This window comes from Dromiciops gliroides, chromosome 1 (assembly GCF_019393635.1).
Source record: "Dromiciops gliroides isolate mDroGli1 chromosome 1, mDroGli1.pri, whole genome shotgun sequence".
Taxonomy (NCBI): Eukaryota; Metazoa; Chordata; class Mammalia; order Microbiotheria; family Microbiotheriidae; genus Dromiciops; species Dromiciops gliroides.
The window spans coordinates 309535235-309679413 of record NC_057861.1 but is presented as its reverse complement, the minus strand read 5'-3'; the positions used below and the strand labels follow the sequence as shown (position 1 = coordinate 309679413).

At 35.9% G+C, this 144179-nt stretch overlaps 2 protein-coding genes across 15 annotated transcripts; one reads left to right on the top strand and one right to left on the bottom strand.

Annotated features, from left to right (window-relative positions):
- Nucleotides 1-27851: 27851 nt before the first annotated feature.
- POLI (DNA polymerase iota) lies at nt 27852-141956 on the top strand. Of its 11 annotated transcripts, none has more exons than XR_006354203.1 (14): nt 27852-28061; nt 29374-29499; nt 32224-32388; nt 38456-38608; nt 46204-46440; nt 48427-48605; nt 52264-52355; nt 55707-55837; nt 112338-112488; nt 117480-117582; nt 119111-119242; nt 122636-122738; nt 128424-128474; nt 141771-141849. XR_006354203.1 is itself a non-coding variant. In XM_043978758.1 (14 exons), the coding sequence occupies exons 1-14, from the start codon at nt 27899-27901 to the stop codon at nt 141886-141888; spliced, it is 1863 nt and encodes a 620-aa protein (XP_043834693.1). In that variant the 5' UTR covers nt 27852-27898; the 3' UTR covers nt 141889-141956. The 11 variants fall into 11 exon arrangements, 9 of the variants coding, with proteins under 9 accessions (XP_043834693.1, XP_043834694.1, XP_043834697.1 ...); XR_006354202.1 differs by lacking the exon at nt 141771-141849 and adding an exon at nt 133167-133229; XM_043978758.1 differs by lacking the exon at nt 122636-122738 and adding an exon at nt 133167-133228 and having other exon boundaries at nt 141771-141956.
- Nucleotides 66691-105634, bottom strand: STARD6 (StAR related lipid transfer domain containing 6). Of its 4 annotated transcripts, none has more exons than XM_043978767.1 (8): nt 105196-105634; nt 104990-105025; nt 99402-99495; nt 99170-99219; nt 75639-75765; nt 73368-73485; nt 69731-69824; nt 66691-67199 (listed from the first exon to the last, which is right to left on the bottom strand). In XM_043978767.1, exons 3-8 carry the CDS (start codon nt 99489-99491, stop codon nt 66998-67000), a joined length of 681 nt encoding a protein of 226 aa, XP_043834702.1. In that variant the 5' UTR covers nt 99492-99495; nt 104990-105025; nt 105196-105634; the 3' UTR covers nt 66691-66997. The 4 variants fall into 4 exon arrangements, with proteins under 4 accessions (XP_043834702.1, XP_043834700.1, XP_043834703.1 ...); XM_043978765.1 differs by having other exon boundaries at nt 104861-105025; nt 105196-105632; XM_043978768.1 differs by lacking the exons at nt 104990-105025; nt 105196-105634 and adding exons at nt 88587-88660; nt 90831-90900 and having other exon boundaries at nt 99402-99489.
- Nucleotides 141957-144179: the final 2223 nt, after the last annotated feature.

The window sequence follows — 144179 nt, the reverse complement described above, 5'->3', positions numbered from 1 at the left end:
GTGGATATGTTCACTTATCTTGGCAGTATACTTTCCGGGGATGTATACATTGATAATAAGGTTGATAAATGAATTGCCAGAGCTAACTCAGCATTTGGGAGGCTCCAAAGAAATTGTGGGAGAGAAGAGATATTATACCAAGCTGAAGGTCTACAGAGATGTTGTGCTGACCTCATTGTTGTATTTGAAAACTAGACAGTATACCATACCCATGCCAGAAAACTGAATTGCTTCCATTTGAATTATCTTAGGAAGATTCTGAAAATCATGTGGTAGCATAAGATAATAGACACTAAGGTCCTCTCTTGAACTAAACTGCCAAGCATTTAAACTCTACTATAGAAAATGCAACTCTGATGGGCTGGCCACGTTGTTTGAATGCCAAATGTATACTTACCTAAAAGACTATTTTATGGAGAACTCACAGAAGGCAAGTGCTCACATGGTGATCAGAAAAAAGCAACATAAGGACACTCTCAAGGTCTCTCAGGAACTTTGGAATTTATTGAATGAGACGGGAGACACTGTCACAGAACCACCCAGCATGGCATGCCCTTATCAGAGAAGGTGCTGTGCTCTGTGAGCTAAGTAGAATTGAAGTAGCTCTAAAGAAATGAGAGATGCACAAATTTAGAGAATCCAACCCAAATGTTCACATGGATTATTTGTGCCTAACCTCTGGAACAGCATTCTGAGCTTGTATTGGTCTGATCAACCACAGCTGGACACACTGTAACTTGACTTTAACATAGTGATGTCATTTTGGTTCCCTTTGAGAATGAAGTACAACAACAAACCAACCAACCAATATTTCAGCCCAGGTGGGAAGAGTAGGTCACTGGTACTTCTTACCTCTACCCACTCAGAGGCTTACATTAGTCCTTGCCTCAATCATCACCAGGAACAAGAATATGATTTGGTTGGTTAATGGTTTCTAATTGAAGAGCTAGTTATGGTTAAACAGCCAACCAGGCCTTTTCTTTATGATATACTAAGTATGCAGGAAACAGTTCCAGAATAAATATATATTCTCTAAAGTCAAGAGCCACACACCCCCATTCCATGTCACTATGAACTTCCAGAAGCATGTTCACCCCCAATCCTTGTGAGTTCTTTGTGCATACTCCTAAGGCTGGGCTCTCATTGGCCAGTCCCCTGATATATATTTTCCCCTTCTTAATTCCACTTTCCCCTCATCCCCCATTTAAAAATTACTGTTCTCAGCAAACCAGCTAGAGTGCACTTTGAATACACTGTCCATATCCCCATTCAGAATAGTCCTCTGTGATCATGGGGAGACATATGCATTGTTCTTTTTGAATGGTTGCCCAGTGCCATAAAGAAAAGAATCAAAATAGTCAGCATGACACAGATCATAAACTGTCCTACATGTATAGATGAAAGCTACAATTACTCCCCCAAAGAGAGTTATAAAGATTCAACAAACAAAGAATATTTTACAAAATTTATCCAAGATTACTGCTTACTTGGTAATTAACATAGTCCTTTTTTGATGTTTTCAAAATGGCCATCCCTAACCAGAAAGCAATAAAGGAAAGAAAAACAATGAAAAGCCGCTCCCTTTCTCAAAGGAAAACTGTGTCTTATAGAGTTTCCCAGACTATGTAGAGCTCCCCCTGAAGGGATTTAGGACATGGAGTCAATTGGCATTCTACCCTTAGAGGAGAAATCAAATCAGTGTGGTGTTTATTGCCTATTGTAAGTGCAAGTGGTAGAGGATGATTGGACATTTTACTCTGCCTCTTCTGTTAAGCCACACTTCCTGCTCTGGCTTAATGCTGTAAAGTTTCTTGGGATCTCTGCAACCACATAGGGCAACCCAAATGGTCTTCTGGGATCCTTGAAACACATTGGGAATACAACTAGAGGCACGGATAAAAATCTCCAGGGGTCTCTTTCTACACAGAACATACGCAAATCCTTGAGGTCACTGAAATAACCTAGAGCAGTTAAAAAAATTCCCAGTGGATCCCTGCCACTGTAAGAGAAATCGAAATTGAATTGCAAGGGCTGAGTCAAGATGGCAGAGTAGAGGCAACAATTTAACTGAACTCTCCCAACATTTCTCTTCAAATAACTTTAAAATAACACCTCTAATCAAATTCTGGAGTGGCAAAGCCAACAAAATGTCAAGTCCAAGACAACTTAGGAGTTTGGAAGGAGAGATCTGTGATATCAGGGTGGGTGCTGGCCTGCAGTGCATGCACACTGCAGCAGTGGCAAAACAGTGGTTTGCATTGGAGATAGCTGCAGCATAGCTTCAGGAGATTTTAGCCAGAAGACTGTAAGGGGGTGGACAACTGGTTAGAAAGAGATTACAGGGGACCCTTTTTTGGCACTGGGTGTAGGATGTGGTGCAGGTTTGGCAACTCTATTGTCCATATGCATTTTGGGATCACATTGACAGGGTAGAGAGGAGTGCTTGTGGTCAGTCACAAGGGAGAAGAGGACCTAATCACAGTTCTAGAGCCAAGAAGAGGACTAGCATTTGTGGCTACAGAGGAGCAAGGGCCCTTCTTGGATAAAGACCAAAGCCCAGACAAGGACAAGCAGTGACCACACCTTTCCCTGGGTGCCAAAAAACTTGCCTATTCCCAGAACTAATTCTGACAACAGTAGCATAAAAAATCCTGATGCATGGTAAGGTGCCTCCCCACCCTGGGAATAGACTCCAATTTTAACATAAAGTTCAAAGTCAAGAAATAGGCTGGGGAAATGAGCAAAAAATAAAATGGCCATAAGAAGACACAAACATTTAAGACAATAAGGTGGAAACAACTACAAGCAAATCTTCAAAGAAAAATGCAAATTGAATAGAAGCCCAACAAGAATTACCAGAGGATTTAAAAAGCTATGAATGGTAGAGGAAAATGGAGAAGGAAATAAGAATGATGCAAAAAAATTGGGAAAAGAAAATTAATAGCTTGATAAAAGAGGCTCAAAATACTGAAGAAAATAACACCTTAAAAACACAATTGGCCAATTGGTGAAAGGAAATTCATTGAAGTAAAGAACTCCTTAAAAAGCAGAATGGGGCAAATGGAAAAGGAGATACAAAAATTCATTAAAGAAAAAGAATTCTTTAAAAATCAGAATTAGGTAAATGGAAGTTAATGATTGCATGAGACATCAAGAAATAATAAAATTCTCAAAATAATGAAAAAACAGAAGAAAATATGAAATATCTCATCAGGAAAACAACTCACAGGGAAAATAGTTCAAGGAAAGATAATTTAATAATTATTAGACTAATTCAAAGCCATAATAAAAGAGAATTTACATAAGATTTTAAGAAATTATAAAGGAAAGCTGCCCTCATATCTTAGATACAGAGGGTTAAAGAGAAATGAAAAGAATCCACACCTTGTGAAAGAGATCCTGAAATGAATGCTCTTAGGAATATATTATAACCAAATTCCAGGGCTCCCAGGACAAGAAGAAAATATTGCAAGCAGCCAGAAAGAAACAATTTAAATATTGTGGAGTCACAATCAGGATTACTCGAGATTTAGCAGCTTCTTTGTTAAAGGAACAGGGCTTAGAATATATTCCAGAAAGCAAAGAAACTAGGAGTATAACCTTGAATAGCCAACCAACCCAGCAAAATGGAATTTAATCCTTAAAGGGGAAAATGGATATTTAATGACATAGAGGACTTCCAAGCTTTTCTGATGAAAAAACCATTATAGCCTGCTGGTTGGAGTGCCTACCATAAGTCTCTCCTCACTGCAGTCTATCCTCAATTCAGCCATCAAAATTATATTCCTATAGCACAGGTCTGACCATGTTGCCAGTGTGTCCCTATTACCTCCAGGTTCAAATATAATATCCTCTTCCATTCAGAGCCTTTCATAAACTGTACCCCCTGCCCTTTCAGTCTTCTTACACTTCACAACCCTCCTCATGTACTCTGTGATCCAGTGACATTAGCCTTTTTTCTATTCCATGTACAAGTCACTCCATCTCCTTACTCTGGGCATTTTCACCACCTGTCTTCCATGCATTGAATGGTCTTTTTTTCATTTCTTCCTTCTGGATTCTCTGACTTCCTTCAATTCCTAGCAAAAAATCTCACCTTCTACAGGAAGCCTTTCCCTAATCCCCTTTAATTCTAATGGGAAGGGGAAAGGAATGGAATAAGCATTTATATAGCACCAACTATGTACCAGGCACTGTGCTAAGCACTTCTTACAAATATTATATCATTTGATCCTCACAATTATCTTTAAAGGCACGTGCTATTATTATTTCCAATTTATAGTTCAGGAAACTGAGGTAAACTGAGGCTAAGTGACTTGCTCAGAGTTACACAACTAGTGCATAAAAGAGATTGACCATCAATTGGAGGATAGCCAAACAAGCTGTGGTATATAACGGTGATGGAATATTATTATGCTATACAAAATGACAAGCAGGATGATTCCAGAAAGGTCTAGAAAGACTTGCATGAGTTGATGTATAGTGAAATGAGCAGCACCAGGAGAACGTTGTGCATAGAGATAGCAAAACTGTTTGATGAAGAACTGTGAATGACTTAACTATTCTCAGCAGTACAATGATCCAAGACAATACCAAAGGACTTATGATGAAGCATACTATTGACCTCCAAAGAAAGAACTGATATTGACTGAACACAGACTGAAGCATGCTATTTTTCACTTTCTTTCATTTTTCCTTTTATTCAAGTTTTCTCATACAAAATGACTAATATGGTAATGTTTTACATAATTGTACATGTATAACCTATATCTGATTGCTTACCACCTCCGGAAGGGGGGAGGGGAGAAAGGGAATGAGGAATAAAATTTGGGACTCAAAGGTTTAAATAAAAATGTTTATTATTTAAAATAAATAAATAAAAGAGGCTGATGGGTCTTCCTGACTCCAGGACCTCTGCTCTATTTGCTGCACCACCAGCTGCCTTTAGTTTCTTCCCTCCATTGATTAATTATCTCCAATTGATCCTGTACATAGCTTGTTTCTACAAATTTGCACCTTGTTTTCCCCATTAGACTGTGAGTTCCTTGAAAACAGGAACTGTCTTTTACCTTTTTTTGTCTCCTCAGTGCTTAGCATAGTTCCTGGCCTGTAGTCATTGCTTAATTAATATTTCTGACTGACTGAATAATGAACAGGTTCAGTGTGAGACTAAAGAAAACAAGATTAAGCATGACCCTAAGAAATATGAGTCTCCAAAAGGGATTGACAGCTTAGGTTTTCTAGGCCAGCAGGCAAACTTTTCCTCTGGACATTCAGTCACAACGGATATCACAGTAAGTCAACAAGACTAGGATTCTTCAAAAGCAGAAGGAAAAACCAAACATTTATCATCTATGCAGTAGCATTTTAGGGATACAAAATGTCTACTTTTCACAATAGCCTCAATATCTATCGTTGTTAAAGATTCTTAGTACTTAAATACTCAACTATGCAAAAGTCATTGGAAAGTAAATTGATCTGACCTGTAAAGGAAGCATAGAGGGAACAGTTACTTCAATTATAGCCTAAACCAAGGGGAAAAGGAAGAAATGCCCATTTTTATCTAATGGATTCTGAAGCTCAATAACAAAAATCCCAGATGAATGATTTTTTTTGGAGAGTCCCACAAATGTGAATTGGCCCAATTTTATCCCAGACAAGGCTCCATATATGAGCTAGAGTTCATATAAACTCTTGGCCTCTTTATCTCAACTCCCACTTATACTGGCAAATCATATCCCAAGAGAGCAGTTCTTGCTCTCTATCAGAGTGGGGGGGGGAGAACCCCCAAGAAGTGATTGTTTCTAATGTGGTGATTTTCTAATGCTTTTGGCTCAAACTCCTATTCTAGTGTACTTCCCACCAATATAGATTGCATCTTAATGTCTGCTCAATATCATCAGTTAGTATTTCCCCTTTATGATTGACTGTTAGAGAAATACTCACATGGATAAGAGACATCATAGATACATTTAAGTGCTGAAGAAAGGAAAGTGCCTATTCCATCTACATATATGTCTAACCTTTACTCCATATGACCCTTCAATCATCAGTAAGCCAATGTATGTACACCAGAGCAACTCCATCCAACTCTGCTTTTACTACCCTTTCTGCTGGGCCCATAAGTCTGCCTGGTGGAGAAAGGACCTGCTCCAATCAAACAATCAACCAACAGCTATTTAAGTATTTAAGAGGAACTGAGGGTAAAAGCTACTCCTCTCTCTCTCTCACTTTCTCTCTTTTGAGTATATTGCTGACAGCTCTCTGTTAGACTCTCTACTGCAGCCTACTTACTCTGGAGATGCCTACATCCTGCAGCCCTCTCTAGCATGTTTGGTGATTTCCTGGTTCTGACCACCATTTTGAGAGGTGCTTAGGCCATAATTACTACCAGCTCTATTCTCTGGAGTTTTGCCTCTCAGCCCTGGTAGCCATGTTTCCTCATGAGTAGCCCTTGGCAGCTTTCCAACCCTCTTTATGTATTGTCTTTCCTTAATAGAAGTAAGCTCCTTGAGGCTAGGGACTGTCTCTTTTGCTTGCATTTGTATCACCAGCATACACTTTGGGGTATAGGATGTTCAGGACTAGCACTTCTGGTCTAAGGACCTGCTGAGCCCTTTTCAGGATTCTCATCCACCTTTGGTGTCTACCTTCACCCAACTCTTACCTGTGATTCCATGAAGCTGTAGCATGTTCAGCTGCCATATCCCAGTAAAACACTCTTGGCAGATGGGATAAACCAGGTTGAGGGTAAACAACAGGCCATAGATGAGTTAGGGGAATATCTATCCCAAGGATGTGAGGATTTCTCCAGCAGCAGAACTGGTAGATGAGAACAATTTATTTCAACAGCCAGGAAGGCAGCTGAAGCTGGCACAGTGGAATGCTTAGAGCTTGGTCAGACACTGAAGATGTCAAATTCATCCACTGCGTCCTGAGCCATTGACAGCCATCCTGACTTGTGTCCTGACACTTGACTTTGATGACTCTAGAAGAGAGAATGAGGCTGATTACTTTGTGCAACTTTGCCTCGTTTAAATATCAATAACAGTCAAGTGAAGACATTACCCTGTGATGTCATTGGTTCTCTTCAAAACAAAGGACAAAAAACAATCACCAGCACTTAGCATAGTGCCTGATACATAGTAAACACTTAATGAATGTTGTTTGTATGCATGTATGTATGTATATATGTATCTATCTATTATCTATGACTGAAAGCACTGAGAAAGATGAAGCCATGCTTTGGCTTGCCAATAGATCCAGAATTCTAACTTTTTCTTCATTGGTCAGGAGAGGAAGTGGGAGACGGAGCAGATAGACAGAGCCAGAGAGCCAGAAAGATACAGAGACACACAGAGAGAAAGACACAGAAAGAGAGAGATATACTAGTAGTTTATTCTCTTTACCTGAGCAGAAATGAAGCCATGAGAGCCATGAAAGCATGGCTTAGCTGTTTTTCTGTCTCTGTTGTATTTCATCCTTTCTTCCTTTTAGGGAAATGAGTACTGGAGATAGAAAGGACTAGGTTTTGAAAGGCTGAAAAGCCACTGGAGCTCAAGAAACCAGACTTCATATGTGTGTGTATACACATATATGTGCATATACACAGTCTCTGCATATAAATGCTTGTGTATATATATGCATATGTGTATATATGTATATATGTTTGCGTGTATACACCCTCTATATGTGGAACCATTGGTTATAGCAAACTGAGAAATTTTGAATGCCATGAATAAATTCACTTACCTTGACAGTATACTTTCCAGGGAGGTCCACATAGATGATGAGATTAATACATGCATTGCCAGAGCTAGCTCAGCATTTTGGGGTCTCCAAAGGAAAGTGCATGAGAAAAGAGGTATTAGGCTGCATACCAAACTGAAGATCTACAGAGCTCTATTGTGTTCACTTCATTGTTATATTCCTGTAAATACCAATGCTGTGACAAAAAAAAATTGACCCAGTTCCATTTGTCTTATAAAGATTCTGAAGATTACCTGGCAAGAAAAGGTACCAGACACTGACATCCTGGATTGAGCTGAATTACCAAGCATTCAGACTCTACTGCTAGGAGAGCAACTCCAGTAGGCTGGCCACATGGCTCAAATGCCAAATGTTTGCTTAACTAAATGTGACCCCATATGGGGTCACATAACTAAATGTGGTGTTTTTGAAAAATTTGGCAAAGATAAAAGGTTATATACATACATACATATTTATGTGTGTATATCTATCTATCTATCTACACCTATTTTATATGCCTATATAACCATGGTGGCATAAAAATTTCTCAGGCAAAAAGGGCTTGTGAGTGAAAAAAGTTTAAGAAGCCCTGACCTAAACAACTATTTTATGAGGAACTTATACAAGGCAAGAACTCACACAGTAGGCAGAAGAAGTAGTACAAGAGCACTCTCAAGGTCTCTCTGAATAAAATTAGTATCGATTGTGAGACATGGGAGATACTGGCACAGAACTGTCCAGCATGGGATGTGTGCATCAAAGAAGGCCCTATATTCTATGAGCAAGACAGAATTGCAGTAGTACAAAGGAAACAGATGTGCACATCTAAAGACATCTCCATCTCAAATATTCATATGGACTATTTGTGCCTAACCTATAGAACCTTATGAGCTCATATTGGACTGATCAACCACAAACACACTGTACCCTGACCCCAACATCATGATATCATTGGTCCTCTTTGATTATGAAAGACAAACATTATATACTCAGAGTGCATGTATATGTTGTATGTATATGCACATATGTGTATATATTTCCCACATATTATATATGCATATAAATATATATGCTCATAAATACTTCATGTGTCTATGGTTTCATTAGCTTGAGAATTCCCTCTAATAATGCAAACTGCAACATACACACCCATGACTTTTAATTGTCCATTTTTTCCCATATAATATCTACAGAAGATTCATGCAGCATATTGGTACCCTTTCTCTAACTGATAAGGTAATAGATCTAGAGGTAGAAGGGCCTTTAGACACTACCTGGTCCAATCTCCTCATTTTATAGATGAGGAAACTCCCATAAGCCTGGAGACTTGCTGAAAGTCACACAGTAACAATTCTTTTCAAGCATTGGGAGCACTAATTGGGAGCCAAATTTCTCTATCTGTAGTTCTCATTCTCAATAAATGGCTATCCAAAACCATGTCTTTAAAAAGAAATCACAGGGGCAGCTAGCTGGCGCAGTGGATAGAGCACTAGCCCTGGATTCAAGAGGACCTGAGTTCAAATCTGGCCTCAGACACTTAACACTTACTAGCTGTGTGACCCTGGGCAAGTCACTTAACCCCAATTGCCCTGCAAAAAAAAAAAAACCCAAAACAAAAAAATTAAAAAAAAAAAAAGAAATCACAAAGGTAGTTTAATCACTCTAAATCAGCTGCTACAATGAGGATAGCAAAAAAACCCTAGAAACCTAATTGGCCAGTAAAACCTTTATTTCCTTATTTTAAAATTCCATTTAATTTTTGATTAATATAAATCTATCCCCTCATCTTCCTCCATACCCTTCACAACGAAAAAAGGGGAAAATCAAATTCTTGTACTACTACGCAGTCAAGCAACACCAATTCCCACATTTCACATAAGGAAACTAAGATACAGCAAAGTAAATCCACTCAGGGGATTAGTGGCAAGACAAGACTTAAACCCAGTTACTCTAACCTTAAATTTTGCTTTATACCATTTTCTTCTACTATTCAATTCTGGACCTGACTCCTAGTCTACCTTCAGCCTACCTTCAGTATTGTTCAATGCCTGTGGTATATTTGTAAACTCTCTAAGAACTGCCTCCCATTGAGTTACATTTTATATTCTAAGCCAAAAATATGCACCTTCCAAACACTTGATTTTTTGAATTGTGGATAGGCAGATTAATGTGTCTTGTTACTCTAGAGTTCACCGAAGAGATTTTTTAGTGTTCCATTGACTTAGAACCCCAAAGTTGACATTTAGTATTTGTATTTGTTATTCTTTGGGGTTTTTTTGGTTTTGGTTTTTTTGGGGGTTTTTTTTGCGGGGCAAAGGGGGTTAAGTGACTTGCCCAGGGTCACACAGCTAGTAAGTGTGTCAAGTGTCTGAGGCCGGATTTGAACTCAGGTACTCCTGAATCCAGGGCCAGTGCTTTATCCACTGCACCACCTAGCTGCCCCCCTGTATTTGTATTGTAATTATTTTGTAAACATTTCCTAATTACATTTTAATCTGATTCCAATACACACTTGGGAGTTTTGCCTGGTTAGGGAGAAGTAACTTTGACATCTCTGCAGTATAAGACATTTTCCATAACACTAACATATACCTTAAGTAAGAATACACCCGTACCCAACCCTTTTTACACTTGTCTCAACAATGTTCAAAGGATTGTTAAACAGTTAACTCAATTTTTGCATCTGTCATAGAGCTTTTATGATGTGGGATATATGTTGTTTTAGGAAAGCCTTCAAATCTGGTAAAATTGTGTTTTACTGAGTCAAATGTGTGCTTCATGTTTTTATCAAATTTACTTTTGATACATACATAAACCATTATCATGAAGATTTGATAGAGATAGAAAAGTAGGCATAGGGATTTATAATTACTGATACCTTTAGTGTCTTTTTTCCCTTTGATAAAAGTGCTGTTTTTGACCTTTTTCAGTCTTTTGGGATTTTTTACCATTTGAAATATCTTGAAAGTCAATCCCTGAGTACCTTTAAAATTATATGACAGCCAGAATGTATTTCATTGGTATGTATTTTGCCAGGTATAGGCACTCTTCCAAACTTTGTCATTTCAAATATCATTGCCATATGAAGTATCGCTACTTCATATATACACTCATACACAGTTACACACAAATACATATATAGATAAACAAAGTTATAGTCATGGTGTTATGTAATCATCTTATGATTATATAACAATATAATGTTGTTAATAAGATTATGAACAATGATTATATTATTTATAATCTTAATGTCACGTGATAACATTTAAGATATGGGATGAAACAAGCTATTCCAAATCATTGTAAAGGTTATGTGTAGATGAAACCACATGAACAACCATCAGACATGAAATGGAGCAGTTATGTTTTTCTAGTGATTATATACATATATGTGTATATACACACAGGTATATATATATACATATATACATAAATATATTTACATATGTATATTTGCTTGAAAGAGTAGTGAAACTGCAGCCCATTTGGATGATACACACACAGAGACACATAGACAATCTATATCTATCAATATGAACAACAGTTTCACTACTATCTCAAGAGGAGAGAGAGAGAGAGAGAGAGAGAGAGAGAGAGAGAGGGAGAGAGAAAGAGAGAGAGAGTAGTGTAGTGGTGACATTGGTATTTGAAATGATAAAGTTTATACAAAGATATAGAATCTGTATTTATATCAATGTATATAGTATTTATCTATAGATACTTAGCATGATAACACCTAAATACATTGTGTTATAAGCAGTTTCGCTACTATTCAAATAAATACATATCACTAGAAAGACCCTACACGTGCTCTACTTCATGCCTGCTTGTTATTCATCTGGTTTCATCTATACGTGCCTTTAGAATGATTTGCTTTCACCCCATTTCTCAAATGCTATCAGGTGACATTGTCCATAACCTTTTATCTTCCACTGTAATATTTTACAAATGAACTTGTGCTGCACATAGTGGTACATTCCTATAATTCCCCTTAACAGAGAAGTTGAGTCTGGGAGATCTCTAGAACTCCAGAGTTCTGAGCTGCAGACAATTCTAAAAGGTGTTCACACTAAATTTGACACTAAGGTAAACTACCAATTTGCCTAAGTAGGGATAAACCATCCCAAGTCAAAACCTGACCTGGTCAAAGCTCTTGCCTGGTCAGAGTGGGAGTTATCCCATGAATAGCCCACAAACTTCCAGTCTGGGTAAGATAAGGAAATTGTCTTTAAAAATGTGTCAGGACTCTAAACTGGGTTGCTATATCTTTCTGTCCAATAAAAAGATTAAATGTTAGTTGGTGGAAGTCATTTGGAGGTTCTTGACCTTGTTTTGATAACTATTTTCACCAACTAAACTTCAAGATATAGATGCAATGCATTTTTTTTTGCTTTTTTTGTTTTTTTGGTGTGGCAATGAGGGTTAAGTGACTTGCCCAAGGTCACACAGCTAGTAAGTGTCAAGTGTCTGAAGCTGGACTTGAACTCAGGTCCTCTTGAATCCAGGGCCAGCGCTTTATCCACTGCACCACCTAACCTCCCCCAGAGGCAATGCATTTTTAATAATTTTATTCATTAACCATTTTAAGAGTCAACTTTTTAAGGAAAATATTGGATGTTGGAGGGGATGTAGGAAAACTGGGAAGCTAATCCACTGTTGGTAGAGTTGTGAACTAATTCGACCATTCTGGAGAGCAATTTAGAACTATGTTCAAAGGGCTATAAAACTGTGATTACCCTTTGATCCAGCAATACCACTGCTAGATTATATCCCAAAGATAAAAAAAATGAGAAAAAGACCTATTTATACAAACATATTTATAACAGCTCTTTTTGTGGTGACTAAGAATTGGAAATCAAAGTGATACCCATCAGTTTGGGAATGGCTAAACAAGCTGTGGCATATGATTCAGAAGGGCCTGCAAAGACTTATATGAACTAATGTATAGTGAAGTAAACAGAACAAGGAGAACATTGTGCATAATGACAGCAATATTTTTGGATGAAGAACTGTGAATGACAACAACAATGATCCAAGATAATCCCAAAGGATTAATGTTGAATTATAATATCCACCTCAAAAGAAAGAATTGATATTAATTGAACACAGACTGAAATATGATATTTTTTACTTTGTCTTTAATTTTTTTCTTTTATTTGAGTCTTCTTATACAAAATGACTAATATGGTAATGTTTTACATAATTGAACATGTGCAAGTTATATCTAATTGCTTACCACCTCAGGCAGGGGAAAGGGGAGGGAGGTAGGAAGGGATAGAATTTAGAACTCAAAACTTTAAATAAAAATGTTTATTAATAAAAATAATAATATTAAAAAGACTTTTTAAAAGAGACAACTTTTTTCAAAAGTTGGTGTCTTTGATATTATTCTTTAAATTTTTAATTTACTTCAACCTTTGCCATGTCATTGTTCTGATCTCTCATATGTAACTAATTCTAAGGAAGAAAATAAACTATGCATATAACAAGTTTTTATTCTCCTGTGCCAATTTCCTTTTCTATTTTAGGTAATGGCATTTAGTGTTTGCCATCCCTATAGCCTTCTGACTTCTTAAAGAAAACAATCATCATTTGTAGACATGAGAACTCTGAGTAGTCTATAAACCTTGTTATCTTTCGTTTCTTGATCATGATCCATGCCCATTTTCACACTGAAGTCAGAAAGTATCAAAGTATATGTTCATTTAGTTTGGAGGAACCTATCAACTGATAAGATGATAAAGTGACCTATGATGTGATGGGTCTTTTTTGTTGCCTTTAAGTATATGATTAAGTCTTTTCTTTTATTTCCCTCTACAAGGAGAATATGCCAGCTTACTTTTCATTTACCTGAAACTTCTTTATGTCACCTGGCTTCATTTATATTAAGAATAATAAAATGAATATGATCCAGTTCCTCCAATAGGATTTCACTTCATTGGTAAATGGTCAAAAGAGTCATGTTGAGTACCAACTGTTGAATGTTTATAGATAGTCTAAGATTCTGGAAATGCTTACTAACTTCTGTCCTCATTCATTTCCCTCTGTCATTGTGAAGCAGAAGTGGAAGTAGGCAAAAAAGGATCGAGAGCCATTTTTCTTGTTGTCCAATTAGTGGATTGCTATGGCCCCCAAATTCATTAACTGATAGCTGATGTTCTAATGATGAGCCTTGATGTGCTTAGCCAGGAGGGTCATGTGGGAGGAGTGGGAGAAGGAAATGGGGAACTAGATATGGATTGAGAGGACCTACATTGAAATCCCACTTATGGGGGGGGGTAACATAATTTAAATGACCTTGAACAAATCAACAAACATTTATTAAGCATGTATTATGTGCCAGGTACTGTGCTAAGCACTATTAATACAAAAGAAAGACAAAGGTGTAAAACCAAGATGGTGGAATGAAAGTAGGCAATGTGGTAGGCTCTCCTTCACAAAATCCTCCAAGCAGATCTGGAAAATGTACCAGAACAAATCTTGATGCAGGTGAAGAGGAACAACTAATATTTGAACCTCACTCTCCTCTGAATTGGTCAAAAGAAGGAAAATATGTGCACAAATGCTCTAGACAGAGTTGGGTACAGAAATACATTTCACTTAACAGGAAAATAGGGGGAAAGGGGGGGAGAAGGGGGAAGGGGGAATTAGAGGGAGGTTATATTAAGGGAGAGATCAGCTCTAAGTAAAACAAACTCTTAAGGATATACAAAAATATTTAAAGCTCTTTTTCAGGTGGAAAAGAATGGGAATCTCAGGGGGTACCCATAAATTGGGAAATGGAAGAACACATTGTAGTATATAATATAATTAAATCGTATTGTATGGAATTCTTTTCAGAGTAATGATCAACCAGAGTACCATTCCAGAGGACTAATGATGAAACATACCATCCACTTCTTGATAGAAATGTGAAGGATTCAGAATGTAGAATGAAACAAATTATTTTGAGACATGGCTAATGTAGAATTTGTTTTGATTGACTATATATGCATATAATGGGTTTTATTTTTCCTGTGTTCTGAATTGAGAAAGGGGGTGAGAAAACAACTCTTGACTGATTAAAACAATAAAATAGTTTTTAAAAAAGATAATCAGAGGATTTTAGAACAAAGTAATCTCTGTGATCACACCTATTAAGTAGTCCTTTATGGTCTTAGCATACATGTGGGATGCAGCTTTGTTGGAGGATTGTTTTTAAGGATGGGTTTTATTCTGAGTCAATTTTTTTTAATCAACAAACAATAATTATAGTGAGAGCTTGTATTTTCTACAAAAATAAAAATGGTAAAAATAAGTCCCTGATCTCACTATTGGGAGAGGCAACATGCAAACAATTATGTAAAAATGAGATATAGTTGAGATAAATTGGAGATAAAGCATCAACATTTAAGGAGATTGGGAAAAGCTACTTCCAGCAGGTAGGATGTTAACTACGACCTGAAGGAAGTCAGAGAAGCCAGGAGACAGAGATGATGAGGGAGAATCTTGCAGACACAGGGACAGCCAGTGAAAATGTAGTTGGTAGAGGGAATATCCTATTTGAAGGAAAAGGAGGCCAGTGTCACTGGGACACAGGGTACAAAGAGGGAAGTAAGAAGACTGGAAAAGTAAAAAGGAGAAAAGTTATCAAGGGCTTCGAAAACCAAGCAGAGGGTTTTATATTTGATGCTGGAGGTAATAGGGAATGACTGGGTTTCATTGATTGTCAGGAGATACTATCAGATCTCTGCTTTAGGAAGATCAATTTAACTGCTCAGTGGAGGGATGGATTGGAGTAGGGAAAGACTTGAAGCAGGGAGATTAACCACGAGACTATTGCAATAGTCCAGGTATGAAATGATAGGCATGTTGGCAGTATCAGACAAGAGAAGGGGAAGTATATAAGAGATATAAAATTAGAATCATCAGAACTTGGCAACATATTGGATATGGGGCTAAGAGAGAGGATGAAGAGCCAAGGATGACACCCAGGTTGCAAACCTGGGTGATAGGAAGATGGTAGTACCATCAAAAGTAATAAGGACATTAGGAAGAAACAAGGTTTTGGGTGGAAAGATGAGTTCAATTTTGGACATGTTGAGTTTAAGATGTTTATGGGACATCCAGTTTAAGATGTCAAATAAGCGGTTGGAGATTAAAGACTGCAGGTCAAGTGAAGTTAGAGTTGGATAAATTAAACTCAGTATCATCTATGTAGAGATGATAATTGAATACATGGGACCTGATATTCTGGGCCTATTTCCTCACAAAATGAAAGACTTGGCTCAATGATGCAAGGTCCTTTTTCTCTCTAAAATGTGATAAATTTCATTGGTTTCCAGTCTAACACTTGAACCCTTTTTAGTCTAGTAGGATCTGGCCAAGCCTGTATTTAAGTGGTATGGCTATTGAACCCAGGGTCACCTCTACCCCAGGACACACCAGATTATGCTTTTGATTTTAAGACATTAGAAAATGCATACACAAACACACATTTTTCTGAATTTGTGCAGAATTCAGAGATCCATGATCTGAATGGTGTGGGCATATTCTTGACAACAGTATCTCTCTGAATTGAGCTATATGCTTCTCAAATGACAGTAATACAAAATCAATCATCACATCTGTTCTTGGAATCTCCAAAATGGTGTAAAGACCACCTTGGTTCTTAAAGGCCTGCAAGTGGATTCTATGTCCGTTATCTTAGGACCGTCCTTGATAAAGATAGGGAGATTAATCACCTTAAGATTTGTCACCATATTGACTCTGTTCACAGAAATGCATGAACTGTCTAGTAAGGCATGAGAATATGAGTTACTACCAGTGACTCAGTGAAATCTGCATCAGCAAAATCAAAGATATTTCAAAGTTTGAAATATACTATAGTTATTCCTTTCACATTGTGGGAGTTATGGGCATGGTGCCCCCCACAATCAGAAACTCTGTGGAAAAGTTTTTGGTCCTCCCTTTGTATCAGAGAAGATGTCTGAATTATAATGGTAGTAAATGATTAAATAGGTTATATTATGGAATACAATACATATATTTTATGCATTTCTGAGTTTTTAAACTTCATGTGTCATCTGTGGCTTCCACAAACCCTCCCTAAGTTACCATTTAATTTCTTTCTTTTCTTTTCTTTTCTTTTTTTTTTTTTGGTGAGGCAATTAGGATTAAGTGACTTACCCAGGGTCACACAGCTAGTAAATGTTAAGTTTATGAAGCTGGATTTGAACTCAGGTCCTCCTGAATCCAGGGCCAGTGCTCTATCCACTGTGCCACCTAGCTGCCCCACCATTTGATTTCTTATGCCAACCTGGTATATATATCAAAACCACAATGGGGAAAGTCATGATGTGGAAGGGATAACTATATACTACTCTGTATTTTCTTTTCAAAATACAGCACAGTTAGTTTTCCCTACTTTAACACAGAACCTGAATATAATTTTTCTTCCTCAGGTACATTAGATTTAAAAGATATTTTGTGGGCAGCTAGGTGGTATAGTGGATAAAGCACCAGCCTTGGATTCAAGAGTACCTGAGTTCAAATCTGGCCTCAGCCAGTTGACACATACTAGCTGTGTGACCCTGGGCAAGTCACTTAACCCTCATTGCCCCCACCCCAAAATGCCCCTTTTCTCTTGGCAGAGAGGTGGGACACTAAAAGACACTTTGATGTTCTTATACTTTACTAAAGAGTATTGTTTTGTAACAGACTGAAGCTTGTTCTTTTGATAAAGCATGGGATGTGTTTAAATTTGTATCCCATAATTGCGTGACCAATACATGATTAAATCATATAAAGTTAAAAAGCAGAAAAGTAATATGCATTCCCCATAGCTTTTTTCTTTTAATTTACATAGCAAGTTGTTTTCATTAATAAAACCTGCTTAATTGTTCCTTCTTTCCCTTTGCTGGTGTTTCTTTCTTTTTCTATCCCTTAAATAAGAGCATCCCCCAAGGATTAGTACTAGGTCCTATTCTCTCAATAATTTCTCCCTTGGCTTCAGTGATTACCTTTATGATGACACCCAAATTTATTTCTAGTACTGACCTCTTCACTGAACTTCAAAAGTCTGCTGGATATTTTCACCTGAACATTCCTCTAGTACCTCAAACATGTTCAATATTTAACAATACATTTCCACTCCCTAGCATGCCTCTCTTCCTAATCTTCCTATGTCTGTTGACACCATTCTCACAGTCAAGTCAATGTGAAATCTAGAAATCAGTCATTTCTTTTGATTATTTATGTCTCCACTATATACTTGGTCCCATCCCATGGAGTTTGGGGATAGACAGGAAAGAGATACCAGGAGCAGGAGCATGACAGGGATGGCCCATCCTTGAATTTGCCAATCTCATCCTACTATTAGGGAGAAGACAATGATGCTTTTGGCTCCATAATTTTTTTTCACTATATGGAGGACTTTGTAAATCCTAGGAAAGGCCCTTCCCATAGTGTCCTGGTACAGAGGGCAATGTTGCAGGCAAGGAAACCCCAGACAACATGGAGAGTTCCAGGGACAGCCAGAAAAATTATGCTGAGGCAGTGGCAGGGACCTGGTTCCACCTTTTGGTCCTGTCCAAGGGCTTGGCCTTTTCTTCAGTACCACACCTGGCATGCTCATGGAGAATACTTACTGGGACCCAAATCCACTTCAGCCTTGACCCAAGGGTTCTATAGCAGATCCAAAGTTCCCTATTCCCACCCTTCCCCCACTTCAGGATCTAGGCTTCTGTGGCAGAGACTGAGAAGGGGGAGATAAATTACACTCCCTATATAAACTCCATGTATTCATTCTGATCGGTGTGGAGACTAACTTGTTCCATACACAGACTCACACTTCCTTTTCACCACATAATCCAGGATAGTTGGCTAGCTTATTTTAGGTATGTTCAGACATTCCCATATCCCATATAATATCTCACACACAAATAAGGTAATATTCACTTGGTTGTGCAGGTCGTTCAAATTATTTTGCTTTATTTTGTACATTTTATTTTTATCCTAATGATTTTTTTGTTCTCATGATAAGCAGGGTCCTTCAAAGTGGGGAAGGAGGGCCTCCTGAAGCCTGGGGGAGAGGTATCACTTTCTTGAGCCTAATAGCAATACTGTCCTTCTGAACCCTATCATGTGGGGGGGGGGACTAACTAGGCAGAAGGCCTACTGGAGTAGCTTTATTATATCTTGAAGAAGAATAGAAAGAGAAGATAAAAAGAATATATGAGGGGAATAAAAAGGATATGAAGAATAGGGGAAATTATTACATATAACCAGGGCTTGCTAACAAGGAGAAAGGGATATGAGGAGCCACTTGTGTTTGAACTTCACTCTCATCTGAAATGATTAAAGGAGTGAAGAATACACACATGAAGATGAGTACATAAATATATTTAACTCAACAGGGAAATAGGAGGAAAGGGGGAAAATGGAGAAGGGGATGTTGGAGTACAGGTAGGTTAAGGGAGAGATGAGTAATATTAGCCCTACGTAAAACAAACTCTATGGTTGTACAAAAATATTTATAGTTCTTTCTTTGGTGGCAAAAAATGGGATAATGAGGGAAGATTGAAGAATGGCCAAACAAATGTATAGTATATAAATGTGATGGAATATCATTCTTCTATAAGAAATTATGAAAAAGATAGTTTCAGAGAAACTTAGGAAGAATTCCATGAACTGATAGTGAAGTGAGCAAAACCAGAACAATTTACATAAAGACAACCAAAATGTAAAGACAACAACTTTGAAAGACTTAGACAGTGTAATCAGTATAATGACCAACTAGGATTCCAGAGCACTCATGATGAAACAGGACACCCACCTCATAATATAGCAGCGAAAGGCTGAGAGTTAAAAATGACATATACAAAGATGTATGCTTCTTATATGTGTGTGTATGTATATGCACACAGAGAAGAAAGATAGATAGACAGACACACATATATATATTTACTCATATATTATATATAGGACATTGCTAATGTGGAAATTTGTTTTTCTTGTTTATACATGTTTGCAACAGGGGTTTTACTTTTCTTTATCAGGTGGGGGAACAAGAGAAGGCCGATTTTTATTTATTAAAAATTAATTTTAAAATAGTCTTCTAGATGTGCAGCTATTGTGAACATTTCAACATCCCAATTAGCTTGCAAGCTGCTTGACAGCAGGAAACAAAATGCTTATTTCATCTTTTTATTTCCCTTATTTGGCAAAATGCCCTGAACATAATGAACATTTAATATGCATTTATTGGATTAAATTGAAGCATTTATAGTGTACAGGAAGAAGGTTCAACCAAATGATTGAAGAAATATAGAAAGCTACAAATACAGTTCATTTTGAAAGGTAGGCATTCTCCATGAGATTGGAGTAGAAGGAATTATTTATCTCTGCTTTGAAAATGAAAGACTCAGTTATGGATAGTGGTGTTTTCATTCAACAGTGAATTATGGGCCAGTTAAAAAGAGCTCTTTCCAAATAATAATAAATACTGATATTTATATAGTGTCTTGAAGTATTTGCAGAATAGTTCACATATACATTATTTCATTTGAGTCCCACATATCCCTGTGATAGGGGTGTGACAGAATTTATTATCTCCATTTAATAGAAACCAAGACTCAGAGAAGTTGAGATTAGCGAGAGTCAGAGTTAGAATTTGAACCTGGGTCTTTCCCAACTCCAAGTTCAGCTCTTTGAGAATCTATTCAGTAAATTAGTCCCATATCAAAGCATTTGGTAGCTTAAGTGCCAAGAGAAACATCTTTTAAAATGTCTCATCTAAAAGGTAGCCCTACAAATAGACCATGCAATGGGAAGGAAGAAGGGAATAAGCATTTATATAGCAGTTATTAGAAGCCAAACAGTGTGCTAAGCTTTCTTTGCAAATATTATCTCATTTGATCCTCCCAGCAATCCTGTCAGACATTTGCTATTATTATCCCTGTTTTAGAGTTGAGGAAACTGAGGCAGACAGAGGTTAAGTGGCTTACCCAAGGTCATAAAGCTGTGTCTGAGGCTGTATTTGAACTCTGATCTTCTTGATTCCAGGCCCAGAACTCAATCCATTGCACCACAAGTTTCCTTAGGCTTTACAGTAAATCTCCAGCATATTTAATTACTTTACCAGCTTATCAATGAATCAATGAAATGAAAAGCACAAATTGGCAAAACTGTATATAGGTTCTAAAGAATGATTCTAGGAATGTTGAAATAAATGCTCATGAAACTGAGATAAAAAGATAAATGGTCAATAATTCTAAAAGCTTGCAGAGAAATAGTCAAATGTCATCTCTTTATGAAAAAATAGATGTATAATTTTTGAAAATTGATATTTCATATATTAATGTGTGGTAGTATTCTCTATAGGAAATCTATTCTAAAGTCAAACATAAGCTATAGAATATTTCTAGCATAATTCATGTTATTTTATTACATCTGAAAATATAATTTATCGGAGTTCTGATTGCCTATCTGCCCAAATAAGATTATTTTGTTATTAAGTAATTAATTAGTTGTGACAACTCTTTTTTGGCTAGTTAGTACCTAAAAGCAGCCAATCCAGAGATTAGCCCTTTGTTAGTTGGTAGCATGCCATTTTTAACATCTCTGGTGAATCTGAAACGTTACAAAGTTCTTGCTGATACAGTATTAATTTTTCATGTTCTTTTTGGGTTTTCTTCAAGTGACCAGGTACTTATACATAAAAAATATCAAGCACACTTGAAAGTCAATATTTACTTCTTATTGAAACTTTGTATTTAATAGCAATACCCATTTAATGACACATATTCAAGCACAACCTTCATTTGCAACCATTAAATGGGCATTAACTCCTAATGTTTATTAAACCTTTTAGGGATTTCAAAATATCCTGTCATAACTTTAACTAAAAAGCTGAGACCTAGAATTATTTTCTTTGGTATGAAGAATGCTAATAGTATAATTTAAAAAATACTAACATTACACAGTTGATACTCCACATTTTTCTATACATAATGTAAAAAATAAAATTTCAATGCAATTTTGAAGTCCCTTATTCACTATAAAATTTTAATATTAGTAACAAACTGTGATTATTGTAGATGCAGAACTTCTACTCAAGTACTACTACTAAAGATTCTTCTAGGTACTCATTGGACTTAGGACATTATAACACCAAACTTTTAAACTTATGAACAAGTGGCTATTTTAAGCTAATAAAAGAAGTGCTTATGTAGATGTCGGGGGAGGGGGTTGTGGGGGGGTGGAGAGGTTGAGTTTGCTCCTAGAAGAGTAACTTCTTGAGGACACTTCAGGCTCCATCATATTCCTTGAAGCCTCCTCGGGTAGGGATGAGCAAATCAAGACATCATCCCATGATGTCGTCGGTTGTGTTTGAAAATGTATGAAAAAAAAAAAGAAAATGAAGGACGAACAACAACATAGCCTAATAGCACCAGCTCTTCTGAAAACATTGTGGACTGAGTGGTCTGAAGACCTGCTGTGAATCAAGAGAGTATATCAGGGCACAAAAGTCTCAGGGTTGAGTGGGACATGCTGGGTTATGATTATTATCTTTATTTATCCCTTTTGATATTTTATATCAATAAGCCTATTAAAAGTAGAAAGAGGGAATAGCAATTGTCTACTTTCCTCTTTCACTTTTAGAATATTCCTATTTGTATAGAATTTTGATTTGAAAAATGCTTTCTTTGAAATGATCCTATGAAGTAAATAGTATGAGTTTTATTATCTCCCTTTTATAAGTAGATAAATTGAGTCTCTGATAAGTTGTGTCCACAGTTATACAGCTTATACGTGTCTGAATTGGAACCCCAACCCAGATTACATGACTCAAAAGTCATAGCTCTTTCTATTTTGCCATGCTTAAAAAGAAGAAATTCTGTAATTATAAATTTTTTATTTTATCATAATTTCCTGTATATTTTCCATTAAATGGATATCATGGGAATATAAAATATAAAATTCAAGCATTGCTTCTCTTAGTCAATGTTCCAATTATATTTGTTTATAAGGAAGGAAGGTATATTATCCAAGGTTGTGAACCAAATTGGTAGAAGACCTAGTAGGTCTCCTAACATTTATTTCAATGCCATTGTACTATGCTAGGTGAGGTAAAGAAACTGGTTTAACTGGATTGAGAAGGATAAGAATTTAGACGGAGAAGAGCCTTTAATGCCAGGCAGATGAATTTAAATTAAGAATACTGACTTGGGGGCAGCTAAGTGGTGAAGTGGACAGAGCACCAGCCCTGGATTCAGGAGGACCTGAGTTCAAATTCGGCCTCAGACACTTAACACTTACTAGCTGTGTGACGTTGGGTACATCACTTAACCCTCATTGCCCAACCAAAACCAAAACCAAAACAAAAGAATACTGACTTGGTGCCTATATTAAAAAAGAAAAAAAAAGAACTATGATAATAGACTGATATTAGGTACTTCTAAGTTCAGTTCTTAGGGGGGAAATGCCTTCCTTAATAGCAGTTTCTATGTAATATGAATTGTTCCCTTTTCTTTCAAGATACAGAATGGATAAGACTCATTCTAGTTTTAGACAAAGCAGACAATTGTCATATCACAGAACAAAGGGGGAAAATTCATATTACATAGAAACTTAAATTATACCTGCTTATATCTGTGTTATTCTTTTATCCCTATCTTGTCATACAGAATAACAAGGTTACATCTTCAAATGATATTTGACCACAAACCCTTAAAATTTCATTACTAAAATGACTTTGAAACCCTTTTATCAGATATCTACTGAAGTCAAAGAAAAGCTGTTATAAAAACTCCACTCTGGCACCACACCCTCTCTGAGACCCAACTACATTATCTGCAGTGTATCTTTTTGGTAACAAGTAAAAAGCTTTTTATCTGCAGCTATTGTGTTGCTCATGCAACATAATGTAATGGTAGTTGTTATAACATTAAAAATACAAAAGCACTTAAGAGGCATGTGATACATTGACAGACTTTTGTAAGGGACTGAGAACCCTTGGATATAAAGTATTAGATAAATATTGAGTATACTTACATGCCCTTTGTTATTATAATATGTTATAATTATAGTCTGATTTTAGCCATCTAATCCTTTCTGGGTTTTATACTTTTAACTTCCAACCTTCATAAATCATTTCTGACTCATTAATCTTTTTCCCCAGAGGTAACTTGCAACCCCATAAAAGTGCTAATGTTCCTGTTAAAGGACAAGATATCTTTTTAAAATCAAATGTACTCAATTTATTTTTAGACCAAAGTGGTACATTAGCACAATGAATGGGTACAAAAGAAACACATTCTTCCCTTCCCTTCCACCTCCCCCTGCCTTAAATGGCTTATTTAAAATATATTTTAGTTAATTTTTTCTATCAAAAATCTATTTTCTCTTTCTCTCACCTTCTTCAACCCACCATGGAAGGTGAAGGAAGAGAAAATAGGTTTCCTGTTTGGACGTGGCATGGGGGGGGGGGCTCACAGTCAGGGAGGGGAGAGAAAAACAAAATCCTTGAAACAAATATGTATAGTCAAGCAAAACAAATTCTCTCATTGTCCATGTACAAAAAACATATACCTCAATCTACATGTAGAATACTTCATCATCAGTTCTCTGGAACTGTGGTTGGCCTTAGGATACATGAGAGTTCGAATTTGTAAGTCTTTCAAAATTCTTTGTCTTTACAATGTTTTGATTGCATAAATTATTCTCCTTATTGTGCTCACTTTATTATATATCAATTAATATAGGTCTCCTCAGGTTTTCCTGCTATCATCCCTTTCATCATCTCTTATGGCACAATAATAATCCATTACAGTTATTTAACCATTATTTGTTTAGCCATTCTCCCAATTGTTGAACACCCCTTTAATTTTCCATTCTTTGCCACCACAAAAATTACCAGAAATATGGTACCTTTTCCTCTTTCTTTGGGATATAGGCCTAGTAGTAGTATCACTAAGGCCAAAGGGTGTTTGCTGTTTAGTAACTTTTGGGGGCATAGTTCCAAATTTCTTTCTTGATTGGATGAACCAATTCATGGCTCTGTCAGCAATGAATTAATGTTTTTTGCAGCACTCTCAATATTTGCCATTTTCCTTTTCTACTGAAGTTGTACTCTAATGGGTATGATTTGGAACCTCAGAATTGCTTTAATTTGCATTTCTCTCTATGTTAGTGATGTGGAAGCATTTTTTTCCCTATATGGCTATTGGTAGCTTAGATTTCATCATTAGAAAACTGCTTGTCCATGTCATGTAAATACTTACTAATTGGGGAATGGCTCTTCTGTTTACAAATTTGAATCAGTCATGCACACACACACACACTCACACATACACACATAAAATGGAAATGAGACTCTTCTCAGAGAAGTTTGATGCTTTCTGATTCCCTTCTAATTTTAGCTGCATTGGTTTTACATGCGTAAAATCTTTTTAACTTCATGTAATGAAAATTGTCCATCTTATCTTCTGTGATCCTCTTTATCCTTTGGTCATGAATGGTTCTCCTACTCATAGATTTGAAAGAAAATTTCTTCCTTTATCCTCAGACTTGTTTATATAAGAATCACTAGGGAAAAGGAGTGAAAGTTGCAAAGAACCAAATTTAGGCTTGGTCTCAAAAACTTGCAAACAATTAGAGCTGTCTAAAAGGACAATAGTCCTCCTCAGAAGGTAGTGAGGTCTCCCTCATTGGAGGTTTTCCGGAATAGTCTGGATGATCATTTATTGGGGATAGTGGAGATTCACCCTGAGTATGTGTAGGACTAGGTGGTCACTGAGGTCCCTTCTAATTCTAAAATATTCTGCCAAGGTAGTGATGGAAAGACAAATGAGATCTTGGGCTGCACTAAAAAATATACATTCCCCTCTAGTTCTCTGGTATATTATCCTGGTCAGACCACAGAGAAAGTATTGGTTCAGTTCTGGGTTCCACATTTTAGAAAGGACCCTGAAAAACTGGAGGTTATCCAAAGGATGATGATCAGAATGATGAATGGAATTGAGATCAAGCTATATAATGATCTCTTGAAGGAACTAGCAATATTTAATATCAGCTCGGAAAAGAGGAGACTTGTAGAGGAAATATTATACCTGTTTTCAACTATGTGCAGGACTGTCATATGGAAGAGGCTTGACACTTCTGTTTGGCGGTAGAGGCCTGCACTAGAAGTCTAGGTAGAAATTGTAAAGAGACATATTTAAATAACATTATAAGTAAAGCTTCTTAACAATTAGAGTAACTTGAAAGTGAAACGATTTGCCTTAGGAGTTAGTTATATGCTTTGGGAAACTCAGTAAATGGTTGGACACAAAAGTATTGATAATTGGTTTGATGGAGTAACTAGGTGGTCTAATACAAAGTTTCTTAAACTGTGAGTTGCAATCCCATATGGGGTCAATTAACTGAATTGGGGGGTTGCAAAAATTTGGCAACATTAAAAGGTTATATATACCTATTTTATATACCTATATACCCAGGGTCATGTAAAAATTTCTCAGACAAAAAGGGGTCATGAGTGGAAAAAATTTAAGAAGTACAATTTGGTCACTATAAGACTTCATTTCAAATCCTGACTCAGACCCTTACTAACTATGTCACCCTGGACAAGTTACTCAGCCTCTTTGTGCCTCAGTTTCTTCATCTGTAAAATAAGGATATTGGACTTGATAGCCTCTAAGGTTTCTTCTGGCTCTAAATCTATGGTCCATGCCAACTTGGAAGAACCTTTCCAGTAGAGTGCCACCAGAGTCTATTTGTCCCTGGGTTAACTTTTTTTTTTCAGTGACTTGGAAGAAGGCATACACACACACATACACATATATGAAGGATGATCATGTGGAAAAGTAATGGTTAATTACTTGTTCTGTTTGGACTCAGGTGGTAGAACAAACAGTAATGGGTAGACTAGATGGAAGGAAAACTTCCTAATAGAAATATCCAAAGGTGCAATAGACATCTTTGGGAGGCAACTGGATCATTTTCATTGGAGGTCTTCAAAGAAAGGTTGGATTATTACCAGTCATAGATGAGGAGTCATATTCTCAGTTCTGATATTCTGACTTTCCTTCCAATAATTTAATCAGTGATTCTCTAGTGACTCTCCTCGAATGGGAATTCTTTGAGAAAAATCTGTATGATTATTTTTCAATAGAACTGTTCTATCCTAGTGGTACCTAAAATTCTTAGTACCAACTCTTCTTCAAGTAGCCTTTCTTTTCACATTCCTTTAATCACAACAGCATCATTAATTCCCTTGCATAAGCTTCTCAACATTCTCCAGTTCCTGTGAACTTGTCAAGGGACTGTAGTTTTTGAGATTAATTTTTCTTTTTTTTTATTTTTGTCAGTATTTATACAACAGTTTAGTTTTTTAGTAGCAATCAAGGCATTCATGCTTTTTTCAACAGCAATTTCATATAGTGAAAAGGAAGCCCAAGACCTTGGACGTCACATATGGGCTTCAATTTCCCTATATATAAAATGTAGCTCTAAATTCTTATTTATTGTTCTGTTGCCATTTTTGCCTTATTTGTAATTGACGAGTTAAAGCTATTATCCAAGAGATTTCTTGAGGTGAGAGGGGGAAGGGAAATCCCCACTCACAAACAAAAAAAGATCTCTACTATCTTCTGATACTGAAGTTACTCATATTCGTTTGCACCGATTTTCCAGCTGTCACCCTAGGCTAGAGCCTGCATCATGCTCTTGAATCCTCAATTAGTCAGTTAGGTAGCTGGGCCATTTCGGTAATGGATGGCGTGAGGCCTTAGGGAAGGGATGAGTGCTTATGTGGTGTGGGCCTTCGGTTGAAGTCAACTAAAAATGGTTAGACCGGAGGTTTCGGTCTCCCTCGTGGGGACTTTAACCCCAGCTTGGCCCCAGAGGGACTTCCCAGTTAGAAGAAAGGTATTAGCTTGTACTTTTCAGGGTTATCATCCGTTTCCTCTTAGAGCAGGTGGGCGGGCTGGAGCAAGCGCATGCGCAAGCGTACACCCCCACTGGTGACAGGCTGATTGGTCCCGTCCTTCCGCGCAGACGCCGCGCGCGCGCGAAGGCAGTAAAGGGGCAGGGCCTATGAGCCCGCGGTTTCCCGGGGCGACGGGGGCGGAGGCGGCAGGAAGCCCGAGCTGCGGTTGGCCGCCGCGGTATGGACACGCTGAGGGTGGAGCCGGAGGAAGAGGAGGAAGAGGAGGACGAGGACGAGGAAGAAGAGGACGAGGAGGAAGACACCATGGACCCTCCGCTCTTGGGGGCGGCAGGAGGCTCCCAGAGTGCCACGGAGCCCGAGGAGGCCGCCCGCCTCACTCCGTGTAAATGAAATGAGAGCGGCTGCAGGGAGAGGGGGAAGGGCCTCGGCCGGCTCTGAAGCCGGAGGAGAGAGAGAGGAGGAGGAGGCGGGGAGGGGGAGGACGGGGAAAGGCCCCGCCCAAGTGGCGGAGTCCCTGGGAAGGACTCCACCTGGGAGGACCCAGGGTCTGGGACTGCGACCCACATTCCGGTTCTGGTTCTAGTCTTTTCCTGGAGTCCCCCCGGCCCCGAGGAGGGCAGGAGTGTGCCCCAGAGGCTGCCGGAATGTCCGGTGTAACCGAGAGTTGAAAGGTTAAGGGTCAATGCCTTCCCCCCCCCTCCACGTGCTAGGCAAGCAAGGGCAAGTTAACAAAAACATTTTTTTAAACTGTCGTTAAAAAGAGAAAGAAAGAAGACTGAGACATAAAAGGGCCTCCCACCAAGTTCAAGGTTTGAAAAGCTGTGAAATCCCGCCCAATGGCAAGCCCTCCCATCCCCTTACACTCAGGAGTTGGTCTATTGCCAGCATGGCTATGGGAAGGAATGGATAAGATGGGTTGAACTGGTAGAAACTTAGGGAGGGGCCGTGCTCGTTCCAGTGTACTCTCCCAGGCCCCTGGGGAGGTCCCTCTCCCAGCCAACTTTACCCCACCCCGTGCTTCCTTCACAAAGCCAGAAGGGCCTGTGCATAGTAAAGATCTGGCTCTGTTGTGGCTTGGGGTAGGCCAAAATGAGCCTTATCCGAAGAGCAGGTGCAACCTCGCCTAGGTTCTTATCACTCCAATGCCTAAGAGCTTTCAGCGTGACAAGTCTAGTAATAGAGATGTTCAACTCTTTAAACCACACAAGCTTTTGTTTCCCCGCCATTTGGGGTTCTGATGTTACCACGTGGGCCAAATAAAGTGAAGTTTGTAAAAATCATAGGTTCACTTGGTTCCTTGGAGATTATTGTTTGGATCGCTTTCCATTCCTTCCAAGAGGATATTTATTTTTTACTGTTAATGTCTAGGTGGTAGTTAACCCGCTTTTTCATTATTGGGTAACATCAAATTGATTTTTTTTTCAGAATTAAGCAATTATGCAGAGAAATAGAAAATATATAAATGTCAAGTAAAAAGGTTTGGTTTTTTTTCTTCTATTTTTTTTAATCCATCAGGGTATTTGAAATTCTGTAATTTAGCTGCTTTGGCTGATAGGATAAGTCGGGGAAAGATGAAAAACTTTTATGCCCGACAGACCCATTTTTGTCATTTACCATGGTTTACTACTTCCCCACCATGTTAGCATAGGGTAAGGAGTCTGAAAATATTTTGCATTTCTTTGCATGTGGTGCAGCAGTTCATGGCCAAGTTGTGCCGGCAGGAAGTGCTTCCTACAGAGTCATAGTGCACGTGGATCTGGATTGCTTTTATGCACAAGTAGAAATGATCTCTCATCCAGAATTAAAAGGCAAACCTTTAGGTATTTCTGGACTTATATATTTTCTTTCCCGTTTTTATATTTAAGGATTAAACAAATCTGTTAGAATTGCTTTTTTTTTTGGTATTGTGTTTCATTCCATTTTATTCAGTTCAGTATTATAAAACTTTAAAAGTGGTTTTTGTACAAAACAGTAATGAGGGGAAATAGATGTTATAATCATTTTATAAATGGATCATCTGAAGCAAAGACAGCAAGAAATTTAGATGAGTATATGCACTTGTCAGTGATCTTAGGACCCCTTTTTACTCTTAAAAGAATTGAGGATCCCAAAGAGCTTTTCTGTGGGTTATATCAGTCAGTATTTACTGTTATAGAAATTTAAATATCTAAGTACAATTATGAAAATAGTTTTGACCTTGTGGATCCCCATAAGAATACCTCCAAAATTCACAGAACCTCACTTTGAGGAACTGATCTTTAAACATTTTGTCTCAGATGCAATGTGAAAGTTCACCAGGAAGGCAAAAAACTCTGCAGGAGGAGTTGGAAGTTTTGTGAAAGATAGAGGCAATGCAAAACCATTCATTTCTGTTGGAGAATTGAGTTTCTTGGGGGGAAAGGGAATACATTTTTATATAACACTACGATGTCCCAGGCACTGGGGTAAGTGCTTTATAAATCTTTCATTTGGCCCTCACAACTACACTGGAAAGTGGTTATTATTATTATCCCCATTTTACAGTGGAGAAAACTGGCAGGCAAAAATTAAATGATTTGCCATGGGTTACATAGCTAATAAGTTCCTGAGGCTACATTTGAATTCAGGTTTTCCTGAACTCAGGCACAGAATTCTACTGTGCCACCAGCTGCCTCTTGTATTTCAACCTAATTGTTACTTAATATTTGAATAGAATTTGCTGGATTTTGAACACTTCACTTTACTCCTAGAAGATATTTAATAAATATTTGTTAAATTTATGAATGAGAATGAGTTCTTCACACTGGAACTTATGGAATTCCATAAGCATACTCTATAACATACTTTAGGCAACTGTAAAATTCCATTTTAAACTATATTTAAAGTGCACGTTAAATTATAAAGCAATTGTTTTATATTTTTCTTGTGGTCCTTAAGGAAATTGTTTTAAATGAGAGTTCATAAGAACTGTATAGTGAACTTTTTGGGGGGGGGGAGGCAATGGGGGTTAAGTGACTTGCCCAGGGTCACACAGCTACTAAGTGTTAAGTGTCTGAGGTCGGATTTGAACTCAGGTTCTCCTGAATCCAGGGCCAGTGCTCTATCCACTGCGCCACCTAGCTGCCCCTATAGTGAACTTTTGAAGCTGAAGAGTGACTAGTCATTACTCTTGGTGAAAATAAAAGAATTAAATGTTTTGCTTTAAATTGCTGTGCTTTATATTACTGTAATCTTTTGTAAATTGCTACCTAGGCAAAGTATCTTGTTTTTATCATTAGAAATTTAGGAATAATTTAGCTCTAATTATCTTCTACAATATAATTTATTTCTGAAGATGGTGCCCTGGCTGAAATATTTAATGTAAAATTTGTGTAGCCTTCAAAAATTAGTAAAACTAAGTTAATATGTTATGCTGCTAATAATTTCTTCTCACCTTTTGCTTCCCCTTGGCCTGTAACTCTTCTTGAATGCTTTACCTTTGTTGTGCAGTCCAACAAAGAAGCCAGTTTGGTAATCAGGATTAGGGGGGGTATCCCTAATAATTATGACAAGCTATTACTTGAAATAGAACACTCCCTTTATTCAGTGTCAAAATGTTCAGAAGATAAAAGTGAATTTTTACTAGCAGCAGCTAGCAATTAATTTTGTTTGACAGTTCTTCCAGTTCTGAAAATTTTTAATGGAGCATAACCTGTGATTATTAGTTAAGAGTAAAGTTAATTCCATCTCTGAACATCTGAGAAAATATTAGAAATCTTTTATTCAAATTTCACCAAAGAAAAAAAAACACAGAAAAAGCTGGCTTTTGGTCACCGGCTGTTAAGAACACCCCCCCCAAATTACCCTTCTAACATCAACTATTAGTGTTTCATGATTTATATTATAATGCACGTGAGTATGGTGCCCTTTCTAACATTATAGTCAGTATCTCATAATATCTAAAGGGAGGCAGTATAGTGAAATGGGTAGAGAGCTGTCTTTGAAGTCAGGAAAACTTACCTCTAAAAGGTAGGGGCTGTGTGATTCTGAACAAGTCACTACACTTCTCAGTGATAAGACAACCTTGGTTATGAGAGAAAAGGTGCAGACCTACATGGTAGAGGTAGTTTTTTCATCTTTGTGTTTTTATACTAATGAAATGACAGATCCACTTCCTGTCCCTCTCTAATCCTTGGTAACATCTACAGAATTTTAACTGACTCAAGCTCCAATTTTTCTCTGAAACAAAACACCCAAAGATTGGGATTAAACTACTAAGAATTCACTTTAAACATATAATATAGAGTATTAGAAATGTATGTTGAAATAGAGTATGTTGAAATGTTTTGATACCTTAAAAACCATTATGAGTAGGTGATAGATTGCGATACTAGTGTTTCTGCTTCTTACAACTTCATTAATGAAAAGAGGTAATAGTTCTAAATTGAGCTTGGAGATTTTTGTTACCAAAATGTCTTGCATTATAATGTGTGACAAAACATATAATGTGGTGTTTTTTTCATAATTTTAACAGGTGATTACCTTCCATCTTGCTGGATTTTCATCTCATACTGTTTTCCCCATAGGTGTTCAGCAAAAATATTTGGTTGTCACCTGTAACTATGAGGCCAGGAAACTTGGAGTTAAAAAACTGATGTCTGTGAGAGATGCAAAAGAAAAGTGTCCACAGCTGGTGCTCGTTAATGGAGAAGACCTGACACGCTATAGAGAAATGTCATATAAGGTTACAGGTACAATTTATAGAGGATTGTTCTTCAAATACCATTGTAAAATGGTATTATTTAATTTCATTTATATATAAATATGTATGTGTATATATACATATGTATATGTATACATGTGTGTATATAACTATACATATATATATATAGGTTCATGGTAGATCATGCTAGCTTTGTGTATAAAGAGGTTATATAATATGTTGGAGATAATGCTGACTGGGATTAAATGTGATAGGAATTTTGTCAGTGATTCTAAATGAGATTTTCCTTACTGGTATTTTACAAATATTAGTAGAGAAATGCCAAATAAAACAACTTAAAATAGAAACAATAAATTTAGAGCTATGTATTTTGAGTTTTAAATAAAATAAATGTGGCATTTTAAACATATATTTTTTAAATTAACAATAAAATAGTATGTACTATGTTACAGACAATACTTAAAACATCCTGCAAATGGTGATTAACTTCACTGATTTTTGAAAACCATTGAAATAAAATAAAATAAAATAAGTATCTATTTCAGAGGATTTAAAATTTATACTAAATCTAATTTAATGCAGCCAAAACCACCACATAATTAAAATTGAGCTGGCAGTATTTTAGTCATTGAAGAGAGAGAATGAAAAGCTGAAGGCCAAACCAGTTGGAACAAAAAGCTACCATATTTATTCATGTTTTCATAGCTCACATTTTGAAAAGAAAATATTTTCCTTATATAATGTTTCTATCTTCCATTCTTCTGCTTTTAAAAAAGTTTGACTTTGAAATAGTAGCTTCAGAGGCTTTCAAAATAAAGAAGTTTGTAATTGCCAGGATAGACTGAGGTAGCACCCATTGTTTGGAGAAAGCAAATGAATGCTCACTTCTTCATGCCTTCATGTCTGCCAGCTATTTTTCTCTCTTTTCCATCTCTCTTCTCCCTTACCCTGAGCTGCTGGCATACTAGGGTAGCTTCAGCCTTTTAAAGAGGTAGTTTGAAACAAAATCCATCATTCTGAGAAAATAGAGATAAAAGGCAAGACCTTATGTGGATAGTTATCATGAACAGCTTCTGATCCATTCCAGGGTGTAGGAAGATATCACTTGGGTACTGAGTTTGAGAATGTAAGGAATTTCCCATATTCATCCATTCACGAAATATTTACTGGAGTCCTACTATGTATTGTAAAGAAGCTACATGGGGAAATAGGAATTTAAGTGAGTCTATACTCAGACAAAAAACAACAAAAAAAGATGTATTCTCTGCTGCTGTTTAGACTTCATTCTTTATATATAAAGTCTTGTTCCTTACCTTGTCGTTTATAGATTGACTTTTTTTTATGGTAAAAGGCAAATATATTCAGGTAAAAGGAAAAAACTGCCCCCAAAGGCCCTAGGGTTATACAGGGATAACTATATTCATATAATATAACTATATTACTTTTTGGTAACCATAACCATCAGGAACACAATAGACAATGTGGAATTAAGTGAAAGTGAAAAAATAGCTGCATCAAAATCCATGCATTTGGTTATCTGCTATTCTCAGGCCTTTACCCAGACAATTGTATATTAAAAAAATACATAAAGGTTAGAAGGTTGGAGGATACATTCAGTGGTGTAGTCTTGTAGGAAGAGGTGACCCTTTCCCTTGAGAAACCCCTTTTCTTTTCTTTTCTTTTCTTTTTTAGTGAGGCAATCAGGGTTAAGTGACTCACCCAGGGTCACACAGCTAGTAAGTGTGTCTGAGGCCAGATTTGGACTCAGGTACTTCTGACTCCAGGGCTGGTGCTCTATCCACTGCACCACCTAACTGCCCAGAGAAACCCCTTTTCTTGTGCCACTGATCTCCCTGGGATCTGGACCCTTAATTATTCTATGTCTCTCTCTGTCTCACCTTTCTTTTCTCCATATCCATTGCCTCATTCCTTGCTTCCTGCAAACATGTCCATATATTAAAAAAAAAAAACCAACAACACCAAAAAAAAACCACTTTGCAAACTTTAAAGTGCCATAGAAATGTTAGTTGTTGTCATCAGTGGCATCATCACCATCATCATCCTTAAAAAACAAAACAACAAAAAACCCTTTCACTTGATCCTATTATCTTCCTGTGTTTCTCCTAACTTTCCTGATTTCTTCAAGGCACCACTCAAATCCCATCTTCTACAGGAAGTGTTTCCTGTCCTTCCCTACTTGCTAGTGTCTTCCCTCTGAAATTACCTTCCATGTATATTGTATATGTCTTATATATACATAGTTATTTGCATTTCTCCCCCATTAGAATAGAACTCCTTGAGAGCAGAAATTTTGTTTTTGCTTTTCTTTGTGTTCCCAAGGTTGAACATGGTGCCTGACACATATTAGACATTTAATGCTTGTATTGACTCCTTGACCACCAAACTCTTATCAGTGTACTCAAGCAAAAGTTATCATAAAGGAACTTGGATGATATAAAGGGAACACACTAGTAGACTGCCCAATTAGAGTCTAAAAATCAAGAGAGAAGATGCTTATTTTTCTTTATGGATCCCTGAAAATTAGGGTATCTAATAATGAGAATCCTAGCTGGAGAATCATCTCTCTTTTGGGGCCTTCCAAATGCAAAGGGCTCAAAAATTATATCCAATAGAGCTTATATACAACAGCCTCTCTGGGGCTACAGGGTCACAGAATGGGACCTCAGTGGCCATCTAGTAGTAAAAACCACACATGAAAGGAATATTCACTATAACATCCCAGCAAGTGGCCATCCAACTTTTGCTTGAAGATCTTTGAGGAGAGGGAACCCAATAATTCAAAATGATTACTCACATATGGGATCCTGTAAGGTCTTTCTACCCTTCATGGAGTTCAGGTGAAGTTTCCCTAAGATCTGGCTCTGCTTGTTAGTGCCTTTCTGGAGTCTATGACTGACACATTCTCCACCCTGAAGGGTCACTCTCCCTGAAGCTATCTCTGTCCTAAGGTTACTGTCTTTCTGAATAGCCATTTCCACTGCTATCAACCATTATCAGCCCCATGGTTTCTTCTACTGCCACCATTCAATTCTGATGGGCCCTCTGGATCTCCCAAATTTACAACCTCATTGCCTATACAGGTACATCTTGGAAGATCGAAGAAGAATAAACACAAGCAAAAGTGTCCATGCGATCAAAGATGCCATGTCTGGAAGGGGAGCAGGGACACGACCCCTTTCCATCCCCACTCTCAGGTGTTGTTCAGAGTAATGTTAAAGCCATCAGGGAAAGAGAATGAGAAAAGTGCTAATCACTCCTCTTTTATGCTCATCTACCTCAGCAACCTCTGAGTCAAAAGTTCTTTAAGCTCTGTAGCTAATGAGAACACTCTTTATCATCACGTAGTGCCAGCCTTTGAGTTATCCACGGGGTAGCTGGGACTGAAACCCGGCAAGAAATAGCTCCATACTTCAAGAACTGGTCCTTACAGACCAGCCCACCTATGCTATAAGGACATTTGACAGTTTACAAAATGTTTTTCCTTTCAACAACCATGTGAGGAAGATTATACAAATATCATATTAGGGAGATTAAATTATATATACAATTATATTTAATACTTTTACATTATAATTATTATATAAATATATTTTTAAAAATTATATATAATCACTTTCATTTCTGAATATATCTTCCCATCTACTCAGCAAGCTATCCCCAGTAAGAATGATTTTAAAAGACTAAAAAAGGCATTTTAGCAATACCAACAAACACATGAACTGTGTCTTACAGTAGATACAATATATGTGTATATATATATATGCACACATATACATGTCAATGTGTGTATATATACACATGTACATGTGTGTATATACACATATGTGTACACACACATATATGCCCCCATAGTTCTCTACCTCTGTGAGTGAGGAGTGTAGTTTCTATCATCATGATTCTTCATATAGGAAATGGCCAGAAATCAAGTGATTTTCCCCATGGTAGTACACCTAGTAATGAACTGAGGTTTTAACATTTACAGGTTCTTGATTCCTTGGACCAAAGATCTTGAAACTTGAAAGAAAAATCTTAAATGAAAATATATCACTTTTTGATGGCTTATGAATTAGCTTCTTTTCCCCTCTCTGTTTCTTCTTATAATTATGTATCTTCATTTAAAATATTTTATTCTCAGTAATGGTTGCTGAAAGCAAAAATGTTAGGAATTCTAGATTATAATCTTTTCATCTAGGTGGTCACTTCTTTACTGAGTGAGAGTTGGATTTTCAAAGATTGATGAAGGTTGCTAAGTATAATGTTGGAGTAGGATCTAGATGTTCTTCTATCTTTTCTCCAGACCTTCCCCCTCCCATTTCAGAGTAAAACATGGGTTTTGGGGAGGGGAAGATTATACAAATGGCATTTTTCACTGAAGTAGTAATTTACAAAATAGAATCTTTGTGATGTGAAGAAATTAAAAATACATGAGCACAATTTCCCAATTTTGAGAGTGGCTTATATACTTAGCAGTGGACTTTAGATTTTAAAATTATTCTTACACAATTTTCATGATATAGAATCAGGGAATAGATTATTACTCTTATAATGGACTTAGGATATCAGCTTTGTGGTATGATATAGTCTTGATGTTGGATACAGGAAAATCTGGGTTTAAATATGGTCTTTGACACTTACTATGCATGTATTACCCAAAGGAAGTCACTGTTTCTCAGGCAATTCCTAGGACTTAACCTAGTAAATTATAGATAGATTATGATTTGTATTTGGCAGAGAGAGTTTTGTTACATTAAGGGAATCACTGATCCTTCAGATATCAGATATGCTTTTTAGCATTGACCTGTTTAAAACAAAAGTTATTCCCTGATTAATGTTTTTATTGCAAATCTATACTTATTTGTTTTGTTTTAACCAGGGCATGCACCTTGATGTTGTATCTAATTGTAAACTTCTAGTGGGCATATTCTCTTCTAAAAATATATGTACATTTAGATATAAACAACTATCTTTTGTTAATAAAGGTGACTTTGGTGATATTGGGAGCCAGTTTTTTGTTCTTATATTGTTATTTTTAGATCGGATTCTCTGTTTTACATTATAAGTTTGACTCAGTTGTCAGAAATAAACTTTGTAGAGACATAAGCCAGCAAAAGAGGCCCATTTTTTGGCCAGAAATACCTTTAATCTCACCTTACAAAAAGAAAAGTTCTCTAGGTGAATTGAAATAGATCATCATAATCATTAAGTTCTCTTGTCAGCTTTATGAAAGTGTTTTTCCCAGTATCATCAAAGTTGGAATCCATAAAATATGAAGTATTTTTAGTGTTTGCCTGATGAAGTAGTAATATGAGTAGAAAGAAATAACCTTTTGAATTTTTTAGATGCTTGAACACAAAGAGCCTAGGAGTTGTCCCATTGGCACAGGCTAACAATTTATCTTTCTACTGTCCAACAGTTTCTAATGTAGGATGACTTAGGGAAGAGTGACAATTCCTGTTCAGTGCATTTGATTGTGCAATCTTGTGTTTATACACTGAGTCCCAAGGAGCAATGAGTTTTCATCTTAATGTATCAGATCTGACAGTTCTTTTGGCTTAATCATTTTGATGTGCAGTAAAACTTGACTAACTGGAATGCTTGAATAATGGTCTATTTTGTTTACTCAGTTTTTCAGTAGCTCAGGACTAACTAGAAAATCCTTTTCAACTACTATTGAAAATCTTTTCTAAAATGTATTTATTTACTTGCCTGATTTGGTAAATAAAACTTAATTTTTCTTTGTTAATGTGAGACTTTTTGATACCTTAATCTTATCATTTTAATGTAGATTGAGTTAAATATGTTCTGACCTTAAGATCTAGTGTATCCTTAAAATTACATTTATTACTAAATCCCTGGAGTAAACTTTATTTTATTGGCAGTTTTTAAAAAATCCTCAAAATTAGTTAGTCCTTGCATAACTCAAGTTTTACTACATTTTGAAACTTAACTCACTTATTTTCATTATGCATCATTCTGTTCAGACTATTTTAAAATTGTGTAATTAAAATATATATGATTTTAACTGATTTTAGTTATAATTTCAGTTTACATATGCACTTTTTATTTCCCTTTAGAGTTATTGGAGGAATTCAGTCCAGTTGTTGAAAGATTGGGATTTGATGAAAATTTTGTGGATATAACCCAGACAGTTGAGAAGAGACTGCATCAGCTACAAAGTGATGACTATTCTGTAGTGGCTGTCTCTGGTCATGTTTACAATAATCAGTGTGAGTTTATTTTCCCCCATGAGAGTATTTTGTAACTTGTTACTTTCCTATTAAGAGTATTTTATAAATTGTTACTTTGTTATACTATGCTCTTTGTAGTTAAGGTAACCCATACACTAGAGAATCTTTCTGGGGTATTTAATCCCTATGTTAAAAATTGCAAAACTCACAAATATTACTGAAATATGGAATAGTCATTACAGCTAGGCATGCACTCCTACCACTGTTCTTTTCTATACTGTTTTCAGAAGTTACACACTGCTTCTCTGTCCCAGTTTCAAAAGAGTTAATGTGCTAACATCCTTTCCTTCAAGGGAGTTCTTTTTCATTTCCCTTCACTGTATCATTCCCATACCGGGCCTGACTAAAGGCAGAATTTTCTTTTTTTTTTTCTTTCATTTGTTTATTTAAAGTTTTGAGTTCCAAATTCTATGCCTCTCTCATTCCCTCACTCCCTATTCTCCCCCCTCCCCAACGTTGCAAGCAATCAGTATAGGTTATACATGTGCAATTATGTAAAACATTACCATATTAGTCATTTTACATAAAAAGACTCAAGTAAAAAAAAAAAGAAAGCGCAAAATAGCATACTTCAATCTGTGTTCAGAAAGGCAGAATTTTCAAAATAGATTAAGTATGTCTTTGGTTTCCTTCTATTTTCCTTTTTGGGGCCTTCTCCAGTCTCTTAATACCACCCCCTCTTCTCTAGATATCTGATCTTTCATGTTTCTTTATGGTTGCTCAAAGTCCCACATTATAAGAGTAGTTAATTTCAACCTGCCTTCCCTGCAGGAAAATGATAGGTGTCTTTAAGCATTCAAAGTATTTTCATATCACACTTTTTTGAGAATGACCTCAGAGGACAGAATTAGGAGCAAAGGATTGAAGACGCAAAGTGAATTTGATTCCATATAAGAAGAAAATAGCTATCCAATCTATAGTGGGCTGCCTCAGGAAATGGGTTTGCCATTAGTAGGGTTCTTTACAAAGAACATGTATGACTCTTTTTTTCTTTTTAATAAAAGTATTTTATTGTTTTCCAGTTACATGGAGAGATGGTTTTCAACATTTGTTTTTATAGGATTTCCAATTTCAAATTTTTCTCCCTCCCTCCCCTCCCCTTCCACAAGACATCAAGAAATCTGGTATAGGTTATATATGTATAATAATATTAAAGATATTTCCGCATTAATCATGTTATAAGAGAAGAATCATAGCAAAAAGGAAAAACCTCAAAAGGGAAAAAACAACAGCACCAAAAACAAAAGAAATAGTATGGTTCAATCAGCATCCATATTCACAGTTCTTTTTTTTTTCCTGGATTTGGAGAACCTTTTCCATCATGAGTCTTTTGGAACTTTCTTGTACTGTTGTATTGGTGAGAAGTATATAGTCTATCACAGTTGATCAACACATAATGTTGATGATACTGTGTACAATGTCCTTCTGGTTCTGCTCATCTCACTCATCATCAGTTCATGCAAGTCCTTCCAGATTTCTCTGAACTCCTCCTGCTCATTGTTTCTTACAGCACAATAGAATTCCATTACATTCATATACTACAACTTGTTCAGCCATTCCCCAATTGATGGGCAGCCCCATAATTTCCAATTCCTTGCCACCACAAAAAGAACAGCTATAAATATTTTTGTACATGTGGGTCCTTTTCCCTTTTTAATGCTTTCTTTGGAAAAAAGACCCAAAAGTGGTATTGCTGGGTCAAAGGGTATGCACAGCTTTATAGCCCTTTGGGCATAATTCCAAATTGCTCTCCAGAATGGTTGAATCAGTTCACAGCTCCACCAATAATGCATTAGTGTTCCAATTTTCCCACAGCTTCTCCAACATTTATTATTTTCCTTTTTTGTCATATTAACCAATCTGATAGGTGTCAGGTGGTACCTCAGAGTTGTTTTAATTTGCATCTCTCTAATCAGTAGTGATTTAGAGCATTTTTTTATATGGCAATAGATAGCTTTGATTTCTTCATCAGAAAACTGCCGAACATTTATGACTCTTGAGGTACTCTCCAACTCTGATGTTATGTGAAACTTCCTTTGTTCTTGTTACTATATGTTAATATAGTTCCAAATTGTATTAGATTTTTCTGGAAGTAATTCACATTGTTTACAGTGGCTTAGTAGACAGCTAAAAGCCCTAGATATTTTACTTACAAACTGGTGCTAAACATAGTATTTCCCATCCTGTTTTTGAACCCAAGAGCAAGATTTTACATCTTGTTATTTTTGTTTTTTTGGTGCGGCAATGGGGGTTAAGTGACTTGCCCAGGGTCACACAGCTAGTAAGTGTCAAGTGTCTGAGGCCAGATTTGAACCCAGGTACTCCTGAATCCAGGGTCGGTGCTTTATCTACTGCGCCACCTAGCTGCCCCCACATCTTGTTATTTTAATCACTTTTATATCTTAGTTGACTTTCCATCTTGTTAGTTTACCACTTCTGAATTGTTGCAATCTTTCTTAATCTTGATATTTGTTATTCCTAGCTTTCTGTTATCTATAGCTGGTGCAGCATGGGGAGAGAGGGAAGGAGACAGTTTAGAACTTAAAAAGTAACAAAAAGTAAATAAAATTAAATTTAAAAATATACAAATGGGGGCAGGTAGGTGGCACAGTGGATAAAGCACTGGCCCTGGATTCAGGAGGACTGAGTTCAAATGCAGCCTCAGACACTTGACACTTCCTAGCTGTATGACCTTGGGCAAATCACTTAAACCTCATTGCCCCACCACAGAAAAGAAAAGAAAAGGAAATATATAAATGATTGTTGATTAAAATGTCTTCCTATGAAAACCTTCTATGAAAATGTATATGTTATACAAATAGCTGTAGCCTTATGCTTTTTCTATATAAAATAATTTTTAAAACTGTTATTCTTGGGGCAGCTAGATGGCGCAGTGGTTAAAGCGCCGGCCCTGGATTCAGGAGTACCTGAGTTCAAATCTGGCCTCAGACACTTGACACTTACTAGCTGTGTGACCCTGGGCAAGTCACTTAACCCCCATTGCCTACAAAACAAACAAACAAACAAAACTTATTCTTGATAATTTGAAATACTATAATTATCATTTAAAATATGTATTGTGACAAAATTAGCATATGCATTCAATGATGCATTTTTTTGGTAGGTCAAGGTCAATTCATTCATCTAAGTATTTTGTTGTTGTTCAGTTGTATCTGCCTCTTCTTCATTCCATGGACCATAGTTGTCCATGGGGTTTTCTTGGCAAAGATACTGGAGTGGTTTGCCATTTTCTTCTCTAATGAATTAAGGCAAACAGAAGTTAAGTGACTTGCCCAGGGTTACATAACTAGTTAAGTGTCTGAGGCTGGATTTGAATTCAGGTCTTCCTGACTCCAGGCACAGTGCTCTGTCCTCTGCCTCTTATACCTAGCTCTGAATCTACCTGAGTATCAGCCTGCCCTGTCAGCATCAGAATCCTAACCACCCCCCCCAAACCCTTCTCCCCAGCATGGGGAGACAATTAGCTCTAATAGAAGGGCCAGGTCAGACAAAATAAGAATATTTATTAATTTTTTCCACAAGGTTACACTTCATCATCATCATATTGTGTATTTTATTCCTGAAACCTAGATTATATGTGCAGTTCTTCTGATCTGCAGGTAGTTATCAAAAAACTACTTAAGTTTGATATTACTTATTGTTAGTGAACCCATGGTAGCCCTGCTTTCTTTTTTAAATGCCAACAATTCATCTGTATGATACATTCTCAAATTTTGCTGCTGACATCAACCTATAGTTTCAAGACCCCATTTTTTCCTTATTCAAAATAGTTGCTTATCATCTGGCTTATCATCTTCTTCCATAATTCAAAAATTACTAACAATTGTTCTGGAATCACTTCTGAAAGATCTTTTAATCATTAGGATATTTTATTTCTGTACCTGGAGATTTGAATTTAAATGCCTAGGTGGCCTCTTACTCAACTTTATGTTTCAGTTACCTTTGAGCCATATCTGTTTTACCTTTTCCTATTTTTTGGAGAAACAGAAACAAAATAGTCAAGTAATTCTGCTTTCTTCTTGATGAAGGGAAATCTCACCCTTAAAGAAGACCTAGAACTTCCTTGTTAGTTGTCTGAAACACCATTAGCTCCTAAAAAGCTAATTTAAAAATTATTTTTAGCATTTTATACAAGGCTAAGTTCATTTAGGGCTTTAACCTTTTGACAGTAACTTTATAGGGCCATGCCAGTTTATAGTATTTCTCCTTGGTTTATGTAGCCCTCATATTCTTACAAATTTGACTAAAGTTCCCTATATATTTGAAACATAAGACCTTTATCTAAGAAACTGTAAAATTTCTTCCCCAATTTTTTTACTTCATTCTAATCTTGGCTATGTTGGTTTTATATGTACAAAACCTTTTTATTGTAATCAGAATTATCTATTTTCCATCCCATCATGCTTTCTATTTGTTCTTCATAAATTCTACTCTTATCTATGTCTAAGTAATAATGTTTCAATTTCTCTGAATTTGTTTATATCATCTCCTTTTATTTCTAAGTCATGTATCCATTTTGACCGTACCTTTGTAAATGGTGTAAGATATTGGTCTATACTATCAAGAACAATCCTTGTCATGAGACTTGTATGAAAACTAGGTTTATTATAAGAGAAGTGAACATGCATGTGGAACCTAAAGGATTCACAATCCTTACTCTGAAGTTTGTATATTTATGATAGTATGACAAAAGAAGGAGGAAAAAAAGAGGAAGGGGCATAGTATAGTAGCAAAAAGGTACAGTAACCCCTTCCAAAGCAGGGCAATGGCAAAAGCTTCATTCTTTTCCCTTAGGAACTGCTAGACTATGAAGATAGGAGGGTCCCCTTATCTGCAAAGGACCCCAGCTGCATAAGCATTATCCCAGCCTGGCACAGACTGGGTGGTGCCTGTCTTGCCTCCCAAGGTCACAGGAAGTCTAGCTTGGAGTGTGACAATTATTTGTGTCAGCTTAGGGGGAGCTTTGTCCTTGACACATTCAGGGCCTCCTGCATACTCCGAGGACAGTGTTTCTGGAAAATATGGCAACTTAGAAAGACAAGGGGATCCCTTAACAGTGCTTAACAATACCTGGTTTCTGTCAGGCTGCTTTCCAGTTTTCCCAACAATTTTTACCCAGTAGTGAATTCTTATTCCCAAAGCTTAAATCTTTACATTTGTCAAGCACAATCATAATTTACTGCTATGTATTTTATGTTTACTCTTTCATACTGATCCACCTTTCTTTTTCTTAACTAATACCAGATAGGCATGATAATTACTGCCTATAACACAGTTTAAGATCTGATACTGATAAATTCTTCCTTTACATTTTCCCCCTTTAATTCCTTTGATATTCTTTCTTTTTTTCTTTCTTTTTTTTGGGGACAATGGGGGTTGTGACTTGCCAGGGTCACACAGCTACTAAGTGTCAAGTGTCTGAGCTCGGATTTGAACTCAGGTCCTCCTAAATCCAGGGCCGGTACTTTATCCACTGCGCCACCTAGCTGCACCTGCTCCTTTGATATTCTTGACCTTTTGTTCTTCCTTATAAATTTTGTTATTTTTTTCCAGCTCATTAAAATAATTTTTGGTAATTTTAGGTAGAATTGTCATTTTTATTACATTGACTCTGCCCACCCATGAACAACTAATATTTATTTGTGTAAAAAGTGTTTTATAATTATGTTCATGTAGTTCCTTGGTTTGTTTTGACAGATACATTCCTGTGTATTGTATTCTGTCCATGGTTATTTTAAACATTTTTTTTAAGTGAGGCAATTGGGGTTAAGTGACTTGCCCAGGGTCACACAGCTAGTAAGTGTTAAGTGTCTGAAGCCGGCTTTGAACTCAGGTACTCCTGACTGTAGGGCTAGTGCTCTATCCACTACTGCACCACCTAGCTGCCCCCCCCATGGTTATTTTAAATGGGTATCTCTTGCTATCTCTTCCTGCAGGATTTTGTAGGATATAGAAGTGTTAAAGATTTATTTGGATTTGTTTTATATCCTACTATATTGCTAAAATTATTATTTCAACTAACTCTTTAGTTGAATCTCTAGGATTTTCCAAGTATATCATCATATTTTCTGCAAAAAGAGATAGTTTTATTACCTGATTGCCCATTCTGATTCCTTAAATTTCTTTTTCTTCTCTTAGACTGCTATTCCTAACATTTCTAATACAGTATTAAATAAAATTGGTGATAATAGACATCCTTGTTTCACCACCTGATCTTATTAGGAAGGCTTCTAGCTTATCCCCATTACAAATAATGCTTGCTTCAATCTACAGGTAGATTCCATAGTTCTAGATGCAGATTGAACCATACTATTTCTATTTTTTGCGGGGGAGGGGGTTGAGGTTTTTCCTTTTTGCTCTGATTCTTCTTATACAGCATGACTAATGCAGAAATATGTTTAATGTGATTGTACATATACAACATATCAGATTGCTTGCTGTCTTGGGGGGAGGAGAGAGGTCGGGGAGGGAGGGAGAAAAATTTGAAACTAGTAATCTTATAAAAACAAATGTTGAAAACTTTCTCTACATGTAACTGGAAAATAATAAAATACTTTTATGAACAAAACAAAAAACAAATAATGCTTATGATTTTAGGTAGATGCTTATTATTAAGGAAAATTCCTTTTATACCTATGCTTTCAAGTATTTTTAATAGGAATGAATATTATATTTTGTCAAAAGTTTTTTCTGCATCTACCGATATCATATGATTTTTGTTACTTTTATTATTAATATAATCAATTATGTTAATAGTTTTCCTTATGTTAAACCATCCCTTCATTAATCTGTTATATATTATTGTAATCTCCTAGCCAGTATTTTATTTACCATTTTTGCATCCATATTCATTAGTGAAATTGATCTATAATTTTCTTTCTCTGTTTTTGTTCTTTCTGGGTTAGGTATCAGCACTATATTTGTTTCATAAAAGGAACTTAGTAGGACTCCTTCTTTGCCTATTATTCCAGATAATTTATTTAATATTGGAATCAGTTAATCTTTAAATGTTTGGTAGAATTCACTTGTAAATCTATTTGCTCTTGATGATTTTTTTCTTAGGAAGCTCATTTATGGTCTGTTTAGTTTCTTTTTTCTAAAACATGTTTATTTGAATATTCTGTTTCCCCTTCTGTTAACCTAGACAGTTAATATTTTTGTAAGTATTTTCCATTTCACTAAAATTGTTAAATTTATTGGCATATAACTAGGCAAAAAACTCCTAATAATTGCTTTAATTTCATCTTCATCAGTGATATATTTATCCTTTTCATTTTTGATACTAAATATTTAGTTTTCTTCTCTTTTTTATATCATATTAACCATTTGTTTATGATTTATTGAACATACACAGAATATATTAACAATGTTATAGCTGCTTGAAATGAGATGATAGTATCACTATTTGACTTATAACAACCCTGTGAGCAACAAAGACAAAAAGACCGTGTGACCATATGAGGGAAAAAAGTATAGACTCAATGAGGGAGATGGCTTCCCATCCCCTTTCTGACTGTTTATTTAACATTTAACCATTTATGTTGTTTTTATAGCTGTAAATCTAAATGACATTTTGCATGTGAGATTACTCATTGGATCTCAGATTGCGGCAGAGATGAGAGAAGCCATTTTTAATCAGCTGGGTCTCACAGGCTGCGCTGGAGTGGCTTCTAATAAACTGCTGTCCAAATTGGTTTCTGGTACCTTTAAACCAAATCAACAAACAGTTTTAATGCCTGAAAGTTGTCAAGATCTCATTCGTAGTTTGGACCACATAAAGCAAATGCCTGGTAAGAAAGATGGATTTTTTTAGAGGTATTTACTTTATTTGTATTTTATTGCTTTTCAGAAATTACAATGTATTTCATGCTTATACTAGGATTCTTCTTCACTTGATCCACTTATTTGGAAAAAAAATAAGTAAACTTCCAATTTCAGCCCCTATTAAATACATAGGAAATATGGGGATAATTTCTAAATTGATTGCTATTGCTTTAGATGATCAATAAAAGTATTAGCTTTAAATTCATATAAATATGAAACATACAAATTTGGTTAAACTTAGTCACTTTATTATAGTAATTATTATAATATATTGATATCCTTGCTCCCAAACTAAATGGCCACAGCCTGCTTCATTTTTTTTTTTTAATTCATGGTTCTGCTTTTTACATTTTTTATGTCTTTTATTGTTGACTGGTCACTTGTTATCAGCTACTTTCAGTTTGTGTGTCCCCAGCAGCTTTCCTTTCTAATTTACTAGTTCTGAATGCCATTGGTTGATAAAACAAACTTATTAAATTTTTTCTTAAAATAAGAGTAATATTCTAAGTAAGGGCAGAAGGAGTTTCTCTTGAAGTGAAATGAACAAATGTCAGAGTTTCAACTTGGTGGCATTTGTTTTGTTTTAAGGCCTTCCCTTTTATGTTTATTTCTTGGAACCTATTTGTTTTCTAGATATTTTTGTTGTTAAGTCATTTTTCAGTCATGTCTGACTCTTTGTGACCCCATTTGGAGTTTTCTTGGCAAAGATATTAGAGTGGTTTTCTGTTACCTTCTCCAGCTCATTTTACGGATGAGGAACTGAGGCAAATAGGATTAAGTGACTTGTCTGAGGCTAGATTTGAAATCAGGAAGAAGACCCTTCCTCACTCCAGGCCCAGCACTCTATCAGCTACATCCCCTACCTTCCCTTTAGATATTTAAGACTACCAAATATATGACCGTAGGATTATAGACTTAGAATGGGAAGGATCCTCAGAGATCATGTCCTGTAATGGTTGTCAAAATGTGGTCCAAGAACCCTGGGACGGGGGTGTGGTCACTGAAGTTAAGACTATTTTGGGGGGGGGGGGCAATGAGGGATAAGTGACTTGCCCAGAGTCACACAGGTAGTAAGTGTTAAATGTCTGGGCCAAATTTGACCTCAAGTCCTCCTGAATCCAGGGCCAGTGCTTTATCCACTGTGCTACCTAGCTGTCCCCAAAACTATTTTCATAATATTAATACTAATGTTATTTTCCTATTAAAATATTCCTTCCTTTTCCATCTACATAGCTTTGTGAGGCCAGAGTTTTTTCATATACTTTAACCAAAGCATCATTTTGCCACAGATTGAATGCAGGAGCACATTAGAGAATCCAGATGGCTTCTATAAAGCCAGACATGCAAAAAATGCAAAACAGTGACACTCTTCTCATTAATTTTTATTGTTTTGAAAAATATGGTAATTCTTTTTACAAAAACCATGCTATTTATGCTAACATGAAGTGGATTTGTTATTTTAAGTGAGTATTTTTTAAATGATCAGTTTTAATATCGAATATGGCAGATATTGCTACATACACATTTACAAAAGCTCTTTGAGTTCCTCATTAAATTTTTTTTTGTGGGGCAATGAGGGTTAAGTGACTTGCCCAGGGTCACACAGCTAGTAAGTGTCTGAGGCTGGATTTGAACTCAGGTCCTCCTGAATCCAAGGCTGGTGCTTTATCCACTGTGCCAACTAGCTGCCCCTCCTCAGTGTTATTTAAAAGTTTCATTTCATTTAACAAACACTTAAAATAACAATTATGGTAGCAGTGTACTGAACTCTGGCAAGGAAACATAGTTCCTATTCTCCTATTCTCCAGAACTACAGCCTAATTTAGAATGAGTTTGGTCTTTGGAAATTTCTGTACTAAAATTAAAAAGCTTAAATGATTAATTATGTAATCCTTGTTAATTTTATCTGTATATGAAGTATTGCATTACTTCATCTTTTTCTTATCACCCAGGTATTGGCTACAAAACTACCAAACGCCTTGAATCATTGGGTATCAATAGTGTCCATGATCTCCAGACCTTTTCACCTGAGATACTAGAGAAAGAACTAGGAATTTCAGTTGCTCAGCGTATACAGAAGCTCAGCTTTGGAGAAGATAACTCCCCTGTGACTCCCTCAGGACCACCTCAGGTGAATATTTCATCTAAAGTGCTATACAACTCTTCAGAATGAAAGAAATAGTTTTGAAAACTATCTGTATAGTTTTAAATTTTTAAAATTTTAAGATTTTTGGTCTGTCACAACTAAACTTTTCTAATTTCATTAGTTAACCAAACAATCCTTTCTTCATAAAATTATGATTTCTTAAATATGCTTAATAATTATTTTAAAATCGAAGATAATGTACAACTATTTTATAAAACTAGCTTGAATAAAATGCAGCCAATTTTCATGTGCACAAAAGACAAAATTAAGTTTTGAATTTCTAATCTTGTAATATAGCTTTACTTAGTTATACTGTACATTGCTGATAAACATTTAACACAGTATTTTTAAATAATCCAAAATCAATTCTATGAAGACTTAGTGTTTTATAATATATATACTTAGAAAGTGAGTTATTTCTTAGGAAGATGGGAATGATGAAGGGTGATGGACGTGCTGCTAAATTGATATATTCATCAAATGAGATAATAATTTAAAGCATTTAGCATAATGCCTGGTACATAGTAAGCATTATATAAATGTTAGTTCTTATTATTAATATATTAATATTCTATAAATATATATGTGTATTTTTACTTGGTTTTGACATCATAAAATGAGATATAAGGAAAAGAAGTTTTGCTACAGTTGAATGAATTCCATGTAAAAACAATAATTTTCATATCCAAAAGGAAACTGAAAGGAAGAAGGATGAAAAAGACCTCATTTACGAAATTGAAAAGTAAAAAATATCTAGGGGGAAAATTTTTTTTTGGCAGAGCAATAAGGGTTAAGTGACTTGCCCAGGGTCACATAGCTAGTAAATGCCAGGTGTCTGAGGCTGGATTTGACCTTAGGTCCTCCTGAATCCAGGGCCAATGTTTTATCTACTGTGCCACCTAGCTGACCCAGGGGAAAACATTTTGCATGGCGTGAAGATTAAATTATTAGCAGTATAGTGTAAATGTTAAGAGCATGAACAACTGGGGAAACTATTACAAATTCTTAATCTTTTCATCCACTTGCATGATGAAATCCTTAGGTAAATTCCTTTTTTGTGAGTGTGCCTTACCTAAGTTTAATTCAGGCTTTGTTTTTTAATATCTAAACATTCTTCAGTTATTTATCTTCTGTTGTGTGACAGTCTTTATTCAGTGTTAACTAACTCCATATCAGATTCTCTAAAGTGCTTTTCCAAACCTATTTTACTCTCTTCATGTCTCTAACCCACTCCTAACTTCTACCCTCTGTAGATTACCTCCCAAACTTTTCTGAGATGAAGGCCACCTTTGAAATTCCTTGACTTTCCATTTGTTCTCTTCCTTCCCTCCTGTTTCAGAGGAAGCTTCCATCCTAAGGTCTACTCCTCTTACTTTGCCCTAGTTCATTTCCTTCCCACCTCCAGGACCTTTCTTTATCCATACTTTTTCAAACATTTTGAGTTTCTTTTATCCATTGACTCTATCTCTTTTACCTATAAAGATGCTCAGGTATCCTCTGACTTTTCTTCACTCTTCTATAACTCTTCATGTTATCTAGTCATTGCCCCTCCTTTCTTTCTTCATACTGATCACACTCACTGTCTTATATTCCCTTGTCCCTTGCCTTGCAAGCTTATCGAAGAACACTCTGGGTATCCCTCTGGTGCCTTCCACAAATGATTATGAACTACTCATTCCTCAACTCCATGCAATTGCTTAATTTTCCTCTACTCTACAAAAACTTCTTATGTCACTGTTGACCTCTAAATTGCCAAATCCAGTGACATTTCTCATTTGTTGTCCTTTGCCTCACTATTACAACCTGTCCTCTCCTACAGCTACTTCTGGAGTGACGCCCGAAAATCTTTGTTTATTCCTTTCTTCTTCATACCTTATCTTTTCCCAGGATTTTGTCCCTAGTCTGTTTCTCTTCTCTTTCTCTTAGTGATCTTATTGACTGTTGGGGCTGTGGTAACATCAAACCCAACGAATGACTTACAAGTCTTTATCTTCAGCTCACTCTAGACCTCAGTTTCCATCTTGCTGTTTAAATTTAACATGTTCAACGTGAGACTCATAGAGTCCTAGCACTGGAAAAGACCTTAAAGGTTATCTAACTCATTATCCTATTAGTAGTACAAGTCCATATTAAAACTGATTATCTTCATCTCCAAATCTAATCTTTCTGACTTCTGTATTTCTGTTAATGGGACCACCATTCTTTTAGACAACTTCTGTGCCAATTTTTATTTGTTTCTCTTCTTTACCTTCCCAGTTCATTCAGTTAAACTCAGCACACATCTTCTAAGTTCCCAGTATAACACAAGGCATTGGGAATACAAAAGTAAAACAAGTCAATTGCTGATTCTAAAAAGCTTATGTTCCACAAGTTGTGATGGAAGGGCTTCTAGCCATGAAATGGCTTTTGAGGCCATCCTTGTTTGCCATCTCCACAATCCTAGTCCATATCACCTTGCCTGGTCTGTTACAAAAGTTAACTAAGCTGCTCTTGCCATATATGATTTCTTCCCCATTTAATTTTTCCTATGCACTATTTCAGATCAGTCTTTCTATACAGACGTTATTGTGTCACTCTACACAGAGAAGCAACATGATATAGTGAGAAGGAAAAAAAAAACAACCAACCACAACAAAACACAACAGTGTTTTTGGATCTAAGTCCTGCCTGTCATTTACTAGCTGCTTGATTGTATACATATTATTAACTTCTCAAAGGGAGTTCATGCTTTTAAATATATAAAATTGGTTTGTACTACTTACCTCACAGAGTTATTTTGAGGAAAGTGCTTTATAAACTATAAAGTCTGTTATCATTACTGTTCACATACCTTCATTGACTCCCTTTTTCCCATGTGTACCATTCTAAACCTTATTGCCTGGCACTCAAGTTCCTCCACAAAATGGCTCCAACCTATCTTTCTGGTCTTACCTTACTCACTTTCCCATAATCTATTTATTTTATTTAATCTCAGCTACTCAGTTATTTATGTATATACCTTGTCTTTCCTCCTAGATTTTAAATTTCTTGTGGCCCATGCCTCATTTTATTGCCCTCGATCAATCATACTCTGCTTTCTGTTTAGTAGGCACTTAATAACTATTTGTTGAATGAAGTTATCTTAAGTCACAGCAGCCTGTTATGAAGTAAGAAGGGAAGGATATCATCACCTTCATTTTACTGAAATTGAAGCAGAGCTTTCCTGAAGTCATAGTAGGGTTGGAACTAAAAGTGGAGCCCTAGCATTCCAGTAAGATTCTAAAAGGCTTGTATTTCAACATGTTATCTAATCAGCTTTCCTAACTACAATTCCAGAATGGTTTCCAGAAAAGCATATTACTCTTAATAAGGATGCTAATTGGATTTTAAAAAAAAGTGCTAAAATACAACTAAATATAACTAAACCTAAGGAATTAATATTTAAAGTCTGATAGATATTAGTAAGGAATTTATATAAGTGCCCTTATTTAGGAACATAAAATTGTAGATTTTGAGCTGGAAGATAACTTTTAGGCAATCTACTTCAATCCCTTATTTTATAGATGAAGAAACTGCTGTTTGGAAGTTTGATATGTATTCTAAGAGTAGAAATTGTTTATCAGAGTGTGAAATAATCCTTTAACATTTGTGTATATTTTGGTAGTCCTTTAGTGAAGAAGATTCCTTTAAAAAGTGCTCATCAGAAGTGGAAGCTAAAAAAAAAATTGAAGAACTACTTGCTAGTCTTTTGAACAGGTGATTTGCCTTCTTGCTGAGTTATCTTGTTTATATCATGTATACTGTACATTGAAAGGATAATTGATACTCTCTTTTTATAAGTTGTAAATTAAGCTGGAGGCTAAAAATTAAAAGATAAATTAACTGTAGAATTTCTATGATATACTAATGAGAGCAATCATATATTCATTTTTATAAGGTTTTTTTCCTTTCTTTTTTTAACTTCTATTACTTAGAATTTAGTAACTTGGTAGATATACCATGGCTCTTAAAAGGACTGGCAGTCAGCTGCCTATCCTGAAGAATCCCTTGATCTGTTATTTGATAATAAGGAAGAATATGAAATTTTTTTTCTGTGACAATCACTTTGCCTTCCACTCACCAAAACTAAAGAAAGTATCACCATTTGCTTCTGCTTCAAGAAAAGGGAAAGGGTTATGTAGGGATCAGGATTTAGGGAAGTTAGGTCACTGGGTCTGCTCTAATCTAGCAGTCTTTTTCTAAATCTCTCTTGGAAGATGTATATTCATTCCTGCTTAAAAGCAAATTAAGGAAATAAAAAAAAAATTATAAAAAAAACCAAGGGGGCAGCTAGATGGCACAGTGGTTAGGCACCGGCCCTGGATTCAGGAGTGCCTGAGTTCAGGTCCGGCCTCGGACACTTGACACTTGCTAGCTGTGTGACCGTGGGCGGGTCACTTTACCTCCGTTGCCTGCAAAAAAAAAAAAAAATTATAAAAAAAATAAAAGCAAATTAAGGAGATGAATATACAGTGTTTTGAAGCTTATTCTTCCAGTTTATAGCCCCATCCTACCTCTTTTCAGACTAACATTGTAAGAGTATGATAAAAGAAGGTAATGGTTAACTTTGAGTGAATAAGGTTATATGAAAGTTTGACTGGGACTGTATAAGTATAAAAATATGAATTTATGAGTTGCTTCTGAGACCATAGGGTTGGCAAATTAAATTCAGCCTTCCAACCCATTTGCTATCAGATACACTTCTATACATTGTCTAGAAAATTGTTCCTTTCCTAACCCAACCCCCAACTCTCTGATTGGATTTTCTCTACTAGAGGTTTGTGGGGTATAAACCATAGTGGTACTTTGGACTGAAGGAAGAATTCAGCAACAAAAAATCCTGTAGGTAAAGGCAGAGAGGCTGTGATTGAAGAGACAGTTGAGGGTTGACTGTGAGCCCCCAAAGTTGAATTTATCTAGTTTCCCCCACCACTTGAAGCAAGATTCTCATCTGTTCAGCATACCCATGCAGCTTAGAGTGATACAGTCAGCTGAGGACAGATTAGTATTACCCAGCTCCAGGGTTATGACTCAGCCTGTTCCTGGGAAGACTACTGTGGAATTGGGTCATGCAAATCATTGTATCCAAATCCAAGGTTATTTTAAACTCCCTGACTTTTATGAACAATCGTGGGTGGCAGGGAAAGCACAGAAATATGGCTTTCTTATTGTCTGCCACTCACAGAACTGGCCATTAGCCATTTCCACAGAACTGGAATTGAACAGCTTGACCATGTGAAGACGCCTACGCTCTACCCATCCGCTAAAGAATTTTATTTTTCATTCTGAACTGTGAACAAAATAGAATAAAATAAGCATTTCCACATTCCTCGTAGAACAAAAGGAAAGGATGGTACATGAAGCTGCAAATCTTTTTTATGTAAAGATCAGGAAATAGTTTCAGTGTGTGTAATTAAAGATGTTGGAAATTCATGGATTTCTTATACTTCCCTTAAAAGGGAAAAATCTTAGGATAAATTCCTTAAAATAATAGTAGTTTCTTCCTCTTTTGATCCTTCTGAAATCTAACGCTTTTTAAAATGCTTAAGTTTTTGGTGATAAATACTATATAAGTGGCGATTTAAAAGCATCTAATATTTCATCTGTCTTTTAGGAGCCAGAATGATTGTTTACAACATCATGTTTTTTAATACATTTTTTTTAATACTTTGTGACCTGGATAGTTTAAAATTATTTCTATCCTCGGACTTGGAGAAGATTATTGCCATAATTAGTTGAATTTTTTATTAGAATATATTTAACTGTAAGATATTATTTTAATTATTGATATGTTTATAGAAAAATAAAAATATTGTTATTCTGTTATGAGTAAACAAAGTAATACTTATTAGGAAGTTCAGTGAAAAAACAATTAAAAATAAATAGGTGCGGGGCAGCTAGATGGCACAGTGGATAGAGCACTGGCCCTGGAGTCAGGAGTACCTGAGTTCAAATCCGGCCTCAGACACTTAACACTTACTAGCTGTGTGACCCTGGGCAAGTCACTTAACCCCAATTGCCTCACTAAAAAAATAAAAAAATAAATAGTTGTTTCTTAGATATTTATGAGTGTTCTCATTAAGTTTCCAGCTAAAAATGCTCAATTTAAGCAAGTTTTTAAAAGTGTATACTATTCTTGTTCATTCTGATTGGCTTATCATCTCTAGAAAAAATGTCAAAGAGATTAAAATGTGTTTTTTTGTAGAGTAGAAAGAAAAATTCATTATCAGGATTTTTTCCCTCAGGAACGAGGTATTCTAAATTAAATTTCCAAATAATTGAAATGTATGCCTTTAAATGCCAAAGCTATTTTGTTGTTGTTTTTGACCAATTTTATTAGAAATCTTTCTAATGTTATACATTTACCTGCCTTCTTAAATTGAGTTTAATGAACATAGTTTAATCCTTCATTTATGAGTCAGGGTCATAACTAGTATATTCCATTTTTACAGCAATGTCCTTAAAAGTATCTAGGGCTATTTATGTAGTAATTAACTGGCTCTTAAATAGTATACATTTTTTTGGTTTTTGTGTTTTTTTGTTTGTTTGTTTGTTTGTTTTGGCAAGGCAATTGGGGTTAAATGACTTGCCCAGGGTCACACAGCTAGTAAACGTTAAGTGTCTGAGATCATATTGGAACTCAGGTCCTCTTGACTCCAGGGCTGGTGCTCTATCCACTGCACCACCTAACTGCCCCTGTGTATGTGCTTTTAAAAATTTATTTGCTTCCTTCCTCATTAGGTGCTTTCTCCTCTGTCACTTGTCTTAGAGTACATTACAGTAGCAGTGCTATTTGAATGCCTTGCTTCTAATTTGCTGTAGTCTGGGAATGCAGATAATCAAGCTTGTTAGAATTATTACGTTTAAATTAAACTTAAGTAGATTCTGAGTGAGAGCTTGAGGGGCTGTCCTATGAGTATATGGACTTTGCGATAATTCTTTTTGTTGCTGGTTCTTGGCTATGTTGTAGACAGTTGCAGTTTCATAGATAAGAGACTTCCAAAATTAAGTGAGGTGCTACTGTGTGTTATTTAGAAATTCCTAAGTATTATGCTTCCTTATTTTCAGAGTATGCAAAGATGGAAGGAAGCCACATACAATAAGATTAATCATCCGTCGGTTTTCATCTGACCGACATTTTAACCGTGAGAGTCGTCAGTGTCCTATCCCATCTCATGTAATTCAGAAGTTAGGGACAGGTATGGGCTCATTTTATTGATTTCTTTAATTCTTTCTTTGTTATGAATAGACTTTTACATGAGTTTAATTTTACTGTTTTGAGAAATTCAGTAGTACAAAATGTCATTTGAATTTGGGGTGGGGTGGGGCAATGAGGGTTAAGTGACTTACCCAGGGTCACACAGCTAGTAAATGTCAAGTGTCTGAGGCAGAATTTGAACTCAGGTCCTCCTGAATCCAGGGCCAGCAATTTATCCACTGCGCCACCTAGCTGCCCCTGCCATTTGAATTTTTAACAACAATTAAATATTGAAGTAGAACTATGCCACAAGTATAACCTGTTGTTATCCCCTTTTAGTCCCACAACTGAACTAGAGAATCATGTAAAACACCTTTTCTTTAAATTATAGTTAAGAAATATCCTTAAAGATGTAATCATTTTTTTTTTTTAAGTGAGGCAATTGGGGTTAAGTGACTTGCCCAGGGTCACACAGCTAGTGAGTGTCAAGTGTCTGAGGCCGGATTTGAACCCAGGTACTCCTGACTCCAGGGCCGGTGCTCTATGCACTGCGCCATCTAGCTGCCCCTAAGATGTAATCATTTTTAAACAAAATAGTTAAAAAGAGTAATTCCCTATATTTAAAAAAAACCTAAGGGCTTTTTCCATCCTTTGCTCTCATGGGTTTCTTTAGCAGTAACTATGTGACTGACTGTTTGGTCATTTCAGGACTCAAGCTGACCTCAGAGCATCAAATGTTTTTGTAGTAGTAGATTGTAGAAGAGAGTTTTGGGCAGGGATCAAGGGGAACCCTGTCATAGGTTGTATCCTGGTGTTACCTATGCCAGGGAGCAAGAAGATGTTTTCAAATGTGGAGAGCTTGTAGGCTAACTAAGCAGCTTTAAATATTTACTTTCATTTTAGGATTCTCTAGAATAAGCCAAATGTTAGAGGAAATATGCAAAGAGCACTAGACTTGCCATTCAGGTGATCTGGTTCAAATATTGCCAATGAGTAGGCTTCATGACCTTTTAGGCTAGTGACTTCACTGCTCAAAGTCTTAGTTTCCTTACCTGAAAAACAGGAATAATGATGTGTTACTACCTACCTCTCAGGGGGTTGTGAGGTTGTGATAAGGTTGTGAGGAAAGCAGTTTGTAAACCTTAAGTTCCATACAAACAGAAATTATGGTAGTCATAATAATCAATCATATTATGTATGAAAATTATCTAGCAGCTCATTAGACTTTTCATGTCCTCCCTTGAGGCCTTTTAACCTTCCAAATATTTTAGAAAGACTTAATGGTGAGACTTATTAATTAGATTTCCTGCTGTTATCTTTAGATATGGGCTAATTTTACTCCCAAGGTGATCAGTTTAAAGATAGCAATAGAACCAGTGGGGAATCAAGACAAGGTGAATAATCCTTACAGGAACGAAGGGACTACCACTCTTCTTCATCAGTAACGTTGATAATACCAAATATTTATATAATACTTTTACTATTTTGCAGAATTCTCTGATATGTCCATTATTTCTTTTGACTCTCACAACAACCCTGTGAGTCAGATACCACAGGCATTATTATCATTGTCATACAGGGAAGGAACCTGAGGTTCAGAAAGTCTTAAGTGACTAAATCGGCAAGTGGGGGTTGTGCCGGCAGCCTACTTTTCATTAGAAAATGTCAAACTAATTATTTTCTCTTTTTCAGATAATGAAACTTAAACACAAAACAGTTAAAAAGGCTTTCCCAATTCAGAGGGGTCAGAATTGCTTATTCTTTGGCACTGTATCATTTCTAGTTTCTGTTATAATCAGTAACTTTAGCTTGTTCTAAAAGTGATCACAAATCCTTTTTTTTTTCTTTTGTGAAACCTGCTGAAGCTCTTGGCAATTTTAGGATTTAAATACTACGTATGATCTATTTGGCTTTCCATGTAATTGTTGTGAGATATCTCAGTTATATGTATATACCAGGTTTTGTTTTCTTGATTTTTATCAGTGCTTTAAATCTATCTTATTCACAAATAAGCTCTTGATTGTAATAATTCACATAAATGCATTTATTTTTCTTACCTCTTTTAAATAATTCATTTAGGAAATTATGATGTTATGACCCCAATGGTTGATATACTTATGAAACTATTTCGAAATATGGTAAACGTGAAGATGCCATTTCACCTAACCCTTCTAAGTGTGTGCTTCTCCAATCTTAAATCACTACCTACCTCTAAGAAAGGATCTATTGAATTTTATTTAACACCATCATCATCAACAACTTCACACTCTGGCAAGCGCACTTATGTAAGTGCAGGGTTTGGGGAAATAAATGGGGTTGTTTAGAGTGTGTATCTGCGGTCAAGAGAGTCCAGCTCTGGTGCTGTGTGCTGCTTTCTGTGGATTGCGTTTTTATTCATTTATATTCCCATATGTTATTTTCTTATTAGAATATCATGCATATGATTTTTGACATTAAATATTCATCCAATCTAGAAATACAACACTTGTGCCATTGTTGATCACATACATTGTTATACAGTGTATAATATAAACAGTAGAGAAAGTTGGATAATTTTGGAAGCAGGAATGTTTTTAGGCAGTATTGGATATTATGAAATAGGCTTAAAAAGTAAGGCCTTTTAATTTCCATTTCCATAGACATCCATTTAGTATTAGCAGAAGGCAAATGAATTTTCATTAAAACACTTAAATCACTTAACCATGACCCTGACATTTTATTGAGTTCTAAAAGCAGCATTTTTATAGATTGACTATTGTAAGGACACTCATATAAAAAGTCGACATAGTAAAAGTTGGCAAAAGTCAATGATATTTCCAGATGATTAAAAAATGCAATAATAATTTGTTGGCCCTTAGCTATGACAACCAAAATGAAATGATTAACAAAAATACTATCTTAATATATGATTCACATCTAGAATAAGGCTGTCACAATTCACTTCTTAATTTGCAGTGATTTATTGTTTGTTGTAATATTTTACTATTTTAAAACATTAATTTGTAATTTTAAAATACAATTTAAAAATGAAAACAAACATTCAAAGCTGGTTTATTAAACAATATCTATTAACGTGATGAGCTTATGCAAGTTATAAATTTAAGTATGCACTTAATTTAAAAATATTAGTGATATCTAGTTGCTTATGTGCTATTGTGGTGCTGGAGACAGAAAATTCAGTGAGATTTTATCTTTTTTGTTTGTTTTTTGTGTTTTGGTTTTTTTTTTCAGGGCAATGAGGGTTAAGTGACTTGTCCAGGGTTACACACTAATGAGTGTCTAGTGTCTGAGGGTGGATTTGAACTCAGGTCCTCCTGAATCCAGGGCCAGTGCTTTATTCATTGCTGCCACCTAGCTGCCCTCGAGTTTATATAACTTTTAAGACAAGATTTAAAAAAAAATATTATTATTAGCCTTAAGTTATATAGAATATAAATTTTTGAAATTATCTTTATGTATTGATAATTGTGTTATCTTGATAAATATCATACTAATGGTTTTTCTTCTCTGATGTTTCTGTTATTCTTCAGAGTAGTCATTTTCTCAAATAACTATCCTTATTGCACTGTTCAGGGACTTATCTTTAAAGTGACCTTGGACAAATCACTTAATTTCCCTGGGTCTCAGTCTCCTCATCTGTAAAATGAAGGGGTTAGACTTAGTGATCTCTAAGGCCCCTTCCAGCTTTAGAATTTTGGTTCTATCTAGGTATCTGTAGTATGTCACTCATTAGTCATTCACCTACCTGGGATGATTGGTCATGAGGCATAGGGTTAGTGAAGTGAGAATTACATGATGTTAGAGCTAGACTGCTATGTTTTAATCATACTTAGCACTTGAAATTAACCACAGAGAGTTTTGAAGCTTATTAGGGGAAAACTGCATGCTCCCAGATTTTTATCTAGAGTAATGTATTAATTCATGTCTTAACATGAACAGACACATCCTAGCATGAGTATGGATGTGTCATGGGCAGTTTGTCTATTAGATTGTATATTTATATTTTAAATTTTTATGTTCTAGAAAATGAAAGATACACATATGGAAGAATTTTCACAAGACAAGGAAATAAACTGGGATTTTCTACCAAGTGGAAGAATTGAAAGCATAAGAACTGGAGAGTCTCCATTAGATACTACTTCTTTTACTAAAGAAAAAGAAACTCATGATTTTCCATTTCACTCACTTCCTGAGGGCATTGATCATGAAGTCTTTAAGCAACTTCCAGTAGATATTCAAGAAGAAATCCTTTCTGGGAAAACTAGAGAAAAAATTCAAGGAAAGGGAAGTTTGAGTTGTCCATTACATGCCTCTAAAGGAGTGTTATCTTTCTTTTCTTCAAAACAAATGCATGATATAGTTTCAAATCCCAGAGATCATTTATCTAGTAGCAAACAGTTAGCCTCTATATCTACCAGTGAACCAGGTACATCAGGTTTAAGTAGCAGTGGTTCCACTTACCTGTTTAGCCGAAAGGATTCGCCTCACTATATAGACAATGAGTTGAGAGATGAAAGAATGAGTCAAGGACCTAAAGAATCACAAGGATTCCATTTTTCAAATACAAACCCTGCTGTGTCTATATTCCATTCTTTCCCAAACTTACAAAGTCAGCAACTCTTTTCCAAAAACCACACTGCAGATAGCCATAAGCAGGTTACAGGTTCAGTTTCTCAGCATCTCAATCTTACAGAAAATAGAGAGCAAGAATCTGCGGAGGAGGAAATTACTTTTCCTTCTGGCATTGACCCTGCAGTTTTTTTTGAATTACCAGAAGATGTTCAAAAAGAACTTTTGGCTGAGTGGAAAAGAACAGGATCCTCTTTCCAAACTGTACATGAGTAAGCATAATGGAAAAAAAAATCTAAAAATATGCCAAGCAAATGGCAACAACGTTATGTTTCCCTCAGTCTAACAGCTTATTAAGGTGTTTGATATTAAACTGTTTATTAGGTATTCAATAATGTAGAAATCTGACTAATATGAAACATTCCAGATAAAGCACAAACAGCAAAAGAGAGGTAAACTCTTACATAAAGCATAAAAGTGTTCATAGCAGAAGTAATAATGTAAAATATTATCTTCCTCTCATTTTTAAAGCTATTTTATATTGAAGATTTTCAATAAAAAGAATATCATGGTCAGCATTAGTACATATTCCATAAATTTGGGAATTGTATGTATGCATATGTAAATTTAAAATACCCATATAATGCTGAGCTATAGGAAGTTAAGAAACTGCAATAAATGTTTCCTTTTTGACATTTGAAGCAGCCCAAGAATCTCAGCTCACTGAGAGGTATGAAAACATGAAAAACCTTAGTTCCAACCAACTTATTAAAAACTAGACTTCACCTCAAGTAACTAACATATATTCCATAATTTAAGTTGACAAAAAATATTCATGTTTAATAGATGGTTCCAGTCCCTATGTGTTCAAATGGTTCAACTAGCTTTTTTTTTTTTTTTTGCGGGGCAGTGAGGGTTAAAATTAAGTGACTTGCCCAGGATCACACAACTAGTATCAAGTGTCTGAGGCTGGATTTGAACTCAGGTCCTCCTGAATCCAGGGCCAGTGCTTTATTCACTGCACCACCTAGCTGCCCCTCAACTAGCTTTTATTGACTGGGCTGGGTGGGGCAGGTGGGTGGCGAAAGGTGAAGACTCCATAGGAAAAGATTAAGGGTATCCTGGCATTAGGACTTCAGTATACAAGTAAGAACCCCTGTTTTGACCTAGATGGTAGGTAAGGGAAATTTTAGCTTGCCATTTTTACACAGGACTGGGGGGGGGAATAGATGTGATATTTCTATAGCTTTTGTTACATATTTGAAGATGGAACCTCCTTTCCATCAAATATGAGAAAAATGATTATTTTCATCTCAGTTATCACCATCTTCACCCTCCCCTTTCAGGTCAAAAGTTGGCAGAGTAAGGACACCATGCTTGTGACATAAGTGTATCTTAATAGCCCATCAGATTATCCTGGAACACTGGTTAGGAAACAGTGTGGTATTTAAGGATATGGAGGAGATAAAGAAGAATTGACAAGCATGTCCCCTCTTAAGGATTTTACAGTCTGTATGGAAATAATCTATAGACATGAAAAAAACTTCAGAATGATTACAAGGCAATATGCATACAAGTGAGTACAAAAAAGACTCTAATATTCTTCCATTTAAAAGCCCATAACTTTGTGTTTGGACTCCTTAGAATTTAAGGAGTCAGTGGTAACTGAGGGCCTTTCCCCTTTATAACACAAAGGAAAATTATAGGAGGAATGATAAAGGCTTCTTAACATTTTATAACAATTTGAAGCTCTACTATAGATGTCCTTTATTTAAAAATTTTTTTAATTTTCTAAATGCTAAAAGTTCTATAAGGTAAACTCATCAGAGACGCTGATAGAGGATGTAATTTCTTTCAAATAATTTCCTTTTGACATTCAAGTGATCTATCACCATGGATGATTTCAGGGTTTAAAAGGGTAGTTAAGCTAGCCAAAATATATTGATCTAAGCTCTTGGTTGTGGCACAAGTGATAAAAATAGCATATGAGATGTACTTGATCAATAATTATCAATTTTCAGTCAATCATATGTCATGGTGGATAGAACTACCTTGTGGATGACTTTGGAATAGGTATAAAAGAGGAAGGGATATAAATAGGCCATGACTAAGTTTAAGAAAAGTCTTTTTAGGGATGCATATGACTATCCAAATGATTTTTTTTTGTTGTTGTTGTTTTTTGGTAGGACAATGTGGGTTAAGTGACTTGCCAAGGGTCACACAGCTAGAAAGTGTTAAGTGTCTGAGGCCGGATTTGAACTCAGGTACTCCTGAATCCAGGGCCAGTGCTTTATCCACTGTACCACCTAGCTGCCCCCTTATCCCAATATGATTTTGAAAAACCTTCAAAGGAAGTTAGAATAAATGTTTCTTGCATTTATACCTTTTTCTCAAAATTGTTATGATTTTTCAGGCTGAGAAGTTTCTGTCTTGTTCCTGACCAGTTGCAATACTCAACTGTCTTTTTCAAGACTGCTACCCAAAATGAACTTATTTCAACTCAGTGTAATAAACTTTTAAGTCTTTTTATATAAAAGGCACTGAAGATACAAAGATTAAAAAATAACGCTGTTGTTTTCCTCAAGGAACTTATGTTCTCTGTGGTTAATACCGTTTTTTCAAAATATTCTCCAAGAGACCACAACTGGTTAAGGAGGTAATGTGGTAGTTTGGAAAGAACATTGAATTTTGTGTCCAAATACGGGTTTGAATACTATGTCTACTGCATACATAACAGTGAGTAACCTCGTACCAATCACAGCCTATAATTTTCTCATCTATGAAATAGGTAATTTGGATTAGATGATTTTTAAGGTTCCTTCCAGACCTAAATCCCATGAATGTTTTGAGTCTAGGAGATACAATAATAATTCACTTAAGAAAAACTTTGTAAAGTCCTTTTTTCATAACCTGTAACATAGTTATTACAAATTATCTTTATTTTTCAAATTATAAAACTGAGGCATATAGAGGTAAAGTCACTCACCAAGAGTCCCACAGCTAGTGAGTACTGGAGCTAAGATTCAAACAGTATTCAGTTTGTTAAAGAACAGTATTTTTTCCACTGTACTACATTGCATCAATGACCTCAATGATTTAGTAATTCAATAATGTCATAGTTGCTAAGGTAGGAGCAGTGGCAAGGTCAGGAGGTATAGGTATGGTGATTTTATGTGGTAGTAAGACACTCTAGCTTAAAAAGTGAATTCACTAATGCAAACTGTTTTAACTCTTGTGTTTTACAGAAAATGGAGGGAGAGGCATTGTTTCAGATGGCACTCTTGAATATATACACAGGCATTAAATTTCATTTTTAGAATATGGCAATAGCCATGTTTGGGAAATACATGATTGGGTACACCTTCGTTTTGAAAGGCTATGAGCTTACCATCTATTTCCAGTTGCTGAGGAAGTCTAAAAGTGAGCAGAATTAGCTAGCCAGCTCCTTAGGGATGAATGGTGTTTCATGGTCTTCATCTTGAAATAATGTTACCATATTTATTGTGATGTGGGAATGGTAGTAGAAGTCAAATTCTATTTTTCTATTACAAAATAAAACATCTGGGAGATTTTTTTGTATCACAAATTTATAGGTAATACTGATTAAGACAAATTGAGCAAACTAAAAAAATTCTTCACAAAAATATCATATCCTGGCATAACATGTAGTAGGAACATATTAAATTGTCTTTCTTTTCTGTTTACTCATTGATTATTCATATAGATTATGCATCATAAGGAAAAAGAACCATGTAGATACCCTTTGCCTATTGAAAAATGCATTGAAAATCAATGGAACCTTTTATCAGGTTTTATTTTTTTCTTGTTTAACAAATATGCACCAAATACAGGAACTCATCTTTCTTTGTAAATCTCTAAATCTAATTTTACTTATTACCTCTATTTTCTTATTACCTATTTTTTCCTTACTAACAATGACAGTTCCATAGCCATATGGTATTATCTCCTGGTTTTTTTTATTCCTACCTTTACTTCCTTGGCAGTATCTATTAATAATGAGATTAGAATAATATCTTTTGATATATAAATTAAGCTCATTTAGATAGCCACATCCCATTAATTTAGCAAGACCATGATGCCTTTGCTACATATTAAATTGTCCAAATTAATGGAAACATAGATACTAAATTTTTACTGAGACTATATCACATAATTCTTATTGTCTGGATTCTGTGAATAGCATTTGTTGGAACTTTAACAAAAGTTCAAAAATATATAATGGTCTAAAAACATCCATAAAGAACTACAAAGTTATTTTGTATTCCAATTGAAATGATTACTGAAATTCTTAAAAGACAAAATTTAATCAGTTCATAAAATATGTTTATCAAACTGAAAGCCTTCATTTATTTTATAAAAGGGGTTTAAGTTCAAATGATACCTAGAATCCTACAAATTAGCTTTCATTTGGAGTTTACCTACTCAGATTAATAATACTTTATTTTAAAAGTGTTGCTAAAAACATTCCAAAGTCATATTAATGAAAAAGAAGGAAAAATGAGAAAAAAATATGTTGAAATGGAAAAAGTTTGAGCAATTTATTGGGGGCAGCTAGATGTCTCAGTGGATAAAGAGCTTGGAGTCAGGAAAACCTAAGTTCAAATCCAGCCTCTGATACTTAATAGCCCTGTGAACCTGGTCAAAACACTTAACCTCTGTTTGCATTAATCCATTGGAAAAGGCAATGGCAAACCACCCTGTATCTTTGCCAAGAAAACCCCATGGACAGTGTGGTCCACAGGGTTACAAAGAGTCTGACAGACTGAATGACAACAAAGTCAACAGTCTTAAGATTCCAGTTAAAGGTGTAATCATGTCAGAGTCCTTTACTATATAGCCGACTAGTATTCTAATATTCTCTAATTAATGGACAGTGAGAGACAGTCTATCTTGGGTAATTGGGAATGAGAATGTAAAAAAATAAATTTTTTTTGGTATGGGAATTATAAGAGTATTAAGGCAGAGTGGTATACACTTTTCAAAACAAACCAAAAAACGTATACTGTAACCAGAATAATAAAAGACCCTAATAATTTAGAATTGTTTGTAGGTTGCAGTAAATACAAAATCATTCCTGTGTCTATTATTTGGATACCAGTATGACCCATCTTTTCAAAATTATGATAGCTTTCTTACAATTACCAATATAAGTCTTAGCTATCCAGGAAGGTTTTAATTTTCCTTTAGAAATTTTAAATACTATATAAGAAAGAAAGCATGGGAGGTCAGGGAGTAAGAATTGAAAGATATTCTACTCTTCTACCTTTAACTACATATATTCCATAGAAGGCGTTACTTAATTTACCATCTTCATTTATATGATGGACAAAATGGGGATATTATATTTCCACTTACATATTACATGAGAGAATTACAAGGATGATCTGTAAAATTATTCTGTTTCTTTGAATAGGTACCATTAAAATATTTTGTGTTTAGGATGCAGTTAAGACTGGCACAATAACAAAACATGATGCATTCCAAACTATAACTTTAACTACTTCTTTTATTAATAACTATCTCCTGAATATTTTAACTAGAGAAAAACAGATAATCCAGCAATTATCAGGAAGAGTAGCCAGCACTAAGAAAGTTGGAATTGAAAGATTCTTCCTGTAGTAGACCTGTGCTCTTGGGTCACAGTGGCTTCAAAAGTGATGTTTTCATCTGAATCCTTCCTTCTCTACTTTTTCTCCCATAAAGACACAAAGGAATATGCCTTCTGGAAAATCAGGAGACCACCAGAGTGGCTGGAAGTAGCTTTTTTGTGGGGAGCGGTTTCTATCCTGACACTTTAGCCTTCGCACACCTATATTCTGATCATTGTTTTTGGAGGAAAACTCAGAAATTGTTAAAGCCCAGGTGCCAAAATGGTATACAGTTTTTCAAAGGGCAGGTAGAGTACTGATGTACCTGATGTAGAAGATTTTTCAACAGAAATTAGTGGTCTTGGAGATTTTATCTCCTTAGAAATGAGTGATTTACAAGGATCAGGAATCCTGACTAGCTAAATTGCTTGTGCAGAAAAACATCTTTGAAGTGTTTGCAACATACAAACTAATGAAATATCAAATCTGCTTAAATAGAAATGGTATGCAATGTGTGATAGCCTTCCAGTTTTGTGACTTGTCACATCCAGTTTTAAATTTTACATTTTATTTGGTATATATTTAAGTGGGTTTTTTTTATTATTTATGCTCTTATTACACAAGTTTATCAAGTTTGAACAGTCAATGAAGTAAATGAAAAGGGTATTCTCTTAGCTTTAGTTTATGCTGAATGCTCACTATACTGCACTTGTTTGCTTGATTCTAATCTTATTCAGTAGCATTTCTCAGAAGAAAGGTACAAGTGGTGCTCTTAATAAGACGATAATTAACATCATTGTTTATGGGATAAAAGCTATATTTAATGTTGTTCCTTATATAACTGAGTCCTTAGTTTCCTTGAGAACCCCTGCTGATGTGCATGAGAATACTGACTAGCATAGTTTAATGGCTTGTATACATTCCACATAGACTGTTAGAAGAAGACTGAAGAAAGTGCATGATTCAGGAGCTGTAGAACCACCTCATTTCTTATGAAGCAGTGATGACGAATGGCCTTTTGGGGGTGAATAAGCTGAATGAGCCTTTTGTGCCTTTATTCCATCTTTTGCATCATGGATCAAATTCAGTAAATTGGTAGGCATTGTTGCCTCAACCACAGCCCTGGATAAATTTCCCTTCAGTTCTGGTTGTACATACATCACCAGTTTGGAGTGGCCAGGGTTCCTGCAAGCAAGGGAAGAAAAACAAAAGAATTCTTGGATTCATCTAATCTGTTTATTCTAAATATGCTTAAATAAATAGTCAAAGTTATTATTGCTATAATTTTTATTTACTTTGTAATTCTGTATTCGTTCAGGCATTTAAAAGGTTTGGTGATATTTTACTATGCACGAGTTAAAAAATGGGGAGAAGAGATCTAATGTCTGAAATTCTAGGGGATTTGCCAACATTTATGGAGCTCCAGAATGACTATATTAAGAATGCTAGAACAGACAAGGTATCTTTATTAATTGCTAGAGCTAATAATTACTTAGAGTTCTAAAGCTTTAGCTTCTTGACTAAAAAAGCTTCACATTCCTTGCTTAAAAGTACAAGTATGTACTTTTAACTTGGAAACTTAGCCATCTGTAGTGGTAGGTGTTTAGTCTAAAACCCCACCTTCTTATGTGGAAATGGTTTGGGGGACACAGAATTTAAAGAATTTTGCAGGGCTATGGGGGGTTAAGTGACTTGCCCAGGGTCACACAGCCAGTAAGTGTCAAGTGTCTGAGGTCAGATTTGAACTCAGGTACTCCTGAATCCAGGGCTGGTGCTTTATCCACTGTGCCATCTAGCTGCCCCAAGAACTATTTTTTAAGCATCCTTGCTTCCTTCCTATAGAATTTCTTACTATCTAGATACACTATATCCAGAGGAAGGCCCTAATTAATAATAAAATTATTTTCCATCCTGTCTATTTAGGCCAGGGAGGTCCCCCCTCTCTATGCAGTAGCAGCGAGGACTTATCTGGGTATGGGATGCTTAGGCTACATAAAATGATAGTACACAACTTTCTAGTAACAGCCTTTTTCCCTCCTCCTCCCCACCTTCCAACTATTGCAGAGCAGATTCTAGGCCACTTTCCCTGTGATGGAAAATTTGATAAGTTAATAATTCACAAATGTTTGTTCATTTAATCAGGAAGAGAGACCCATTGGGCAGGAAGGTAACAGTTGCTATTAATAGCCATAATGAGCCCCAACCTAAGATTGCCTACAAAGCAACATATAAATATAGTGAGGTTATATGAAATAGCCTTGTTTCCCATGCACAAACCAATGCTGCAAGCCATGTAGGTCTTGGGCACAGAGAAAGCTACCAAAGGGCCGACTGATGTTGGCCCTATGCCACCAGGTCAGCAACTGTTGATAAAACTTTCATTCTTATTCTTTCTGGGTATGCCAGAGTCAGAGGTCCAGGATACCTGACAATATTGCTTATCTAAACCAGTGATCCTTTCAATTGGTGTAGATAATCAACAGAGCTAAATTATAGCAGAAAATATATCAAGAAATGTGGTTTTCTAATTCAGTGTTATGTTGCTTTCCTTATAGTAAGTTGTCATTGAAAGATATTACCATAAATCCTTCACTGTAAGCAAGTTTACTGGCATTCCTTTTTCAAATTTGACAGTTGTTTTAGGACTTTTTAGTTTGCAGGAAAATGACAAGATTCTGGGCACTATAAAGTTAATGGTGAATAAATACAAAAGATTCATATCTAATGAGTAATTGAGCAGATTTTTTTCATATACAGGTATCTCTCACTAGAAAGAAATTAACTTTCTAGCATCTTCAGTTTCAGTAAATAATGAATTATATGAAATCTAATTTAAGAAAGTCTTCTGTAAAGCAGATTACATTGCCAGTGTCACTAGTATTGTACATAACTTTTTCTGTAACTAATTTGAAAACGGTGTAGTACTAGTAGTGTTTCTAAGTACCATAATTGGTTTTGATTGAGGTTTTGTTAAGTATATAATTTTTTTAAAAACTGCTGCATTTCTATGATGTTATTCTATCCAGGCAGGTCTGTATAAATTTGGACAAAACTGTGAAACAGGTCAAAGTTTTACCCTTTTCCAGGCACCCAGTTTCCTCATGTTGTCCTCTTACTTCCTAGGTCACTATCATACCTTACTCAGGCCTACTTTACCTGAGGATTGCTTTGATCCAGGGTCTGGCCCTCTCCCATTTCTCTTATCAAGCTCATCCATTAAATGCTTGCTTCTGCAGGGAGTTGCCCCCAGTTAGCTATTAGATGGAAGTGATTTGATAAATTCATTAATGGGAAGGTGTTAATTCTTCTTAAGACTTACTGCATTAACTATCCATGGCTATTTGCATTCTTTTTAAAACCAGGAACAATTATTTAATGGTACAAAGGAATGAATTTCTAATAGAGAAATGTAAAACATTAGTTGTGGGCTAGTAGGGTAATATTTTCCTGAATAGAAAACTTTGTAAGTAATTTTCTGGTCCTATTTATGCTTAAGAATGACTTAAACCTAGGAACCATTTTTTTTTCCCCAACAAAATGCATCTCCAATTTTATAATAGAAGTCAATGGGCAATATAGGATTTACTTAGCAGAATTTCCCAACAAATCTTACTAGAACGCATTTTTTTCTGTTTAGCAAGGAGTATCTGCATTTTATATTTTTAAAATTCAACAAGTTTTTTTTGTTTTTTTTAATGTGCATGTCAGTTACTTACTCTGGCAGTGGTGAACATACGTAGCCACAAGGATTGTTATAACCACGGATATAACTTGAAGTTGGAGGACACTGTGGATATTCCACACTAACAGCTAAGTAGTTTAAAAAAAAAAAAGGCATTTTAATGAAACCTTTTCCACAAACATGACAAATACATGATACAGCAATATATTCACTAAAGAAAATACATATGAAACAGCATTTAGTTTTACTTAATCTTTACCATCATTCATCTTTAGGGATATACATAGCTGTATACACTCTGGTCTCTCAGACTGTCTTTGATTTGATATTTCTAATGTTTTTTCTGTCCTTGGGGGTAAAATAAAAAAAAAAACAACCAACGTTAAATGTCATTAAGAATCTGAGTTTTGGGGCAGCTAGGTGGCACAGTGGATAGAGCACCGGCCCTGAAGTGAGGAGTTCAAATCCAGCCTCAGACACTTAACACTTACTAGCTGTGTGACCCTGGGCAAGTCACTTAACCCCAATTGCCTCATTAAAAAAAAAAAAAAAGAATCTGAGTTTATTTTATGTAAGATCCTTGAGGGTATCAAGTGTTGTTGGGGTTGTGGGTTTTGGTTTTTATTTGTTTTCGTTTTTGTCACTTCTGTATCCCTAGGAGCAAAGTTGGTTGAACAAGTGATATAAAGGTTTTTAGGTGATTCTTAGACAACCTAGTTGTTATATGAGAAAGAATTAATGAGTTTGGTCCATGCTGAACTCTTGATTTTGTCTAAAAATTATTTTCACATCCTAAACTGTAAACTGAACAGGGGCAGGAATGGTCTTATTTAAACTTTGTAAATCCTCTGGTGACTAACATAGTGGTCTGCACACACGTAGTAAATGTTTGCGGACTGAATCTTTACAGGTGTTTATTCTGTTGCTTTGGGCCTCCTACTGTTGTTGAACTAAGGCTGGGTTCTTTGTCTTAAATAGCTCAATAATAACTCAGAATTTCAGTCAAAATGTATCTATTCATTTGAAAAGAATCAGTCAATAGAAGATAGAACAAGGGTCAATAGGAGATAGAAAATCACAACAGCTTTGAAAATGTTAAATTATTCAAAAAGAAAAGATGATTGTAATATAGATCTGCAGACTCACGTACAAGCCATTTTTTTCCTGTTCTACTGTGTGTATGGAAATGTTCACCTAATTTGGTGTTGGTCAGGTTCAGAATTTTTTTAAAAATCTGTCTAACTAGTTTGATGTTATATAAGATTGAGGATGTTCTTTGTCAAGAGCTTTAAAATATATATATATATATATATATATATATATATATATATTTGGTTTAAATTTATACTAGCTGTGTGACCCTGGGCAAGACATTTAATTTCTGGGCCTCGGTATCCTCATTTGTAAAGTAAATGGGCTCCTCTAAGGTTCCTTCCAGTTCTCAACTTCTGGTGCTGATCTCTTGTTTTAATTCTTTCCCTTTGCTTATCCTGAAAGAAGATGTTTTATGTGATATATTCCATAAAGAAAAGGTTACCTATGATTGATTCCTTAATAAAAATAGCAGAGAAGGGAAAAAATTCTGGTACTATTTTAAGCTCCAGGCCAATTGGCTACTCCTAGATGTTGAAGTGATTATGATGGGAATTATGAATGAATGAATGAATGAATGGAAAAGCATTTATTACAACCTTACTGTGTGCTAAACACTTTGCTAAGCACTAAATGTTGAGGATGAAATAAGAAAAAAAAAAAAAGACAGCCCCTGCTGTTAAGCATTAGGCTACTTCCCTCTATTCTACTTCATATAAGAGAAATAAATAAACAAATAAATAAACAAAAACATTGTCATGTTCCTAGATATAGGTGGAAAGATAAAGGATATCTTTCTTCCAACAGACATGTTGAAAAGCCAAAAAGAGATAAATTACTGCTTTCTGAGCTTAAGTTTTTCCATATATAAAATTGAAAGGTAATACCAATGACTCCCACCTCACAGGGTAGTTGTGAAAAACAAATGAGATAAAAACATAAATGCTATACAAATGTAAGCTATTATATAAAAAGTTTTCTAGACATTAGGATTTGCTTTGATAATTTAAGCTGAAGGTCGAATTTTACTAGAAATTGTTACCAAAACTCAAATACCAGAGAGTAAATTTGTTTACATATTTAGAGTAACAGGCAGTTAACTCAAGAACAGACCACCATAGTCGTAAGTGCTTAAAAAAAACCCTCCAGCAGCGTAAAAAAATTAGAAATCATAAAACACTAAAGGGCAACTGTTATTCTAGAATAGTATGCTTTCCCAAAGGATTAATTGCAGACTTACTTAAAATACTGATTTCCCCCAATAGATTTAAAATAGGATCTAAATGGCAAAAATGTGATTTACACTCAAAATTTCAGATTCTATGTATTGTATCAAGCAAAGAGGTAATAAACATACTGTACCCTTCTCCCTTAACCTAGTGAAAGCCTCTCCATTCCTTCTTTTCCTTACATTGGAGAGCAAGTAAGCTCTGCCTTTCTGTTGCTATCATTTGGACCCAGTTGTACTAGAGGGCAAATGTGTGGCTGTACAATATGATGGGCCAAATTGACCAGATGACCTGGGGCTCATTTTTGCCAATTAAGAGTATGGACAGGGTACTTCAACTCTCATCTTCAGTTTCCTTAGCTATAAAGTGGAAATAATACACTATCCAATTCACAAGGTGGTTTTGAGGAAAAACAGTTTGAAAATCTTAAAGCACTATAAAATTATGAGGTAGTATTAGTGTTAAATGATGATGGGACTCATCATTCAATTATTGGGGGGGGGTTAAGAAATTTAATATATACAACATGTACATACCAAACACTTCCTAATTACAGTAGGACCAGCTTACAAAATAACCATTCTATGGAGGTGATCTGAGCTGTAGTGTTAGCAGACATAAGGATCCATGTCTTGGCTCTGGTGCATGTCTGTAGTTAGGCTTAGTAAATGTGAGAGGGAGGGGAGGGGAGGTGGGGGAGATATAGAAGGCTAAACCCCAACAGGGAGTGGTGAAATCCCATTCACAGGAAGGGAAATCATGAAAGCCTAATCTTAGAGTCTTTAGTCACTGGGCCTAATTTGCATCTAGGGATAAGCAGAAGAAATTTCTCCAACAGTAGAGCTAGCTGTGACAATATTACTAAGGATATTTGCAGTGAGATTTCCAAAAGATGGTAACCCTAAAGGGAGATAAATGAGGGAGGCTATCTCTTCTGGAATACTGAGTTTGGAAAACCACTAGTGTGTATGGTTTGACAGGAATGTTGAGTGCACAAAGAGGTGAAGACTGGAAAGGTAGCTTGAAGCCAGGAAAGTGAGGGTCCTTAAATGTCTGGCCAATGAGTTTGTATTTCATCCTAGAGACAATTGGGAAACTGCTGAAGTTTTACATTCAAGGGAGTGATAGTTAGATCCTTACCTTAGGAAGATTTTGAGCTGTATAAATGATGCATTAGAGGAGTAACTGGATGAAGGGAGACCAATAAGGCTATTTCAATAGTCTTATTTATTGATGCCATTAGGAAAATAAAAGCCAAAATGTATGAGAACATTATTCTTGGTAGAACAAATTAAAAAGAAAAAAAAACAATGACAATCTATACCATATGACAAAAATGTTTCAACTTACAACTGACAATCACTTTATCCCCTTCATAGTGTTTGATGTGTACTAAGTCAACAAAGTCTCTGGGGGAAATTGAGCCCATGGCAAAACTATTTGTAATGGTATGTAATATAAACGTGTCCTGTAACAAAAATAGATAAAAATCACAGCTGTTATTGTAAAAATTAATTTTTGTGTTCTCAAAATAACTTTATTCTACGAAGTTTTTCTTTGAAAGAAAAATATGGCTTGTAAATTGCTTAGGAAATTACCAGATCATATAGAGCACATCAAAGGGACCTTATTAGATCTATAGTTATAAATATACAGAACCTCATTCTTTTCCTACACATGGGAAGGCCTCTTGTGATTGAACCCTTCAACCCCACCCCACCCCCCAAAATAAGACATTTCCTTTTAAAAACTAAAAACTTCTCTACTCCTGTATTCTTTGCTTCAGGCATGTAGGCTTCTTGTTTCCCTGTCATCAGGATATTTTGTCATATGTCCCTAAAAGATAGCTCCAGGAAGAAAGATTAATGATTTGCATGGGTGCAGACTGGTTTCACTCTTACATATCCTGTTTTGGTAGAGAAAATAGACACTAGTAGGGGAGTAGAATAATTCTATTTCTTTCCCCCATGCAAAATTTGTTCAAGGTATCACTATGAGGGTGTGACTTTGATATTTTATTTATTTAGGACCACCGAAGTTAGCATTTTTATTCCGTAGATTGAAAGGAAAATTCTGCTTCAGATCCTACCTCACACCTACAAAGGAGTAACTAGTAGAAAAATCAATAGCAAAAAGGCAAAATGTCATTCCAAACCAAAGCAGTTATGTTTTTTAACCTCTTGCCTTCCTTTCCCCTTTTATATCCCAAGTATGTAGTTAAAAGTAATTTTAAGAAAGTAAATTTAAGTATAGTACTTTAAAGACTAAAGCCTGTGAATGTAGAGATTAAATCAATAGTGGGATTCCTTAAAGTGCTTATGAGTACTATGAACAAGAGAACCATAAATAAAAATTTGGGCTGTTTTTAATATGAAGGATGAGGGAATCTTCTTAAAATTTGGTATTAGACCTAGAGAATCCTGAGGGTCTAGGGAAATTAGGATATTTTGTTAGTGGTGGTAAGGAAGTACAGGGTATATCAGCAGGTTAACCTCTCTCTCTCTCTTCCTATATAGAGCTCTCAATAGTCGCATTATGATAGCAACCATGCCAAAATGAAATTTTTTGAGGCAGGTGAAATGTAGGGCATAGATGGTCAAGGAGGTGAAAAAATTGTTCTGGAAATAGTTTGCAAATAGTGTGAACAATTTGCTGGGCTTACAAAAATTTTATTTTACACAACCTACATTTAACAGTATTGTTCCTGTTTCCTATGGCTCCATCACAGGATTAAAAGATCATAGACATTTGCCTATAGGAATTACCATTGAGGCAAAATAATTTTAGAAGAGTAAGCTCAGTTTGTTTTCCTCTTAATGCCACAGGCAACTTTTACATCTTCTTTAATGAACAGTTAAAGGTATATGTATCTTCCTCTGAAGTTCAATGTCCTGTTTTTTCCATCTCTATGATCACACCTTGCCTGACTTTGTTATTGTCCTCCTATACCTCCATTTCCCTTTCACCTGATATATATACAAGAGAGAACTATTTTCTTTTGCTGTCATTTCTTACTCCATGCTATTTTCTCCATTTTCCCTTCTTTCTACTCAAACTTTTCCTTCTCTCTTTTTCTTCCTGTCTCTCCCTATTTTATTCCTTTTTTTCAGATTTCACTTTCCTTTTCTTATTACTCATAATAAATGTCTTTGTGTACCCACTGCTATCTGACAACACCATCTTTCGTGTACAATTGACCCACCATCAAGAGGAAACATGCTATGGGTTGTTTTGAAAGAAGTTGGGGGTAGATTTGCACTGGTATTCATTCTTCATTCTCCTTGCAAGATGGCTGGGCAAGGTCGAGGGTTAAGACAGTAACTAGGGAATGAAACAGCTAAATGACCCACTTAGAGATAGAATCTCTGACCTTGGTCTTATTAGCAACAGACTCTGTTGTTATTTAGTGATAGGGATCAAGAACTTATGTTACAAAAATAGGACTTTCAGTGTTTTTGATGTAGGAAAAAGTTAAATCAGTTTGAATGCTTTAAATAGTATTATGTGCACATAATGAAGTCAAGTTCAAGACAAAACCAAATCTCTTATAGCTTATCAGGCAATTGAAAGACTAAATATTTAAACTATACACTAAATGTTCTACATTAAACAAGGAATTACCGAATCAATCCTGTGTAATATTCTGTATGTATGTAATGATCTATCCCACTTGCTTCTGTGTTCAGGAAGGTACATAAACTGAATGAGTTTAGCTGGAGTCTCTGGTATTATTCCTTCTGCCCGGTATCTATAGTTGGTAAAGAAAAGAACACCTAAAAGTTAACAAGCTGTGGTTTAAGCTATGGAATCAACTTTATCAAATTTCAAAAGCAGCAGTTGGTTTGTCATAGTAGCTGACCATAAAACAATGAAAAGGTGTAGATGTTACAAATAAGTTTAGCAAACTGATATACAATTAAAGGCTACTTTATTTTAGTTTGCTTTATAAAAATGTTAATTATTTTAAAGTACATTATCTATGCAATTCCTATATTGACCAATAACGAATGTCTACAGCTACCTTTTTGAAAGGAATGTTTTCACTTTGGATTGGGTGGTTTATCTGTATGGAGAGAGCTCCCAAATCAATGAGATCACAGATTCATTTTAATTTAAATCCAGTTTCACTTTACCAAAGATATAACAAAATTGTTCAAGTCCACTTTTAATCATATTATTCTTCTCAAGACATAAATTAGTGGAAGATTCATGTTGGTACACAGTATAGTGTATGGCCCTAATTCTTTTTTGTTTGTTTGTTTCTTTTTTGGCCCTAAATCTTAAAGGATACAATGTGTTTTAAGTGGAAAAATCATTTGTACTAAATGAGAAACCTGAATTTTAGTCCAAGTTCTAGGACAGGGTTACTAGCTAATATGGAGGCTCCAGTTACCCATTTATAAAATAAGGGTGTTCTAAGGAAACTATGATCTTGATTATTACAAACTAGAGATCCTTAGAAAAAAGTCTGACATTGACCAAGTTGTATTAACTCATTTATTGGAAATTTCAGTGCATCTGGGGAGGAGAATGTAGAAAAAGGGTTTTTTTAAGTGAGATAATATTGTTTCCTGAAATTGTTTCCTCAAACAGTGGTACCATGGTGTGGTAGAAAGTCTGAACTTGGCAGTTCAAATCATGGTTCTTCCTAGCTAGTAGTATAAATCATTTAATTTCTCAGGCTCAGTTTATTCAGCTGAAAAATAGGAAGAGTGATACTTTGATTCACCACCTCATAGGCTTGTTTCAGTGACTGAATTAGGTACATTCAGTCATTTGTATTCATCATCAAGAAACTAGCTGTTCCCAAACTGATACCTTGTTTAAAGTTTTCCTCTCTGTCCAAGCAATTTAACCAATAGCTCATCCTAGTGAATCTTCAACTTTACTGTTCGCATCCAGTGTAAAAGTTGGATGGTCCATGTATTGTCTGGCATTCTTGTTACATGGCTCACTTCAAATTGCCTCCAGTATTTGAGAGGCCACATGGTATAGTGAAAAGAATACTGGATTGGAGTTTGAAGATTCATTCAATTTTCTTTTCTGCCGTTTACTAGTCATGTGATCTTGGTTAAGTAACTTCTTTGGGTCTTTTTTTTAATCTGAAAAATGGGAATAATGTTTTCACTACTTCATAGATTTTTGTGTGTGTGTGAAGTACTTTGGAAAGCATTATGTAAGTATGAGCCATTATCACATCTGAAGCAGCTAGATGGCACAGTGGATAGAGTGATAGACCTAGAGTCAAGAAGACCTGAGTTCAAATCTAGTCTCAGACATTTACTAGCTGTGTGATCTTGGAAAAATCACTTAACCTGTTTGCTTGTTTCCTCAACTGTAAAATGGGTATAACAGCACCTACCTCCCAGGGTTGATATGAGGATCAAGATGATATTTGTAAAGTGCTTAGCACAGGGCCTGGCACATAGTAGGTACTCTATAAGTGTATATTCCCTTTCCCTGTTCCCCCTTTCCCTTGGCTATGAATGCAAATATTCATTTACCCTGTGATTACAGAGGAAGATTCTGCACTTGGTTCTTTTCATTGTAGGCTGGTTGATGGTAAGTTTATGATTTTTGTACTTTATTCTAGGTTAACATTCAATTTGTAGCTTATTTTGAGCAGCACTACAGAATGGAACACTTCATGGGCAACACTGTAAGGTTTTGGCCAAAACTAATATAGCTGACTTTGCCTCTTTTGGTCTATGCTGTCCATGCTCTTAATGCTTGTGTCTGAGTTAGGTAGATTGCAGTACTTTCTCAAACCTCAAGTTACCCACTATGTCCTGTGACCAATGTGCATTGTATAGCCAAATGTATTTTATCAAGGGTCATCTCTAGGCCAATCAGCCTCCACAAGTCACTGTAGTTGCTGAGGCTTTTGTGGAGCATAAGGATGGCATGTACCACAAAACAATCATGCTCAAAAGGCAAACAGAAGTGTTTTCATTGATCCTGATTCTGTTTTCAAGTCAAGATGATAGAACATTTTCAAGCTAGCAGCAAATAGTTTCAAAGACATTGCAACTCATTGCCAAATTCCTTTGTGAATCAACATTCACTTTGACTTGCCATATGTCTGCAAACAGTTTGAATTCTGTTGAGAATTCAGCACTAATCTTCTCAAGGATTTCAACATAAACTGTGTTTGTTTGAGTATTATATGTCAGACTCCATACTACTATTGTTTCCACCAAGTCATACAGCCTTTTACAATCCGTGCTTGCATAGCATGGAGGAAGTCAGTATTTTGCATTTTTCCTTAAGTTGTATCTGCAGTCAAAGGTTAAAAACCAATATGAATTGGCATCTAAAATTGGTGAAGTTCTTTCCAGAGCAGGAAACATGCACATTTACAAAAAAAGTGAAAGGATAGCACTTGTCAACATAGCATAGTTAGGAGAAAGATTGCTGGATTTGAAGTCTAAGCACTCAACACTGAAATCTTCCTGTTGCTGTGGTCTTGTGCAAACTATTTAACATCTCTAGGCCTCAGTATCTTGATCAGTAAGATAGGGGTTTGACTAAATGATGTCAATATTCCCCTCTAGCTCTAAATATAAGTTCTTGTGAATTTTTATGGATAACCTTTGTTCAAAAGTGAAAAAAATTCTTCACATTTTCCAGGCCTGAAGAACCTGACCACCTAATAGCATAACATCTGAACTTTGCACCAGAGTGTCTCCTAAGATGTACTTTTACCAATTTAAAGGTCCTCAGGACAAGGCTTGTCATTTCCAGAGCATTTACAAATTATGTCTACTTAAGTGTTGCTACTACTTCATCCTACCCGGCATGCAGAATGTCTTCTTAGTCAACATGGTATTTGATGTCTTACAGGAATGGGAGAAGTGTAAAGACAGCTGTAAAATTATTTGCAGGCAATGTTCATTTCTTGGCAATATGTGGAATGCTTACTATTTTGGCCCTTTACTATGAATAATAAGTCTGTTTCAGCTGATGAGTCTTTTCTACCTTCTTCAGACTTTTTTTTGAGATGATGTTTTCTGAATTTTTCATAACACTTAAATAGTCTTAACCTGATTTCTTACCACAGCCTTTTGTAATTTCTCCTAACCTTTATTTGCCTCAAAGCACTTTTTTCTCCTTCTGTTTTCTTTTAATTTTGAAAATGTTTTTGATGCTTTCATTTTTTACATACAATTACTTCACAATAAACTTCCCTGTCAAAAGGCAACAGTTAAGCTTTATAGCAAATATAACACTATGTTCCTGTGGACCACCACCTATCTTACTAAGAAGGAAGTATGTTTCATCATCAGCTCTTTAAATGCTAATTGGGAATCTAATTTCTTTTTTAGGAGGCTGGCTGTCTGCATTTCTCCCAGCCTAGAAGTCCAGTAGACATTCGCTACTGATAAGCCAGGGAGTTTTGACCTGTTCTATTTTCAAGAGGGGCCAGTTCACCCATCCTTAGTTGGTCAGGAGGCTTACCATATTTATTCCATATGATACAGTCAACCGATTAGTTTAGCCTTCTGCAGGTCAGAACTTCCAAGCTCAAGAGATCTACTAGCCAGCTCTAGTTTTCCCCATTATCAGGGATTAAGGGAGTAAACCATCATGCCTGGCTATATCTAGTTTCTGTTGCCTTTTAGTATGCTGTTCATTTACATTATTGTGGTCATTGTATGTGTTGTCTACCTTGTTTTTTTTCACTTGGTTCTATATCAGTTCAAATAAATCTTCTGTTTTCTTCGAAATAATTCATATTTGTTGTTTCTTATGGCATAATGCTATCCAATTATGTTCACATTTCACAATTTGTTCAGCCATTTCATAATCTAGGGGGCATTTAATTTTCGGTTTTTTGCTACTACAAAAATTGCTGCTCTAAATATCCTGATATGTATGGTAACTTTCAGTTATTAACCTCCTTCAGGTATATATGTATGCAAAAATTGATGGGTCAAAATATACAATTTAGTACCTTTTCTCAAATCTAGATTGTTTTTTAGATCCAAAACTGATTTTTATCCTTTATCATCATTATTAATTTGAGGGTTGTGGGGATAATACCTGAAAGTTCTTTTCATTTATATTTTGCTCAAGAATAGGTCATTTGATGCATTTTTTTTTTGTGGGGCAATTGGGGTTAAGTGACTTGCCCAGGGTCACACAGCTAGTAAGTGTTAAGTGTCTGAGGCCGGATTTGAACTCAGGTACTCCTGAATCCAGGGCCGGTGCTCTATCCACTGCGCCATCTAGCTGCCCCCATTTGATGCATTTTCATATAGTTTATTACATTTCTTCTTTTGAAAGCTGTAAGAGCTCCTAATCTCATGTTTGTTTAAATCCCTTTTCTTAAATCCCAAACATTTATCAGAGATGTTTCATGTAAAGATTTTTCTTGGATAAGTTTCCTGTCTTCTAGCTATATTGATTTAGTTTTTGAAAAGGTTTTTAAACTTTACATAATCAAAAATTTCTCTTTTGTGATATCCACTACCCATTGATTAACTATGAATTCTACCCATAATCATAATTATACATGGTACTACCATTCCTCTGCTGCTCTTTTTCCCTCACTTCCCTTCCCTCTCTTCCAGCCTGCCTGCCTTGTCATGTAATCTTTTTCTTTTTTCATGCTTATCAATTTGGGGTTTATTGTGGTATGTAGTATGAAATGCCAGGTTCAACCTACTTTCTGCCAAACTGCTTTATAGTGTTCCCAGCAGTTTTTGCTGAATAAGGAATCCCCCCCCACCCCTAAGTAATGTAAGTTCTTGGATTTTCAAACACCAAGCTAATATACTTGCCTCTACTTCTTATTCAGTTTGTTCCATTGATCTAATTTTCTGTTTAACTGATATAAAATAGTTTTGATGATTATTACTCTTTATTTTGAGATATAATGATGATAGTTATTCCCCCTTTGTTACTATTTTTCCTATTATTGACCTTGAAATTCTTGAGTTTTTTGCCCCTCCCAATGAATGTTGTTTTTTCTCTAGTTCTGTAAAGTTATCCTTTTGTAGCATTAAAACCATCAATTAACTTAGATAGGATCACAACTAGCTCTACAATTGTCTATTTTTATTTTTATAGTGCATTTTGTAGCTATTGTGAGTAAAATTACTCTTCCCAAGTCATCCTCATATGTTCCTTCCTAATATTCAAATAGGTTGAGTGTAGAAGCTGGAGTATAACCTGAGCTCAGGAGTTTTGAGCTAAAATTGGCTAAGTTGATTAGGTGTCCACACTGTCTGGCATCACTATTGTGAGCTCCTAGGCACAGGGACCAGTAGGTTGGCCATGAGGGAGTGAATCAGCCCAGGTTGGAAATGGAGGTCAAAGCTCTCCTAACAATTAGTAGTAGAATAAGAACTGAGTAGCCACTGCACTTCCATACTGGGTGCAATAGAGACACCCAGGCTTAAATATGTGTTCAATTATATATACTTATACATTAATTTATAATACAGTAAGCATATGTATATAAACTTATAATATATAACGTGTTTATATCTAGATAGTAGATATACACACACACAAATAGGCAGATGATTTTTGTGGATATGTCTATATTTTCATCTTACCCATTTTAATAGAAGCTATTATCTTGATTAATTTTAATTGACTTGAAAGGATTTTTTAAAAGTAAAGCTACACCTCCAAATAGAAATGATTTTGTCCTCTCTTTGCATTTGTATTTTCTTTAAATATTTTAACTAGAATTTCTAGTAAAGTATTAAAAATATGGGAGAAAATGGGTATCTTTACTTTGTCACTGATCTTAGTAGGAAAATTAATGTTCCTCTCTTGCAGATAACGCTAGATCTTGGTTTTATATATATATTTAACATGAACAAAAGATACTTTTTAGTGTCTTTAACATGAGTCCTACATTTTTAATACATGCACATATTAATATAATCATGACAATTTTATATTTTTATCTATGTGATTTGTAATATATGTATAGATACATAGTTTTACTAATGTTGAACTAATGTTGTAGCCTTGTATACATTCAAGGCAGTCATAGTAAGTACATTTTTGATAGATTGCCAATATCTATTTGAGTAGATATCTAAATTATAAGAAACAGTAAGTTCCCCTGTCCTTTTTCTCTGAGGTATTTCTTTGTTATTTGACACTTATACCCTTAATTTTATTCTCTCATTGACCCTTTAAGGAGATAGAACAATATGGTTTTAACCTGTGCAAAAGAAACATCTTGGGGTAGAACCTTCAAGATTCTTTTTGCCCTACCAAATCAAATGTTTGTTTTGTTATGGTATAATAATTAAAAAAAACAATTAGCATAGTAGGATATTACCTGCTCTACTTTTTTTTTTTACTTGAGGGTTTTCTTGTCTTTATTCTTTTTTTAATTTAATTTTTTAAATTAATAAAGTATTTTATTTTTTTCCCGTTACATGTAAAGATAGTTCTCAACTTTTGTTTATACAAGCTTTCCAATTTCAGATTTTTCTCCCTCCCCTCCCTCCCCCCTCCCCTAGACAACCTACTCTACTTTTATTCATTAGCCAGTGATCTGTTGTAAAGATGTGTTCTTTTCTAAAGAATCATCTTACACGCTTATAGATTTAGAGCTGGAAGAATCCTGAGAAGTCACTTAAGCTAATGCCCTTGCTTTATAAAGAAGATAGAAATTCTCCTTATTTTATAAATAGGAAGCCCATAGAGTGTAATGAACTGTCCAAGACACTGATACTCCAGATGTTCATACCACTTTATCTTGCTGTTTCTGCAAGAGCCTGCTTGCTTTCTTTTAAAAAATATGTATTCTTCAGTGATATTCTTGATGCATCCATAAAGCATTCTTATGATTGAGATGAAAACTTAGGCAGATGGATGTGTAGTTACTGTCTTCTTGATCAACTTTTTTTTGTTGATCAACTTTTTAAATTTTGGTAATAATATGATCTATGGTCCTTTCTATCCTTTTTGAAATTCTGAAAATTGATTTCTAAGTGCCTTCAAAAATTGTGCGGCCTACAATAGAGATTTCCTCTGTTTGATGCATTTGGCCAGATCTCAACAATGTATCAATGATTTCTTCTTAAGTGCTAATTCTACCTCCTAAAATGAGTCAGCTCATACTGACCCGTTAGAAGCTATATAGAGTAGGTAAACTGCCATTGATGATGAACATAAATCACTTTATAAATGCAGGAAGATCGTAGTTCTGGAATGGAAGGGGCCTCAGAGGCCAGAGAGTCAACCATCATTTTACAGATGAGGAAACTGAGGCCCACAATAAGGTCATGTGAATTCCCCAAGATTTCACAAGTAGTAAATTTCAGAGAGAGGTTTTGAACCCAGATCATATGACTCCAGAGCCAATGATATTTCCAGTTCCATTTCATACATCTGTATTCTTTTTACTTTCAGCTTAAACAATCAATACTTGCAGGATGATCTGGTTTCTACAATCTCATTTTCTTTTTCATTGGTTTTAATTCTTTTGTGAAGTGATACTTCTGTAATCCCTTTTTTGTAATATTTTGCCATTGAGCTTGTATTCTAAACCTGTGTTGCCCTTGCCTGCCTTGTTTCTCCACTTGGCAAGGATATCGAATGCTTATCTGGGCTTTCTGGGCTTATCTGGGCTTTCTGGGCTCTTTTGGCCTATTTTTGGTGACTAGTTTATACCAGTTAAACTTCCATAAAGTATAGCAACAAAGCTTTGTAAAATGGAAAACTGATAAAGTTAAAACCAGCCTATTAAGATAGTATTGCTGTTATTGAATAGTGTTTCCGTATCTTCATTATTTGAATTTGCTATGAATTTGGGGATTTGTTCCAATGAGTCAATGATCTAACTGGCACAGGCACCTGATTCTGAAATGACTACCATGTCAGAAACCATTTATTTCCAATTTAAGGACCACAACGCTCAGAACTTTCTGGTTCTCTTTTTGAAAGACACATTCACAACACAAAGATGCGAGGCTTTTGAGTAATCAGTTAGTCTTTGGCCAGTCATGTCCTTTCTTCATCTAGATCCATATATTCCTATATTTTCTTTTTTAATCATCCTCCCCAGTACCTACTTTTGCAGGAGAAATACCAAGATATATGTTATCTTGATTTAGAAGATTCGATAAGTTCCTCATAGAATTTTTTTCACTTCATACTTTGTATCCATATTTGGTCTATAAGCTACAGTAATAATGGTGGTCCTCTTGCCTACATATACCATTAACACTGTAAGGTGAAATGATCGTATATCCAATGATATGATGTTTCCTGTTGCTCTTGAGTGAACAGGGAAACCAATTCTACCAACTCCTCCATCTGCCTCCCCAAGGAGAATCTGTGAGCTATCCTATTTAGCTGCAGCTTTTTTGTCTTCTGGTTGAATTTATAACTAAAATTATAATTATGGCTGAGATTGTTCTTCCAATAGTGTATCAGCTCAGTCACTGGGCAGAGAATTCAGTTTAGAGTACCAGCAATTAAGTTAATTTTTATAGATAGTCTAAAGCTGATTCTCAGAGGTGTGGTGACCCATGAAATTAACATATTATAAATAAAATGCTTTGAAACCATTAACTGTTATATAAGTATAAATTATTGTTATTAATAAGTTTAAAGTAAACATTCTTTTAGATTTAAGATAAAAATCAAATGTTTTTGTTTTTGTTTTCTAAAAAAACCAGTCATGTTTTTAAAACTTCTGTTCATATGTATATTTGCTGATAAGACTTTGTGCACAAAGGATTCCATAGGACATATGCAGGAAAAGAGCACCAGACTTGAATCAGAAATCCTGGGTTTGAATCTCTATTCCTACTGGGTGACGCTGAGCAAGGTGGTTACTTAACTGTTATGAACCTCAGGCTTCTCATTAATAAAATGGAAATGATAATGCTAGTACTATTTACCTCAAAAATTTGTTGTGAGGAAATCATTTTGTAAAATAGTATTTATAAAAGTCAGGGATGAGGAGGAGGAGGAGGAGGAGGAGGAGGAGGAAATTCTTTAGCAAAAAATCTACAATCTTGTGGATAAAGACATCGCCCAATCTTAGGCTAACATTCTCTTGCCTTGACTTTCTCCATTTGCAAATAGGACTCATTGTTAAGCACTTAGTAAATATTAAGAGCTATGAATACTAACAACTGGATTGCAAAGGCTGCAAGATCAATTGTTGAACAGTTCTAAAGGAACTTGTATATAAATATATACACATATATATATAAACACATGCACACATATATGCAAGTATATACATATATACACGTGTGTATATATATGTATATATATATGTATATGTATATATAAATAAATAAAATTCTCACATGTTAATCTTAGTGTTGTTCTCTGAACCAATACCTCTTTACATGACTTGCCCTGGAAACACAAGTATTCGGTATCAGAGGTAGGATTTGAATTCAGGTCTTCTGCTTCCAGAGCCAATCCTCTTTCCTACTGTGTTACTAAATTCGAGGCCAAGTTCATTGTCCATCTGCAGCTCTCATCCAAGGTTTATATGGACCCATTCAGAAGGCTGACTATCCAGCTATAAGTTTTAGTGTGGGCAATAGCTGTTTTCACCCACTTTGGAAAATGATTACTTTTGTAATGCTGTAGATTTCAAGGAAGGCTTCAGAGTTCCATGAAAGCTGTACAGTTACTTAAGAGTATATATTAGACCTGGACATCTGACTTGAAAGTAAGGCATCTGAATGCCTAGGTGTAGAGGACTCATATCTGCCCTTATTAGTAAATAATTTCCCTCCTCTTGACTATAAGAAACATTCTTCTGATGCAAATAATTGGTAGAATATCCAATGTGAATTGAGCCTTTGGGTTATTCATAAGCAGTGTTTGAGACGACAGAGTGGGTGGGGAAGCACATAAACTGATTAATATCTGAGATTGGCATGTAGAGACTGGCAAAATCCACTAGATCTTGGATCTCTGGGCCTGAATGCATGATATGTTTCACTGCTGATCCCCAGTGCATTTGGGGGGACTGCAATGATGAAGTCCAGCAGATGTGATAACTGAGTGTTACAGTGAAGAAGATCGCTAGGATGGTGCTTATAGACCCAGAATATGAGTATTAACATAGGTCCCTGTTAATAAAATGCATTGAGAATAGGAAACTCTTTTCTTTTTTGATTATATTTAGGGCATCTTCTGTCACTGGGGGATATGTAAGATAAGCACATGATCTCCTTGAAAGTGCTAAGAATCACACTGATGCCAGATTAATCTTTCTAAAATACTATTTTGTATTCACCAACTCCCTATTCAAAAACCTCTAATGACTTCCTATTGCCAAGGGATAAAGTAGAAACTCCATATCCTGCCATAAGTGTCCTCTATCTAATCTGGTCCTTTCCTTCTACTTATATCCCTTTCAACAATATACAAACCCTGCAAAACCCTTTCAAACCCTACACTGTAGTTAAGCTCATTATCCATTAAACAAGCCATGCTCATTCTTGCCTATTTTTGCTCACATAGTTCCTCTCCTTGCAGTGCCTTCCTCCTCTACTCAGCTCAGCACAGGAAGTAGCTTAATGATCATCTGGTTCAACTCCCTCATTTTACAGATAAGAAAACTAAGGTCTAGGAAAGATGAGTACAATATTTCCTTTACAAAACTTAATTTTATACACTTATTATTGTTAAGTTACACCCTTTTTACCGAGCCTCGAGTCAAGTTTAAACTCAGTATAGCTTTCACAAATCAGTCTGGTCTGTATATAGGAAGTTCTTATTCTTCTGAACTTTTATAGTTCTTACCTGTTATTACTACATATTTGGCCTTTGATATATGCTAACTTAGACTGTTATCTTAAGTATTTGTAATGTTTCTCCAGATAAACTTTAAGCTATTTCCAGGCAGGAAGTCTTATTCCTTTGTTTGCATCCCCAGTCTTCAGTATGTAGTTTGTGGTAAGTTCTTGATGGTACAGATGATGACGATGATTCCAAATATCTTAGTTGTTTCAACATCTCTCCTCTTTAAAAAACTATATAGCAGCTATTTAGAATGACCTTTAATGCCTTCTATGATTTGGCCCCAACCTGACCTCCCATAATTTTTATCTACCACTGTTTTTATACATACCTCAACCTTGGCTAATGTGGATCAACATTCTTTGTTTTCAAAAAAGCTATATGCTTTCATTCCCATGTGACTTTGCTTATATTGTTTACCAAATTTAAAATATCACTTAATTCCTCATACCTATCCAAACTACCTATCCTTCAAGTTCCAGGTAAAATACTACCTCTAAGAGATGTTGTGGCTCTCTGAAATTCCACAATACTTTATCTGTATTTTCCTTACAGCACTTATAGTCTGCCTTGTTTATTATTTGTATACTTTTTATGTACCCCTCTAGATTATAAGCCACACAAAATCCTAAACAACCCTAGTTGAATAAGGCAACTATATCTTATTAATCTCCCTATCTCTCTCAGTGTCTATATCTTTCATAAAGAATGCATCTGGGGCAGCTAGATGGTGCAGTGGATAGAGCACTGGTCCTGGATTTAGGAGGACCTGAGTTCAAATCCGGCCTCAGACACTTTACACACTTACTAGCTGTGTGACCCTGGGCAAGTCACTTAACCCCAGTTGCCTCACCAAAAAAAAAAAAAAAAAAAGGAATGCATCCAACAGACATTTGTTGAATGAATAAAAAATAATTTTGCTTTGAGAGTCTTTTGAGGATGTCATTATGTAGGTCCCATCATTAAAATAACTGAAGGGTATTAATAGAAGTATAGATTCAATGGGGTACTGGTACTTGCACATAAGAAGCTGTAGTTCTGTGACTGGCCACATCAATTCTGACACGATTCCAAATTCCCTATATCAATGACTATTTTGTACCTGCACCTCAGCTGGCATTCTTGATTATCCCTTTGATCAGAAACCCAATCTTGGCCCCTTCCCCTTCCTTGGATATATTCCAACTGTAAAGACTCAGCTTTCATCTAAATCTTGCCTCACTGAGAATCGTCCATTCTGAGACCTGCAATTGCTGTCAACCCATGACCCTCCCTTATACAGAGCTAACATTTTGTTTTTTCCCTCAGACTATAATATTTACAAATCCTCTGGCCCTACAGATGAAGACAGAGGTTCAGGGCTTTTTTGCCTTAAGATCTGCAACACTGATCTACAGAGCTGACAAGATTATCTTCAAACTGAAAATGCCAACCTCTGGGCACAGATGATGATACACTAGAACATTCACTATAGCCTAATGCCAGCTTGATAAGCTCTCTAGAAAACAAAATGCATAGTCTGAAATGAGTAACTCTCCAAGTATCTGGTGTAGAATGTTCTGTTTTCTAAACCTTGGCCCTACAACTTTACTACCAAGTGAAGACTAGATTTGTGATCTAATATAGAAGAGAGACAGACCCTGGACTGGAAGAGTTCAAGAAATTCATCTCAGAGGATAAACTTTGTTGAAGTAGCAAATAGATCTGGAAGCTTTGACAAGGACACAGCTCAGTGGTTGAATACTTCTGCTCTTTCTGGGGTCTATTTTGGAATAAGGCCCATACAAGTGGGCTTCCAATAGTTATCAGACACCTTACCCCTCACCCCAGACCTCTGTGGGCCGGTGACTAGGTCTGATTGTCATTTCAGAATCTCCATGCCAGTAACATTCCTAGGAAGTAGACAACAGAAACATTAGGCTCTTGCTGGTAATGCCAAGTGACTTTCCAGTTAAAGTCCATGAAGTTGTCACCAATTTGGTAGGCTCATAATTATTCTGACATCTACCTCCTGACCCTGTGTATTCATATACACCTGTGACTGCCTCCAGTGATGACAGGTGTATATGAATTCACACAAAAAAAGAGTAGACTCCTAGCTTCAAGGTGTGGCAAGTGCAGTGCTTCATAGACCAGGAAGACTATAGGCTACATAAACATTCATTGGAAGTTATTAGGAACTTTCAGATTCTAGACATGGTAATGTTTCTATCCCATAAACCCTGACCCTGAGGTTCAATGAGGAGTCCTGGGAGGAATGTCATTCAAGCTGCACCACCAGCCTAACTACAGAGCACCTAAAGAAATCTGAATATGTGTAGGTAGTGCTCACACATAAGTACAGGGCACGATTCCATAAGCAAACATCACAGATCAGTCATGCCAATGTCATATTTCCCTTTCCCATGTTACTGACCTCTTTTTGCTTGAATCTGATAGTTTTTTCTAGAGATAACTCCTAAAAGAATCTCGCTGAAAATCTCATCTGGCTCCCCATCCTTACCTGGATAGATTCCTATAACCTGATTTCAACCTAGACTTTGCCCAACATGAAATGGCAACTTCACCTGTCATCTGTGACTGCAGGGTAACCCATGGTTCTGATCCTGCTAAACTTCAATGATTAAAGATATCTCTGTAGAGAATTGGAAAACTTTTAGGTTTTACAAAGTCAAGGCTTGGAATAATTTTTCAGGGTTAATCACTTGTGAGCAGCCCCAATCTGCTTTAGACCTTTTTTCCTGGCTTCTTTTGGCTTCTAAGAAGCCACAAAATTATTAGACACTATTTCCTTAAGAGACTTATTATAACCTAAATATTTGAATTCCTAGTCTTTAGATGTTTACCCCTTCCTGCTTACTAGAAATTCTACCACTAATTCAAGCAAAGGTATATTTGTTACCTTGCTATGAAGTTTGGGATAAATTTTAAATGATTAAAAGAGCAATAAACAGTTCTATAAACAATACAGGAGACACTGTGCATTAAAGAACACAGATCTTTGAATGTTTTCATCTTCAGCTATGACAGCCCATATTCTCTTCCCAGGGGATGATCCTTTGTTTAACTGAGGCCTTTGGAGATCAGAACCAATTATAATGTTTGTTTGGGGAGGAGTGGGGGAGCGGGATGGAGGAAGGAGAAGCAATGATGCATAAATGCAATGCTGATTTTATGTATTTTATTTTTTGTTAGGATAGGTAAAAGAGAGGGGCATGAGTTTGGTAAAGGGGAGCTCCTTGATTAAAAAAAAAAATCTCCATGACTACACACATACATTGAATTAATTGGAGATTAATTTGTTGAAGAAGCTTTTTTTTAAGCGCAAAACTCTCCTGGGAGTATAAAGTTTATTGGTCATATCTTTGATAACTGGATCAATGTATAGCTGAGATCAGCAAAATTCATGAAATAAGCATTTTGATTGGAAGAAAAAGGAAGAAGGGGTTAATGTGGAGAGGTAAGGCAAATCTATGTGGATTAGGGAGTTTGGAGCAGCCAGACTGGGGTCGGAAAATAGCAAAAGAGGGAAGGGAGATTCAAAATTGGTGGTTGGAGAAAAATAAAGAGAAATTTTGTTTACTTTGCTACTTTACCTTGTGCTTTTGTTAGACACCTGGATGACAAGGAAAATAATCTCCCATGTGACTCTGGCATGAGTCTGGGAGGTTGCAGAAGCCTGAATTAAGCTATTAGGACTAATTTGGAAAGGCTGGAAACTTCAGCCTTCTCCCAACAGTTCAATCAATCCAGTCCAGGTTTGTCCAGTCTACTCTCTCCAGCTCCACTCTGTACTTTCTCTCCAACTCTCTTTTACCAGATAGAAGACAAAGAAGATGAAGGAAAAAATATGTATGAGACCTTCCCTCATGCCTACATAAATCTTTAGAATTTTGGCATTTCTTTATTTGGCAAATACTTCTGGGATTTTATAATAATACTGGGATCTTACTCTATCACCCATTAGAGCCTGGGGCATCCAGGGCTGCCTATTACATTATTCCCTCTGAAAAGGGCACCTTGAGCTGCCCTGCCCCTTCAACCACCCCAAGTATAATATACCTGTGCCTTCAAATGGATGAAGCAGTCACTCAATCAGCCAGGATTTATTGAGCACCTGATGTGTCTGATGCTGTGGAGAGGCAAATTCTGACACATGAGACCCTAGAAAACCATATATTTTAACATAGGAGCTCAAATAAAAGATCTCAACATAAAATTGTCTTTTAGCTAGATAGTATCTTAATAACTGTAATTAAGCTTGGTGATCATTAAAAGTGAGCTCAGAGCAAGCTGAACCTATTCTAACCACTCCCTCTGACTCTTTGCTCAGTCTTGTGCAGCTCCCTGTATTAGCTTCATGTACAAATACAACTTGAAAATGGGCCTCTTCTAACCATGTCATGAATCCCTGAAGCTTTCTGTTTATAGTGACCTGTTCAAAGTGTGGTGAAAAGTACGCTGGATTTGGAATCTAGATCTGGTGATCTCTGAACTCTTCCAACTACAAATTCTAGGATTATTATTGGGAAATCCCTCATAGTAGAATTTAGGGGTAAGGGAGGGAAGTATGTGGAGCAGCCTCGTCTTGACTGAGAAGGGAAGGAGGCACCATACAAACAGCTAGTTAAATATGAGACATTTGTAAAATAAATTTGTAAAATTTGTGGGGTGTCTATGGTTACTTAACATAGGACCCCCAAGATTTTAGTGATTTCAAGGGCTTTGAGCTCTGAGTTAATTTTGTGAATGTTAATAAGATAGTTATAAAGTGAAAATGCCATTTAAATTTGCTTTTGTGTATCACAATAACAACAAATTTTGAGTGTTTAGGGAGAACTAATATTGTGTCCCATGTGTTACCTGGCCTTTTGCAATTATTCTCTGTTAACAATTAAAACCTAGCTCTAATCGCTTTTCCTTTTCAATTGGTATTTATTAATTTGTGAGATTATTTTCCTCCTCCCACACCCAGTATGAATCATTAGCCAGAATTACTCCTGTTGGCAAAGCTTCTAAAGACTATACTTGTGTAACACAGAAGTGGGTGTAAAAGTCCTGGTTTGAACCTCAAATTCTGCTTTACAAAAGAATGGTTGCTTCTTGCATCATTGAATTACCTAACAACTGGAGTTTTTCACAAGTTTATTTATTAGAGGTAAGGAAGGCTTCTCTAGATATCTGTGGCTAATCACAGCCTGTAGTGTAGCAATCAAGCTCTTTAGGTATAAAAGTTTCACTGGTAGCTAAAATTTGACCCTTAAAAGGATCTAAACTATCTTGAGGTTTTTATAGAAATAGTGAAGAAATTACAGATTTCCATTATGCTGAGAGCTAACATCCTGTGAATATTTATCACTTGGCCCATTCCATGTGAGGGGAATCAAGGAGAAGCATAAAGTCACTAACAAAAGTGTGATGGAATTTCTAAAGATAGAAATCATCCCAACTGCAACAGATGTGGGAACAAGTACCCTGGGCTGCAGCAGCTGAGAGTCAGCTGACCATCAGCAGAAAAGAGAGCAAACAGTTTCATTGCACTACTTTTAAAGACTCGGTTAATCAAAGATGTCACTCCAACCCATGTGGTAGGAGGAAGACATTGCTGGCTCCATGTCAGGTAAACTGGGCATGGAGTTCCACATACATAGATACTGAAGAGGGCTTTGCATTTAAGAGACATTTCTACATTCAAGGATCACTTGGAATAACAACAAACAACAACAATAATAATTAGCATCTGTATAGTGCTTTAAGGTTGGCAAGTGTTCTAGTGCTTTACACATATTATTTCATTTAATCTTCACATCAAAATTGGGAGGTAGGTGGCTATTCTTACACCCATTTTACACATAAGCAAAAGGAGGCTCAGAAAAAGTTAAGTGATTTGTCCAAGGTCACCCTACTAGTAAGTGTGTGAAGCTGAGTATGAACTCACTCCAACCAAGGTGATTTCCTATTGGAAGTACCACAAGGAACTTATTGCAGTCCAGCTGCACTTATACCATATCCCTGTGCTAAGAAGCCCTGGCATAGCATCATAGTGAGACACTGGTAAATTCAGTATGAAACAACTAGTAAATTAAAAGCAAGAGAAAACACAAATATCTGTTTGTCTAACCAAGTGTTCTTTCCTATCTAAAATTAACTTAAAAAATAAAACAAAAAATACAATGCCTTTTTAACTCTTTACAACTCCATGCCCTGGTGTCTGTCACTCCACCTAATCTATCTAAAGCAGAGGTTCTTATCCTGGAGTCTGTGAGCTTTTTTAAAAAAATATTTTGATAACTATTAACATAATTGATTTTCTTTATAGTTCTATATATTTCATTTTATGTATTTAAAAAGATTATTCTGAGGAGTCCTTAGGCTTCTTCACCAGACTGCCAAAGGAGTCCAGGATACAAAAAAATGTTAAGAATCTCTGATCTAGAGGAGGGCTTCTTAAACCTTTTCCACTTGGACACCTTTTCACCTGAGAAATTTTTATACAACCCAGTGTATATAGGTATATAAAATAGGTATACATAACCTTTTACTGCCACCAAATTTTTCATGACCCCCACATTCAGTTCCACAATCCCAAATGGAGTCAAGAACCATAGTTTAAGAAGCTAGGCCGTAAACCACCTGCAGGCTTCTGACAGAAAACATGGTAAGAATGCTCCAATACAGAATTGGGAATCTGGTACTGTATCTTGCCACCAGAGGGAGTTCGTGCCAAGCCTACTGGGTATCTGAGACCACAGCAGAGGTGCCCCAAGGGCTTTCATCCCAAGCTACCAGGCAAGTGCTTTTCATACACTATACTTGAAACCAACTGGAAAAAGTCTTTGTGTTGTAAATTGTTAAAGGTAATGAAGCATAGTAAGAAAAATTGCCGTGGGTTTTTTTTCCCCCCTCTGAACTATATTCCGGAAGGTAGTTTTCAAAGAATGTTATTTAAAGTTGCCAGCTTGCTGTTCAGATCTCACATGGACAGCCCAGCTGCTGATCTGGCTGCCCATCAGTGGGAAGAACACAGTGAAAATGTACAAATTCAGTGCTGGTAGCTATTTTTGTCAGCATCCTTTCTGCAGGTTAATATCCAGGCTAATAGAGCAGTGCCCCATCTGTTCTGGGGGAGGAACTATTTTTGAATTTTCTGGGGTCATGGAGTGGGGGTGCAAGGGAATGGTGATGGTAATATTTAAGAAAGGTAGAGTTGGGAGGGAGAGGCTGACTTGGAATTGAGGGACACGAAGATAGCCTGTACCCATATCCCTTTCCCTGTTACACATGTCCATATATCATAGAAGAGAGGGGAATGATAGCAAGTAACAGACCAATAACTGGCCAAATTGGCATCTGCAACAGACTGATCTGCAATGGATTACGATTGACTCACTAGGAGAATATAAGATGACACTGGTGTTTTCTGGTGCCACTTACAGTTCAAATTTTGAGGCCCTAGGCATTTGGGGGGGGGGGGGTCCCAGAGATCACAAGGTCTAGAGAACAATGGATCTTAAAGATCATCTAGTCTAAACTATTCATTTTACAGATGAAGAAACTGAGGCTCCAGAAAGATGCCCAAGGTCACCCAGATAATAAGCAATGGAGCCAGGATTAGAGCATAGGCTCCTCTTGACTCTAAATACAGGGATCTTTCCACCATACCATGGGGAAAGCTTGGAAAAGGCTATTCTCACATCAGTGTTTGGCATAATCTTTATTGCATATAACTAACTCTCTTAGAAACTCTATTGAGGCTGGTTGTAGAAAGATAGAATTCCAATTTTGCATATGGAGAAAATTAGCTGCCAATTTATATTCATAGAGAGTCAGTGATAGAGCTTAAATTAGAATCCATATTTATGTCCCCCATCAGAAGCATTTTCTCCTCTAGAGCATGTTGCCTCCAAAGTTAAGTAAATTGTCAACTGCCAATTATTCAGGCTAAATAAGGAAAACAGAAGCATAGATATCAGGGGGTAATCCAAAAAAAGCATCAGGACTTAAAATTAATTTAGTATTTAGTCACCGAGCATTTATTATTTACTACACTTCCCCGGTAATTTGCATAACTTCCAAGACAATGGTGAAGTCCTGAGGTGCTGGAAAGCTTCTCTACTTCCCTATTGTTCCCTGGCTTCTTCCTTGTTTCACCATGAAGAAAAGGACCAGGACTTTCTAGACCAAGACAAAGAACCATCCTGAGTTAGGTTAAAGCTGAGTTCCAGGTTCACATTCATGGCCTCTTGGAGGCATGAAGGTAATTACCAGTAAGTGCTTTGGTTTAAAAGAACTACCTTTGTAGCTTAACATGGTGTAAGGAAGATACCTCAAACTTTCATTTCAATTCATTAACACTTATCAAGTGCCCAGTAAGTGCAAAACAATGCTTAGGTACTAGAGATAGAAATATTATACAAATGAAACAGCCTGTGCCCTCAGGGAGCTTCAAGTCTCCTTGTGGAGGAGGGGTTATGGGTTGGAGAGAGACAGCATATACACAATTAAGCACAGGACAAGGAAATTTGAAGGGCAGACATCTGAGGGAGAAAATAAATTCAAACAAGACCATGAAGCAGGGGATATTTGAGCTGAACCATGAGGGAAGGCAATGATTCTAAGATGTAGAGATGAGAAGGAAGTTTATTCCAGGCATCGGGGATATCACTCTCTTTTCAGCCCACAGATCAAAAAGGATTTCATTTGGTTAAGTAAAATGCAGACTTAAAGTCTCCCTTCCAACAAGGTAATGCCCCCCCCCCGCCCCCCGCCCAAGCATATGTTAGTTCATAAAAGATTCCTAGACAGAGCTAACAAGAGAGATGTTCAACGATCCACTGACTATTGATAACTGAAGCATAAGACAAGGAACTATATGCTTGCCAAAGGTTTGTTATCGTCATGATTGTTCTTATGGGTTCAGTGTTCAGTCCCAGGGGAAAAGAATTCCTTATAACTGGGGAGGTCCACCAGATGTTTCTGGTTGAAGATAACATTGTGCTGTCTCAGAACAACACAGAGCCTCCTAGGTGAGATCCATAAATGCTCAAAAGAGTTGAACCTTAACTATCCATTCACACAGAAAAAACAAGAGAATGAAGCAGTATCTATTGTCCAGACTAAAGCTGGCCCATTAATATCTTAGAGATAGATGGAAAATGAAATGGGCTCAAAACTGAATAGGAGGAAGAGAGCTGGCTGCATTACCTTTGGCATGATAGTACTTTCAATAACCTCAAGCTTTCCTCTGGAAAAAAAAAATCCATCTTTTTTTTTTTAATATCAGTATCCTTCCAGGGCAGCTTTATGGTGTGGTAGATAGAATACTGGGTCTGGAGCCTAGAAGACCTGAGTTCAAATCCAGTCTTAGATACTTAATAGCTGTGTGACCCTGGCTAAATCATTTAACCTTTATCTGCCTCAGTTGTCTTATCTGTAAAAATGGGTACAATAATAGGACCACAACCCCCCCCCATTGTTGTGAACATCAGACAAGACAATATTTGTAAAGAGCTTCACAAACCTTAAAGTACAATCTAATTACGTGCAAAGCAACCTGTTAGGTTCTGGGGATCTAAAGATAGAAATGAAACAATCCCTACCCTTAATACCTTAGCTAGCAATCTAACATTTGCTAACTACCATCATAATCATCGTCACCATCATAGTTTACTATTATTATATTGTTGTTCATTCATTTCAGTCATGTCCGACTCTTTGTGACCCAATTTGTGATTTTCTTGACAAAGATACTGGAGTGGCTTGCTATTTACTTCTTCAGCTCATTTTACACATGAGGAAACTGAGGCAAACAGGGTTAAGTGACTTGTCCAGGGTCACACAGCTAGTAAGTCTCTGAGGACAGACTTGAACTCAGGTCTTCTTGTCTCCAGGCCCAGCGCTCTATCCCTTGTGCCACCTAGCTGTCCTAGCTGGTATGTTATTATCATGTCACACCACAGTCTCTGAGGAATCAAGAGTTTGGGTTAATCCAAGGCAAAGAAGAGATTCAAAGTGGGGACAAATAGACTTCAGCTTTTTACCAACAATAAACTGTCTACAAATGTAAGCATAAAAGATATTACATGAAGAGATAGATGCATGACCAAAAAAGATGGACAAGTAAGTAGAGAGAGCAAGAGATAGGAGAGGTCATATATGTGCTCTACTGGTATTCATATAATGTCAAGAGAAAGGCCTGGAGCATTTAGGGTAGATCCCCTGCAGAGAATGGATAGGAGAACTGCTGGAATGGAGAATGTGCCAAGTGTCAGATCAATTTAATTCTCTGTGTGAAACTTTCCACCTGAAAAAGTCACCTTTTTGTCCAATTGATTTTTTAGCTATCAGTGAAAATATTAAATTGAAACAGCCATTAGTATCATATTTAAATTTGTTTAATATGAAACTGAAAATGTGAAGGATATTGCTATGCCAACACTCCTTAAATTATCCTTCCTAGGATTCTCATGAGGTTTCAGGAAAAAAAAAAATCTTCCTTAATTTTGAGTGACTATGATTTGTTTATATTCACATTTTCAGTTTCATATTAAAGAAATTTAAAGATGATACTAATCAAGCACTGATCTGTAGTGTCTGCCAGTTTCTGAGGTATAAATGTTTACAACTGAAATTTTAACTTTGGCTCTCATGAGCTGGTTCAAGCTGTCTCTATCACACCTCCAGGCTGCAGCTAAAATTATTTTAAATGGAAGGTTCTTTGAGCAAGGGGATAGAATCTTATACATTTTTGTATCCAATACATTCAAATATTTGTTGAATGAAGGAGTGAATGAAGTAATTACACTCAGGGCTGCTTTGGTACCTAATTTAAGTAGGCTAGTATTTATACCATTGTGATTTAAAAATTTACATCCCTTACCCCTCACCCCCACAAAAGCCCCACTGAGGAAAAAAAAATACAAAAACACCTCTTTCTTGCCATGGGGTGTAACAACATGGAAACAAAAACTGGACCTAGCATTGGGAGATTTGGATTCAAGTCTAACCTTCACCTCTTATTAGTTGTATGGTCTTAGTTATGTCCCTTTATGCCACTTATGTCACTTTATACTAGAATAAGATTTGGTTTCTCCTTTGTTCAATATCCATACCACTAAGAAGGTGTTGTGAGGGAGGTAAAGTCCTATATAAATGTGAATTACTACTACTAATTACTAACCACTCATTACTGCTGCTGCTGCTACTACTACTACTACTACAACTACTACTACCTGGCTTCAAATTCCTATTGTTGATTTCTACATAATTAATAATTTACATCGATATAGACTTTTCAGGTTTACAAAGAATTTTACAAAATACATTATTAGATTCTTACAATTCAGTGAAGTAGTATTACAAGTGTTCTTAACTCCATTTAACTGAGAGGTTAAATTATTTGTCCAGTCACAAAACTGATATTTAAACTCTGTGATTCAAAATTTTACATTCAGTTTTAGTGGGTTTTTTGTTTTGTTTTGTTTTGAAACATCATGCTGCCTCTGGAACTGTCATCTCTAGAAGACCACAGTTAAAATAAATTCAATGGGCCTCTAGCTCTTTCCTATAAACAGAAAATGATTTATCCATTTAGCTAGCTGATAACTCGAAACCAAGAGAGGGGACAAGATATAGAAACAGATAAATGTCAGTGGAATGGGGTATGCCTTATAAAGAATAAAAGGCAGAAACTAGGGATAAAGCATAGTCCAAAAAAGGATTAAGCCTCAAAAAGGAGAAAATGAAGATAAGCCTAACCTACTTAATTTTAAAATGTGAACACATGCTAATGTGATAGTGTTATGTGGTACCTTTTATAATAAATATGATGAATGAGAAACTCTAAATACAAGGTTGAAAAGTGTCAGGTCTGACCATTTCCCAGAGTCCTTGTGTGGAAACCACCAATCCTTGCATGCTCAACCAATAAAACTTGCCTTAAAAACAGCTAATGGGGAAAAAAAATCAGGAGATCCAGCTTTTCCTTTCTAGCGCTTCATAGGTTAGAGGCATCCATAATGCAGATAAAGAAAAAAAAATACTGGATGAAAGTAGGAGTCTAACTCCAGAAAAAGAATAAAACAAAACAAAACAACTAAACCATAACCAAGTAATAATTCTTTTTGAAACCAGTAATTCTGATGTGAATAGTTTGTTGAAAGGTTTTTTTTCTCCTCCTGTTTATCTTCAAATTTGAGAATAAATGACTGGAGGATAACATTTTTGTGTATTTTCTTAGTGTCACTTTTTAAAATAGTGATTTTATAATTCACTTTTTAACCTTTAAACCTCCATTGTAAGACTTATGTTTACAAAACAACTGTGGAATCCACTGATATCAGTGCCATCACATTTTTAAAATGCAAATTTAATTACTGCAAATAGGTAATTGAAGTACTCACAAATGTCCATCGTAATTTCTAGAAGGCTTCCAGGAAACGGTTATCTTTTTCTCAAAGGGGAATAAAAATCCACAAAAGAAATTAGCTGTCAGGTGCAAACATAAAAGCAAAACCAAAAACACACAAACAAATCTTTTTCTGTTTGTTACAAGAAAAAAAACATTTTAAAATATCTTAACAATGAATTTGTATATCATAAAATCTCTCGAAACATAGGAACTTGTTTTCTTACTGAAGTTTTAGTCACTTTCCAGCCCGATGTATCTCGGCTGAACGCTAAAACCTCTTGGGAGACTTCATCAGCAAGTTTTTTAAAGTCCATCTATCTGCAAAGTTTTAAAAACAAAAGATTGGTAGAAGAAACTCACATACAAAGAAATGAAAATATCCCACAGTTATGTTGCAATCTGGCACTGTGCTCCTTATTAATCCATAGTGTTTTGAATAATACAATCAGGCAATCTTTTTCTGTGTATGTGTCCTATCCAAGTCAGACATCCCAGTCTTCGGGATGTTCTTTTGTCATGGGGTGCAGAGCACCCCAGAATTTCTCTGGGGCACACCGAGGAATCTTCTCCTTGAGAAACTAAACCAGAGGACAGATAACGCCTAGAGAGATAAACTGAACCAAATCGGACTGAGCTAGTTTGGGATTCCTACCCTTCATTCTGGTTTCCCTTACCCTGGGGAGATAAATTTGGGTGTGGCTGCGGCCTTTGTGTTCTGAAGAGGGAACCGTAGCCACCCCTCACCCAATTCCCCCAGCTACCACCAGTGGGGGATGGTCCTCTCTCACTAAAGGAACTTTTCACAGGCAGATGGTCCACCCCCACCAGTCCTCTATAAAAGTACCTTCCAGTCTCCTGTTCGAGGAGATTTGGTACCTCTGAGCCATGTGTTTTGTGCCAAATCTACCCATGAAAAGTCCAAGGATTTCTTTCATGGTTTCCCTCCCCCCACCCTTCCCTTCCCTTGCTCCTAAATAAACTACCACCTTATTCTAACTACTTTTGTGTGCAAGAGGGTGTAATTCTTTAAAGAGGAATTCCCAAGAATCCCATCCCCTAACCCAACCTGTACCCCATTTCCTACCATATCACTTTGAAATTCGATTCAATTTAGTTCCATATCCACATGGTACCTACATATATGCATGAAGAGCTAAAATGATCTAAGCATGCTTAACTCTAATTTTCTTTTGCTTTACCTTAAACATGCAATATTTCATACGTACTAATTTTACACTTCATTCCAACTTCTGGCTTTCTAGTCTTCCCTTATATTCCATTCTTTTGAGGATTTTTTAAAAATAATGAGTGGGTTCAAAAAACATTTTAAACTCAGTCACTTCATATGCAGGATTAGCACTGGCTCACATACAATCTTTATAATTTAATTACCTGATAATTACTAGAGTTTGAAGAACATACAAGGATGTACTAAATTGATAGCAATGGTAAGCTCTTTCAATAAAAACTATTCTCCTTCATATACAGGTAATGCTAACATACCTTTGAGTGCTTTTTGACCCCTGTAAGATGATGATGAATTTATTCATCATAAACACTGAACATCAATTAAACTCCTACTATATTCAAGGCACCTTTCTAGCTGTTGGGGCAAGGGACTTCTGTATGAAGTCTTTCCTGATTCCCCCCAACTCCTAATTCTCTCCCTGACAGATTACATTGTATTTAACTAATTTGTGTTTATACATATATACATGTATATTATGTGTGTATTAACTTTATATTTCTATGCTACATATATCTTCTCATATGCACTTGTTTTCTCCCCAATTCTTGTGACTAGAGATGGTTTTGTTCTTTTTACTTGGATTCCCAGCACCCAGCACAATGCTTGTCACAAAGTAGGTGCTTAATACTTATTGTTTGATTGATTGAAATATTACATACATCTCTGCCTTCCTAAAGACAAATATATATTATATTGCAGTTCTGTACAGTTCTAATAAAAATGAGGAAGAAATATAATAATAAGAGTAATTCCATTTAAAATAACTACTCTGGGGGGCAGCTAGGTGGAGTAGTGGATAAAACATTGGCCCTGGATTCAGGAGGACCTGAGTTCAAATCCGGTCTCAGACACTTTTATTTACTAGCTGTGTGACCCTGGGCAAGTCACTTAACCCTCATTGCCCCACCCAAAAAAGAAAGTAAAATAACTACTCTGGCTAATTTGCCTCTATATTTGACCTTTGTCAATTAATCTTCTAGCTACTACCTTTGCCTCAGACCTTCCTCCTTTCCTGGTCTTTAAATCCTCATCCTTAGATAACCCCCACTAGCTGATTCCTTACTCTTACTCTAGGGCTGCTGAGTATCACGGTGGAAAGTCCTGAAATTAACCTGATTTTACTCATTACAGATCCATGGTACATAACCTTAACTGGTGCCTTGCTTTTGCTCAACAATCCTATTCTAGTCTATTGGCTTCTTACAGCATTCCTCACAACAACTATTTTAAACATTTCCTTTTCTTCTCTTGCTCTTGAATACCCTACCCACCTTAATTCCTTGTGACCTTCCCACTTGGAAGAGTATAATCGTTTCCCTCCTTTATTCATCTAACTTTTTTAACAGCATCACCCACTCATTCTTCCTCTTCTCCACTCACAGATGAGGTAGGATCCCTCTGCCTCCTCCCTCATTCCATTCCATTCCCTTCTGACTCCTTCAAGATTATTCCGGACTGTCATTCCTTCTCTACTATACAGCTACAATCTGCTTTTCAAATAGATACTTCATACTTGCCTAAACATATCTTCTTCTCAATCCGAAGGAAGGAAGGAAGGAAGCAAGCAAGCAAGCAAGCAAGCAACGAAGGAGGAAAGGAAGAGGGAAGGAAGGATGGATAGAAGAGGGGGAAGAGGTCTTCCCTTGACAAACCCCTCAATCTCTGGGCTTCTTTTCACTTCCAAACTTCTGGGAGAAAGTTTTCTACACTTGCTTCCTCTACTTTGCAATCTGACTTTCATCCCTAACACTCTCCAGAAATTGCTCTCTCAAATGTCACAAAAGACTTTCTAATCTTCTCTTTTCAGTCCTTATCCTCCTTAACCCATAAGAAGTTTTTGACCATTCCTTCTTCTTATATATTCTCTCATGGATCTCATTCAGACATTATACTCTCTTGGTTTTACTCCTCATTCTTTAACAGTAGGTGATCTCTACAAGTCTGCCCTCAGCCCTCTTATCCTTCTTCATTCCTTTCCAGCAATCTCATTCACTCTTTCAATCTGTCTTTTAGGAATAGCCCCAAATCTCATTCTAGTCCTGACTTTTCTCCAGAGATCCAGACCCCCAACTCCAACTCCTTCCAGTACATCCTAACCTAGATATCCCACCAATTCCTCTAATGCAAATGTATCTAGACATGCTCCTCAAAAACTGTTACCTATTCTGATTTCACTGTCTGTAGCAAAACATAAACACCCTTCTCTCCTGGGTTCATTACCTTGGGATTATATTTGACTTCCCTTTTGCCCGTCTTTCAAAGCTCATCGGTTACCAAGTCCTTTTTTTAATTTATTTTTTGTTTTTTGGTTGGACAATGAAGGTTAAGTGACTTGCCCAAGGTCACACAGCTGGTGTCAAGTGTCTGAGGCCGAATTTGAACTCAGGTCCTCCTGACTCCAGGGCCAGTGCTCTCTCTATCCACTGTGCCACCTAGCTGCCCCCTACCAAGTCCTTTTTTTTTTTTTTTTGCGGGGCAATGGGGGTTAAGTGACTTGCCCAGGGTCACACAGCTAGTAAGTGTCAAGGGTCTGAGGCCAGATTTGAACTCAGGTACTCCTGAATCCAGGGCCGGTGCTTTATGCACTGCGCCACCTAGCTGCCCCCCTACCAAGTCCTTTTGATTTCATCTCTGAAACATTTCTTGTATCTCTTCCTTCATCTTGATTCTCACCTCAGTACCATCTATTTGCCTGGGCTATTGCAAAATCCTAACTGGTCTTCCTCCTCCACTTTCTGCCTTCTCAAAGCCATCCTTTATATCACTGCCAGAATAATTTTTCTTTTGCCTATTCCAGATTAGGTCACTACTCAAAAATCTTCGGGGATTGTCTATTGTCTACAAATTTTAAATTCCTTTGCATGGTGCTCAGGGTACTATTCTCTGTTGTTACTCTATCTATCCTTCCAACCTTATCTTATATTAGCTTCTATATATTCTGTCCTACTGCAGCCCAATTGGACAATTCTCTGTCCCTCAATCAATCTCTGCACTCTCATTCTTGCATGTCTTAGTTCATGCTGTTCCCTAATTTTGGAATGTCCCTCTTTGCCTATTGAATTTCCTACCTAGCCTTTAAAACCCAATTTAAATGCTTTCACACCCTTTGTTAGTAAGTTTTCCTTCTCTTGGATTTCACTAACAGTTTGTTTTGTACTTCTTTAACGTACTTATGTTATATAGTTATATTATAGTTATCTGCACTTGCATCTTATACCCTCCTGAAACGGAGCCTTCATAATTTAAGATATTATGTATTATCTAAAATCTTTCCACTTCCAGTTAACCTAACATAGTGCTTTGCATATAGTAGGTGTTTAACAAATGTTTGCTTTATCAAATTTCCAGTGTCTATTGAGGAGGATATACTATGAATCTCTACAAGTTTCCTATGTCTTGCTAAACTCTCTCTCTCTCTCTCTCTCTCTCTCTCTCTCTCTCTCTCTCTCTCTCTCTCTCTCTATATATATATATATATATATATATATATATATATATATATATATATATATATATATATAATTTTGTTAGTATGCTTAATAATTTCTCTTATATTCTGATTTTCTAAAATGAAGGAAAATATTCCATTATTTACAACTTAAACCCTAGTTGGGAGACATTTACATACATTTAAAATGAGGCTTTGTTGACACTGATTACAAAATTAAATGAAGAGCTATTATATCAAGAACTATAAAAAGATAACAGTATGGGAAAATTTTTAAATGAAATTTACCTGAAAGATTTTTGGGGAAATCCTTATTTCAACAATAAAATGAATAACAATCTCTTTAAAAGTTATTTGATTTGAAATTGGAACAAAATAAGCTTCTCAAAATCGCATCATTGCCTTTTATTTTTTATTTTTACATATTTGACAACCTTTTTTCTTTGAATATTGGCTTGTGGTTTTCTTAGAGTGTGAATATATATGTAAAATATATGTATGTGTAGGTATGTGCATATATATATCCAATAGAGAACTAATAGAATATATATGCATACATATTGACAAATCTTGAATATTGATATAGAAATTACCAAATTAAGAGGTATCACACTTTTATAGCTTTGGACTTTAAAGATTTACCAAATAGAAAATACAGAATAGAAAGATAAAGTTATTGTAGTTTTCGTTTTTAATCAAAGATGTTTGATTCTATTTCAGGTCAGAGCAGAGGAGGGACAAAACTAAATTATGTTTTACCTAGTGGTATTTATGTCAGATCACCTGAAACTAATCCATATTTATCAGAAATTAAGGGTAATCTTTCCACATTTAGTGACTGGAATAAGATTAAAAAGAGGATCTCCTTTTTACTATCAATACCATTTGAAACTAGGAACCTCTCCCCCACCTTCCCTCCTTAACATGCAGACACTTTTTGAAAAATGCACTTTTTGTTTTTGAATCATCATCAACATTTAACATACTCCCCCTTCTGAAATGCCTGCGACTCCAATCTGAGCTTGGGATATTGTCATCCTTCCCTGGGAGTCAGCTTCTCCAAGGCGTTTATGGAAAACCCAGCATCAACCACTCTCCTTCAGTACTGGCTCTACCTTGTCAGGCAAGATTCAGGCAGGACAGCTTGATGCCTAGGAAAGGGTGGGGTGAGTCGGGAGGAGGGAGAAGATGGGGAGGGGTGTTGGGCATCTCTGGGTATCCCATAGAAGGGGAGGTCAGTGAGACCCAGTGGGGGTGTTTCCATTCATTGAGGGGTTCTTTTTCTTGGAGGGGGGTGGAAAAGGAGGAAACTGAGGCTCACCTGGAGAAGTGGGGCTGCTGGGTTGGGTCTCTCCCGGCGACAGTAACAGCAGCAGCAGCAGCAGATATAGAGTCCTAGAGTCTCCCCCCACCCCCCACCCGTTCACCTCTTCCCTTCACACACACAGAGACTGAGATTGGGCAGAAGGAAGGGCGTCTTCAGCCCGAGCTGGATGAGAAGCCGCGATGATGGAAGAGAGCAGAGGATGGAGGTGTGGCGAGGAGGGTAGAGCAGGATGTAGTGGTCCAGAACCCCCTCTTCTCCCCCTCTCCCCCCCTTGCAAGAGAGATGGGAGAATGGTGGGATAAAACTACGACTCCCAGAAGGCGCCGCGCCTAGCACCCCTCCGCTGCCCCACATCTCCTAGTACAAACCTACCACCCTCTCGACCCGCAGGGCGAACGAATGCCACGCATGCGTGTAGCCTGAGCTCCAAGTTGAAAGTCGGTTTGAAAGAAAGGGCGGGCGACGCGTCATCCTCCGCTGTGACGGGGCTGCCAGGGCCGAGGCGGGGGCGTGATCGCAGGGGTAATGCGTCGCTCCCGCCCCGGATCCGTGGATGCACCAAGCATCGGGCAGGGGTCGTGGAAGTGGGTCCCGTTTTGTGTAGTCCCGTGGCTGGGGGCCGGGGAGCTACGGGGAGAACTGGCTGGCGATGACCGCAGCCTGAGGCCGCAGCTCACGGGGTTCCTGGGGGCGGGGCTGCTACGCCCAGAGGAGACGAGGAGGAGGAGGTGGGGGTCCGAGAGACGCACCGTGCGCAAATGGCCGAACCATGTGGCGGAACCAGGAGATGGGCCCCAGGGAGGGGGTGGGGGAGGTACACTTGCCGGGAGCTTGTCTCTACCCCCGCCCCAGTCGGGCTGGAGCTGGGAGGGGGAAAGGGGCGTGGCGTGCCCGTGCGCTAGGCGTCTGGTTTCTGAAGATGATGCAGGGCTTTAAATAGGCCAGATTGGGGAGAGAGACTCATGATTTATCAGTTTGTTCAAGAACTGTGTACGTACAGAAGCTTCTCTGTAAGTGTTATTACATGATAGAAATATATTTAATAAATTCTGCGGGAGGAGTGCCTACCAGGAAGAGAGATTGGTTATCTAAGGCCCTGAAAAAGGAGGAAAAGTGGGGGTCAGTAATTGTGAACCTTGAGGATGCCCTAGAGTTAAGGAAGGAACTGGGAAGGATGTATTAGAATTGTCCAAATAGAGGGTCGTATTTATCCGTGTTGTTTAATATCCAACTTTTCTTGTGTCGGTTTACGGAAATTTCTCTGTGAATCATTTTACATTTAAGCTAATATTTATGGTTGTCCACCAAATTAATAGTGAGCATCTCCAACATATTTGCACTTTCTGAAAAGAGCAATTTCACAAAAAAATAATTTTCTGAAACCAGACTGCGAGGGAATACTTGAAACTGTGTTTTTTATTTCATTCCTTGGGCCGTTGCATGTCATCAACTGCTGAAGTCGAAGAGTTTTTTAGGTAGTTTCTTTGATATCTGGTGAGCTCTCTGTCTAGTTCAGACCCTCCAGAAAACATTTGATGATGCTTCTGAATTACACCCCTAGGATATGGAAGCAGCATTTTGAGAAACAGGTAAATTCAAGCTTGCGTATGAGTAGGAGAATATGCTGGGAATTAGGAGGACAGGTAACTTATAATAGAACTTACCTTTTCGTCCTGCAGCTGTATACTTGTAGAAGACAAAAATTGGAGGAAAGATAGTTTACATACATCTTATCCTTTTTCTTTGTTCCCTGCTACATTTCCAGTCATAGCCATAATCTTTGTCTTTAAGGCAACTATATTTTGCTGTCATCCAATTATAGAACTTGGGGCATTTTAAAATAAAAAGTAAATGATTATTTACATAGTTTTCTATAAAATTAGGATTATAAAGACACATTTGAGCTGATAAATGATTAATACAGGGAAATCAAATTTATTTTAATTTTACAACACTACAAGTGGCTATAAATGCTAAAAAATCAAGTGCCTTTGAATTACAAAATTATACTACAGCACATCTGTTAATTATTACTGTGTTATAAGTAGAATAAGAATAAATTATTAAACCCTGAGATAATAACTTCATTTTCTTCCTGAGGTACCATAAGCACTGTTAGTGCTGTAAAGTTGACAGGGTTCGCCTCTTCATTTTACAAGGAAAAGATTTAAATGAGTTTATTTATTAAAAAAAAAACTTCCTTGAAGGCATGTAGGCAATATTAACATTTATTTAAGCACTGAAAAAAGTTGGAGCAGTTTATATTGGTTGAAGAAAACCTATGAAAAATAAGAGCAGAGTCTCACTGCTTTGGGAGATTACCTTCCATTCAGTCTGTACTTATTTTCTGTGTAGACAGTTGTTTTTGTGTTATCTCCCAACATGAGCTCTCTTGAAGGCTGGGACCATAATTTTTCCTCTTAAGTGATTATCGTTGTTCCCTTTACATAGAGCTTAACAAATGATTGTTTACTAAATGACAACTAGAAAGAAACAAGGTCATTTTTGAAAAATCACTTCACAGCTAGTTAGTTTTATGTAAGGGGCAACTGTTTAATGGTGTGGTTTCCACAAATATGCAGCATATGTTTATAATTCTTTAAGTAAAAAGAACAACAGACTGTGCTATGTATGCACATTAAAGCATTTTAAAACAATGACAGTTTGTCACTATGGAGAAAACCGCTAGCATAGATGATAATATAACAATATTTCTCTTTCTCTACATACCTTGGTTTAGCTTTCTTCAGAGTAAATGACTGTGTTGAAACTGGTTTTCTCTCTCCCTATCCCTTTCCTTCTCAGTGACCACTAACTAAAAAAACCTAGGGAAATGGAAACTTTAAACTATTTTTATAGCTTTTTCTATAATACTGGGCTTGTTCAATATTGAAAGGAGACCTGGGTTCCACAGCCTGCTTGGCCTTTAACAAATTGTGGGGTCCTGGACAAGCTATTTAGCTGTTTGACCTCAATATCATACTCTATAAAAATTAGGGTAAATATATATGTTAAAGCCTAGCAATCTGTAAAAATTAAAGCACTTTGGAAATAAATAGGCTTCTACTGCTATGAAAATCTATGAGAGAAAAGTCTTAGAAACTTTCATACCAACAATTCATTTTTTTTTTCAGGCCAAAACTGATTTCTTGCCAGCATAGGGAACTCTACCTATCCAGATAGATCAGGAACTATGACTTCAATTGTTAGAGTTGCCTGTTGCACTAAGGTTAAGTGACTTGCTCTGGGTCACACAACCAGTATGTTACCCCAGATTATTTGAAATCAGGTTTTTATGATCATGTGCCAAGTAGGTAATTCTGATTATTGTTTCCTCCCCCCAGCCCCATTTAAACATCTTCCTTTGCCCCTTTTCTTTCTTTTTTTTTTTTCCCACTAGAGGAATGTTTAAAGGTTGGAAAATACTGCTAGAAGGGAATGGGTTCTATTATGATGTCATAGAATGATTCACTATGAAAATACAACAGAGCATCCACTTGTATTTTGTAGGACCTTAAAAAAGTGAGTACTGTCTGGTACTCTCCTTTTATGTGTTGAATCAGATTAATGCTGTTTTTTAGCAAACAGTGATAAAGACAAACCTTTTAGACTGAGAACAGTACTATAACAGGCATATAATTCTGGTCATATTCTGGTCAGGTATTTTTGACCCTTTGGCCAAAATATTGATGCCATAGGGCAGATTGGCCAGAAACCTTGGCCTGGTTTTCTGATCTGATTCTATGCTGGTTAAGAGATAAGTGCTGTTACTCTCACCCATGTATTGTATAGAAAAGCTGCAGAGATTTGGGAGGTTTTCCTCACCTCATGTACTATTGGCTTGAATTTTCACTCTTATTAGTTCACCCAGCTTCCTACCCAAATTTCACTGGTGCTATTGCTTTCACCATAATTACTACTTCTTGATTGGCCTTTTCTACATCCTTGCATGATGAATATTGAGACCTACAGCATAATGCTGGACGGTGGCTAGGTTTTAATATACTACATGAAGATAACTAGAGATTCAAATTCTAGTAACTTAAAGTGTATCTTTTGTAAATGTATCAAAACTGTGCTTATTATTTATCATTAAATACTCCTTATGTTCTTGATTCCTTTTCTAAAAAGGTTCCTGTTATCTTTACTAATAAAGTTAACAAACATTTATTGAGTATCTACTATATATGGGAAATCCCAAAAGTCTTTTGAGACAACCTATATAAGGCTTGAGAGAGAATCTTAATAAGGATAACTTTTTCATCTTTAAAGGCAGAGGTTGTTACCCTAGGGTCAATGAACTTGTCTTTTTAATATTTTGATCATTGTATTTCAATAATGGTTTCCTTTGTATTTTATTTTATTCATTTAAAAACTTTATTCTAAGAATAAGTCCATTGGCTTCACCAGATGGCCAAAGAGATCCATGACGCAAAAAAGGTTAAGAGCTCCAGCTTTAAAGGAGTAATAGGATATTTGCAGTTTATTTTAATGTAGCTACATTGGAATTCACATCTCATGTACCTTTTTGGTGTTTACTGTTTTTGTTTTAAAGATGAATGGAAATAGGATCCCATTTTGAGAAAACCATGGCAAAGCCAATGAAAAAATGCAGTGTTTATTCTCCTAAATCTACGGTGTCTTCTCTTCTAGCAAGTTGCAGCCTTAACAGCAGTAATTCCTCTAACTCTGGTGGCTCTATAAAGTATAAAGACAAGCTGTACAGCTCGGCTTCTCAGGCACTCCAGGCCTACATTGATGATTTTGAGCTAAATTGTATGTCTCGTGATAAAAGTATTAGAAAGTTTAACCTTGCTCAGAATTCCAAGTTCTCCAGATCTCCTTATAAATCCCCAAATGGTATGCTTTCATTAGACTCTGCTACGTTTTTAACTTTGCAAAATAATTTGATGCACTGCACTTTTGGAAGTTTAGTTTTTGTGGGGATAGATAAGAATTATTTTAACAAAACCTAATCTTTTATGAAATCATTATGTCATTATTTGGTTCCCAAACTTTTTGAGTTATAGATTCCTTTTGAGTCCATTGTATTCTGATTCTAATAATTTTTTGAGTTTTGACATGTCTATGATTTTTTTCATTGATAGTAGAAAGAGGAAGCTATAGAACAAAATGCATTGGCTAATTTAAGGGAACAAGTCTTATATTTGATTACCTTCCTACTGTGTACGAGAAAAAATTCAGAACAAGAAGTGGATTTTGTTGCTGGCCTGGTCACTAATGACAACCTTGAACAAGTCATTTAATCTACCTTCTTTGGTCCTGGTTTCCTCATCTATTAAAATAGTTTGAATTACATGTTCTCTTATTCCCTTTTTTGGGTAGGGAAATGGGGGTTAAGTGATGTGCCCATGGTCACACAGCTAAGTAACTGTCAAGTGTCTGAGGCTGGATTTGAACTCAGGTTCTCCTGAATCCAGGGCCGGTGCTTTATCCACTGTGCCACCTAGCTGCCCCAATCTGATTCCCTTTTAATTCAATAATTCTTTGATTCTGTGTGCCTCCTCTCACACCAGTGTTGATAAGATATAATTAAGTGCTTGATTAATACTTGATAGTGCTTTGCTATTATTAGAAATATTGCTCTTTCAAATCCTTGACCTGATCTACCTGTCTCTTCCAGAAAAAATCAAAGGTAATTTTCATCATTTGGCACAGATGGGACTGGAAGGGGGCATTTAAAGGATGAGAGGCTTTATATTCAGGCTTTAAGGCAGAAAGTGATAGAAAAGGCCCCAGTAGAATAACTAGAAATACAAAAAACCTAAGGAAGAAGAAAAGAGAATAGAGGATATTTGTAATAAGTAAAACAATAAAAAGGAAACATACTAGGCAAGGGAATGATAGTGACCTATATGGCCCACAAAAACACTGAGGTGAAATGTGATTGTGACCCACAGATAACTTTATTTTTACTTGTAAAGTACTTTGCGGGAGGAGAGAAGGGAGAAAAAAAAACCAAGGTGCCATAACTAGTTTTGTAATTTTAAATATGTGTGTGTGTGTGTGTGTGTGTGTATGAAACATAAGGATTAGCACAAATTTTTTTTTGGTTTTTTGTTTGTTTTAGGTTTTCAAGACTTTGACTGCAAAAGATCAAAATCATCTTGTAGAAAGCAGACGATTAAAGACATAGACTCTATTAGCCTAACAACTGATGATCTAGTACATTTTCCACCAGATGGATCACTGCCTACCAATACTTATTATATTGGATCGCTACATCAAAATAGCAAACAGGACAGAAAATTTCTTAAAAGCACTTCATCAGACAATGAAAAGAATCCCAATTTTCTAGATCCTTGCAGCCCTGTGGGAAATGAGGACCTGTTTAATCCTGTTGTATTCCCAGATACCAAGGCAAAACATCATGGTGTGATAAAAAAAGCTTCAGATAAACATTGCAAATATATTTCTACATCATCAGCATATTCTTCAGAGATGCCTTCTCCCAAAGAAAATCCAAAGCACTGTACTAAAAAAAATTACCCAAGATGGCTTACTGGCCAGAAGTCTGACCTTAATGTGTCAGGAATAACCAGTATTCCTGATTACAGTTATCCACTTTGGCTACATGATCAAGATCTGTTACCTGATTCATCCAGTCAGAGTAGTTCTCAGATGCAAAAAAAAGAACAACAGATTGATATGGAAGAAAGGAAAACTCAGTTTTCTCATAAATTGGATTGTTATGAACATTCACTTAAACATTGTAGCATTTCAGATTCCACGCCTGACAAAGTATTAGTTGATTGTAAACACAGTTGTGAACTTGGTCAATTTCAGTATGAAAGTACACCTTTCTCAGGGCAATCCAAAAAGCCATTCAGTGGTAACTCTTTTAACAACTTTGCTATTAAAACTGAGAAACAAGCTGATAACATGTAGGAACTTTTATATCTAACCATTTATGGAATTTAGTTTACATATTCTTTTGAATGCATTTTTCTTTTTCATTTCTCTAAAATACTCTAACATTACTTATTTTAACAAATTCTCACTGCTATACACATTTGAAATTGTGTGAATTTGCGATGTTATATTTTATCTTTCTGCAGTAACAATATTACGTTTCACTTTTCTTAAACATCTAATTTTATTTTTCAAAAAAATAGATGACAAAATTGAATTGCTTATCCTGAAGGCCAAGAGAACTCTAGAGCATTCTTCTGAGGGACTACCTAGTACCGTGAAAAATGATATCAGTCCCAGCTCACTAGATAAACTAGAAGCAGAAAGATCATGGGAAAAAGTTCCAGTTACCTTGTGAGTAAGCAAAACTGATTATTGTAATGTGTTACTGGGATGGGAACAAATAGAAATTAACCCACCGGTGCCAGACATTGGACAGAATACTGTCCATATTCACAATACCCTTCTAATGGAGGAGAGACAAGTATGTATATGTATATGCTGTATTTATATGTTTATGTGATCACCATAAAGATAAAATTAATAGATACTTATACACATATAATATAGTTAGATACAAGTTAGTTTGGGAGGGAGGGCACTAAGATTTGGGGGAATCAGTAAAGCCTTCATCTAGAAGATGGGGCCTAGGCACCATCTTTAAGGAAAAGATGGCCTCCATGAGCTGGAAATAAGGAGTGCATTCCAGGTATGGGGCATGGTGTCTCAGTGCAAATGCATGGAGCCTGGAGATGAAGTATAGTATATGTTGTATGGTGAACCAGAGAAAAGGTAATTTTGGCTGGATTTCAAAAAGGGAGTAGTGTTGGAAAAATAGGGTGGAACAAGGTTGTGAAGGGTTTTAAAAGGTATAGAAAAGAATTTATATTTTATCATAGAGGCAATAAGAAGCCACTGGAATGAGTAGAGAAGTCATGTGATCAGATTTGTCCTTAAGGAAATTTGCCCTGGGAGCAGTTTTTCAGCTAAAGACTATACAGAGTGACCCTAGAATTTTAAGACTAGAACATACTGTATAAAAATGGTAATTGTATACTTTTAGTCCTAAGTCTTCCATATTTTAAATTGTGATTCTTATTTCTACCACATAATGATGTATTGTCTTATAATTCAATACAATGTATAATTTATGATTTTTTAAAACCTTCATTCCAGAAGGTATCAAAATAAGACCATTCTTATTTTTAAGGAATAGTCAGACTATTTGTTTTATAAGTGCCTTTATTTGACATTTCATGTATTATTAGGAGTATGAAGAGATTGCAGTGGATATAAAGAATGACAACACTTACTAATAACTATTAATTAATAATTTTGGAGGAAAGAAGTCTTTGTAAAGGCCAAGTTTGATGATTCCAATCAAAGGAACTTTAGAGAAAACAATCATATAAATGCAGAAAGATCCCTTCTAGCTCTGATCTGTGACTCTATAGCCTTTTCCTTCTTTATTTCCTTTGTTGTATACTTGGAACTTATATTGTATAACTCTATTATATTTTCTTCTATTCTCTATGAGGTACAAATAATAAGAATGAAGGAAACAGAAAAAAAAGAAATCCTTGTTGATCTGAATAGGAAAGGATGTTGTATATGCATTTGCCTTTCCCAACAAGGCGGCTGGGAATAGAAAGGAAAATCATAGAACCTAGCATAGATCTAGTCACCTAGTATTCCCTCAATAAATGATTATTTATTGAAAATCCTTAAATCTGTTTTGCATAACATGAAAAAGTACTTAATTGTTAAAAACCATGACATTGAAAATCAGGAATTATTATTTACATATAGAAGATACTATATTCACCAATTATATTAATATAATTTTAGTTCTCTTACACATTACATGGAAGAGGAAAACTGTTACCCATATAGGGTAACTAATGACTTATTCAAGATCTCTAGATTAGTTAATGCTTGAAAGACAAATATACACATCTACTCCTATTTAGCTCTCCATTGTGTTTATCTTCTTCAAATAGAATGGGTTTTTAACCCCATTTGTGTCACAGACCTTATTATATAAAGTAAAATACATGGGATTACAAAGATAACGATTTATATTGAAATACAGTTATCAAAATATTTTTAAAGAACAAGTTCATGGATCCTAGGTTAAGAATACCTAAAGCAGAATGTAATCCCCTTTTGGGATTTTGGGATTAGTATCATTTTTTTTGTGCAGTACCTATGTGTAAGAACTGCTAGGTGCTGTTGGGGGATACAAACTTGTCATTAAGGAGTTCACAATTTAGTTAGAAGCATTATACATAAAAAGAAAATGAATAAGTGGTATGGCTTATAAATGATATGGGAATGCAAAAAAGGGAGATTATTACTGGTTGGGGGTAAGGGAAAGCTTTATGAAGGTGAGATTTGAATTAGGCCTTGAAGGACTAGGAGGCAGGAAGGCATTCTGGAAAGTAGCAACAGTGTAGGCAAATACTGGTAGGGGAAAGTTCAAGAACTGTTAACAGGGAGAGAGAAAGAATAGAAAGTAGGCAAGTCATTTTGGCTGTAGGGTTAATTCATGGCACAGAATAGTTCTAAGCATTTAGTAGTTACTCCATAAATAAAATCACATTTAAAAATAAAGGCTAAAGAAGTATGGAATGATTGTCTTGAAAACAGGATATGAGGGGATGATTAGTACTTGAAGTATGTGAAAGCAGGAGGTTGAATTTAATCAACTCTTGAAGTCCCTGTTGGCTTTGAAATTTTATGAAAAGGACAACTTTCATGTGGAACAAAGAAATTGGCCTGGGATTGTCAGGTACTCTGGGAAAATATTTTTGAGAAATTAACCTGTTGGGATGTAGGATATGAATAGAGTTTTGGGGCCGGTAGGGAGGAGGGTCTGTTTGTGTCTAATAGATTTGGTATTAACATCTAAGAATAAATTATATTGCCTACCAGTGTAATGTAAAAAATATCACATTACCAGATTTTAGACATTTATTTTCAAAGCCTCCTTCAACAGATTCTAGGTGCTCTTTAGAATTTTGACTTAAATTTCTTCATGTTTCTTCTACCATTTTTGTTTACATGAACGAGACACAAAAATGATAAAACTGTTTTAATATGTGACCTAGAAATCATAGATTTAGAATTTAGATAGGCCTTAGAATTTAGATAAGGCCTTAGATGCCACTGAGTTTAACCCTTTCACTTTAAAGATATGGAAATTGAGGAATGTAAAGGTTGAGGCAACTTCTCAGCTTCAGTTTCCTCATATATAAAATGAGGATAATAAGCACCTACTTCCCAGAATTCTTGTGAGGATCAAATGAGAAAGCTTAGTTAAAGCTCTATGCAGAACTTTAAATTGATATTTTATATATATATATATATATATATATATATATATATATATATATATATATATATATATATATACACACACATATGTATGTCTATGTGTGTATATAATGTATGTATATATGAATGCTTATTATAGAATTATATATTACATATAATATTAAATGCCAGTTATTATTGTTATCATTTATTTGCCCAGGGCCATGTAGTTAATAAATTTGTATCCAGATCTTCCACAATCTAAGTTCAGTAGCCTATCTACCACACCAGGCTGCCTGAGATCAAATCAGTATATTCGCTTTATGTTTATACCTTGAGAATTTGAAAGTTATGAGTTTTTTAATTGTATGGAAGAAACACATCATCTTCCTTTTCCTTACAATTTTCCAACCCCATTCCGTATTCATTAAGCTTTTGAAGATGTCTTCAGTAACATATGTACTCATTAATTCAGATTATACTCTTTTGGATTTTTTGATAGGTGAACAGACAAACAAGTTTACTTTGCTTAAAGTAGCTCCATCTTCATATTGCATACTAATTGTGCAAACTTGATTTCTGAAGTACTGTTTAAAAGATCATTAAACAGGGGCGCAGTGGATAAAGCACCGGCCCTGGATTCAGGAGTACCTGAATTCAAATCCGGCCTCAGACACTTGACACTTACTAGCTGTGTGACCCTAGGCAAGTCACTTAACCCAAATTGACTTATCCAAACCAAACAAACAAAAGATCATGAAACATATCCATTTACCCAGTTAGAATTGCCACAAAGATTTGTCAACTTAGTTTAAGCTACCATCTATCTTTAGAAATAACAAAATTATATTTCTTCTCAAAATGGCCTTGCCTACCTACATGGGAAGATAATACTTCTAACTCATAAGAACTTTCTCAGTATTAGGGCAGCTGAAAGGATTATACTTAGACAGAGGGCACAGGTGTGAATAGACTATGAAGGGATGATATTTTTTGTTTATCCTTGGTTTTTTGTGGAGCAGGCAGGGTGGGGTGGCTTATGTCTGGGGCCAGATTTGGGCTCAGGGCCTCCTGGGTCCAGGGCTAGTGCTTTGTCCACTGTGTCACCTAGCTGACCCATGATGACATCTTTAAAATAAAATTAAGGGGTAAGAGGAATGCACTGGAACAAAGGGAAAGGGAGGGGTGGACTGGGGAAAAGAAGCTCACATAAAAGAAACAAGAAACAGCTTGTGGAGTGGAGGGGAAAATGGGGAATTAGTGGGGGAGTGAGTAAACTTTACTCTCATCAGAATTGGCTCAAAGAAGGAATAACATACACACTCAAGTGGGTATATTAATCTATTTTGCCCTGAGGGAAAGTGGGAGGGGAAGGGAATAAGGGGGAGAGAAGAGGGGTGAAGGAAGGGCAGATTGGGGGAGGGGGCAGTAAAAAGCAAAATACTTTCGAGGAGGGGTAGGGTGTAGGAAGATAGAAAATATAGTAAATATCAAGGGGAGGGAATAAGATGGAGGGTAATACAGTTAGCAATAGTAACTGAAAGAAATGATGATCAGGATGATATCAGAAGGACCTATGAACAATGCAAACCATCAACAGAGGAAGAACTGATGGTATCTGAATACAGATTGAAGTATAGTTTTATTTATTAGCCCATCTTTCTAAAGTTATTTCGTATATTTTCTTTCACAACTTGACTAATGTGAAGATGTTTGGCATAACTGCACATGTATGACTTATATTGAATTGCTTGATTTCATAGGGAGGTTTGAGGAGGGAAGGAGGAAAAAAATTTAGAACACAAAGTTTTAAAAAATCAATGAAAACAATTTGGTTTTAATTTTTTTACATGCAACTTGGGGAAAATTCTAAATAAAATGAAAAAAATGGCCTTGCCTAATTTATGTTTTTCAATATTCTATATAATTTTTTCTAGTTTGAAATTCGGAGGGCTTTACCATAATTTGTGGCCAACAAAATTATACTCCTAGATGTCAGTATTACTTGTTTACTCTGTATTTCTATTTAGCAAATCACCTGTGCCTGTGGATTGTGATGAAAGACCTCAACAAATCGTAAAGGTGAAACGTGTTCATGAGTTCCTTGAGGATTGTTTAAATAAGGATAATCCAGTAAGTAAAGTTGAAGTTTTATTAACCTGAAAGGGGTTTCGTGACAAATGTTAGTTTATTGTTTGGGATGAGTTTCTCTTGAGTCATCAGTTTATTTTAAAAGAGAACAAAACTCATCACAAGTTAACTAATAGAATTATTTAAGATACTAAAACTCTAACACACTCAATTTCTTTTTCTGAATTTTTGAAAATAGTGTTAGAAAGTGAATCTTAGTAAAGTGAATTTTGTTTTCCCATTGTCATAGTGTTGTCATTGAGGGATAATGTTTCTGACCAAGAATTTGGCATCCTATAAATCATAGATATTACTGGCATATTTCTTTAAACCTTTATAATAATTTCAAATCATAAATTGTGTACCATTCCTATGAAATGGTTATTAAGATACTGTATCCAGTTACTATATGAGAAACCCAAGTATACTACCAAAATTATATTTAGAACATAAAAATACAGATTTGATGAACTTGACGATGAAACTCCTGTGCTAGCCATTGCATATATACATTGAAGTCATATTTCTTGACATATTAAGATTAATATTCAAATTAAAAATGATTATTTGGAGATTTGGGTCTTTAAACTCTTTAAGGAGACCCTCCTCTTGATAAGTTTCCACAGAATCATTCAAAATCTTTCCATTAACCTTAGTAGGATTGTGCTTAAAGTGCTATAGTAGGTGCACAATAAATGTTTGTTGATGATGCTTCCCCCACTGCCCAAAACATTTTGTAAAGCTAAGGGATGACTCAGTGTGTCTTTTCCTTACTTTGTCTACCTTCTCAGTTTATTAAAAACTAAAAGGGCATTTATTCAGTATCTACCTAACTTCTGACTATGAGAGAAAAAGAGCTAAGTCATTCTTGCTATTTCATTTCTACTGGTCCTATTTGACACTGTTGACAGAGCTAGCTATTTAGAGCACTTAACACTTCCATTGGAAGTCAGAAAATAATGACTTGATCATTATCACAGACTTTTAAAGGAATTTATAAAACATTCCAGGATTGCAAAGGCAATCCTGTTTTGTAGCTGTCTTGTTTTTACATTAGTGAAAGTAGTGAGAATTGGGGCATGAGTATTATTAGGCAGCATTGAATGAATGAATTTTAAAATATTATTAACACAAGTCTTATCCAGACATATTAATATAATAGACCACCTGAAAGTCAGGAGACCAATGTTCTAGTCCTAACTGCCACTAACTAGCTGTATGACTTTGAACAAAGATTTTGAACTTCAATTTCCTCATCTCTAAGATGGGAATAATAATATTTTGCCTGTCTATCTCAGAGGGTACTTGTGAAGATCAAGTAATATGCACTATTATAACTGTAAAGCATTATTTAAGTAAATGCTGTTATTGTTAATGATAATATGATAAATGATAAACTAAGGGAGTTGGACTAGGTGATTTCTGCAGTCCTTTCCAGTTCTAAAATGCTATGATTCTAAAAATAATAGGTGAATTTTTAAATATTAATGCTATATGACTTTGGAAGGTCAAGCATATGTTTTGGTTTTAGAGAAGTACGCTGTCTGGAGGTAAACATCATGGTCCTGTTGAAGCTCTGAAACAAATGTTGTTTAACCTTCAAGCAGTGCAAGAAAGTTTTAATCGGTATAAATATGCTGAACAAGATGAAGAGATTAAACAAGTAAGCAAATATTTGCCTATTTTTTTAAGATCTGTCAACTTGTTTAAAAAAATCTTCCCATATTTCTTATTCTTATATCTAGTAAATTTAATTTAACAAACATTTATTAAGCACCTACTCTGTTTAGAGCAATGTATCAGTTGTTAGAAGAAATAAATAGATAAGACATGTCCTTAACTTCATCAAGCTTATATTTTTATTAGGGAGATATGACTCATAAGAAAATAAATATAAAAAATAATAGAAGTACAAAGTAGCATCGTTTTAAGTTTATTTTACCATGACTAAACTTTTTAAAAAATGGAAATGTTAACAAAAATTTTATAAAATTGTGGCATATTTGCTTTAGATATTAACTTGTTGATATTAAAACAATATTTATACTGTTGGTATTAATAGAATGTGCCCCAGAAAATAGACTGCAAGTGTTTAGGCCCATTGTTTGAACAGAGAGAAAATATTAGCAGAACCTCACGTGATGTCTACATAAGACCCAGCATGTAATCTACATCTTGAAAGAGTCTAACTTCTGGAAGGGTGGGTGTAACTGCTGTGACTGTCATGATGATCATCTAAGGGATATGGTTGACTGTCTATTTAAATAGGATTTCTGATAACTTGGGACATAGTCAGATTTATGATATTATGACATTTATGATGTTAAATCTGATTATCCATGGCTGGTACTGGAGCTGAGAACTATATTAGGAAGTCTGAGAGATTGCTACAGCCCTTTCCTACTGGCTTGTCACCTTTTCATAGAATTTCAGAGTTAAAAGAAATCTAAAAGTCATCTAGTTCAGCCCATATTTGAATAGGAATCCCTATTGCAATATCCTCAATTAAATAGTTATCCAACCTCTGTTTGAAAGACCTCTTAGGGCAGCCCACCCTAATTTTGGATGTTTCTAATTGTTAGGAAGTTTTTCCTTATATTGCTTTTAAATGTCTCAACAATTTCCATTCATTATTCCTGGTTCTGCTTTCTGGAACCAAGGAAAACAAGTCTAATTTCTCTTTCATATGATAGCCCTTCCGATAGCTCTTGGAGTCTTTGTCTATTATTTCTCAATCTTACTATATGACTGAGCATATTCTTTCCATGTCTGCTCACTGACCTCTCCTACTTCATTTTTAAAAAGTGAGAACCAGCATTGACAATATGAGGCAATAACCCTCTTAGACTCATAATGCATATTTATTAATACTTCTCTTACCATAGTGTAAAATTGCATCACTTTTTTAGCTGCCATATTATGCTTTGAAATAATTGACCTTGGGGCAGCTAGATGGCGCAGTGGATAGAGCACCAGCCCTGGATTCAGGAGTACCTGAGTTCAAATCCAGCCTCAGACACTTAAACACTTACTAGCTGTGTGACCCTGGGCAAGTCGCTTAACCCCAATTAAAAAAAAAAAAAAGAAGAAGAAATAATTGACCTTATCAGCCATTAAAACTCAGTAGCTTGGGGCTTCTTTATGGATTGACCCTCTTCCCAAGGTCAGGACACTGTTATAAGTATTAATTCTCTCTCCAAATCTTATATTTCCCTAGTACTAGATAGAAAGCAAGCACAACTAGACCTGCTGTGTTGTTGAGTTGTTTTTCAGTCATGCCAGACTCTTGTGACCTCATTTGGAATTTTCTTGGCAAAGATATTGGGGTTTGTTTGCTTTCATCTCCAGTTCATTTTACAGATGAGGAAGCTGAGGCAAACAATGTTAAGTGACTTGCCCAGGGTCACACAGCTCGACTAGTCTAGGGCTTATAAAGTTTCCGTGTTACTTAATCTCCTTTTATCATGAATACATAGATTTTAGAGATTCCAATATTTGCAGCATTTACAATTGGGTCCTGAAAAGTTAAGAAGTGCTTTTAAAGGAACTGGTGATTTTCAAGCATTCCTATTGGGAAAACTACAAGTGGGCAATCTTAGAAGACACAAGAAATTTAAGAATGATAAATAAATTTGAAAAATTGAAAAGCTCTATGTTATGAACTAGTGACTAGAGTCTAAAAGAAGAATATACTGGGGGCCCTTTGGTGTCAGGAAGAAACAAAGGGAGACAAATATTTTTGGCCCTCTGTGTTTGGACCTGTAAAGAAATACCTCAGGGGAGAAGAAAAGAGGGACTTAATTCTTAAACTTGGAAGGCTATTTCAACAGAGAGCTGGGAGTGAGGTTCTATTGATCCTCACATTTATTTAGCTAGGTTAAACAACAAGAAAAAATATAGCGGTACAAATACATTCAAGTAAATAAGAGACTGGGCTAGAATAGGTAGGAGGAGGAGGATGCAGTTTTGAAAGGGAAGGAAAACAGACTACAGATATAAAAGTAGAAATACTGTATTACATCTGTGATTGCATTAGGATAGGGAACTCTTAGATGAGGAAACTCCCTCTACCATTGCAGGTCATCTCCTTCTCTGCAAGTCAGTCTTAGAAAATTGTCCAAAACACTGAGATGCTAAAATGAGATCACTGAGAAGTTCAAAGTTACATAGCCAGTATGTGTGTGGGTAGGAAGATTGGGAGTGGGGCAGCCTTGAACCCAGGTCTTCCTGGATTCATGAATGACTATTCACTATGCCACACTGAAATGGAGAAATATGAAAGTATAAAATACCAAATTTAGCAAGAGAAAATAGAAAATTAAACAACCTGATGTAGATGAATTTAAAATTGAAATCTTATCAGTGGGGCAGCTATGTGGTACAGTGGATAGAGCACCAGCCCTGGATTCTGGAGGACCTCATTTCAACTCTGGCCTCAGACACTTGACACTTACTAGTTGTGTGACCCTGGGCAAGTCATTTAACCCTCATTGCCCTGCCCCCCCCCCAAAAAAAAAAGAAAGAAAGGAAAAAGAAATCTTATCAGATATTTGAAGAAACATTAATCCTTCTCCTACAAAAAATTGACAAAAATAGAGAAAGAAGGTACTTTCCAAATTCCTTATTTGAGATAAATATGGTTGTTACCTCAACCTGAGGAGACAGCAGAGAAACAAAGTATAGATCATTAAATATTGAAATATTATGCAAATAAATATTGATGCAAATGGTGGTATATTAATAGAAACAATAGAACTAGCATTAAAAGACATATTTTTACGAGTTTGGATTTTTACCAGGAATGTAATGATTTTACAATTGTAAGAAATGTTTTCTACAATTGTATAAGTAATAAAACGTACATAATTAATGTCAGTAGAGGCAGAAAAAGCCTATAAAACACATCACTTGTGTTTCTATGCAGATAATTAAAATTACCATTCCTTAATATGATCAAAATATATAATCTATAATCAAGATTTAGCATTATTTATAATGGAGAACATCTCATTTACAATCCCTTCTCTGTCTTGACATTGCTACTACTCTGCTGCAGGCTCTTGTCACCTCACACATGGACTATTCCAGTAGCCTTCTGGTTGGCCTCCCTGCCTTGACTCTCTCTTCAATTTAGCCTATCCCCCACTCAGCTATCAAAGGTATGATCATGTCTTTTCCTTATTCAGTGAACTGGATTCAGGATCAAATATAAAATCCTCTGTTTGACTTATAAAGCCCTTTAGAACATCTCCCTTTCTGAATTTCCAAACTAACACATCCTCTCCTCCAAATATTTTTTGATCCAGTGGCACTGGCTTCTTTTTTGTTCCTCATACAAGATGCCCCATCCCTTGCACTCATACGTTTTCCCTGGTTGTCACTCATGAATGAAATTCTCCCTCTCTTCACTTCCTTCTCCTGGTTTTTCTAGTTTCCTTCAAGTCTCAGCTAAAATCTCACTTTTCACAAGAAGCCTTTCTTAGGTGTCTTTATCCTCCTTCATGTTAGTTTTTCCTCTGTTGATTATTGACAAATTATCCCATACATGTGTGTGTATATGTGTGTATATATACACATGCTTACATAATTATATATGTATGTATGTATGTATTTATGTATATATGTGTGTATGTACATACATATCTTGCTTGTACATAGCTGTTAGACTGTGAGTTCTTTGAGAGCAAGGAGTGTTTTTGCGTTGTTTTTTTTTCCAATATGCCCAGTACTTAGTACAGTGCCTGATACGTAGTAGATGCCTAATAAATGCTTTTTGACTTGGGAGAAATACTGGAAACTTTTTTACATTAAAATTGGAAATAATGCTAAAATGTTTCAACTATTAAACATAACTATGAAGACATTTAGAGAATCAGCACAGGAAGGGAGGAGACAGTTATCTCAGTTGCAGATGATGTAATAATTTACTTAGAGATCCCCAGAGAATTAATTTTTAAAAATCCAATAGTGATATTAGCTTCAGTAAAGTAGCAAGATATAAAATCTTAAATCATCAGTCATTCTGTATACATTACTAACAGAATGACCCTTGCATCCCTGGTCCCACTTGGTCATAATAAATGATTTCTTGGATAAAGAGTTGTAGCCTGACAGGATTAAAATTTTTTGAGTCAATATTCACTAATGATATTGGCCTGTAGTTTTTTCCTTTGTTTTTTCTTTCCCTGGTTTAGGTTATTTGGGCTATATTATAAAAGGATTCTGGTAGAGTGTTGTTTTCTTAATTTTTGAGAATAAATTTTGAAGTATTCATACTAATTGTTCTTTTAAAATTTGATAGAATTCTCCTATGAATTATCAGGGCGAGGTATTTTTTCTTTGGTGGTTTGGTAGATCTCTTTGGTATATTGAGTTATTTCAGATCTCTTTCTGGTCTTCTGATAGCGTTAGTATTTTGTATTTTGGGAGGCATTCCTCTATTTTTTGTTTCCAAATTTGTTAACATACAACTGCACATAATGTTCTAATTATCATTTTTATTTCCTCTGGTTTTATTGTGATTTCATCTTGTCCATTTGTTACTTTATTAATTTGTCTGCCTTATTCTTTTTAATCAGGTCTTTTCAAACAACCAGCTTTTAATTTTAGTTATTTCAATTTTTTGTTTCTAATTTTTCTGTTTCTCTAATTTTTAATGTCTCTTCTTTTGTGCTGATTTTAGGTTTGTTTGTTTTTTGACTTTCTATTTTTTAAAATGCATATTCAATTCATTAATTCTCTCTTTTTCCTTTTGTTAATGTATGATTGTAGAGATAAGATTTGGCCCCCCTGAGGACTGCTTTAGCCACTTCTCAGAGATATTTGTATGTTGTTTTCTCATTATCATTTATTTCACATAATTATTAATCATTACTGTGTTTTTTCTTTGATCCATTTGTTATTTAAATTTTTATTATTAAATCTCCATTTAGGTCTGTGGTTTTGTTTGTTTGTTTGTGGTCCCTGAACTAATGATTATTTTTATTGTGTTATGGTCTGTAGTAGATGTATTAACTTTTCTTGCTTTTTTAATTTGTTTTTAATATCTCTGTGCTCTAGTACAGGTCAATTTTTTTTAAAGTTCTATGTGGTGGTGGTGAAAAATATGTATAATCTTTTGCAGAACCATTTAGAAGACACCATAAGGTTTTTAACTTTAGTTTCTCAACAGTTTGTTTTTTCCTTATTTTCCCTTTTGTTGACCTTTCTTTTAAATTTGCCCCAAACTGAGGAAGGGATATTGACATCTTTATCACTATTGTGTTACTATCTGTGTCTTCTAATAGATTAATTAATATATCTCTGATAAATTTGGGTGCTAGGCATTTGGAACATATAAGTTAATTATTGACATTAGTGTTCTTTTCTACCTTTATCTGATTATTTAATTCTCCTCCTCCTTTTTCTCTCTCAGTGAAATAGATTCTCTTTTTTTTTCCTCTTTTTCAATTAGTTCTGTTCATGAGTTTTAAAAATTTCAGTTTTTATACCCCTTTCCAGGGAGGGTTTCTCTTTCTTCATTATTTGTCTCCTCTTTCGTTCTAAACTAGACCCTCATTTTCTGATTTATAATTCCTATAATTATCTAGTATCTCTCTATTCTCTGTATTCTTTATGAAATCAGCATTTACAAGGTATCCATCTTGGGCTCTTCTCTCCAGCAAGGAGGTCAGAATCAGTGGCAGTTCCTGTTTTTTTTTTTTTTAATCTTATTTTGGATTTCTGGATGTCATATAACATGGAGACAACAGATCTTGCTTTATCCGTGGCACATAATTTCTGCTTTGGAAATGTTTGAGAGGCCAAAGAATTCAAGGGAAAAAAAAGTCTAGTTCTCCCTCTTGTTGATCTCATAACCCAGAAGACCTGATCATATCTTTTTTTTTCTTCTTTGCGGGGCAATGAGGGTTAAGTGACTTGCCCAGGGCCACACAGCTAGTAAGTGTCAAGTATCTGAGGCCGAATTTGAACTCAGGTCCTCCTGAATCCAGGGCCAGTGCTTTATCCACTGCACCACCTAGCTGCCCCCCCTTTTTTTCTGATCATATCTTTTTACCGTTTATTTATAGAGAATAACTTTTGGTCCTTTATAGGGAATTAACACAAGTGTCTATCTTGGATATCAGACCTTGACTAAGATACTTGAATCAAAGTTTTGTTTTTTCCTCAGTTGAAAGTTTCCCTTCTTATCCTATCTATATCATTTTATTCATGAAAAGCATTTCAAATTAATGTAATTTAAATCCTCTCTTTTATCCTTTGGACTCTCCTCTGTCTCTTATTTGGTTAATAATTCTTCCCTTAACCAAAGCCATCAATTTCCCTCCAGTTATTTTGTTGTGATCTTTTGTAACTTTATTTACAACTTACTGTGATATCAAAGTATTAACCCAGAGCACAGAAATTTCCACTTAATCAAAACAGAGCTTTATTATTTATGGGAGAGACAAAAGGGAGAGGATAAGCATTTGTATAGGATGCACTGTGTGCCAGTCTCTGTGCTAAGCACTTTACAAATATTATCTCATTTGATCCTTATAAAAACCCTGAAAGCTAGGTGCCATAGAGAAGCTTCTCATCTAACTCACAATACTAAAGAGTTTTAAACACTTTGGATAAAAAAAAAAATCAATCAAAAACCTTAGACAAACTGATTGGAAGTATAAAGATGTAGGAGATGAAGAGAAGTTTACGAATTAGACAATATAATGTAAGTATATCTAAGTTAGTATCATTATATCTCAGTAGATATGGGAGGAGAAATTGTTAGGATGTTTTGAGAAAGGTAAAATATTAACAAATAGTTCTTACAAGTAGTACAAGAACATCTGTTATTTTGAAAAAAGTATATTTTCCAACGAGAAAGAAAATTTCTCCTGTACATAGATTCTTTAGGTAAGCAATACCTAATCTACTCATAGACTTTCACAGTTATGTAAAGCTCTTTAGAATCACCAAAGGAAAAGCTTAGGGTGCTAACTCCACAATGATATGTGGTGTAAGATGCTTGTCTAAATATGTATATGTGTGTATATATATATATATATATATATATATATATATATATATATATATATATGTATGTATGTACATTTATCAGAAGTTCTTGTTAAATAGAGAGCTCTTCCCCAGTTGGTTTATGTTCTTTAGTTTACTAAACTTAATAACTCTTGTTATTTTAACTAATATCACATAGGTTTGGTAAATACTGCTTTATAATATAGTTTAATTTCTGGAAGTGCTTCTGCCTTTTCAACCTTTTTTTTTTTCTTAGTTGTTTCCCTTAACATTCTAGACCTTTTATTCTTCTAAAGGATTTTTAAAGACCTAACTATAAAGTAATCCATTGGTTGTTTGCCTCATTATGGCATTAAACTTATAAACTAATTTAACTCATATATAATCATTTTTGTTATATTTTAGCCTAACCATGAATAATGAATTATTAAAGTCTTTTATTTCTCTCTAAAAAGAACAGCATTTTTATATATGTAGCATTTATAATAGCATTTATATGACTTGAGTGTGTCAATAGTAAATTGATTTTTAGGTATTTTGTGCTTTCCCCCCTTATTTTGAGTAGAAGTTTTCTTTCTGTTATTGTCTTCTGAAATTTATTATTTTTACATAAGAAGTTAACAATTTTTATAGATTTATTTTTTACCTTCTTTGATGAAGCCATTAATAGTTTTGGTTTCTTTGCTGATTCTCTGGAGTTTCTATGTAAACCATCATGTCATTGAAAATAAGGGTAATTTTGCCTCCTCTTTACCAATTTTTTATGTCTTTAATGTCTTTCTTAATCCTATAGATGGCATTTCTACAACTATGTCAAATAATAGTACAGACACACTCTTGTTTTATTCCTGTTTTATACTATGAAAGCTTATAGTGGTTCTCCTTTGATAATAATGCTGCTCTTGGTTTTAATTATATGTTTTTGATCACATTAAAGAATGATAATTTAATCATATTAAAATTATTTTAAAATATTTTAAATAGGTCCATGTAATTATTTCAGTATTTTTAGCATAAATGAGTGAAATGTTATGAAAGGTCTTGTTGTTTGTATATGTTGATATGAATGTAGTTGTTTTTGTTCTTAACATAATTATTATGTTAATTGTTTTTCTAATGATGAATTATAATTGCATTGCTAACAATAAATCCAACTTTGAAATAATGAATAATTATTTTTAGATATGTTGCTATAGGCTTTTTGCTAAGATTTTATTTTTTTAAATTGTATCAATATCCATTAGTAACATTAGTTTATGGTTTTTTCTTTTCTTTATCCCTCCTTGTTTTAGTTACAAGAAATATATTTGCCTCATAAAAGGAATTTGGTAGCTTGTTTTTGTTAATTATTTAGAAGACTTTGTATAGCACAGGTATGAATTGATTTTGTAGAATTCATCTATAAATTTGTCTGTACCTTCATGTCAGCACCACTTTTCCCTTTTTACGGCTTGGCTTATTCAGTTTCATTTTGTGGGATTGGATTAAGAGCCGTATTTCATACTATTTTGATTTGGGTATTTTATATTTTTTGTAAGTAAATATTAATTTCCTTTAAAGTTTCAGTAAGGCTAGCCTATAATGGTGTATAGCAGGTTATTAATTCTTTTTATTCTTTTTCTGTTGTAAATTCACCTTGTTTTTATATAATTTGACTTTCCTCTCTTAGGTTAACTAATGGTTTTTATGGTCCTTTAAGACTCAGGTTTTCCTTTTGTTTATAATTTCATAAGTATTTTTGTTTGCTATTTTATTTATTTTGTGCGTTTTCCTCTCTACTTTTAATTGTATTAATTTTCTTATTTCCTATTTTGTTACCTTTTCAGAGAGAGAAGTTTTACTCTGAGGATAGCTTTAGCTGCATGCCCAAAATGTTGGTATGTTGTCTCACTGTTACTGTTTTTTATCATACAGTTGTTATTTTTTCTATAAATTGACTTTCTTTTTATTCAAGATATCTTGTCTCCTTTTATAGCTTTCTTTTGTTTGTGTTCCCTATGTTATAGATTATTAATTATGTGATAATCAAGAATTATTCCCATTTGTAATTAATGATTGTTTTTGTTCATTATCAATTAATTACTGTTAATTACTAATTAATTTATTCATTTAAATGTGTTATGGCCTATGAAGGATATATGTGGTAGTTCTGCTTTTTTACATTTATTTTTAATTTTTGTACCCTAGTATGTGGTCTGTTTTTGCAGAGGTAATATGTAATTAATGTCTTTTTGAGTTTAGCTCACTTTTACTCTATGAATTTAGATGTTATATTATTTTGTGGTTATATGTTAGTGTTTTTTTGCTTCATTGACTGGGGTTCCTTTTAAGCAGGGGTTCTTAACCAAGAGTCTGTGGATAGATTTCAGGGAAATCCATAAATTTGTTTCTTAAATAGTCATGTTAACTTTATTTTATTTTATTTTATTTTATTTTATTTTATTTTTTGGTGAGGCAGTCGGGGTTAAATGACTTGCCTATGGTCACATAGCTAGTAAGTGTTCAGTGTCTGAGGCTGGATTTGAACTCAGGTCCTCCTGACTCCAGGACTGGTGCTTTATTCACTGTGCTACCTAGCTGCCCCCTATAGTTTATTAACTTTAAATATAATAATTTTCCTTTATAAGTCTATATATTTTACTTTTGGCATTTAAAAAAATTCTGAGAAGTAGTCTGTAGGCTTCAGCACACTGCTAAAGAGGTCCATGGCCCCCAAAAGGTTAAGAACACTAGCTATGTAACTAAGTGTTGTTACTGGTCTTAATATTTTGAATTTTTATTTTTGCTTTTTCTGATAGCATGTCTGTGATTCCTTTGGAATCATCTGACGTATATTAATTTTTTTACCTTCTTGTTTTTGTTCCATGTTTATTTTTAGATGTGTTTTTAAATAGAGTATATTGTTGATTTTTAAAAATCTATTCCATCATTTTTCTTTCATTTTATTGGGTTACTTAATGCATTCATATTTATGGGAGATTTTTGTCTTCCATTTATTTCTTTTGCATTGATTTTATCCTCTCTTTATAACTCAGTACTTTGACCCTACTTAAACTAATTTGATGCTCATCTGTTCTCACCCATTCTCTTATTTGCCTTATCCCAAATTCTTTAAACTTCCTTAAATTGTTAATTTTGGTTTCTTTCTATTTATTTATCTATCAATCCTCCTTTTTCATCCTTGCTATTCTCTGCTGAGGTAAGCATGTAAATCAAAATCATCCATCTCCCAACCTTTTTGTTTAAGTGATATTCTTTTGTTTTGTTTTGTTTTGTTTTTATTTGCAATAAAGTATTTTTTTTTCCGTTACATGTAAAGATAGTTCTCAACTTTTGTTTATACAAGCTTTCCAATTTCAGATTTTTCCCCCTCCCTCCCCTCCCTCCCCCCTCCCCTAGACAGCAGGTAATCTGATATAGGTTTTATACACACACGCACATAACATTAAACATATTTCTGCATTAGTCATGTTATAAGAGAAAAACCAGAGCAATGACAAAAAACTTCAAAATAGAAAAACAACAGCACCAAAGACAAAAGAAATAGTATGGTTCATTCAGCATCTATACTCCACAGTCTTTTTTTTTCCCCTGGATTTGGAGATCCTCTTCCATCATGAGTCCCCTGGAATTCTTCTGTACCATTGCACTGGTGAGAAGAATATAGTCCATCACAGTAGATCAACATACAGTGTTGATGATACTGTGTACAATGTTCTTCTGGTTCTGGTCATCTCACTCATCATCAGCTCACGCAAGACCCTCCAGGTTTCTCTGAACTCCTCCTGCTCATCATTTCTTACAGCACAATAGTATTCCATTACATTCATATAGCACAACTTGTCCAGCCATTCCCCAATTGATGGGCATCTCCATAACTTCCGATTCCTTGCCACCACGTAAAGAGCAGCTATAAATATTTTTGTACATGTGGGTTCTTTTCCCCTTTCCATGATCTCTTTGGGAAAAAGACCCAAAAGTAGTATTGCCGGGTCAAAGGGTATGCACAGCTTTATAGCCCTTTGGGCATAATTCCAAATTGCTCTCCAGAATGGTTGGATCAGTTCACAACTCCACCAACAATGCATTAGTGTTCCAATTTTTCCACAGCTTCTCCAACATTTATTATTTGCCTTTTTCGTCATTTTAGCCAATCTAATAGGTATCAGGTGGTACCTCAAAATTGTTTTAATTTGCATCTCTCTAATCATTAGAGATTTAGAGCATTTTTTCATATGGGAATAGATAGCTTTGGTTTCTTCATCAGAAAACTGCCTGTTCATGTTAAGTGATATTCTTAAGTAACATTTATTAGAATGTAAGCTCCTGGTGAATAGGGATTATTTTATCTATCCTTTATATTTCTATTCCCAATACCTAGCCCAGTACACAGAGCACACTGTGGGCTCTCAGTAAGTATTTGGGTTTTTGATTGATTGTGATGCCTTCTTCCAAAGAGTTTTCATTTACTTTGCCTTCTTCATTTCTTTCCTCCTCTTGATTCTGAATCCTGTTCTCCCATTCTTGGACATATTTATTCCTTACTAATTTTATGTCATAAAAGAGGAACTTCTAGGATATAAAATTTTAATTCCATTTTATAAATTACTGGGTTTTTTTATAGATTTCTTACCCCATTCATTTAGTTTTTGATGGGCCCACCTTTTCTGGGGGGGTGGTCTTTCTCATTCATGTTAAAATTAAACTCCATAGGGGCAGCTAGGTGGCACAGTGGATAAAGCACTGGCCTTGAATTCAGGAAGACCTGAGTTCAAATCCAGCCTCAGACACTTGACACTTAACTAGCTGTGTGACCCTGGGCAAGTCACTTAACCCTCATTGCCCTCAAAAAAACAAAAAACAAACAAACAAAATTAAACTCCAGGTCTACATTTTCTCTGTCTCCTTGGTGCTGCAGTCTCATCCTGGGAACATATAAATCCCCTTTCCTAGGTAGTACAACACATAGAGAAAGTAGCCTTGTGTTGTGGCTATTCTTCCTCTAGAAAATCCATTATAAAGCCCTTCACTCTCACCACAAACATATAGGCCTCCCCACCCCACATGGGAACACTTTTAATGGAAGCCTTTTATTTGCTTCTCCATCTTGAGACATACTTTCTAATCCCCCTATCCTAATCCTCCCCTCCATTACTTCTGCTCTACTTCGTATAGCCCCCAACTCCCACCTACTTTTTGAGAAACTATCAATTAATTTGGGGGTGGGGGCAGGGCAGTGAGGGTTAAGTAACTTACTTGCCCAGGGTCACACAGCTAGTAAGTGTCAAGTGTCTGAGGCTGGATTTGAATCCAGGGCTAGTGTTTTATCCACTGTGCCACCTAGCTGCCCCCTATCAATTAACTTATAAGGGAGCATGGAGTATGTTCATGGTTCTTAATCCTTACCTTATGATGTTTAATATTCTCTTAAATCTTTAGCCACATATATATATTTTTGTCTCTTGATGGTCTTTATTTTTTCTTTTACCTCTCAATTCAACTTTCTTTTTTTTTTCATTTTTGGGGGGCTAACAATTGCCCATAAACAAGATAGTATCTATTTCATTGTGTAGGCTTTTCTTGTTACTTACATTTATTATGTTTCTTATATCTTTCTCTCTTGAGTTATCTGTTTATATATTTGCACCTCTCTCTCTCTCTCTCTCTGTCTCTCTCTCTCCCCCCCTTCTCTGTCTCTTTGTCTCTGTCTGTCTCTTGCTAGTTGTCCTGTTTGCCCCTTTTTTTGAGAAATGCATCCATTTTGTTCCTAAATGCACTAGCAATCACTTAACCCCTTTTTGCCTTAGTTCCTCATCTGTAAAATGAGCTGGAGAAGATGGCAAATCATGCAGTATCTTCTTTGCCAAGAAAATCCCAAATGACATCATGCAGAGTCAGACACAATTGAAATAACTGAATAACAACAAATCCATTTTGTTTAAGGGCTGTCTTTTTTTCAGAGATAATTAGGCTCAGTTTGGGAGGATATTTTATTTGGGGTTGCAACTTACTCTATTTTGATTTTTTAAAATAAGAAACCATGACACTTATGTACAGCTTGCTTTTCCTTTAAGTATTTAATAAATTCAGCATACAGCTTTTAAAGCTGTCCTACTTTCTTGCCTTCCTTCTATTGTCTTCTGTGCATTCGTTTAAAATGTTCCTAACTCTTTTTTTCTTTTCTTTTTTGGCAACTCTACTCCTTTGCTTTTTGGAATATCCTATTTTATTCTTCTGTCAAAATTATGGATCTACTGTTCTAAACAGATTGGCCACAGATATTCACAAAAATGTCTTAGGACCATAGAAAGATCTAAAAAACCATTCATTTGATGGTATTATTGCTTCAGAAAGTCAGTAGATGTTTTTCAAGATTCTGTTTGCTCAAAAATATTATATACCACATTGTTTAGAAATACACATTGTAAAAAAAAAGAAATAAATACACATTATAATTTTTATTGTGTTTATATAAGTAGAATACATGTAGATAGTATATATAATATGTGCATATATGTTATATATTGTAAAATTTAATACTTAACCTGATTTGCTGTTTTTATTGATAGTGTCCAGAGGATGAAGGTTCTATAAAGGAAGATATAATTCCTATTACAAGATCTCTTCAAAAGTAACTATATTCTTATCTATGAACATAAATGCTTGTTAAACTATTTAATGACTATGTTGGCAGTTAATTTGTCAACTATTCCTTTCCCTAAAAAAAACAATTAAAAGTTCCCAAGTGTAACATTTTTAATTCTTTCAAGAAGCCTTTCTTTTTTATTTAAATGTTTGGGCACTCGTCTTAAATTGATGACTTAACAGTTTCCTTTGGGGACAAGCTATTAATAATTCTTGTGATACATCTCTCCATGTAAGGATCCTGTCACTAAATCACTGAAAATTCTCTTTTTATATCTGAGTAACACAGTTTTTTTTAGATGGCATGTAATTCTAAAAAGTGAAAATTTGAACACATGAGGCCACTTCACAGAATTCATTAGTTGCACTAATTGGGACGTCACTGTAATTTATGCATTGTATTTGCGTATTTCTCCTCCCAAATAAGCAAATATTTGTTAAAACACCTATATAGCCCTGTGCTTGCTACCAAAGATAGAAAGTTTTTTTTAAAAGACAATTCCTTCCCTTGAGGAGCTTATATTTTACTGGGAAGGGGGATTAGACTTGCACATAGAAAAATATAATAATGTATAAGATGTAATAGACAGATCTAGACAAAGTGCTCTTGGGAAAATGTGAGGAGAGAAATAATATTTATATGCTGGGGAAGGGAGAAGGTGGTAGCTGAGCTGAAGCTTGGAGGGAGAGGATTCTAAGATGCAAAGGTGAGGTTGCATTTTAGGCCCCCAAATGGCCTCTGAATGCTTGAATCATACATTGAGTCTAGGAACTGCTCAAAATCTATTTTGGCTGGAACATAATGTATGTGAAGGGGAGTAATGTATAATGGGTGGAAAGATTTTGGTGGGCTTTAAATACCAGGCTTAGGAGTCTATGTGTTGTCTTGGGCGCAAGTAGGGAGCTGCTGCAGATTTTGAGCAAGGGAAATTCAGTGAGTCAGATTTTTATGAAGTTCCTACTATGTATTCTGGCAGCTTTGTGAAGGATGGAGTAGAAAAAAGAGAGAGTAGAGGCAGAAAAAAACAGTTATTAGGCTATTGTGATTTTCCAAGTGAGATGTAATATGAGGGTCTGTACTAGGGTGGTGGCAATGTAAATGGAGCAGTGGGATTTTTGTGAGAGAGCTTGTCCAGATAGAATCAACAGCAATGGTAAAAAGAACTTGAGTAGGGGGTGGTAAGGTATAAGAAAAAGTCAAATATTACTCTCAGATGTATGTAACATTTGCGTGTATATGATGTGTAAATAAATATATTTGTGGGTTTTTTTGTTTCAAGCATTATTTTAATAATCTCTTTAAAGACAGGGACCATGTCTGACATTTTTGCAGGTAGCCAAACTTGGTGGATTTCAGGAAAATCATAATGATGGTACTTGAGGGTCTAGTCAGGCTAAGAACCTTATTTGGTAGTCTAGGACAGAGGTTTTGTTCTGCTTCCAAATTTGAGGTCTATTTTTGTGTTTTGTTTTGTTGTTGTTGTTGTTGTTTTTGTGGGGCAATGAGGGTTAAGTGACTTGCCCAAGGTCACACAGCTAGTAAGTGTCAAATGTCTGAGGCCGGATTTCAACTTAGGTCCTCCTGAATATCCAGGGTCGGTGCTTTATCCACTGTGCCACCTAGCTGCCCCTGCATTGTGGTTTTTTTTTGTTTTGTTTGTTTGTTTTTGTTTTTAGTGAGGCAATTGGGGTTAAGTGACTTGCCCAGGGTCACACAGCTAGTAAGTGTTAAGTGCCTGAGGCCGGATTTGAACTCAGGTACTCCTGAATCCAGGCTGGTGCTCTATCCACTGTGCCACCTAGCTGCCCCTGCATTGTTTTTTAAAACATAGATATTGACAGGAATGTTTAATCTTTTTTGGTCATGAACCACTTTGGCAGTCTGGTGAAGCTTACCCAAATAATGTTTTTAAATGCATAAATTAATATATATATTAATGTTAGAAAGAAACTCAGTTATATCAAAATATGCTTAACAAAATATTTTCTAAAACAAGTTCACAGACCAGGTAGAGCATTGTAGACTATTCAGATCCTTTTTACACCATAAGAGTAATGAGAATGGAAATAGAGAAGTTTAAAATACTGTTCTACAATGTTTCACTTTGAATTCCATTCATCGAAATCATTTGCCACATATATTAACTGTCCAGAAAAAGGGACAAGGTATGTCCATTGTTCATAAATTTCCTTAAGTATGGTCTCTGACAAGCTGATTCAACCCTTTTAGAACCATTCTTAGACACCAAACTAGAGGACCAAATCTGATGAGGGCTAAGTTTAGTGTCTAAGAAGGGGACTCTGGATCACAGGAATATAGAGGAGCAGGATTCTTAGAGGATCCCATTTCTTAGACACCAAACTAAGATCACCAAATCTGAAAGTTGTTATTTTTAGCAATAGGTATTTTGGCTAATAAAAGTGAAAAAGCCCTAGGTCTTTATCCTCTTCTCACCCCCCAAAATATATACTGAACCAAAAGGGTTGCCACAACATTCTAGATTCTTTTCTTAGGTGGTGATGGAATTCTGCCCTGATTACTTATTCTTCCATTACATGTAATTACATCAAGACCCTTATTAGGTCTTGGCTTTTGTCCATTAGACATCTTAGGCTAAATGCACAAACTGTCCATTTAGCTCTTAGTTTCTTTGAACAACAAAGGGATCTTGTCAAGCAAGGACTAAGTGAACACTGATGATTTGTTTTCTCATTGTGCTCAGGTAGAAGATTGAATTTTTCAAATACTATTTGAGACTCATTTAAAAAGAGGAAAAGCAAATACAAATGCAGCCTTCATAAATGTGCCTGTTGAGATGTTCAGGGGAGGCACATGGCTCTCTTTATAAATTATACCTAGATGCTAATGTATAAACAGTACTTTTCCACTATAGCAGGCTCACAAATTATTGTGTTAACATTGATTTTTCCCATGATAAAAGTAGTTTGTTCTTGCCCTGTGAATAGTCTTTCATGATTATAAAAGCCAGGATGACTTCTTGGTTTAGTGATTTTTTTTGGATACAGATGTATGGTTTTCATCTGTATGGAAATTCCCTCCTTTAATGTAGCAAGTCATCTAATTTATAGTCTTAGAAAGCTGTCACATAAGTTTGACTGAAATGTAGAGTGTGGAAAGAGGTGTAATATACAACAAGGATGAAAAGATAGTCAGGAGGCAGGTTGTGAAGGCCTTTAGAAATTAAATGGAGGAGATTATACTTCCTCCTAGAGGTTAGAGATGAGTTTATTGAACAGGGGAATGGAATGATGTGTTCTTATACATAAAATCATTTTGACATCTTTGGAAGATGAATTTGATTAGAGAGAGGCAAGAAAACCAATTAGGAGGCCATTAAAATAGTCTAAGGGAGATGTGATGAGAGGTTGAACTAAAGTGGATGCTGAGAAACAAGAAGGAATTAGATGGTAGATCCGACTTTCACTGCCCTACCTTCTCTGGGATATCAGTACAGGCAGATATTTCATTCCATCTCACCCTGTCCTGTCAGTTCTGTGGGGATGTACAGTGGAGGATCTAGCAGTTTTCTGGTCATTCCTGGACTCAGAATCTCAAACAACAAGCCTGAAACTTAAAAGGACACCATGTGTTTCTGTGTGACTAATCTTTCAGTCATTTACATATCATTTTTCGCTCCCTCCTTATTTCTCATGACCTAACTTAAAGCAGAATTCTGTTAGGAATGATATGGCAAAAGTAATGAAGAAATATTAGCTTTAGGTTCTATTTAACTTTGCAACTGATTGTACCAAATAGATGTTATTCTAAGTCCTTGTTTTTTTTTTCTTTTAAATAAATGAGGCTGATGATCTCAAAAGAAGATTGCTGAGAGAACAAACAAGACACATTATACATAGTAAAACTCAGTTTAGATGCTACTTTTTTCGCACTTAATAGTATTTCATTTTTTCCAATTACATGTAAAGATAGTTTTCACCATTCATCTTTTAAGATTTTAGTTCCAAATTTTTCTTCCTCCCTTCCTTTCCCCTTCCCTAAAATAGCAGGCAATCTGATATAGGCTATACAGTACAATCAAGTTAAACATATTTCTACATTAGTCATGTTGTGAAAGAAGAATTATGACAAAAGGGAAAAACAAAAGAAAGAAAAAGGAAAAAAAGTGAAAATAGTATGCTTCAATCTGCATTCAGACTCCATAGTTCTTTCTCTGGATGTGGAGAGCATTTTCTAACATTAGTACTTTGTAATTGTCTTTTTTTTTTTTTTTTTTGCGGGGTAATGGGCGTTAAGTGACTTGCCCAGGGTCACTCAGCTAGTTGTAATTGTCTTTTATCATTGCATTTCTGTGAAGAGCTAAGTCAATCATAGTTCATCATTGCACAATGTTGTTGATATTGTATACAATGTTCCCTTGGTTCTGCTCACTTCACTCAGCATCAGGTCATGTAAATCTTTCCAGGTTTTTCTGAAATCTGCCTGCTCCTCATTTCTTATAGCACAATAGTATTCCATTACATTCATATACCACAACTTGTTTAGCAATTCCCCAGTTGATGGGCATCCCCATAATTTCCAGTTCTGTTCCACCACAAAAAGAGCTGCTATAAATATTTTTGTATATGTGGGTCCTTTCCCTTTTTTTTTTTTTTTTGATGAGGCAGTTGGAGTTAAGTGACTTGCCCAGGGTCACACAGCTAGTAAGTGTCAAGGGTCTGAAGCCGGATTTGAACTCAGGTCTTCCTGAATACGGGGCTGGTGATCTATCCACTGCACCACCTAGCTGCCACCCTCTTTTCCCTTTGTACGATCTCTTTCCAAGGCAAATTCTAGGGTTGAAGTGATTTTCCAGGATGAAGAAGTTTCTGGGGCATGATGGAGAAGTCTCTAGGCAGTTTAGTGAGAAATGAAGAGCATGTTGTTTTTCTTGCTTGATAGAATTTAAGCTTCTTTAGGGCAGGGACTGTTCCATTGTCTTTATATTCCCACCACCTAGCACAGTAGAGTACCCCATACATTCAATGGTAGGTACTTAACAAATGCTTATTGATTGATTCTTAGAAATAATTTATTAAATATGCTTTGAATAAATGAGGGTGGAACCAAAGTAGGACCTAGGTGTCTCCCAAAATGTGAGTTAACCCCACCTTTTTGTCACATTCTCATATTGTAGAATACAAGAATAATGAAAGTTTGAGGAATAAATAAAAGTGACTTAAGATGAGTAGACATACTACCTTAATCCTATAGTCTTCCTTCTACAAATGTCTGTCTGTCTGTCTATAGGGTTTTGCTTTTTCTAGGTGGTGGGGAGGAGAGCAGGCGAAGAGAGACTGGCCTACTATTTTACTCAGGCTAGAAGTACAGTGGCCACTCATAGACCTGATCCACTGCTGGTCTGTTTTTGATGGGAGCCAATATGCCACTTCCTAGGCAACCTAGGGACCCTCTGCTCTCAGGGGTTCACCATATTGATGCTTGGCTTTTATAGGCACCTAATCAGCTTTAGCCCAACAACAGCTTAGAATCAGGAGCTCAAATAATTTACTAGCCTCAACCTCCCTCAGTATCCGGTATTACAAATGTGCATTGTATTAAGGAGATCCCCTGAACTTGTCTTTTTGATTTGTCATATTTCCCAGAAAAACTGGACTCAGAGCATGCAGGGGGTCCTGAATGTGTCAAGGCCAAAGTTCCCCTGAGCTGACATAATTTATTGTTGTATCCCAAGCTGGATTCCCTGTGTGTCCTTGGGAGGCATGACAGGTGTCAGTCATCTGTGCCAGGCTTGGATAATGCTTCTGCATCTGGGGTCTTCTATAGATGAGGTGGCCCTCCTTATTTCTTAGTTTAGCAGTTCCCAAGGGAAAAGAAAGTTGTTTTTGCCATTGCTCTGCTCCTCCCTGTGGGGAGTGGTCTTGGTGTCCTACACCTGTGCTGCACTGTTCCCTCTTCCATGTTATGCCTCTTCCTGATATCCCCTCCTCCCTTTGTCCTGATATTATAAAAGTGTAAGTTGCTGTAAAAACTTTGAGCCTATTGGGTTCCCATGCATGTTCATTTCTCCTGTAATAAACCTAGTTTTCACATAAGTCTCATGACATTGTGATTGCCAGTTGACAACTGTAATACACAACAATCCATATTTTTCTTAGTCCCATTCTGTTTATCATTAAATCACAGACACTTTTCCCCAATGGACCTTAGAAAGGTAAGAGAAGAGAAAAGGAAGAAAAGCAGTTGTTAAAATAACCTTGGAGAAGGCTTGAAACATTTTAAGGGCCTCTTTAGCATTCTTCAACTCTAAGATTTCTTATTTCTTTTCTTTTTTTCTTTTTACAGAGAGACATTAACCACAAATTATAATCTGATATCACCATTTAATTTCCCTTTGCAGGGATATATAACTCTTTCTCCTAACCACAAAATTGAATTTTCCACATAAGTATCTATATTTAAGGATTTAAGTAGGATAGAGGGTAGTGATTATACATCAGATTTAATCGGTATACAGAACTCCAGAATGAAAACACTCCCTTTACCAGTGCAGGTTGGTATCTTCTCTGCAAGTTATAGTTCTGAGAAACTATGAAGTTAAACCCAGGATCACACAGTGAGTTTGTACAGAGGTGGATGTGAACATGTGGTTCTGACTTTGACACCAATGTTCTATCCACTAAACTAAGCTGCCTCTCTATAAATACTGAAATATCTTTAAAAAATTCTAACCACTTTTTATTTAAAAATGCAGTTTTAAAACACTGTACTACATAGGCATCTGCCATATAGATATATAATATAACTGATCCTTTTCTTGATTCAGATCATCATTATTATCACTTATTGTACTGTGATGTAATATAATGACAATCTTCAGTAGATATTGAGGTGTTTCAAGCTATCTGTCCCTATGCAAAATAATTCCAAACAAGTATGATGTTTCAGGTTTTTGTATGCTTTTTATAATCTGCTTTTTTGGCTTATCCCTCAATGTCAATTGTCTTTTATCCTCCCCGAGTGTGAAATGTCATTATTGGTGAGTGAATGAGTACAAACTCATCTTACCCATTCTATCCAGCCAGCTCCAGAGCATACCTTATGACCAGCTACCCAGACATCTTATCAAAACAATGCTATCATTACTTCTGGAAAGGATCATTGATTGCCCTGTGGCTTTCCTCACGATTCCTGTGACTGCCCAATCCAAAACTCCCTTCCTTGGTCACGTCTTCCTTATATGTGTTTCTTCCCCTATCAAAATATACATTACTTGAAGGAAAGGCCTGCTTCACTTTTTTAAAAAATGTATATCCCCAGCACCTGACACAGTGCCTAGTATGTAATAAAAGCCAATCTGATCCCTGAATTGAAGGAGCTTATCGATGGGGTGTGGGAAGTTTGAGGAGGGAAGATGTACAACAGATAAATAAATATGTGATAAGGTAAGATGTTATGAGAGGAAAGAGGAGGAAGAGGTGGAGTAGTTTGGGGTGATGTTGGATGATATTAAGATTTAAGAGGGGCAGCTAGGTGGCGCAGTGGATAGAGCACGGGCCCTGGAGTCAGGAGTACCTGAGTTCAAATCTGGCCTCAGACACTTAACACTTACTAGCTGTGTGACCCTGGGCAAGTCACTTAACCCCAAATGCCTCACTTAAAAAAAAAAAAAAAAGAAGATTTAAGGCATCACCACTTTGTGCAGATGAACTAGAGTGGAGATGGAGGCCATGGAAGTTGAAGAAGTCATGAATAGTGAAACTAGAGTGTTAAAAGGGTATTCAGTATGAATACTGAAATCAGTGAGGATGATGATAGATTTTGGTATTGAAGTTTGTAAGTCAGGTACTGAAGTCACTGAAGAAATTGTCATTGGGTGAATGTGGTAGACGTCTATTATCTAATAACATTAGGGACATTGTGACAGTAATAATGGATGGTGTAAGAATCATATGAGTGCCCTAGAGATTAGGATATATTTTCACATAATTGAATGTATGCTATCATGCATTCAGATGAAAAATAGAGGCCTAGAAAATTAGAGGTTCAATGAGGATATCTACTTAAGTATTTAAGTGTATTTTTCTATTATCTTTCTTTTGACAAGTGCACAATAATTTTTTTTTAATTTTCTTAAATATCTTTAGTATATTCTTGCTAAGTAGAGAAGGGACTCACATTATTTCTTGTACTGGAGAGGCAGCAACTAGGGCCAAGAGGTTACATTGTCTCACACCAAAGAGTTTTATTTGCTGAAACCATACAAAAGCATATTTTCTAAATACCGGGATAAAAACCCTTACCATTTATGCTGTAAAGTTTGGCTTCCAAGGTTTTTAAGATTAAAATATTTATGTTCTTGGAATTATTCACAATACTTATAGAAACTAAGATAAATTATTAGTCCCAAATGGTATCAAAATTGAGTAGTCTAACATTATCTAGTTATTTTATTTTATATAAGAACAGTGCTATCTCTTTTTTCCTCTATGTACTGAATATTCACTGTGTACTCTTAGTCTATTATATTTTGTATTTTTTCCAAAAGGGCTTTGCACCATTTGTCCCGCCTGAGAGAACTAGTTGAGGATACCCGTGGCAAATCGAACCTAATACAATCACGAAAAAATGAAGAGAGGAAAAACTATCCAACCAACAAAAATTGAGATTTCTTTTGAAACATTCATAAATGGGCCAAAATGGATTTTTTGTTAAAATAAAATTCTTAAAATGACATTGTTTTGCAGTCTAACTTCATTGCACACCCAAATAATAGAATTGCAAATGTATCATAAAGCCCAGCCTTTGAACATTTCTAACCCTTCGCTTGATTCTACTGTGAATACTCTAGAATGATGTAAAGCAGGTAGGAATGCATGTGTATATATTTATTGCATATTTGCACATCAGAATTATGTCTATAATTTTAAAACAGAATCCTTTTGTGAAGCCTAGAACTCAGAGGATTGCTTTTTCTTTGCCTGTTCTAAATAACTAAAATGCTTTTTAGAGACACAACAAAGCAAAGCTATTTTTTTTTTTGGAGGGGCAATGGGGGTCAAGTGACTTGCCCAGGGTCACACAGCTAGTAAGTGTCAAGTGTCTGAGACTGGATTTGAACTCAGGTACTCCTGAATCCAGGGCCAGTGCTTTATCCACTGCGCCACCTAGCTGCCCCCAAAGCAAAGCTATTTTATGTTGGATTTGGGATGTATTTGTGCACTTAAACTTTATTATAAAAAGGAATTGAAAATTTTCTTTAATTTTTTAATATATAAATTTTGTGTATACCTGCATTTAAATCCCAAAATGCTGTCAAGTGTTCTGTCTTGATTGAAGTTTTCTGTTGTCTAATGTAACCATAAGCATCAATTTCAATATGTTTTTTGTTATGGGCCTAGTGCCACAGAAGTTCTCTCCCACCTGACTCGACCTCTTGTTTGAGTCATGGAGAGGTAGAGATGGTCAGCTTTTGCACACAACTGTGATGGGCAGCCTGGGTCTCCCTCCCTCGACAAAAACTCAGCGGGACGTCTAATCTATGCTCAGACCCTAGGACTCCATGTTTCTGGGTAAGAACTTTTGTTTGTGTGTCTATCCCTTGCCAGCACTTGGCTCTTCCATGAGATGCGCAGCCAGCATCTCCCTCCCTTGAGAGGGCTCAACCTAATGTCTGAACCATGTTCAGACCATTCTTCTCAGACAGGACGATATCTGGGTATAGTCATGGGGCAGAAAGGAAGTGTTTGGAAAGGTTCACCGCTGGGATGCATCCTAAGAGATTAGACTAAATTAGGATTTATAAATTTGAAAAAGAAATGCATGATCTATTATTGTAATACTGCTTGGCCAAAATATCAGTTGGAATCTCTTAACTGTAATACCATTTTGCAATTGGACAAGTTTTGCAGGCCTGAAGGGAAATGGACAGAGATTCCATACATACTGGTGTGGAAATTTATTTTGATTTGGGGACCCTACCTTTAGGCTGAGATTAGAAAGCCTTAGACCCTCAGGGTCTCTTCTGTGTGGGAGGGGCTGGTGCCCCTCCTCCTCAGCTTCAGCTGAGTCAAAAAGCCCCGTGGGCTGTACAAGACGCCAGGTCAGACAGCTGGGGGGAAAAAGCCCCCAGCTCCCTCCACCCTGAGCTGAGGTATCTGAGAGATGCTGGGCTCTGGCGTGGCCTGTGCTGGGGCGCATGAGGCTTGAGCACAACACCCCCCCCCCGCCCCCCACCAGCCACAGCCCTGGCTGGCGGATTAGCTTGGTTTGTGGGGGCACAAAAAGCCCCGAGATTTGAGTGGAGATAAGAAAGGTATATATAGACCTGGGAGTTAGACAGCAAGGGGTATGGTTTGACAAGGACGGATGAGAGAGGCTGAGAAGAAGTTCAGACAAGGGGGGGGACCGAGACAAACAATAATGCAAGACTAGGAGCAAGGAGGAAAGGCGGGCAGACAAGATTAGAGGGGCGGCAAAGGCGGCAGAGGGCAGACTGACGGAGCAGACAGACAGAAAGTCGGTGAGAGAGAAACACAGGGGTTCAGTGGTGGCAGTAAGGAGAGGAAAGTTAGAAGCAGGGGGATTTACAAAGTGAAAGGGGCTCGGAGTTAGAATAAAGGACTTGAGTGCCCTAAGTCCTCTTGTGGCTAAGGCCCTTATTGTATTAAAAAAAAGTTCAAAGGGCAGCAGGTGGGAAAGAGATGCAGTGGAAAGAGACTGCAGGAAAGCAGTAAGGTTGTACATTTTATTTCCCTGTATTCTTAATTTTAAATAGTATCTCATAAATAAACTCTGCTTTGATTATTTAGATAAGAGCCTTCTTAATATTTTGCTTATCAATTTGGGAGTGGAGCAGTGTCGTGGAACTTTATAAATGGCCCATATTAAATTAAACACAGTCAGATAGCCAAACAGTCAAAAGTCCCCAGATTAGTAAACCACAGTTTAGCCCCCC

Excerpts from the sequence above, each read along its gene's own strand:
- POLI (XM_043978756.1), top strand. The coding sequence starts at position 27,899 with ATGGACACGCTGAGGGTGGAGCCGGAGGAAGAGGAGGAAGAGGAGGAC. Across the intron at positions 55,838-57,915 it reads AATTCAGAAGTTAGGGACAG|GAAATTATGATGTTATGACC; the intron begins GTATGGGCTCAT and ends TAATTCATTTAG. Across the intron at positions 58,122-59,859 it reads ACTCTGGCAAGCGCACTTAT|AAAATGAAAGATACACATAT; the intron begins GTAAGTGCAGGG and ends TTTATGTTCTAG.
- STARD6 (XM_043978767.1), bottom strand. The coding sequence starts at position 99,491 with ATGGACTTTAAAAAACTTGCTGATGAAGTCTCCCAAGAGGTTTTAGCG. Across the intron at positions 75,766-99,169 it reads AGAAATTACGATGGACATTT|ATACCGGGCAGAAGGAATAA; the intron begins GTGAGTACTTCA and ends TACCAACTATAG. Across the intron at positions 69,825-73,367 it reads GGATAAAGTGATTGTCAGTT|CTGTTAGTGTGGAATATCCA; the intron begins GTAAGTTGAAAC and ends TAAACTACTTAG.